Here is a 144,179-nt window from a genome sequence, read left to right as displayed (position 1 = left end):
TCCCCGCAATGAGAGACAATGACGGACTCTCCCAAGTTGGGAATAAAGCCAAGACAGAGTGCGGGTGAGCTTAAATGGGAGTTTATCAATCAGAATAGGGCATGCAAAGAACTCTGCAAACTCCGAGAGCGCTCTGTCTGACAATAGCAAAGACAGGCGTATATATTTACAAAAAAAACGTCATAAGAACCTACATACTATAGGGGGCACAAGTTCGATGGGATTGGGTGACGATGACTAACTATAGGTGCTGCTGCGATGCGGTTGGCTTTGGCTGGAAGACGTCACTGGTCAGCCTTGTGGGTTGGGCTGGGCCTGGCAGGTTGGCTGAGTTCATCCGGGCGGTGTTGTTGTGCCATCGCAGCCAGTGTCAGAGATGAATGTCTTTTCCTGACTTATTTGCCCTAGGCCACGCACACCGCAGTCATTCAGTCATTGCAATATTATCTTCTTTAGTAAATCTTCCAATAGGTTATTCTACAGGTGAATGCAACACAGGAGGAATGCACCTTGTGAGGGGTCTGATGGTAATACATCAGGACATGGTTACCAGTGTCCTGTTGACCGGGGCCATAGGTCGAAGTGCTAAGCTTCAGGGCCTGGGACGGGCGGTACAGGTCTTTTCTGTCTTGTTAGAAGTTGTTATGGATGTGCCGCTGTGTGTTGTCAAAGTGTTGGGTGTCCTGATTGCACAGGGCCATGAGTTTAAGATGATCCGGTGGGTTGTGGGGTTTACGAGAGGGCGCCTTTGGAAGTGTGTGTTCAGGCAGAGGTTTACTGCTGTGCTGTAAATAATGCAGGTGGCGGGCCGCGGCCTTGGGTGCTGCAGAGGGGGCTACAAATCTTTGAAGCGGCTCCAGTCTGGTTGGGGGAGGTGGAGCAGTGCGGCGCGGGCCTCTGCTCTCATGTTTGGCAGTCTTCGCAGGGAGGGAGGGGGAATGGCCTTGCACATATTCACAAAGGTATCTCCCTCGTGTGTTGCCGACTTTAGGTAAAAACATCACAAACATTTGAACACTCTATAATACTTATTCAAATCACTTTAAAACATGCATTTCAACTTTGCTGGATGTGTCTCGATTATATCCAGTCTGGGCACCTTATTCGTACACTATGTTTTAACACTACAGTATTTAGTTGTATGCATATACATTTGCAGTAAGTGAGGTAGTAGCGAGGTTGGCGGAGTACATAGAAAGTAACCCGCCACTGTACGTGACGGTGGTGGTACATAAGGGGCTTTAGACATACACACATGACAAGTGCATTCTCGCGCATCCTGCACATGAGCCCTCTGTATGGTTACATTCGTCTTCTCGTGTACTCTAGCAGCATTAGTTCGGTTATGGCGCAAAACCATGGAGTGTAGGTTTCCCAGTGATACACGTAACAAATAGATCCCTGGAACGCTCCTTCATTACTAGTACCCAAATGCAATGATGTGGGCTCGCCATTGCTTATATCATGGAGGCGTGCTTTCTTATGTTTATACATTTTACAGGTTTTTGTAATATAAGAGATTTTGTGGAGAAAAGCATACTTTGCAAGTGGTCTTGGCATTCATATGTAGAGACTTTCTGCCATCTGATGACCATTTTACTGTTCTTTCCATTGCCCAGGCCTGCTGGCCGGGTCATGCTGGGAGCGATGATACACTGCGGAAGGTGAACTGTTACAATGTTAGTGTATTACGCTAGCTCATGTCCGTCTTGTTCGTGGGAACGGGCTCGCAGCGGATCTGCCATGGTGCTGCGGCGACAGGGATAACTGAAACTTTCCGAAGGTGGGGGCCGCGCTACAGTGCGCTGAGCTCACTCCATCTTTAGTAGACAAAATGGTTTCTGAGGCCTAGCTAAATTCAATACGTGCGGGCAATGTCTTCAGCAGGTGAGCCATCCACCACCTGGGCCCTGGTGGTAGGGAGGGGACGCCCGATGAGCCATGGCCCTCACCTGGGTGGAGGTGTAGGCGGTGGTAAGGTTTTGGATCCAAGCGGATGTCGCTGCTGGATGTGAGTGGTCTTGTTGGGTAGTGTACGTGTTTAATTTTTCTCTTAGGAACTCCATGCATTGGGCGTGGATTGCTCTATGCACTATACACATTGATAGGAACTTGATTCACTGTTTAATTGATAGCCAGTGTGTGTTTTCAGTGCTGGTGTGATGCGTTCATTTCAAGGTAATGTGAGGTACAGGCTAGCTGCCACATTTTGTATGCGTTGGAGTTTTTTAAGGAGTTGGTCTGGTAAGCCCAGATATAGGCTATTGGCGTAGTCTACTCTGGAAATGACGAGAGCGATGACAGTGAGCGTTTTGTTAGCAAATTATAGGAATGGTAGGATCCTTTTTAGTGCTCGCAGGAGAAAGAAGTATTTCTTGATTAGAGCGTTTACTTGTGGCTCTAGGTTAAGTTTGTTGTCCATCAGGACTCTCAGATTTTTTACAATTGATGATGGGACTGGGGTTGGCCCAAGTTCTGTTGGCCAGGGGATGAAGTGGTGGTCTTCTCCGTTTTTTGTCTAGATCATGATTTCTGTTTTGCCTCGATTGAGTTTGAGACAGTTCGAGTTCATCCAGTTGCAGATTTCACAAAGGCAGTTCTCCAATGTTGTCTTTTCTTCTTGTGTGTTTTGTATTTTGTGAACTATTTGTGTGGAGTCAGCATAGTTGTAACAAGTCAGGCTGTGACTTTTAATGATCCTGATTAAATGAGACAGGTAGATGTTGAATAATAGTGGGGAGAATGATGATCCTTGAGGTACACCTCATGTGGATTCTCTCGGGCTGGATTTCAAAGGTTTGATCCATATGGTTTCTGTTCTGTTTGTTAGGAAGGATTTGGTCCATAGTAGGGCATACTCATTGATTCTAATTTCTTCAAGTCACATGATGAGGATATCGTGGTTAACTGTGTCAAATGCGGCAAAGAGGTCCAGAAGTATCTAGCTGTTATCTGAGTCTGTGTTTTTCTTTAGATCATCCAAAAGTGAGAGAAGTGATGTTTCTGTTCCTCTCATCGGTCTAAATCCTGTTCCAATAGGCGCTGCTCTTTTATGAATTCTTGGATAGTTTATATATGTATGTTTCCAGAAATTGTGCTGGGTGCGGGATGTTGGAGATAGGTCTGTAATTGGAGAGGTACTCCACGTTGCCTGCTGTGTCCTTGAAGGTTCTACGTTATTTCGCTGCTGTATTTTTCATCGCAGGTTTTTTCATCGCTGTTTTTTTTTCGAAAAACTTGTTTTTTTGTGGGTTTTTTTGAGGGGGATTACCCCCCTAAGTCCCCCTTTATTTTTTTATTCCCTTACACCCACAACCATATATTTAATTTTTTTAACCTCCCCCCCAAAAAAAAAAAAACCATGAGTTTTTTTTCGAAAAAGAAACGGCGATGAAAAAACCTGCGATGAAAAATACTGCAGTGAAATGCGTGTATACCGTCCTTGAGAAGCGGCTTGATGTATGCTGATTTGAAGGATTGTGGCACTTTCCCTGTTGAAATTGATGGGTTGAAGAGGTTTCTGTAGTATTTCATTGGTGTTCCTTGTGAAAGGATTGATTTGTAAATGTCTAGTGTGATTATATGTATCAACAGGCCCATCTCTCTATTATTGGACATGACCAGAACATGTGCACCAATCCAGCATTTTCTTCATTACATTTGGGGCATGATTGTCGTTCTGCATTTTTGAATTTGGCTATCCTTTGTGGTGTCATATACGCCCTGTGAGTTACATATAATTGTATCTGCTGCAATCTGCCGATTCTTGACACTTTTTTATGATATCTTTGGGCCCGCTCCCACATCCCGTCACTCATCGGGGCACCCACTTCCTCTTCCCAGTCCAACCTGAGTTGCACCACTTCCTTCCCCACTTTGGTCATTACCATCTCATATAATCTTGATGTTTCATGTCCCCCCTCAGCTATGTCATATATCGTGTCTATGGTGACGTCTGGTTCATCCGCTAGCACTACTTCGGACCAGGTCTCTTTAATTTGCTGCACCCATCCCATGATATGCGATATACTGCCCCTTATGTAACCCTGTTTCCTCCACCAGTCCCTCAAAATCCTGTATGTTCCCCTCCTGCCACACATCACCCATTGTTGCTATCCCCACCGGCTCCCAGTGTTTCCTAATCATTAGCCTCAGTTGTTTTTCTTTTCCCACAAAAGCAACCAATGGTACCTGCGGGGACCACGGGGATGGATTCTCCATTAACTGACAGGCTCTCTTCCATATCTCCCACCCGAGCATCATCATCCTCGGGCGTCCTTCCATCTCCCACCTGGGCAACCAAATCACCTCTTTTAAGAAGTCTGGGGCGCAGTCCAGGCGGAGCAGCCTGGATTCCAAGGTCGGCTCCTCGGAAAGCCATTTAGCTACATATTGTAGTTGACTTGCTATATAATACATTTCGTAATTTGGTAGTTTAATGCCCCCTTTCTCATATGAATTCTGTAGCTTCCATAATGCCACTCTGTTCCTTGTCCCGTGCCAGAGGAATTCTCTACATATGCTGTCTAACCTGGCAAAGAATCATCTGGGTATCAGGTATGGGATGTTCGCAAAGTAGTGCAGCAGTCTCGGCAATACCACCATTATAAGCATTGCCCCCCGTCCCATCATTGCCAAGGGGGGCTTCGCCTACAACTTCATATTCTTCTCAATTTTTTTAACTGCTTCCTCCGTGTTATGTTTATGTTCTGCTTCTACAGCATTGTATATATCTACCCCAAGATATCGGAGCGTATTAACCTCCCATGGTATCTGCAGGATCGGCAGCTGCTCCAGCGGGATCCCTCTATACCTGCCCAGTGGAAATATACAGGACTTTCTAGGGTTCACAGCTATGCCCGAGAGCTTTGCGAATCGCTCCATCACTTCTAATATGTATTGGAGGTTCTCTTCCGGATAGCGAAAGTACAACAGCATATCATCAGCGTACAAGGAAATTAAATGCGGTTCCCCTTCTATGGTGGTGCCTATTATGTCATACTGCTGCCTCAGGTATATTGCCAGGGGATCTAGGGCCAGAATATACAACATGGGGGACCATGGGCATCCTTGCCTAGTACCTCTTCTGAGTTGCCATCTCTCAGATATTATCGCTCCCGTCTTCACCCTGGCTAGCGGTGCACTGTATAGTAACTTAGCCCATTTGAGGTATCCCAGCCCTATGCCATACTTGGTCAGGGCCGCAATTTGCCAAGGCCATCTGACCGACTCGAAAGCCTTTATTGCATCTAGCGATACTATCACCATCTCTCCCGCGTCTCTGTTTGCATGTTCAATGACTCGGTGGAGTCACCTGAGGTTATTGGATATGTTCCTATTGGGGACATAACCAGTCTGATCGGGTTGTATTAACTTATTGATGACCCTCCTCATTCTGTTTGCCAAAACCGCCGTTAATATTTTACTGTCTTGGTTCAACATTGACAGGGGCCTGTAAGAGCCACAGTCGCGAACCAGGCTTATTGGGTTTGGGGAGTGGTATAATGATTGCCTCCCATAGGGACTCTGGTAGTTTCCCTATTTCATATGCCTCATTGAGCATCTCTAGGAGCGGAGGGAGTACCTCATTTTTATACGTTTTATAGAATTCGCTTGGGAGTCCATCAGTTCCCAGGGTCTTACTAGTGGGCAGCTGCCTTACTACTTCCTCCAATTCCTCCAGGGTAATCGGTGTGTCCAACTCCTCTCTCTCTTCCGCACTAATCCGCGGTAGTCCAATATCTTCTAGCGTTTCTCCTATTTCTTCGTTGTCACTTCCCCCTTCATCTCCATACAGGAGCCGGTAATAATCTGCAAATTCCTGATTAACTCCCTATTGGGTGTCTACTATGCTTCCATCTTCCTTCGTTATCGATCTGATTGTGGGTCTAGGAGTCTCGCTTTTATATAGCCATGCCAGAACTCTCCCTGGTTTATCCCCTCCTGCATGCTGCATCTCTATGTACTTTTTGTAGTTGAGGTTGCATAACCTTTCCCAGTATCCCACACATTTCTGTTGCAGCTCAAGTACTGCTTCATTATCTGCTTTAGTATTACCTCCCCTTTTTAACACTATTTCTAGCTCTGTTTCTGCTTCTTGCAGTTCAGCTAAGATCCCACCTTGTAACCCTTTGGATTTAGCTATGGCTATCCCCCTCACCACCAGCTTAAAAGCTTCCCAAAGCGTGCCCGCTGCCTCTACACTAACAGTGTTTATCTCAAAATAACTTACTATTTCCTCTCTCATGTCCTCTCTAAATACATTGTCTTTCAACGTCTCTGCTCGCAGGCGCCATGTCGGTATCTTTGCTCTTGGGGGCCGGTGTTGCCATACTAGCATCAGCGCGAGTGGTCAGAAAGGACCCTTGCCTTATACTCTGCCTGCACTATTTCTATCATTAGTGCATGTGTGACAAACACATAGTCTAATCTAGTATGTAGGTTCTGTGAGGCTGCATAGTGCGAATAATGTCTATTCTGCGGGTGATGTGACCTCCATGCGTCATCTAACCCAAGATCCGATAACAGTGACTGCAATGTCCTCGCAGCTGGCGTGGATCTATTTATTTTGGCGTCTGATCTATCTACTTTCGGGTTTAATACACAATTAAAGTCTCCTCCCCAAATCACTGCCCCCCCCCCAAGGCTCCCACTGAGTTTGCCATATAGGGATCTGAAGTATGCTGCCGTGTCCTGGTTGAGGGCGTATGTGTTTACATTACACCCATCCTCCCATCTGGCTCCACTGTTGATTGCAGTAGCTGGAATGGGACATGCGGTGCCACCCAAATTATTACTCCCCTGGCATAGGCCGCGTATGCTGCTCCTACTACAGTCCCCCTCCACTTCTTTCTAATCGCTTCAAGCTTTTCTTGCGTTAAGTGAGTCTCTTGTATCAAAGCTATGTCGATGTTCTGCCTGTGCAGATACATCATAACCTTATTTCTTTTTAAATAGCTATTGAGCCCTCTAACGTTCCAAGTAACTATTTTATGGTCTCCCATCACATATTGAATCCCGCTCCTCCCTCCACCAGTGCAATCCCTTCCCTATTACTTGTAGGCTTGTTCCCCAACATAACATTTCACTGTGGAGTGATTTAGACGAATACGAGGAAGGAGCGGCTGCTGTAGGATCCCCATTGCCACATCATTTCGATGACTCAGACCCACAGTCACCCCCACGATGGCAGGGTAGGTTAAGACAGCGAGTAGGGAATATGTTGGTAAGTAAGGTAAAAAAGGGGACGGTAAGTAAAACAGGAAGGAGACATAAATTACAGATGCCGTTGATACATAAGGGAGCAGGTAGGCCGCACTACATTCCGTGCGCCCAAATGGACAAAAACAACCTGCTGAAAGTGCTCTCCCCAATAGCGGGAGGTGCTGGGAAATGGATACATGTATTGGAAAAGAACACGGCAGGAGTGCCACTAGCAATGGGGGATGTGAAAAGCTTGCTAGTGTCAGCAATTGGTGACCAGGCAAACGCGGTGTGGGAAAAGGCAGGATGTCCCAGAGTTACAATGAGTTGTGACCGCCACGATGGGTCACCATTTAACAATGTTCGAGCGCAAGTATGGGACGCATTGCGGTGCATGTTTCCAGACATTCCAGATTTACATTTAGTGATGCAGTGTACAATGGAGGAGAACGAGGATCCTGCGCAATTCATACTACGGGTGCAGGATTTGTGGAGAAGCGAAACTGGCACAGCGTGGAATCAGTCAACTGCCTTGTTCTATTTTATCATCAAAAAAGGGCTCCCGAAATAGGTACAGAAGGCCTTGGATAAAAAAGCTGGGATAGAAGCCAAGGGTTGGCCTGAGATTCAGCGTATAATTGTGCACCACTGCAGGAGGATCAAAGAGAGAGAACAGGAGATAACACAAAAAAGGCTGGCTGACGAAGCAAAACTGGTGCAGAACAAATTGGTGAAGGTCGCCGCCATAAACACCAGCGTAGCCGCAGATAGAGAAAACGAGGGGGATGAGGGAGCAGGAAACGACCAGTTGCAATAGCAGCGTTGCAGGCAGCAGGAGAACACGGACCGTGGAACGAAGAGGAGTCATACAGAGGATCACAGTGGCAAGAAAGACCGGCAAGAGGAAGAGGTGGGTACCGTGGCCAGAGAGGAGGATTTAGATGTATGGGGAATAGAGGATTTGGTGGGCAAGGGATGAGAGGAGGACTGCAAGGGTCTTGTTGGACCTGTGGGAGATGGGGACATTATTCAAGAAATTGCAGAATGCGGCCTTCAGCTATTTCCAAGGGCAGCAGCCCATGGAAAACGAACAAGGATAGGGATGCCCACAGCCAGGTAGCCCCAATGGAGTACCAATGGGAGGGGGAAAACAACAAGACCAGTGCTATAACGAACCCCAAATGCAGCAAAGACAGCCACCCCCACAACCGCATCAAAGCGCACAGCAACCCATGGCGAGACATAATGCTGTAGGCAATGCAAATAGTAACTGTTTCGCAACGGCTGCAAATGGTGCACCTGCGCCATTCCGCGGCCTGACAGTGGTCGGAGACAATGACTTTTCAGTACCAGGGCAAGAAAGGTACGTAGACTAGGACAGCCCACAGGGAACACTTGCGTGTCCAGTCCTATCCACCACCCTATGTGTAGAATAGGAACCACTAGTGGGGACAGAGATAGGAAACAAGCAGTTTATCTTCATGGTAGACTCAGGAGCAGAGAAATCATGTCTTATGGATGGGCAGTTTCCACTCTCAGGCAGGAATTTGGAAACGCAGGAGTTCTCTGGGGCTATTTTAAAAGTTCTGTACACTAAAGATCTTGATATAAGGGTAGGGGAAAAACCGTGCGCACCCTTACTGTACCACGAACACGCGCCAATCAATCTACTGGGCAGAGATTTGCTAAGTAAATTGAACATGACCATTTCGTTTACTGAGCGGGGAATAGTGTGCTCCACCCCAGGAGTATGCCCAGTACTAGCAATGTTGATGATTAGCACAGTGATGAATGAAGTTGTAGTCCGAGGAATACCCATTGACATAGACATGTTTATTTATGGCATCAAAGTATTAGCTCGAGTGGTACCAGAGATAACGAGAAAGGAATGGAGAACACCATCAGATTTTATATTCCGCCCAATTGCACACACAGACGTTGTGCCAGGCATGATCATGTCCATAGACATTGAGGCAGTTCCGGTATCAAGCAAACGCATTGTGGTCATAGGATTGGACGCGCATGGGTGTGAGTGTATGCTAAGAGACATAACTGATGAGGAATTATTCACTGATAACGAAGATGACGGCGAGATAATAATGGAAATAAGCATACCATGTGACATCATGATTCAGTACAGAGAGGTACACAACCCACTCATGGCTAGCATTAATGCCCCACCGACAATATTTGAGGAAGACATGGCAAAGGTGGCGCCTGAAATTTGGACTACAGGCCGACACGATGTAGGATTACTCCATGAGGTGACACCAATAAAGATAAAACTAAAACCAGGTGCCATACCTCTACGAGTGAAACAATATCCCATATCAAGAGAAGCAGAGGAAGGGATTAGGGAAACAATAAATGCACTCCTAAAACAAGGTATTATAGTGCCATCAAACTCCCCCTGTAACACGGCTATCTTCTCGATCAAAAAAGCAAAAGGAGGGGCGTGGAGGATGATCAAAGATCTCCGCCCACTCAATGACATCATTCAAAAAGAGTTCTCATTAGTGCCTAACCCGGCATCAATACTGTGCAGCATACCCAAATAATCTACATGTTTTACTGTGTTGGATTTGAAGAATGCTTTCTTCTCCATACCACTCAACCCAGGCTCGCAGTACCTGACAGCATTCACACTAGGAAATAACAGGTATGAACATTGCAGACTCCCACAGGGGTATTGCGAAAGCCCCAGCATCTTTAACAGAGTATTGCGTGAAGATATTGGAAACATAGATGTAGAGAGCACCATTATACAATACGTAGACAATTTACTCGTCTGCAGCCCTACAGAAGAAAAGTGCAGAGAAGACTCCATAACACTATTAAACGTGTTGGCTGCCAAGGGGTATAATGTGAACAAAGGAAAATTGCAATACTGCCTGGCCGACGTTGTATACCTCGGACAGCTAATATCAAAAGATGGAAAACGGATACTCCCAGACTGGGCAGCTGCTATACGCAACATGATCATACCTAAAACAGTAAAAGAAATGCAAACATTTCTTGGCATATGTAACTATTGCCGAGAATGGATCCTTGATTATGAAGCATACAAACGCACACTGCTACAAGCATTGAAAGAAGCACAGAAGAGTAGGGTCCCAATAAAATGGACACATGACATGATGGTACAGTACTTTAGATTAAAAGACCTCATTGCAGATGCTCCAGTACTCACAAACCCAGATTATGAGAGGGAATTATTCTTATTTTCACACTGCAATGGAACACTGATAACAGCAGTGCTCACACAGAAAACATCATTAGGACACAAACCAATGGCCTATTACAGTGGAACATTAGATGCATTGATGCAAGGACACTTCACGTGCGAACAGTCCCTCACTGCAGTAGCTTTCGCTATTGAAAAAAGTGCCACAATTGTGATGGGATGTTCGGTAACACTATATGCAGAACACTCCTTATTTGCAATTCTTGAGAGGTCAAAATCAACATTAACAACACAGAGAGCAACAGCATATGAGATAATAATTTCAAGCCCCAACGTACACGTTGTCAGGTGCAAAACAGTAAACCCAGCAACATTTATTACAGAACCATGCACCACGGAGGACATGCAAGAACACGACTGCACCACCTATGAAGCGGAGGGCGATGACATTCCCAAAGCGAGCAAAAACGCCCTGAAGGAAGGAGAGATATATTTCATAGATGGGTCAGCATCGATAAACCCTGAAACAGGGGAGAAGCATGTAGGAATGGCAGTAGTATGCATGGAGGAAGATGGCTATGAAAGAATTGTCCCATTACTCCGCACAAGCAGCAGAACTAACTGAATTGATTGAGGCACTACATACAGCCAAAGGATGCACAGTAACAATATATTCAGACTCAGCATAAGCAACACCCACAGTCCATTCAGGGCTATCCCGCTGGCGCAGGAGGGGGTTCAGAAGAGCGGATGGCTCCCCAGTACATCATGCCGCACTATTGACTGAACTGATAGATGCATTGGCAGAACCGTCGGTAGTGGCAGTGGTGAAATGCCAAGCCCATACCAGCAACACAGATGCAGTCTCATTGGGAAAAGCGGCAGCCGACGCAGCAGCGACGGAGGCCTCGTATTTCAATACGACACCAACAATCGAATGCGTTGTAAAATCAGCTATTACAGAGCCATTGGAAGAAGCGTACAGTAACACACCTATAGCGCAGATAATAGAACTACAAAGGAGAGCACCACAGGAGGAGCAAGAGTTGTGGAGCAAACGGGGGTGCAAACAATCAGCCACAGACCTAATTTGGAGACAGGAGACAACAGGGAAGGTAGTGATGCCAGTAGAATTGCTAGAGGTAGCATTCCAACAGCTGCACTTCCCAGCCCACGTAGCAAAACAACATATTGCCGCAGACATCCAGGAACATTGGTTTGTCCCAAATCTACAGGAACATTTGTCAAAATGTGTAGTAGGATGCACAACATGCCAAACATACAATTCAGGAATGACATTGAGAACACTGCGTGGCACCCTGCCACGACCAATAGGACCATTTAGAGAACTACACATCAATTACGCTGACATGGGAGAGCGATGTAACGGAGCAAGGTATTTAATTGTAGTGGTATGTCCCTTTTCAAGGTGGGTGGAAGCGGGTCCATGTCCCCACCCAGACACAAAGTGTGCGGCGATGTGCGGAGAGGTCTTTTCTCGTTGGGGAATTTGTGATGTGATAAGATCAGGCAACGGCACACACTTTGTGAATGACCTTTTCAAGGACGTGACGTCACTCTTGATGGTGAAACACAAACTGTGTTCCATTTATCATCCGATGGCGAATGGAGTGGTGGAAAATATCAACGGATTACTCAAGAGTAAACTATCAAAATTGTGTAATACACTGAAAAAGAACTGGGTGTATTGCTTACCCCTAGCACTGTTCCAACTCAGAACGCAACCTTGCAAGGACCACCATCTGAGCCCCCATGAGATTGTGACTGTGAGGCGAATGCACACACCGCTCTCCCCGATTAGGAGAGCATCAGACGCACACAGAGCTGCCACAGTGCTGGGGAGGAATTTAAGGAATACCTGACCCAGCTGACGCACGTAGTACGCAGCATAGTGCGAAAAATTGCACCACCATTTACTGAGAATGCAGCAACTGACACTACCACTCCAGCTGCAGACAGCCCAAGCGGGCCACTGATGCCAGGAGCACAGGTCTACGTTAGGAGTTTTGTGAGGAGATGGAATTCAACAAGGTTTCATGGCCCTTACGAGGTCATTTATAGTACGCCCACAGCAGTTAAAGTTAAGGGACTGAAATATTGGGTGCACCTCTCAGATGCGAGGAGGGCACGCGATAGTACACTCCCTCAGACTGAACAGGAATGCACAAGCGGCACCGCGGATGAGGTTCAGACACAATGATAATGTGATTTAAGTAAAGAGAACATGTAAAGGGCGAAAGTGACGACACGCCCTCTGGTTAAAATGAACTATGTTCATGTCATTTTTCCCCTTCCACTTTCTTTTCATCACTATCTCTCTCCCTCTCAATATTGATATGCAATGCTTAAAGCAAAGGACGTAATTAAAATAAGAGTGAACAAAGTGAATAGCAGAAATGAGTAAATAATGAAAAGTAAATATGTAGATATACAACTGTATTTATTCTGGTGACTTAACAACTTTGTATCGCCCCACCAGGTGGTAAATGGACCAACGCAGCACAATCACCGAAAACACCATTATGTTAGATAGCGATAGGGACGCCATTAGGGCTAATAGGTTCAGCAATGTTGAATGTGTTTTGAAATGTGCTGCAGTTTTGTTTTCAGTGATGTTGTTTTTCATGGCCTGGTACTATACACTTTTACCTTTGGTTAATGACATGCACAAGGAGGGGGAGCGGGGCTAACCTGATACGAGAAGGTTCACACTTAATATGGACTGGAGTAAAGACAATGTGGAAAGAAACGTATGACATTGATGCTAATGGTACAAATGCAAATGGTACAAATGCAAAGCAACCTTCAGAACACTTCGCCACAGATCCAACAAGTGTATCCTTGTTACATCCGAGTATAAATATAAGTAATGATTATGAGCTGAATGTATACAATGGCGACTACTATTGGCCAAGCAACGTAGCTAACACAAGCTTGCATGCACAAATAACAGTAGAGACTCCCTCATATTACGCTGCTGCACTAATGAATACACACACGGTAACATATTTAACGGTAATGACACAGCTTGGGCGGGTATGTTCCCAATACACTACCAAAGAATGAAGAGCTACAAGGAGGGAGGGAGAAGGAGAAGGAAGAGGGGGGCAGAAGGGAAAAGATATGACATTTATCATGACCTGGGGTTGGATGAAATAGAAGACCCCCGTCACCCAGATAAATCAAACAAGTGGTATTCGGACATGAGTGCCACGGCAAAGCAGGCGACAAATGAGAGCTGTTACGTTTTTTCGCTCATACTACATGCATCAGGGACACCGAAAATGTTAGTATCACAGGAAGTGCCCTTGTCGGAGGCCCAATGTTTGATTAATTTGGTTTTGTGCAGGATAAAAAGCACCTTCCAAGCACACACAGTCACAATGGAAAAACTAGAAAATGAGAGAACATGCACAAGCAGACGCCAAGGAGTAATTTGCCTTAAGGAACCATTTCTTGTCATCAAAGGGACGAGGTATGCAGAAAATAAATGGCACGAGCAAACTATCGAATGCAAAGCAGAAGCACTCCGAGGGCTATCGAACGACACCTTCCAATGGATAAAGGAAGTATTTGCCCCTATCTGGTCGCAACATGTCACGAAGCTAACGTGGGTCACAGCATTGGAAAAACCTATCAAAATACAGAAAGAAGCACCACATGAACTGTGTTTCCATGGGGAAGGAAGAGTGAACATGGGGGAAACAAAGAAATGCAACAAGACAGTAATCATACCTGACAAGAAGAAAGGCACCGCTGCACTAATGGACATGTACTGGATTTGCGGCAAACAAGCCTACCTACACCTCCCAACAGCATTGAAAGGTACATGTGCCTTGGCCACCCTCCACACAACCCTGATGGTAATACCAGAGAGTCATATACACAGAAAAGAAGGAGAATCGGCTGGCAAATCGGCAGCAGGGGAATCAGCTGGCATATCGGCATCAGGGCAATCGGCTGAACTATCGACAGCGCCCCAACAAATGATAACAGAAGCTCCAACTTACGAACTATTGTCAGAATATGAACTGAAGAAAAAACTAACATGAAGTAAAAGGTCCTCCAATTACATCTCATCAGAATCAACGAAATTCCTTGCTGAGATCCTGCAGAAGTACAAGCTCCTTTCATCAGCAGAGACATTTTTCGCATCACTCCTTGTTCTTGGATTCCAAGCACGAACAAACGCCAAATGGTTGCAGATAGTGTGCTGGGAACTCATCCAACTGGCTAACGACACTGAACAAGGGTTCAACGTTATAAAAATAGAGCTCCGTGCACTGCGCCTAATGACAATGCAACACAAATATGTCCTAGATCTCCTCACAGCAATGGACGGTGGTGTTTGCCGAAAAATTGGGGGGGCGTGTTGCACGTTCGTGCCAACTGAAGATGCTGATAACGGGACACTCTCACATGTGATAACAGCAGTACATAATTTAGGAGAGAGGATGAGAACAGAAGGAGGCGCAGAGGAAAGCACATGGTTCGACAATCTGTTCAGCTGGATACCATCATGGGTAAACGTGGCAATGAAAATACTCGTCCCCATCATCGTCTTTGTGCTCCTATTCTTCTGTGTGTGCCAACTGGGACTCCGGTGTTGTGAAAAGAGCATGCCTACCTCAACTATGATGATGGTAACAATGGGCCGACCGACAACGGTAGCTACTATGATAGACGCACAAATACAAACAGGGGTATATACCACACCACAATACAGGATGATGGGCATTTACAGACAATATGGGGACAGGGTTGATAATTTGCACCACACAACAATAAAGGAACCAACGGAGCTACAATAGTACAGAGAGGTATGGGTGGACTTAGATGGAGATGGTGGGATCTACTTGATGTGTACACCAGACGAATATGCCAGAAGAGGGAATAGCCTAAGAAGTGTATGCAGGGCGTGGATGCCAATAAAGGGCACCCTCACGTGGGACGAAGCAGTCGCAGAGGCTGAGTACTACTGAAGGGAGAATGAAAAGGATAAAAAATAAACATTTGTTACTTTAGATGTAACAAAAGGGGGGAATGTGTGGGAGCGAGGGGCCAGCAGGCCCCTCTCTGCCTTCACTTCTCAGTACAAGCTTGGACCAAGTGCCTCCAGTAGTGGGTTCGCCCCTTGCCCTTATGCAAAGTTAACTTTCGTTGACTTTCGTGTAGCTGGGACCACTGAGCAGGACCCATGGCATCCATCTTTTGTACCCCCTTTCGACTCCATCTTGGTGAACAGGCCTCACTGCGATAGTACAAAAACGCTTCTCTCCCTCTCATCACTGCGGTAAGGCACACAGAGCACATGGCCCCCACCTTCGTTCCCACTCAGACTGGAAAACTCTGCGGCTCCATTCTCACGCTGAAGCCGGAGGTATTTGCAACAACTAAAAAATGTATCACATCAGCCTTCCTCTGAGATCACTGTCCTGCATGTGAACCAGCATGAACTAACCACATAGCTCGTTTATCTCAGCAAACGTGTCCTTGCCCCCGCACCCTCACCGATGGAAACTTACTGCCATTCTGACCCTGTGTCCCTGCAAGATATTCCTTTCATGTGTCAGAGCACGGACCATGCCATGATGCCCACCCAGCAGACCCCCAAATAACATTAGACCCCTGCTGCAGTATATCATGCCTAATACTAACAAATGCCACAATCCTGAGATTCTTGTGAGACTAACCCTACAGTTCAATGAGAGTATTATAGTGGTCAAGACCCTTAAACCTGTGACCTGTATAACCCAAATGTTATATATGATATAGACAACTGTGTGATTTGTATAGTGACATGATAAACAAATCAGAGTCTTTTGATCAACCATTATTTAGTGCATGCATTATCTAGAATGTATTAATTAGCTTAGATAGTGACCACCCTGCTTCACGGTGACCTGACCTCGACCCATTAGGAGCACAGATATCTGACGTCCATCCTCCCACCAAGCAAGCAACCAACCAAGAGGAAGAGATGATGCCCACACCTAAGACAACACCCTGGCTGACCAATCCGGGTCCAACGTAGCATCATATGTTAGATATGTCATTGTGCCTATATAATGTACTGTAACATTCATTTTGCAAGAGCGCTGTCAGAGACCTAGATAAACTTTTCCTTGGACTCTCGCAGCCTGCTCTCTTTGCCTTATTCCCCGACCAGGGTGTGTCTGTTTTATTTTCTTGCACGTATAAGACGGGGAGGGCACAAACACATTGTTGTCCCCCATGAGGTTTTCAGTTCCATAATGGCTGCTAGGATTGCTCTGTCCTCTCGTAGAGATGCTGCATCTGCAGTCGTAGCTGCCGCGACTTGCACCAGAGTGGTGGGGGTTTGCTGTGCCTTCGCGAAAATGTCCATTGTGGGCTGCTTGCCCTTGGCTTTTCCTCCCCTTACCGACATTGCTCCACTTTGCCTATGCTCCAGAGTCTGTGGTAGTTAATCTTCTTCCGTACTGCTTCCGCACTCAGTGTCGCACACCGTGCCACTACTTGCCAGCTCAGCTTATCTGCTCCCCCGACTCTTTCTGGCAATATTATTTATGGTCCTTTGTGCACTGGTCCCCCCGCACTGCCGTCTTCGGATTACACTTGGTGATTTCCTTATTGGTGTACCAGCAGGGGGGTGGCTACGCTTTCCCGGCAGCCCCTTTCCAGCACCCCTCTTGTCCGCAGGTCTTAGGAGGTATCTTAGGCAATACAGGTCTATCTCAGCACTTTGCCATCAGTCCTCACATGGCCTCTGCGCCTCTGTCAGCGCCCCTCTGCTGCCTGCATTGTCTGCAGGGCTCTGCCTACTTTCTACAGCTGTGGCGCAGTGCTGCATTCACCTTGGCATTCGGGCCCCCCCTATCTTCCTGGGTTACCTCTGTGCGCTTCATCTGTGGCCCGTGCCTTCCTGCACTCCGTCATCTGAGCCCATCTTAGGATGCAGGTAGCGCTCCCCTGCGCTCTCTTCTGCTCTTCACTGTCCTGGCAATCTGCCTGGCGGACACTGGGTAGGCCCCCGTGGTGTCCATTAGCGTGGCTCCCAGTGCCTGTGTCGTCTGTAGTGCCAGCGGCGTGTCCCTGGCTCCTCTCTCTGCCACCCACTTGCAAGCTGCTGTGCCCCTATTAATCCTCATGCAGCTTCATATTGCCTGCTTCAATGCATGCCCACGCCGCCCGGATCTTGATATCCAGGCTATGTTTATGTCCTGGGGGCCTGTCCTTTCCAGGCCGCACGTGTGCTGCTCCCTTGCCTGCCCGTTCCGGCTCAATTCTACTTCAATTGCAGCCCTTAGAGCCTGCTTTCACATTGTGGCATGATGCGCGCCGCTCTGGAGCCTCCGAACCCCTTCACACAGCACTGGGGTCGGGCGGCCCTCGCCTTCAGCAGTTTGTAACGCGCACATGTATGCGTTACTGTTTCAGGGGAGCACCGGTCTTCTGTGTCTCCCCATGCTCTCTGGGACTCCCACGAGTTGAGCGCTTTGCCTCCCGCAGCCAGCCAGCCCAGTTCCCAGCTCAGTCTTCGTTTTCGTGCCGCGCAGAACTTCGAGCGCTCTGCCTCCTTCGCCAGGCAGACAGGGATGCTCGTATGCTGCTCTAGTGTGCAGGCTTTGTTCTCTCTTCTGTTGGTGGCCCCATATATATGCACCGGCACCACAGCCGTCCCGCTTCTAGCAGGTCATCAGCTGTTTGCTTCTTCGGTGCCCGCTCCTACGATACCATTCAGGCTTCCCTTTGTCTAGGAGCCGCCACCATCTTGTTGTTTCCACTCCGGAGCGCGAGTCCGGATACAAAGTAGCAGATCTCTCTTTTGGTCGCTCCGCTAGACCTGCCAATACGTGCTTTCTGCTCCTTAGCTATTCAGACACGACTGCTGCTAGTTTGGGTCTTCAGTCTATTGCAGGCAGCTCACGCTTGCACGGATCTTTTCGCCGGATCACGGAGCCCTCTTGGCGATGCAGCCTACTCCATGGCTGCCAAACCATGCCCCCCTAAATATGAATATAATTAATGTCAGAAAGAGCAGAAAAAGCATTATTCCGATGCAAATACTATGAAGGTGGAGTAAAATGCAATCATCTATTGGCACATCGATTGAAAAACGATTTACGCCATTAAAGGCAATTATGGTGAATTGACTTTTTAACTTGCAAGGGTTAATGCAAGTTGTTGATACCGCAATGGGTTAATTAGAATCAGAGTAGTTTTATCAAGGGGAGAGAAACGGCAACAAATATGACTAACATTATTTGCTAGTAGAAGTTTAGAGATGTAAGGTGGCTGCTCTATCTCCGGACGCTGAAAAACCTTTTGATTGAATTGAATGGCAGTTCCTATACAAAACATTAGAAAAGAGTCTATTTGAACTTTTTGAAATGGGTCAAACTAATATACACTAAACCTTTAGTGATGGTAGTGACAAATGGTCTTACTTCTGGGGTGATAGAACTGGGGAGAGAGATGAGACAAAACTGTCCTTTCTCTCATTTACTCTTCATAATCACCATGTAGCCCTTGGCATGTGCACTGAGGCTGAATGAGAGAATATCAGGAGCCATGTATGGGGGATATGAACACAAACTTTGGCTTTATGAAGATGATCTATTTCTTGTTCTCCAAGAACTCCAAGATCTGAATATGTCTTTACCGGCTTTGATTTACAGAATTGATTAATTCAATAAGGTCCCAGGATACTAAATCAATTGGCAGAAATCTGAGGCAATGCCTGAATCATATAATACAAAAAAAAATGATTTGTAAAATGTGGGATTCCACTGGACTGAAGAGAATGAAGCACCTTGGGATTTGGCTGTCGAGCTATGTGACATAAATGATGCAGGAAAAAAGGAAGGAATTGATGTCGAGTCTGAAGATGGAGTTAGATCAGTTGTCACTGATAAAGATGTCTTTGTGGGGAAACATTAACTCTTTGAAGATGAATATACCACCAGAAGTGGATTATGTTTTAAGTATGATCCCAATTCCCACTGGAAAAGACATAATGGGGAAAATGGATCTACTGCTACAGGTAAACCTATGGGACCACAAACCGATGAGGTTGAAACTGTGCAAGTTGCAACTACCATGCGATAGTAGAGGATTGGGGGTGCCCGAATGCAAAGCGTGCCATCTGGCATTTACAGTAAAGCACTTCATTCCTTTCCTCTGTGACTACCCAGACGACTGGACTAAAGTAGAAACATCTTTGAATGCGCCATTAGAACCAATGGCGATGTTGACGACAAAGAACCCCAAAAGTGGTAAAACATGCTCCCCCACAGGATCTTTAAGACAATGCTGGATCTGATTGTCTGAATTGCTGGGACTTGATCCTTCACATATTTAACGCTCATCTATTTGGATTAACCTGGCTGTTAAAAACGAGAAAAAGATGATCCTTTGGACAAATAGTCTCATAAGTGGCGTAAAATAGCTTGGTGACCTAATAACATACAATGCATGGTCTACCTTTAAGAACCTAAATAGAAATTCTTGCTTTAATGACTGTACATTTGTAGAATATCGTTTGCGGAAAAACTTGATTTGTCTTCAAACACCTGCTGCGAGCCATGATTTGGGAACACAAGTAGTTAAACTCAAAACAAATGGTCACCTAGCTTGGAAAATATATAACACTTTGACAAAAGGTGACTGTCTGAACAATGAGTTACTAATTACATGGGCCAACAAGCTAAATACAGGAAACTCTGAAATGTTTGGAGTCAGATGCGATGACATTTGCAGGAACATTGAATTATAGTCCTTGAACTTAGGTGAACAGTTTAGACAGATCAAAATCCTTGATAGAGTTTACTGGACACTCAGAAGACTGTATAGGCAAGCTATGATAGTCTTGTAGGCTTGCTGGGGTGTAGACATAACGTGGGTGCTTTGGAACACATGCTGTAGAAATGTAATAACATTAGATATTTTTGGGTTGCAGTAATTGGAAAAATGAATTGAGTTCTTACAACGCGTTTGGATTTTGCAACGTGCATTTTGGGAGATGATGCCGTTGTGGACGATCTTCCTTGTCCTCAGAAATGCTGGTTCTTCAGATCTGCACAAGTAGCCAAAAAATATATTCTATTGGAATGGAAATCAGACAAAACCTTCAACGATAAACTCCTGTATAAAGGCTCTGTACGATGTCTATAAATGAGAGAGTATTGTTTAGATAGTAAAATAAGTTTAAAATGTATGAGGATATTTGGGGAAGATTTGTAGAACTTCTATGAACCGTATCAATTCTGTGTTCTAATCTATGTGAGGTTGGGTGGTAGAATGGGTTGGTGAGAAACTGGATATATTTCTTTATCTGGTTTAATATAGGGGCTCAATAAAAGAACGAATCAGAAAAATGTGTCTGTAATATAGATGTGGATGTCACTATGAAAACAGGACAGTGACTGGAACTTCTCAGATCCGGTTAGGATTTAACAGAAGCAGACAGACATTTTAACAAACATTTATAATTGCATTTTCATGTTCATGAAATTCATTGTGGGGGAACAATATCTAGGTGTGAGAGGCACCTGCATTTTTGGAAGCGTGGCAGTAGGCATCTCCCTTGGGCAGAGCCATAGGTTCGCCCCAAAAACGAATAGTATTTCCACCATCACAGTAATCTCGCACAGCAAGTCGGTTAAAGATGTTCGTCTGGGCAATATGAGTACATGGCTTCAGGGGTTGCACATTACGAAGTATCATAGACTCTGGGTATCAGAGCCTGAAGGGTCTATGATGCGATAAGTGGGTTTTCAGCAGGGGAAAAATAGAAAACGAGTATAGGGACTCGTTAATCTGTATTACAGCTTTTTGATTCGCAGTGAGTGCATTGCTTCCTGTGAAATAGGCATAGTGCAATAGGGTACCTATCTTAAAGCAAACATACCTCTTTCATTGTAATACATGCTTAAGGCCTGTAACTATGTTCCCCGGGGGCATTACCTGATGCGGTAATGGCCCGCCGGCTCTGGGCTTATTGCCTTAATAATAAACACTTGGGCAAGGTGCTTGGGAGGACATCATAAAGGAGTTATTTTTTTATTTATATATTCTGCAACAATAGACCTCCAGTCCCACCCCTTCGATTTCTGGTGCATGCTGTGGCACTCACCACTGCGAGCACTGTCCAACTGCCGCTCTCCGTCCCAGGGCTGCTTAGTCTGGGGTTTAAATCCCTGTTGGAAGGCATGGCATGGGGAGAAGCACTCAGATCTAAGAATAAAGGATTTACCTGAATCTAATCGAGCTGGTCTCATCATTTTCTACACTGCCTCCTCTGTCGCAGCAGCACATCTCAACAAAATGCTTGCTCTAAATAACTGAAAGGTATTCAAAGACAAAGCATTAGCTTGCACAAAAAAGCAAAACATCAAAATAAAGGAAAATGTCATAAAAGAAGCAACACAAAAAACGAAACGGAAAAAGAAAATGTATTTAAAGAAAACAGTTAAAAGCTCAGTGTTCAAAGGGGAAGATTAAAGAAAATGCTATTTACATTTAAATTAGATGAAAATTAAATGAACTCAAAGCAGAAAAATACCTACTGTGAACAATGTTCTGAAATTAAGCGTACGGGGTCAGGAAAATGATTACAGTCTGAACACTGGTTCACTTAACAAAGCTCTTATTTTTTATCTTGTATATTTATATAAAGTAAAACAAAGGTAACCTAAAATAAAAAAGGGTTTTCTTAAAATAAAATTATTCTAGTATAAAAATGAATTATATGTTTGCAACTAGATTGGGGTTTTGTGTAGGTGTGGTGTAGTGTCTTGTTCACATAGACCACAATGGAATCTTCAGGAATGCCCTTAAGGTAAGTTCCAATTATTTACCTCATACACATAAATACATATTTAGTACATAGGAAAATGGGCACAACATCTGCCAATACCCAGGTAGTCAGCCCAAGTCACTATCTTTTTGAGTGAGCCTCTGCTCCCTAAAATGAAGAACAGGTAACATGGTGGACAATTAATAGTTTGCAATTTCCAGGTTTAGTGAAGGCAGTTCTTGTGTACGTGGCCCTTCTTCCTGCCAGCGTGGATAGTGAGAGAATTTTCAGTACAGCTGGATGTATTTATTCAGAACACTGAAGTAGCCTTTTACCATACAATGTAGAATTCCTTGTCTTCCTTAAATACAACCTCCCCTGTAACGGTTTCACTTATTGATGACATGTGAACGGAATTAATTTGGACTTCTTTTTTTGGATAATCAGTTTTTTGGTTCTTTTTTATAAGCTTAGTGACATATATGTCCAATTAATAAACATGAATACTAATGCAATAGAATGTCTCATGATGGTATGTGTTGTTTATTATGTTCTAGAAAATGTTTGGTCAAAAAGCGACTATTGTGCACACTATCTGCTCCGTCCGAATGGCTGGACCAGCTAATTGGGATTCAGCCGAACACTACATTTACTATTTAGTACACCCCTAGTTGCTTGTGAAGTACGACTCTGCTGTTCTTAGTCATAAGGCTATTAATAGTGTGTGTGCAGAAGTGTGTGTATGCGGACCTTTGGGTAAGAAATACTCTATATACCAATAAGGGGTCTGTGAATCCATGAGGTGCCTAAATTGGCAGAGCCTCCACTAGTTTTTTTTGCTGTGACAGTGCAGGGGTACTGGAACCCTGGTAGGAAAACAATGTCTGGGTGACCTCACAAGCTCAGGAAATCACAGCACTGAAAGACATCCTAGCAGACACAAAAAGGGAGGAAAGAGAATCTGAGAAAGACGGCTTTGGAATCATGCACATAAGGGCTGGAGGACGATCCCTCCTCTCTCCCTGTAACAGAGTGGATCCAGCAGGAAATGAAGGCTCTATTACATCATTTGCTTAACCAGCAGAATTCAACATTTCTATAGTATTGTATTCAAGCTCAGTCAAAACATCAAAAACGTGTATCTATGCATGCAGCTCAAATTCTGATTTGAAAGTGTCAAGCCATTTCGAGCTTCAGATCCAAATGGCTCAAATCGTTTGTGCCCCTTCGAACTCCCATTGTTTAAAAAGGATTGAATCTGAAATGAAATAAGAGAAGCAGACGTGGATGGTGGAGGGGGTTAGTTGATTGGAAATGGGTTAGTGCTAAAATGCTATCTGTTTGTCTTGCAATACTAACTGTAATATATTTTATGTTCATCTCAGTAGACAGTAGAAGGAAGGAAGATGCAATGGGGCATTAGAGTAGGAGTGTAGGGGAAGAAGGGACATGCTAGTAGTGGATAAGGGGGCTTAGACGAGGTAGGTGTGCGAGGGCTATGGTGGACAGGTGAGTGATTGATTAGATAAGTATGTTTAGTGGGGAAGGGTGTTTGTTAATAGAGTGTGAGGGGGTGAAGTATTGAAGTTGGTAATGTGAAGGGAGAACAGAGGAATTATATAAGGTTATGAGGGCAATGGGGGTGGAGAGTAGAACATGAAATATAGCGGAGCAGATTGTAGTATAACAGTGTGGTGGTGAAGGCGGGGGTATGGGATAGGCAGGTGTTTGGATTTATGGATCAGAGTGGAGGTTGAAGGTGTATTGTGATTTTAACATGGAAGAAAGAAGATTAGAACACAGGTGTGGATCATGGGGTGCGCATAAGGAGAGATGGGAAATGGAGTAAGGGGTTTTCAAAGATTGCCATATGTGCATTGGGAGCAAGGATTGAAACAGCGCTGACAGTTAATGAAGTAGTGAAGAGGAGAATAGGCATTGGGACAGGTAAGTGTGGGGGTAGCAAATACAGGGGAAACGTAGAATGGGATTTGGAGTGGTGAACAGGTGGCTACTTGAGGAAAACGTCAAGAGGGGCTATTGGAGGAGGAAGGGGAGTGGGTGTTGAGTCTAGGACCAGAATCAGGGCTTATGCTGGGAATTGTGCAGCTCGAGGCGAAGTGTCAGATTGCCTCCCCACCACCACCTCAGGCTTTGACCAAGTCCCTCACCCACAACATACGAGCCTCTTCTATTTTCTTTGCAGATTGCTTCTTCTGAATTCAAACCCATCACTATTGTATTCTGCATGGATCATTCTCCCTCAATCACAATCTCCTGCTCCCCTCTCTCTTTCTCTCACTCTCTCTCACACCCTTTCTCTATTTCTCAAACACACACATTTCTTCCTGCACCCACGCACTTTTCTCAGTGATTTTGTGTCACAAATTGTCAGGACTGACTAGTTTCATAACAGGAAGAGTAACTAGATTAACATTGTGCCTTTAGAGCTGGCTGGGTTAGTTGTGCTTTCAGAACTGGCTGGTTTAGTAACAGGAAGAGTTTGTTCATAGAATTAACATTGTGCTTGCCCAAGTCAAGATGGAGTGAAAGAAACTTAATCTGATTGGTTAAAGAAACAATGATATGTTTGGTTGCCTGATTGGTGGAGAGGACAATGGGTTTGATTCTTGGGAGATGAGCAAGATTCTAAACTGCCTTTCATCCAGAGAAATTCAGTGGCTGGTTGTGTATTAGTTAAGCTCCTTAAGTAAGGCCTTTCCAGAGCTCAGAAATCTACCAAAGAAGTAAGAATATCGTTTGCTGATCCAATTTGAACAAGAAGTCATCAGGTGGGATCGTTCTTTTAAAGATTTTGAAATTGTCACAGTGAACTTTCATTTTCTTTTATAAGAAAACTTAAAGAGTAAAAAGGTTTCAAGTTCATTTGAGAAAAGAGACATTACAGTTAAAGTTATTATAAGGAAAACAAGCTTGAAGATTGTGCGTAGGATTTTAAAGTTGATTAACTGCGTGTAATGTTCTTCAAGACTGTTTAATGTGTGCGCGAGCTCGCAAGTTGTCGTTTGCGTGTTCTTTTTAAAGTGCGTGTACATTTTTTACGTGAAAGACGTTTCCTGAGAAAGCGCGTGTGGTTTGCGATAGAGCGCGTGCCAAAAAGAATTGCGCATGTGAATTTTAGCGCGTGTACATTTTTCACGTGAAAGTCGTTTCCTGAGAAAGCGCGTGTGGTTTGCGATAGAGCGCGTGCCAAAAAGAATTGCGCGTGTGAATTTTATCGCGTGTACATTTTTTTTCACGTGAAAGTCGTTTCCTGAGAAAGCGCGTGTGGTTTTGCGATAGAGCGCGTGCCTAAAAGAATTGCGCAAGTTAACTTTAACGCGTGTATATTTTTTACGCAAAATACGTCTCAAGAGAAAGCGCGTGTTGGGTTGCGATAGAGCGCGAGTCCATTTTTATCAGCGCGTGTTATTTTTTATCGCGTTTACGTATTTTTTTACGCGCGCGGGTTTGTAAAATAATCGCGTGTGTATTTTACACGCGAGGACAATTCTTCACGTCTTCTGATTTCACGTGTTTATCGCACACGCTAGTAAAGGAAGAAACTATACGTTCTTTGTGTAAATGTGTAAATAAGGAAAAAACAATTCACACGCAGGAAGAAAGCAGTATTCCTGGAAGTTATAATTTAAAGTAATCTATGCAAATAGAACTCAATGTTTTCAGAGAAAGACTGCAATTTATATAAGCATTGAAAACTACATAAGATCAGAAGAACTTTGAATTAAGAAGAATATCTAATTCTGAAAAGATGTTGCAAAGGCCATCACTTTAGAATTCTAAAGAGACTAGGTTGGCTTGAACTATTTGCACAATACAAGATATATTTACAAGATATTCCACAAAGATTACTAACCTCTAAGTCTTTTACTGAGGTTTAAGAGGTAAAGAGTTTAGAATTTATTTAGCATAAGTTAGAAAAGAAGTTTTCTTATTATATTAGTAACCTGGTGTATTTGTTTATCACAGATACCAGAGCCTACCAGACGGTTGAAGGGCAGCTGTGTCTCCGTTGTTATTTTCTCCAAATTCCCCTTTCCCTTTCTTGGGGTTTTCAGCTCAGCTTATATTTAAGGGTTGAGAGGTGAACTCCTGGTGAGGGTCTGTGGGGCCAGCATCAGCTCCTGTGGAATTCAGTCAAGCCGGACCCTGACACAAATATCCTGTCTGATGTCTTCAGTGAGCCTACTGGTCACTTTTTCTGCTGATCTCTATTAGGTGCGCGCATGGCCAATAATGCACATCGCAATGTCCTCATTTTATACAGTTCGCCTCACATACATAAACATCAATCGAAGAGAGAAGGAGTTGAACAGTGAGTGAAAGCCTAACCCTGGCCAAATTGTCCTTGGCAGTTTCTCTTCTAAGAGATGCTGTAGTATGAAGTACTTCTCCTGCATTGATGCCCAATTCAATCCAGTTCAAACGACAGTGGTGTGTCCAGATGTTTGTTTAAAACTGTGTATAGGCCCTGTGCAAGAGCACACAGCCTTCTGAGGTGGCTGCCTCCTGTTAGGTTGATGGTGCCAGGTCACCTTCTTTCCTCAAAATCACACATCACGCCAGAGCTGTGTACTTAAAATTGGATTGGATGCTTCAGGCTCTGGGTTGTGCATGAGGCAGGTAGAAGTATCAGCACCAGTGTTGTAATCACAGCCTGTTACTGGAACTATTTAATGGAAACTGGTCGCACTTTCAAAATGACCTTCGGACCACCCCCTGCCCCCTATTGTAAATGATTCCTCCCAGGGGCATTATTTTACAATGAGGTGTAATGTATGTCTGTCTACAACCCTGTGAGCCTTTCGCTGGGGTTCAGGGAAGTTCAACCGGCACCCTCCAATTGCAGTTAAGGTTAGGTCCTGCCTTTATCCAAGACGTCTGGTACCCCTAGTATGGTTTATCCTACGGAATCATTCTCTGAATAGGCTCTAACGTAACATGGAACAAGAAACATAGGGCCTCATTACACGGATGGTGGAGAACCATGGCGCTATTGGCGCCATGGTTCATGCCGGTAAAATACCGGCACCGCCTTGGCGGAAAGGGGAATTACCGCCCCATTCCAAGGTTGGCGGGGCGGTAATTCCCCCTTCCACCATTGCCCTTCCCCATTCCCATTTTTGCCCCATAGGGCTCAATGGGAATGGGGAAGGCGCTAATTACGGTACCCCAAATTGCGGTACCGTAATTAGCTCCTTGGGTCCCTTTGCGGGTTGGTTTTTAATGCCTGCAAAAAGCAGGCGTTAAATTCCCCAACCCGCAAAGGGACCTTGTAGTAAGGCGGTAAGGATTTACCGGTACCGGTATTTTACCGGTACCGGTAAATCCTTACCGCCATCCGTGTAATGAGGCCCATAGTCTTGGGTACTTGTTAGAAGGAGGTATTTCAACTTTTTCTGGAGACACCTGGGTTGAGCTCTGACTAGCCTCTGCCCTCTTAAAGCCATGGTGGGGAATGGAAATGGGAGGCAAGGTGTTTGGATGAGGATGAAGAAGGGGAAGGGGATTAAATGTTTGGGGTGAGAACAGAAGGGAGACTATAATAGCATGGTAATGGAAACTTCAGTAAGATAACATGTCTCTGCATTGCAGGGTTTTTACCACATGGTGGTGGTTTATCAGAATGTTGGTTGCAGCATACAGACACAGCATCGGTCGGAAACAAAAAGGTGGAGAGGGCGGACCGGGGGGTAGAAGCAAGATGCTGGACACACATGGAAGCGGATGCAAAGTCGGGGAGTATAAATCAGGGAGAAGGGGGGTTGGGGAGGGAAAAGCAGGGTTGTGGAGACTGAGCGGCAGGAGGGATTGGGACTGAAGCGGAGACACCATTTCCTGGTGGGGAAGACCAATGATCAAACTCGCAGCATGGGTAAGGGAGGGGGAAGTACAGGGAAGAGAGCTACATCTAGACCGGTGGTAAGTGGGGAGCCCCTGCCCAATAAGGGATCAGTGTAGGACAAGGTACCCACAGATGCAAAGACTGCGGTGGAAATGCAATGAGGTAGAAACTGAATTGCCAATGAGTGACACAATAAGCACATGGAACTGTCTGTATGGATGGGAATAGTCGTAACTACTGTTTAGAATAGAGTATTATCAATGTTGGGCGATTGGGGTAGGGTCATTATAGTGGTGAATATGTGTATTACTGTGCAATTGGTGGTAAAGTAGAAGGAGGGTAGAGGTCAGTGGAATTGGAGTATGGAGGTTAGGCAGTGGGGGATGCAGTTTGGAATAGATGGCCCAAAGAGGTCAAATCCATTGGCAGTGGGAACGTGGAAAAAAAGGAAACTGAGTAGGGTGACGTGGAATGGAATACATGGGATGATATGTAATCAGTGCAAGGCAATAGAGTGGCGTGATTTGAGTGTGTCTGAGGAGGAGGTAAGAACTGACGCAGCAGTAGGAGAAATATATGGGGAATGGTGGAGTAGCCTTCAATAGGCAGTAAGGGAGGCTGGATAAGGAAAAAGGGGAAAGGCATATTGCAATGGGTTATTAGTGTGTGGACTAGATGTGATTAGAGGGATGACCAGAAAAAAGGAAGTAAGGGGACAGGAATTGGAAGTAGTGATTAGATTAGTGGTGTGAGAGTGGGAAATGTTAACAGGGAAGCATGTTTAAGGGGAATTCGAGTTGGGGTGAGCAGGAATAGTAGTAGATGGTGATGTAGGAAACAGCAACTGGTACATCGAGTCAGGAAAAACTAGAGTAAAAGTGTGGTAGTATTAGAGTAAAGTCGGGAGAGAAGGAAGGCAAACTGGGGATTCTGTGGTTCTAAGGATTGTTGAAGTATAAGAATTTGAAGACTGAAGTTGTATTGGAAGCAGGATTCTGAGGAGGTTTGATGTTAAATGATTATGAAGGGTATGCAACCAGTGGGATTTCAGTGTAAGGGTGAAGGGCGCTTTTCAAATTTCTGCCCAGCTGCGTATTCAATTCCTTTTATCAGGATTATTTACTTACCTGTTTCCCTCCTGCATACCCCCACCTTGCACATTTCATTTCAGAGGTCCTTGTCAGCTTTCAAGAGTGACTATTTGGTGCCCCTTGCTGCAGCAGTGATAGTGATCCTCCATTTCCACAGTCTTGGTTTCCAATGCTGCAGCTCCTTGGTTACCATCCTTGTGTCACAATGCATACTTTATCACACGTCCTCATGACATCACAATAGAGTGCATCACTTTACATGTCACTGGCTGAAGGGAGGTCAAGGACAAGGAGCTACTTCTTATAAATCTCCTGCACATGATCTGTCCATCTTTAAAATGGAATCGACAGTGCCACAACGGAGGTATCGCCTGTGCTGGCTCAACTCTCCATGTCTTAGAAGCCTTATGATATCATAGGGCTGCATCACTGTGATGGTCAGTGTTCTATCCCCAGAGATCCAGATATTTCTGGGAAGTCAAAAAGTCTTTCAATTGAATTTGTTAGAATTAATGCTTTTCATTTATACTTTAAGTAAACATAGCAGCTGATTTTTTAAAGAACTTTGTAAATGTTTCTTTTGGGGAGTTGGGACATTTTATAATATTTAAAAATATGCTGTTGCCCACCTGCTGCCCAATCTTTGATAATAATTAATCCCACAAAGTACATCCAATGGAATCATATATGTGTGCATACATGCAAATTAGCAAAGTGATGAAATAAGAGCTCCCATGAAGTCTGTCAATGTCCCTATCTGGTTGCCGTAGGTAAACCATTGCTTCCGCCCAGAAAGCTGCAATTGCCCTAGTGCACCTACCCTAGTCTGTAGGGGGAAATGGGTACCCCCAACCTTGTTAAGCTTTAACTATGGCCATCCAAAACCATCACTCAGTGTGGAAACCTCTAGCTTACAGCCTTTTCTGGACCCACCGAAGGTTGTGATATGATTATCATACTGGCATTCTGTTCGAAATAAATCAGAAGTACTTGTTTTGCCATATAACCTGGCCCATTGATTGTCCTGGTGTGCCCTGGTGAGTCCTTCTAAGGACTCAAAAACAAGAAGGACCCCTTCCTGGTCCAAATTAATAGAGAAACACACTTTTGGCCACCAACCGAGTCCTGGCTTCAAAATGAGGGTCCTGGCATTCCAGTAATGCTCCCAGATGCCCCAATCTACTTAAGATACAATTTCAACCTGTAACATGGTGATATAGAACACCCATTCAAGGTCCATCCCCTCCTGCAGTTCAAATGGGAAGGCAGGGCAAAGCCCCTAGGATGAGAGGAAGATCCCACTGGGGAATATTCTTCCAGCTGGGTGCATTCAGCAGTATGAAACCCTTGAACAATCTGGGAATAAGATTCTCCAACAACTACATTCCACACCAAGGACTACAAAATGCCTTTATTGCAGCCCACTGTACATTCAAAGTGGAAATTGTCATTTTAACGCGACTGAAATGTTCGCATGAGTAATGCACGAAACCAAAATGTTCGTACATTTCCCATGCAAACATGCAGGGGTTTCCCCCGCAACCCACGCTCACTATACTCTGTAGTATAGTGAGCAGGATGTTGCGGGGGACACCCCCGCAGCCCTCGTTTGTTTTTCTTTTTTCTTTCTCTTCTTTTTTTTCCCTGTTCTGTTGGGAGAGCTTGAGGGTGGCGCCCGCAACCCCTGCTCACTTTAGTGAGCGGGATGTTGCGGGGGATACCCGCCCAGCCCCCTGCAGCCTTTCTTTTTATTTTATTTTTCATACCACCTCCAAAGCACCTAAACACATACCACGAAAAGTTCAAACTTTTGGTGGTTAGAAATTTTAGTGGTGTATGTTTTAGGTCTTTTGGTGGGGTCGGTAATTTTTTTTCGGACATTTCGTCCTTTTCCCTTTTGGAAGGCCTGCAGAATAAAGTCCAGAATCACAGGAGTGGCACAAGAGAAGGGTTGCAGAGCTCAAGCGCTGTGCAAGGCTTGAAACGAGAACCAATTATACAAAACGACTCTAATGGTAGAAGGTCATCTAGCCTCTGCACCACAGAAGCTGAATTTAATGCCAACTCTAGTTTTTTTTTAAATAATTGTACCTCAATCTCCAAGGCATTAGACGTCAACACATTAGCTCTCCTCGAGTTACAGGCTCCACACCTTTGAGAGGAGATGGATCTAATGGCCAAGCACCTCAACAGGTGAAACTGCTCCTCTCCCAACAAGGGATTATCATAATCTAGTCCCTCTGCTGCCAGCAGCTTCTGGATGACACAAAGAAAGACGACAAAGGGAGCAAAGGCATAGGCCAGGGTATTGCCAGAGCATCCACGCCCCAGTCTGAACGATTCACTGTTCAGCTGCAGTACCTGTTCACCAGCACATTGGACTTTAAGGCAAAGATGTCTATAGCATGAATTGTATTATGAAGTGCAAAGTTTTTAAGTTTATGTATGAAATGTAACCTGTGGTGAGAAGTCTTTTTAGCTGTATTTTATTGGTTTTTAGATTTACTTCTGTGCTATTTTAAATGTCTGGTGTACTGATATGTTATGTTTTGTGTGCAAAAAGACCAATTGGGTCTTAAATGCACATAATTAAAAAAAAAAGATGTCTATATCTGGCAGCCTGAAGTTGTCATTAATCATTTGAAATGCTTCTGAAGACACTGTCATCGAGAGAGAGAGAGAGAGAGAGGAAGCAAATACTCAATTGAGTCTGTCAGTAGCTTGATTGTGAATTCCCTCGATATGCACGGCTCCCCAGGAAAATACTGGCTATGTAATCCTGGTCAGTTATGAAGCTCCTATTCCCCCCTGATGATTGACATAACGTTGCTACCTTATTGTCCATCCGGATCAACACACTTCTTCCTTTGATCTCGGGTGCAAACTTTTGGCGAGCAATGTGTTTCACTGATTGCACCGTTTCAGCTTCTTCTTTAAGGGACGGCAACCTGGAATCAATAGACCGTAGGCCTTGCAACTCGGCATCCAATTATCCATTGTACAAATAACTATCTGCTTGAGTTGAACCCTTACCCAGGGAACCCAAAATATTGTTGCTGCCATTAACCCCTGGTCTGTAAACCAGTTATTCGAGGAGTTCTTGAGCGACTCAACAAGTGAATCAGGGTGGTTTGAAGATCCTTTATCCTTCTGAGCAGACAAAAGTCCATTCCAATATTCATACTAGGCATGCCCTCATGAACTCCAGCTCCTGCACCAGTGACAACTGAGGTTTCTTGAGGTTCACCAAGAACCATAATTGGGTTGTCAAACTGCAGACCCGACTGACATGGGACACATATTCCATCTTGGAAGAACCTGACACCATCTGTGTAAATATCTGTGATGAAGCCTGCAGTGTGAACGCGAGGACAATAATGTGAGAATGGTGCCCCAAAATGGTGAACCAGAGATACTTCTGGTGATGATGTGTCATTGAAACATGACAATGGGCATTTTGGAGGTCGAGACATGCAAGAAACAAACCCTGACTCAACGATGGCAAGATTTTCTGAAATGCTTCCATGACAACATAAATATCTTTGACCCATGTGTTGGGCCTCTTGAGATTCAAGACAAGGCTGTATCCTACTGAAATATTTGGGACAAAAACACTAGTGAGGGACCTAAGCAATTGCTCTTCTGACCACAAGAGCCTGAATCATTCCAGCCATTGCTTTATTCCTTCTCAGATCCCTGGGAATCAAAGTCCTTGGGCCGGATTACAGAAGCTTTGCACCTGTGCAAGTGCAAAGTTTGCACAGTATCAGCATTAGGGCACAGTTTACCCTATTTCTAAAAACACTTGGAAATATTATAAAACCATTGCACCAAGACAAGTGCATTTTGGCACGTTATAAGCATTAGGGCAAACATTGCTGTAGTGCAAAAAACATATTTTTTCACTGTACTTTTGAACCAGGGGAAGGCTTGCAAAAATACAGTGAAAACGTATCTTTTTTGCAGTATGCACATTCTTGCTTTGGTGCTTACACCAGACAAAACAGCACTCATCATGGTGCAATGGTTTTCTAATATTTCCAAGTGTTTTGCGAAATATTTGCCCTACTGTTAATTCCATACAATTTTGCAATTTCACCAGTGCAACAATTTGTAATCTGGCCCCAGATCGTTCATGTTCTTGGAAAAAGAGCACAGAGTTCGATTTACTTTGTAAGCACTGCCAGTATGTACAGTCCTCAAGATTCATTTTTACAATGTCATCCAACTTCGGAGCAAAGAGAGTATTAACTAGAAATGGAGTAGGATATTCTTTTGACACTTGTCTCCCTTCCAGTCCCATATATACATTTCCTGTGAGCCAAAGTTGTAGAACACCCTGAGAATGCAGAAGCCAAAATGGAATCCAATCAGTGAATGAATCTTAGAGTTCCAACGCGGCAGACATTGTTTGTCCTGGCACCTGGTGGCATTGAATCTAGTGGCAGTAGTTGTGCTCCTGCACTTCCCGCGCTGGTGGATTATTTAAAGGTTTTGACGCGCGCATTGTGCACACACATCAGTGAGTGCATATTAAAGTGCAGACAGAGCAGACTTTTATTTTCCTGGCCCCTGACAGAATTTAACCTATTAGCAGCAGCTGTGCTCCTGTACTTCTCGCACTGGTGGATCATTTAAAGCTCTTGACACGCACATCTTGCACGTGCATCAGTGAGTGCATCTTAGAGTGCAGATATGGCAGACGTTGATTTTCCTATCTCCTTACAGCATTCAATCTTTTGGCAGCAGCTGTGCTCATGGTCTTCCCGTGCTTGTGGCATCGCGCGTACATCAGTGAGTGCATCTTAAAGAGCAGACATGGCAGAGGAGCAGCTGGCAGTGGCAGAGGTAGTGACATGGTGTAACATGGCAAGAATTGATACAGCTCTATTATGCTGTCAAAAGCAAAAGGATACATTTTGTGCAGTAATGATTTTTCTAAACAACCAGTGAAAGAATGAATGAAGTGTGCCCTCCAAAAAAAAAACACTTGTTATGACGGAAGGGAGTTTCAGTCCTACCTATCTAAGGTTTCAATATTACAGCCACAGGTCTCCTTTATAAAAGCAAAATCACTCATTATTTTCATGCATGCAAGAACGACATGGCGTATGACAATGATGAGGAGGCGATCATTATTAATACAGTGGAGGGTTTCGACTTTTCGGAAGGAAATGTTTCAAATCATTCTGTACCCATTGACATTTCTTTATTGCCAACTATTGATAATAATGCCTCATTGCAGCAAATTGACAATCATTCTTTATTGAATTGTCTTAATTTACAGCGTGAGTCTTTGGGGTTTTCAGCCTCGTGTTCGTCACCACATAATTCTTTACCTGTGAGCAACAACAATGGGAAGATGAGTTTGCCGACACATTTCACAACAATTATAGAGAAGAGTTCCAGGCCTTTCTGTCCTCAGGCTCATCAGTCTACTCCCTTGAGCAATATAATTGGGTATAACTTATACTCCTGATTTACTAGCCATTGCCAGCGGGTCAGTAGAACAGGACAAGGGGTGTGACTCAACCTTAAGCTCTGTGTCAGACTGAGATGGTGAACAGAGTAAAACTTTGATAATTATGAAAGCTCTTTTCACCTTATATGTGAGCATTTCTATAGTATCAGAAGGAGCTGTGCTATGTCGTGGGACATATTGTGGATGTCGTACTCAGGAATTGTGAATTGGATTGTCAGTGTGGGAGTGACAATAATTCTGGGGAGTTAATTATTAAGTTAGATGAAGAGAATGCCCAAAACTTTGGGTGCTATTGAGGCATTGCTCGTACAATTAATCGAATTACAATTTAAAGAGGCTGGTGAAGATTGTGAAGCGGGAAATAATTTGATCCAACAAAGGGCTTCAGAAAATGTGGATACCGGGGTTAATTCTAGTACAGTGATTATCCCCCAATCATTGTCCCCTCTGGGAAGTGATGGGGAGAAATCAAATAATTCTGTATACTGTAAGAGCAGAAAAAAACGAAAAAAGAACAAGAGGAGCAGAAAGGCTTGCCCCACACTGGCAGGACCAAAAACAAATAATAAGTTGGTCAACCAACATGGCTCAGACCTGAAAGGGGTCCCTCCAGACGATGTGGAGTGGAATTTGAACCACACTGTGGTTGTAAAATGAAACAAAACTGGAAAAAAACTAAGAGGGTCAATTCGAAGGGGCCACTGGATAGGTGGATAAAACAGTCTGTGCTGGTAGACTCATTAGAGGGTTCCATTTATTTAGCGGATGACAGCTCATGTGAGGATTTTGACTTAGACCGATTAGAGGGTAGAACGGATGAGTTCGTTTTTGTGAAAGCCGTACCCCAGCTGTCTCCTGTTTTGGAGCCTGTTTTGGATTAAATCCCTGATTTTTACAGTATTCAGGAAGTGAGATGGGTGCTGGGGAGTCTCTTCTGTACTTGGAATAGAAGGTCCTGTTTTTCAAAAATTTATTATTTTGTCCTCACTTACCAGCTTAAAGTATGTGTAGAGAATGTTAATAGTTGTTTTAATGCTTTGAGTGATCATGCTGTTCAACAATGTGTATTGAAAAATGAAGGTACGTGTGATAGAATATTTCTTCAAATGAATGCTATATGTAATACACGGAGGAATAGGATTTATAGGAACACAACTAATATTGATAAATTTAACTTCAAATGACTTCTAAATTTATATGATGGGTACAGTTTGAGGGGTTTTGTAATGTTAGCCATCTTTTGAGAATAGGCACAATAATGTTTATAATTCAAAATATTTACTAAAAATTAAATAATATTGTGGAACCACGAGTGTCCTGTGGTAGGAAAATATTTATGATTTTTGATACTGTAATAGCTTTGAAAAGAAAGACTCTTATAGCTGGAGTAAGGATAATAAGGAAGACAGATATTGCCTATGTTATGAAACAATGTCAAATAGTGAAATTGAGGATGATGCATGAATTGATTGAGACACCATAGATTGTCTTACATAAATGCACAGTGGCAAATAGTTTTTAATGCCATACGCTTGAATGATAATCAGAAATTCAGGCAGTTAGCCGGCAAGAATATGCTAGCTGAGGATACCAGAGAGATTAGCACAATTTCTGAGGAAACATGGAAACATCATATTACCTCTCTCTTCTGCATAAAAGAAGATGCGGTCTATAATTATGTGTTGACTGATTCAATGGCTGATTTAATAGTGATATAAAGGCCCCCCATTGGTCTTGGTTTGAAATTCAAGTTATCCTTAATATCATTACGAAGCTCAAATCATCTATAGATGCTGATCCTGAATGTTTAGCAAATGTAGTGATTTAGGAGTGCCAACATGTGTGGGCTAATCTTCTTTGGGTGTTATTTATGGACTTTCTTAAAACGGACCGTATACCAAGTGGCTGGAAAGACACTGCAGTAATTCCCATTTATGAGAAAGGCCCTAAGGATGGCCCTATTAATTATGGTCTTCTGGCATTGTCTGATACAATCTCTTAGATTTTTGCTTCCTCTATATTGAATTTTATGCAAGACTGGGAAAGAGTCAATAATTTACTCAAGCCCCAAAAGACAGGCTTCAGGAAAGGTTTTAGTAGACTATATAATATATGGATTTTAACCTTTCTTATTAGAGCAACGTTGATGTCTAAAGAATCTAGGCTGTATATTTGCTACATAGATTATGCTGAGGAATTTGACTCTGTGTGCTTTAGTAAACATTTGGATAAATTGGCAATATGGGGTAGAATCTTAATATTTTAGGCTTAATTTAATTAAAATTTTTAAATTTAATTTATTGTGATATAGTTTCCACAGAGACACAGAGAAAACACTTTTCACAACCTTAACAATAAAAAAACGTTTTAAAACATAGATATTGCACATTAGATAACAAGTATTACTCGTCAATTATTTTAAAATATAGGACAATAAAATTAATTATTTTCGGTTAGTACGTATTTAAAATTCAGAATTCCCTAATCGATGCAATTACAAAATTTATATCCATATTCCATATTTTCACTAGCTATACCATTTACATAAAATTCATTCACTACTTACATCGCAATTACATCTTATTGCAAGCACCATTGTGCATAATCCCTAGTTTAAAGTTCCCTAGGCAATGAACTACATTCAGACTCACATTTTCTTAAATCTACAACATACATTTATTTAACAGAGTAAAACACTAAATTCTATATTTCCCATAGATTTAAAACGACACCATTGTTATATTAGTACTAACAACTATTCCAATTGTAATAATCGTTATATAAAGCGCACAGTTTAAATCAATTATAAAATCTATCAGTGATTCAGAAATTTAATCTATATGATATAAATGGCATTTAGTCTAAGAAAATCAAATTAAAATAAACTCTTGGTGCTATCAAGAGTTTATCCACTGGGTTGGTCAACAAGCAATACCATAATCTACCCTGATCAACTTGAATTTCTGACCTCCCACCATTAAAAATTCTAGAGCTACATTCTGCCAAAGCAGGGCATGCTATTATTAAGTGTATTAGCGTCTCAGTGTCTCTAGTAAAGTACCGGCATAATAGCTTGTGCCTAGGGATTTTAGTTCTAGCCTCGAGTACATCTAGCGTAGGGAAGCAATGAACCTTTATTTTCAGCATAACCCTCCAACAAGTCCTTGAGGGATGTTTTTTTTTAGATATGGCTGTAATGTATTGTGTGCCTTAATATCAAATTGAAAGTTATCAAAAATGTTATAGCCAACCAACTTTTCTCTGTTTGCTATCTAATTTTGCTCCTTGAACTTTTTTTTAACCCTTTGTGGGGCCACATTAATTCATCCTTACAAGAGTCTAGTTAGTAGTGGCCACCCATGCATCCCAAATTGTACACACATGGCTTGTCGATAGCTCGTGAAGAACCTCAAAAAATGTGTTTTCTGGAGGTATCATGATGGATTTTAACAGTAACCGTTGTCTCCATTTAATTCATGAATTAAGTGACACCAAGCCAAGTTTATGGGGGATAGCAGCATAGGGTGTCCCAACAGGGACACCCAACACCTTCTTCCATATGCGTGCCTGCAGGCTTGTCCAATTCCACCCATTCTCCAGGATCCCAACCCTGTGTATTATTCTCTGCACCATTTTTTGATTGTACATTGTTAGTACTGGTTTTAACGAAAATCTACCAAATTCTCTGTCTACTATTTTCATTTGAGCCACTGTGCTTCCTATTAAGAACATTTCAGCAGCGCCCTTCTAGAGGGCTTAGAGACCTTATCACACAGGTGAACCCCCATTGAATTAATCTCCATTAGGCTTAATTTAACAATTGTATCAGGACACATCTGTTAGAGATTGGCTCAAACAGGGTGGTTTGTTGTCTTCACTGATTAAGACTACTGTAGGATTAAAGCAGGGGTGAGTTTTGGCTGCCCTGCTATATAATCAGTACGTGGCCGACTTTGCAGATTGGTTGAAACATGTTTGTAGTTTCTCACCTTCCCTGTGTCCTGGCTTGCCTTTCGCTGATGACTCTACTCTCAATGATAGAACAACGGTTGGGTTACAATGCAGCCTAGGGGCATGGCAAACATTCTCTAAAGATAATGATATGAAGATAAATGTGAAAAAACTAAAATGATGATTATTGATTCAAATAGAAAATAAGTAATAATTTTGTGTGGAAGCTGTATGACCAAATTATAGAAGTCGTCAGTGAATATCGCTATCTGAACATACCTATCAGTAGTAGATTGGATGTACTTGTTCTTATTAAAACTGCTGTCCCTAAAGTCCTTAGTACATTTAGACTAATTGAATTGTTTATAAGCACTAACAGGGTATATTTGATGGAAGGATGATTCAAAATCTCTAAATCCAGTATTGTTCCTGCTATACTCTATGGACTGGAGCCATTTCTAGAAAAATAAATACATTGGATTAAATGATTTGAAGGTAAATTATGGCTCCCATGTCTGGGTGTACTGTGCTCAACTCCAGTTGAAGCAATGTGCAGTGAGCTAAGCCTTGTATCGATTCTGATGTTGTGGAAGATTGCACAAAGTTCCTTTTTTTGAAGATATTGTTTGATATCGTCATTATCACTATTTTCAAATATGGTAATCTAGGGGTACACCTTAAGGAGCTCAAACGAAAAGTTGGTGATTGGGACCGCAGTGTATCGATTAGTACATTGGATGGTATGCATACATTTCAATCACACGTTAAACAGTCATTTCCTTTCCCAGAACTCTTTAATCATGTCATTAAAACTAATAGTAGGGAACTGTGTAATTTTATAATGAAGTTACCTTTTAATGCATTACACGCTGTGGATAATACAAGGGCCTGGAGAAAAATACCTTATGACTTAAGGAAATGCTGTTTATGCCAATTGGATATAGAAACTGTTAGACATGTGCTCATATTGTGCACTCTGTTTCTGGATAGATATATATTTAAGGTTACAGTAAATTTGTTCACAATGCTGACGATGTCAAGGGGGGTAAACAATGGTCACAAATTAGATCTGTTTACCTTCAGATGCTGGAAATGATGACTTGGCCTTTGAATGAAGGATACATAATTTATTGTGTTGCTCATTTATTTATGAAACATTATGAATTGTTTTTATTTATGTGTTATTAGAATGTTTGATATATTAGGCACCATTTGTTTATTGGTGATAAATTGTATTTATGTAGATACATTTTGTATGTGTGTATAGTGTTAAGGTTTTTTATTGTTAACCAATTGCACCAAAGATTAAAAAAAAAAAAACATTAGTTGAGCCTCCTGGTAGATATGGAGCAGAATAATACTACAATACTGCTCCCCTTCAATTGTGAAAACAAAGAGAAAATATCGAGGCTGAGTACCCCAAAAGAAAATACACCAAACATGGGTTACAAAGGAACATACAAAGATCTTTATTTTATACTGAACAGTTTCAAAGGACAGAGCAACAGATAGCTATCGGCCCTCAGTACAACACAGCAAACTCCAGCGTGGTTCGGTGTGCTCAGTGAGTGGGACTGTATGTTAGAATAGTTGTACCTTATATACCTTTGAAAACATGATGTCCAACCTATTTCCCAGTTAATATTTGTTAATTCATTATGGATCTAGGGTTCGTGCTGAGTTCACACATCTGTACGTTTAGGGTTTGCCTTTAATACATTTGCCAAAAAGCCTTAATGGCGTCAGTGTAGTTTAGGATTCCATGTTAACCCTTCTAAACAGTTCTATGCAATATAGTCAAACAAGTGTTCATATTTCAGTATTTGAATACATTGTGTTTAACATGTGCTTGCGGTTTAGTTTTGTTAGCGCAAGTACTCCTCTACACATAGGTCAGCAAAGGACAAGGTCTCAGTTCATGATCCTAACAAACGGCCTACAGGCAAGTTACACATTAGTTCATACACAGAGGTCGAGGCGGCCATGTTACATTTTCGCAATGACACTGTTCACCTTTTTAGCTCACAGGGTGACTTTGCAGAGAGAACCTCAAATGGCGGATTAACCTAAAATGGCGGCTTACATTGATTCTAAGGTCGGGACCCTGCAACACGGATTTCTTCGCAAGTAGCTTTCGAGCAGCTTGGCATAGGCCAATATACATATATTCATCACAGTAGGAGGCGCAATATAATTTCCCATTTGACAAACCCTCCTTTTGGCCTATGCCAAGTGATAAACTACTTCTGATCTTCTTGCAAACAATTCCATGTATCATCGTCCATGCACCCTGAATCACTGTCAGAAATATCTATTGCCATTAGATCAGTTGCTAAAATTTCCCTTAACACATATTCTTTGGAGTTTTTATCTTGGGCATGTACCTTATGTCCTTTTGTACCTATCGCCTGTGCTCAACATCCCCCTAGCATCGAACTTACACTAGGTAAACACTGGATACAACAGAAAAGAAACAACAGAATTCCCAAAATGATCAGTAAGACCGAAAGCACCTTCCAACCCCAAGATCGCAAGAAGTCCCAGAACCAAGCGCTAAGATCCCAGTTTCCCTCGGGAATATGCACTTCTGAACTAAGGACGTGCAGGTTCTGTATTGCCTTGAAGATAGTTGGGGAGGAATCTGGCGCAAAAACACAGCAAGTGGACCCCACTAATGTACATACTCCACCACGTTCAGCCAGAATTATATCTAATGCCATCCGGTTCTGAAGTGCTACTACCTTATTGCTTTCTGTTCTAATGTCATATTATAGAGTATGTCCGTGGTCCGGTTGATGGTTCTCTCCAGTACTCTTGCTAGTCTTCTGATGTCTTCTGAATTCGCTATCTGCCCCCAAAATGGCACAAGTGATTTTGCTACATCTCCTAAGACCTGTGCTGGTGTGTCACCATTCTTGTCCCACCGTGGACGAGCCTTTGAAACCTCTATAGTACTAGCTATGAATACCCCGGGTAACAGGAGCCCTAAATAACAAGCCCCCTGCCAATCCCTGGGTAACCATGGAAATGCTACATTACCGCAAACAAAGTAGACAGGTTCGCCTACATACAAAGGTCTGTCTTCCCTAGTCAAATTCTCAATGTTGGCACAACCTTTAAAATCTCCCATTGACTGAGTACCATTCCTCTGTATACAGAAAGAAACTGAATCAGGGCTATGGTTAACAGTGTAGAAAGGAGGCATGGCATCCTTATTACCTATAGGAGCCATCTTGAAGGAAATCAAAGATTGAAAGGGACGAGACAGTCTATCAGAAGGTCTAATAGAAGCAACGTTAAGCTTGCTCCTATTTGCGAAAAGCGAGCATCCCAGGGGAGTCATAACGCGTTTCTCAAAATTATTCAAATTAGTTCCATCAAAGTTCCCTGAGATGCTATTGTTCCAATGGCCAAAGAACAGTGCTCTAAGAGAAGCATAACAAGCAGTTGTTAAAGGTAAAGGATGAACATACCAACCTAGCCCCTTATCCCCATGTTGCGATACATGCGAGCAGACCCAACAGTTGGACCTATTAAAAATAGCATGTGTAGCATTCATGATAAGTAACAATGTATTGTTATGATATCTTTGTCTATGCTGAGAGTCTCTAGGAGACAAAGTATGCAAATGCACAAAAGGAGTAGGAACAGTGGGTACATTTCAGTCGGTAACAAGGTTTCAAATGGATGCACTTCTTCCAGGTACCAGAGACTTAGCACAGTTACTATTATAAAACCAATCGACATTATAAAAAGACAGCAATATGTTTTCGGGGCCCAATAGATTTGTCCATATGTTTTTGGGGCCCAATAGATTTGTCTATTTTCCCGGCCGGTCACATGATCATTTATCAGTCCAGTACGGCGGTAGCGGTTGCAGGCATTGCAGTCTTAAAACGACAAACCCCAGTGTTATTAGCTGGCAACCTCCCGGCCACGCGACTTCTTAGTCCTTCCACAACCCTAGCCAACAGAATCCCCTTTTTCTCAAACAATTATTTTTTTGGGCAAAAGCAAGCCCTTGCTGAATTTCCTTTCCTCTTCGAATGCACAGCCGAACCGTGCCGTAAGTCTATTTCCTTGGACGTAAATTGTACGTTGCTGTTCGCGGTACTGATTGATCCGAGAACAATGTGTCGTCACTTCCCGTTGGAAGCGGCGTGTCCAGAAGCGAAACTTTTGGAGAGTGTGGAGACAAAATGACGGGGTTCCCAAGCCTCATGGGCTCAGAGAGATTCTCTGATGCACTCTGAATGCTATTTACTGCTTCGGGATCGTTGGTTGCAGCGTTAGTGAGGGGTTCTGTTTCTTCTGTATCGTGTGGCACTGGGTGAGGAAGTCTCTTGAGATGCGTCGCATGGATCCAGTTTTTCCGCCCGGCGACACGGACCGCTGTCTGTGTGACCAGCAGGACCTGGAATGGGCCCCGCCAACGAGATGCAAGGCAAGAAGAATACTCAAATGCCTTGGTGAGCACCCAATCCCCGGGCTGAATATTGTGGCCAGGACCCTCGTATCACACAGGTAAAGCCTCTCATACCTGGTGATAAATCAAATGCAGGTTTTTAGTCAACTGGTTACAGTAATCTGAAAGAAATACATTTTCGACATTCTTTAAAGATCGACATTTCGTTAGGTTCCAGATATTGGCAGGTCTCCCCATTACCACCTCAAATGGAGAGAGCCCAGTCTTAATTTGAGGGGTTGTACGCATGGATAATAACACGATCGGTAAGGTGTCCGGCCATTTTAATTTGGTGCCGGCACACGTCTTAGCGAGCTTGTTCTTGATGATGCCATTGTGTCTTTCTACTAGTCCGGCACTTTGAGCGTGTCTGGCCGAATGGAACAGTTTGTTGATTTGTAATGCCGCACATATCTGCAGAATTACAGCAAAATGTGGACCATTGTCCGACCAGATGACTCTTGGTAGCCCAAACCTCGGAAAAATTTCCTTTAACATAGTTTTTGCAGTAGTCATGGCTGCAGAATCCTTAACAGGGAAAGCCTCGACCCATTTGCTGAAAGCACAGATGAAAACTAACACATATTTTAAATTGTTACAATGTTCCATTTCAATAAAATCAAAGTGGATGACCTCAAAGGGGACAGAAGGTGGCCCGAAACTTCCCCTTGGAGTTGATTTCCCTTTCCCACATTGTGCTGTAAACAGATCATACAGTCTTGGATATAGCGCTGAGCTATTTTCGAAATATGGTCATTCGCCCAAACTTTTTCTAGCATTTTCGTAACCTTCTGGGCACATATGTGTGTAGGGCCATGGGCCATGATGACCATCATCATTACATAGGCGTCAGGAAGTAGCCATTTTCCTTCAACTACATCCACCCAACACCCATCATCATCAGGTTTCCCCAAGCCTTCTGCCCATCTCTTGGATTCTTCTAGCGTGGCATCGGCTTGGATATCCCTTACAGACCCAACACCCTCATCCATTGCATAGGCATTTACAGTCTCCCTTGAAACATACATCTCCGTAAAGAGATCGGTGGCAGTCTGTTTAGCTATCTGATCAGCGAAAGCATTCCCTTTTCCTATATCATCCATAATCTTTCGATGTGCTGCACATTTCACGACAGCTAACTGAGTAGGGAGCGCAAGCGCTGAGAGCAGTTGTACTATTAGGGAGCCATGCTGGATCTTGGTACCATGTGAAGTTAAGAACCCTCTCGCTGACCAAAGTCTCTCAAAGTTGTGGACCAACCCAAAGGCATACTGACTATCAGTATATATGTTTACTGTAAGCCCTTCGGAAAGTTCACAAGAATATCGTCACTGCTATAATCTCTGTGGCCTGCGTGGAGTTATGCGTGATTCTCTTGGTTTCCACGACCGTGCTCAATGTAGTGATTGCATAAGCAGCTGTGGATGTACCATCCGGAAGTTTGAAGCAGGAGCCATCACAAAACAGCTCCCCTTGTGGATTCTTCAAAGGAGTGTCTTCCAGATCAATTCTACCCTTTGTCTCTTGTTTGGTAGTATACAGACAGTCATGTGACTCTTCGTCACTGCAAGCAGTACCTTGCGGGAAAGGTAAGAGTTCAGCCGTATTAAGAACACAACACCTCTTAATTTGTATGTGAGGAGCAAACAAGATCCATTCATATCTTGTCACCAGTGCGGAAGTGAGGAGTTGCGTTTGGGTTCTGTTCAGTAGAACATCTACAGAGTGAGGCACCATCAGGGTTAAATCATGGCCTAGGACCATTCCCTCACTCTCTTTTACAGGCGCAGCAAAAGCGGCGACAGCTCACAAACATCTTGGCAAAGCGCATGCTATAGGATCAAGGGCGGAAGAAAAGTAACCGCATGGCCTATTCTTCCCTCTATGTTCCTGCGTTAATACAGCCAAAGCACATCCATCACATTCATGCAAAAACAACAGAAAGGCCTTTGCATAGTTTGGTGTGCCCAAAACCGGTGCCGAGCACAGTGCAGTCTTGAGCAGATCAAATGATTGCTGGTGTTCCGCGTTCCATGGCAATGGCGAAGAAATGCCCTCCTTCGTCAAAGCCAACATCGGTTTAATCACTAGTGAGAAGTTTGGGATCCACAACCTACAGTAGGAAGCCATACCTATCAAGGTTCTAACTTCCTTCTGCGTATTTGGGACAGACATGCCAGAAATGTGTTTTATACGTTCAGGTGTCAATCTTCTTCCCTCCTTTGACAGGAGATAGCCTAAATAGGCGACCTCCTCACAACAATATTGAAACTTTTTAAGCAAAACTTTGTGACCATGTTTAGCCACGTTAATAAGCAATAACACAGTGCCCTCCTTACAAGCGCTCTCAGAGTCAGCAACTAAAAGCAAGTCATCAACATACTGAAGCACTGTACGAGAAGAGGGCAATTCAAGGGTATCGAGCTGTTCTTTCAAAGCCCTACTATAAATGCTAGGACTTTCCGTGCAAACTTGCGGTGCACAGGTAAAGGTGAACGAGCATCCCCCTAAAGTGAACTCGAACAAGTATCTACTGTCCTTGTGTATAGAAATACTAAAGAAAGCATTCTTCAGATCCACAACACTAAAGTAAGTAGCTGAAGGTGGATCATGGTTAATATTGTCATCACATCAGGCACAATTGGAAATTGCGGAGCGACAACCTTGTTGATGGCACGTAGATCAATTATAAAACGAAAAGGAATTGCATTATCACCATTTTTGTACACGGGCACAATTGGACTACTGCACAAACTACCTGCAATTTCCTCAATCACCCCTCGATGCACAAAATCGTAAACAATGCATTTCAAAGCATGCTCACCCTCAACTGAAATCTTATATTGTGGAATACGTGGCAGCTTTATTCCATGTTTCAAGACTATTTTAACATGCTCGATCTGTAAACCACCAACATCATTGTCGTCAATTGACCATAAACACTCTGGTACATCACTGAATTCTGGTGGCAAAGGTCTGGTTAAGAATTGAGAGACAGAAAGTTGCTCTGGTGAAATCGTCAAACGCACTCCATCAGAAGAACAATGAATTACCGCATTTAATTCCTTCAACAGATTCAACCCCAGCAAATTCTCTCCACAATTCGAAGTCAAAAGGAATGGACAACGGTCCGTAAAGGGATCCAAAGAAATAGGTACTGGCAAAGAAACTGGGCAAAGAACTGGTGTGCCAGAAAACCCTACAGAAACATTGGTTTGCCCTGACAGTGGAATGTTTGGAACCCGAGAATGATCAATGGAACACTTCTGTGCCACTGTATCTACCAAGAATAGATGTTTTCTATTTCCCACTACCATTTCAAAGTAGGGACCCTTCTGATTAACGGGAATAGGCGTAGGTTCCAAACCCTGCTTCAGCAATCCTAACAAAACAGAATATTGTCAAAAGGAAGCTCTTCAGAGAGATAAGCAGCAGAAGGATGATCAAATATGTTTCTAGTATCCATCCTTGGTATCTGATTATCCTGCGAAAAAGGTTGCTGTGGATCTTGTGTAAACTAACCTCTACCAGGGCCCTCTACACCCGAGCGACCTCTGGATCATCTACCCATATTTCTGAATGTGTTATTCGACCTTTGTCGAAGGACGGGGCATTGTGCACGCCAATGACCCTCTTGCCGACAATAGGCACACTGGTTAATGTTCACAGGACCCAAGGGCACATTCCCTTGTGGGACATACTGACCTCTAACCTGCGAACTACCCCCTCTAGGGCCTCTAACAATTTGCTGTAATAATACTTTAGTCTTCAAATCACCTTTTCTCTTCTCTAGTCTCTCCTTTTGCTTATTGTCACGATTCTCGTAGTACTGAGCCATGGCAGTACATCTGATTGGGACTTCGCCTGCCAAGCGCTCTCAGAAGACATAATCTGTGACTGGATGTCAGGCAGTAATCCACGCACAAATTTGTCCACAAATAATCTTTTCCCAGACTCTGTGCCTAAGTCTTGTCCACTGAAATCCGGGAATACCTGTTCGAACTGATTAAAGTACTCGGTAGCACCCTCAGACTTCCCTTGGACACAGGACGTAAGCTTGTCCCAGATAATCCTCTTTTCGGGAATTATAGTTTTCAATTTTGCAATGATTCTATCAGGCAAAGTTAGTATCACCTGGGGCGGTCTCACACCAGCTGGCCTTTCTCCCTCAAGTCTAATTATGTTAGTCCATGTATCTCCCAACCCTGGTACGTCATCTATAGTCCTAACCTGTTTTCACAAATCTACGGCCAGGAGTAGAGGAAATAACAGATCAATATCACTCAAGGTGAATACTGAGAACTGTAAGACAGACTCTATTTCTTTATAGAATCCTGTCAGATTTTTCCTAATATCAGGAATAGATTGTCTAATAGTATTCACTTCCTGTCTCGAGAACGGGAGGTGAACAAACTGCGATACATAATGTGCAGGGATGGTCACAGCAACCGCATTCGTTGCAGGATCGGCCCCAATCTCAACCATTGGGACAAATGTGGGGGGAACCTCTCTCATAGGCATCTGAGAAGTAGGCAACTCCAAACACTTACTAAGCAACAGAGCCAGGTCGAGCGCTAAAGCAGTTGAAGAAGTGTCAAGTGAAAAAGCTCTCTTATAAATACTCAATAATTCTGTGGGACAACTAATCCTTCTTTTCACACAATCATCCTGCAGGTACTCTATCATTACCTGTATCACTTTCCTCTGTATTTCCGGCGTATATTGACTATATGTGTCATATACCTCAACTGGAGTTATCGACATATCTGAGATCCATCTGATCGCATCTTTCGTACAAATTCGTGCTTCCTCAGATATCGATTTACGACAAGGAAGGAACTGTTTCTGTACATACATACTACCCTCATCGTCGTCCTCATTCTGTAACCTTTCCAACTCCTTCCTATACTCAAATCACCTCTCGACATGCTCATGTACTTTCTCCACAGTATCTCTTGAAAACACTAAAGTGTTCAGATCTCGCAACTCTTGTGGGAGATCTGCATTATTTAATTTGCACCACATTACACATAAATGAATCCCTAAACACTCAATAAAAACATTTTTCTCTGGAAAATTATCCACATTAGAAAGTGTGGCAAAAACATTAGCTTGATCATCTCTCTCCATAGAATGCTTAGCCCATGCATTCAAATCACGTTTCTTCTCTGGAGGTACAGTATTACGAGTGACAACCCTTGACCCCGCACCCTGATCGACTACAAGCGGTACAAGACCACTTGGAAGAGGGTGGGCAAGTACATTCAATCAAGGTACTGTTACTGGCACAATAGGAAGAGGTGGAGGAACAGGTGGAAGAACAACAACTGGAGGAAGAGGAACATTAGGAGGAGCAGGAACAACAGGAACAACAGCAGGAAGAGGCAAAGCAGCAGGAAGAGGGACACACGGAGGTGGCGCAGAGGCACCAGGCCTTCGTTCATTTAACAATTTATCAATAAGTTCATCAGAAAAATGAAAATCTTAAGAAGGATAGATTTTCTGAATGCCAAGTGAGAAAGCCATATCCATATTCCTAGCCGACTCAGACTGTTTGTCTTGGTCATACAACAAGCTTTTTCGGCGTTTGTTTTATGACGGCGCACATGTTTTTCTCTACTCTTAAGTTGCTGCAACGCTTCTTTTTTCCAATTCTGCAAAACATCAAATGCTGCAGGTCTAGTCTTTTACTTTAATAGAATTGACTCTAAATACTCAATACGAGGGATTTCAAAACTACCATTGTTTGGCCACTGAAGTTCGGAGGCATGTCTGGTTTGTCTGTGACAAATATCATTAAACACTATACTTCCAATGCCATGCTTACAGTACATAGTACAAGCTGGCGACCCCTCCTGTTGTGCCGGATGGCTAAATTCCAAAGATTGCCTATCACTGCGGAATAATGCCCTGAAGCAGGTAGACAATTTCCCAGGCATATCAGAATATTGGTGTTACCTGGTCAATAATTGTATTTTCAGATACAAAACACCAAATCAAATTATCAGGATACTTAAGAATCAGGTCACAACTCACATGATCAATCCTAAGGAGGTTCGATCGGATTTCAAAATTCTTACCTAACTAATCTTACCTCGTGTTTGGTGATTTCGGCAAATCTGCCTGCCTCGATAAGTGGAACCTCGTCAAGATGCCGTCTCGGACCACATGCTAATCGTCCAGGGATCGGGTCATGCAGCGCTGCTGAGGTGTCGCGTCTCTTTCAGAAGGGGACCCTTTATTTTGTCACACCGTCCGATCCCGGTCCAATAGCATGTGTCAACCTTCGACAATCCGGCATCAATCTTGAGGGTCCCTATTCAGGCGCCAACTGTGAAAACAAAGAGAAAACATCAAGGCTGAGTACCGTAAAAGGAAATGCACTGAACACGGGTTACAAAGGAACATACAAAGATCTTTATTTTATACTGAACAGTTTCAAAGGACAAAGCAACAGAAAGCTATCGGCCCTCAGTACAACACAGCGAACTCCAGTGTGGTTCGGTGTGCTCAGTGAGTGGGACTGTATGTTAGAATAGTCGTATCTTATATACCTTTGAAAACATGATGTCCAACCTATTTCCCAGTTAATATTCGTTAATTCATTACAGATCTAGGGTTCGTGCCGAGTTCACACATCTGTACGTTTAGGGTTTGCCTTTAATACATTTGCCAACAAGCCTTAATGGCGTCAGTGTACTTTAGGATTCCATGTTAACCCTTCTAAACAGTTCTATACAATAATCAAACAAGTGTTCATATTTCAGTATTTGAATACATTGTGTTTAACATGTGCTTGCGGTTTAGTTTTGTTAGCGCAAGTAATCCTCTACACACAGGTCAGCGAAGGACATGTTCTCAGTTCATGACCCTAACAAGTGGCCTGCAGGCAAGTTACACATTAGTTCATACACAGAGGTCGAGGCGGCCATGTTACATTTTCGCAATGACACTGTCCACCATTAACCTAAATTAACCTAAAATGGCGGCTTACATTGAGTCTAAGGTCGGGAACCTACAACACGGATTTCTTCGCAAGTAGCTTTCGAGCAGCTTGGCGAAGGCCAATATACATATATATATCACAGAAGGAGGCACAATATAATTTCCTGTTTGACAACATCATCACATTCATGTTCTGTAGGTCTTTTAGCAACATTGGAGCGGTAAAGATCCGGAAGATACCTGCCTGCATACAACTTCCTTAAAGTCACATCCACCTTCCAGTCTGTGGAATCTCGGCATGCCACATCCTCAACCACCATGGAAGGGTTACACACCAGTTCTGGCACTGATGCATTCATCACCACATGTTCCGACATCACTGGTTCACTGGCCAGAAATGGATATTGCTTCAACATTAATTTTGGGAGGGTAATCTTCTCAGGGTCTTGCCACTTGCTATTAGTTGATTTTATCATAGCCGTTTTGATCAGCACCTGTGAAGCAACCACAATTTCTTATCTGGGTACATTTCCTTCTGAGAAAGCTCCAGCATTTAACATATCTGGTGCAGGAGAGCTGACCAGGCCTCTTTTGAAATATCTCACCCCTTTGATTCTGGATCCATGTCCTCATCCACTCCAAGGGCAGTAAGGACAACCACATTATATTATAAGGCTTCTGCAGTGGCTGCATCCATCAGAACCCTTAGCTCTGCATTGGCTGTAGGGAGGTCTGGAGATGGAGGTATCTTACCTTTTTCCACTGTTCTCTCATGGGACCTGCCCCTTATTTGGCTATTCCTCCAATAGTCAGGACTAATAGAGGCAAGACTGTGCCTTTTCAGTGAAGGGGACCTTGAGCTGAGGCTCAGGGATGGGTTTTGCAGGAACACTTCCCTATTCTAATCTACTGAAACACCCAATGTGTAACAATAAGGATTCGCATTTCTCCCCTGTCACACTTACCTTAATACTGGAATGCGTACAGTCTCTTCGTTCAACTCCATTTATGCCTGTGCGTGCAGACAGAGGCCCTGCCTCCTCAAGCCACAACTTAGGGACCACATCATTTCCTGCTTCCTGTTTGCCTTCTGCTGGTACCCAGAGTCCCGACGCAGGCACTGAAGGGCATTGCTTATTGGGCTCTCTCTTTGGCACACCTCCATGTCTGGCTGCAGGCATGCCCTTTTGATGAGAAATGCAAAAGACAGGAAGTTCAGGGAGAAGAAACCCTAGTAGACCACGGAAGTATAATTATTATTGCACATTTATAACATGCTTAATACCAATGAGTGGTTTCTAAGCATGAGATCGGGATTCGAACCTGTGTGGTGCTGAGTTGTCTTGCTTCCAAGACAAACGCGTTGCCCCTGGGCTATCCTTCCTCCCCAGCATGGGATCGGGATGTAGAAGTGCTTTGGGCTTCCTTGGGGTAGGCAAAATCTTGTAAACATTCTGACCAGGAGTTAAAGCCTCACCCGTGGGGAAGGTGACAAGGGAGACACGCAGGATTGCCCTCTTTTCTCTGTGTTGTGATTAAAAAGCATAATCACTGGGGACTCAGAAGAAGTCAGAGAGGTAGCAAATGCATCAAACCCTATATTCCACTCATGGGTTGGAAAGCTATTTTTATTTATATTTCAACGGATCTCCAAATGAGACACATTTATTATAGGATTAAGATGTAATCAATTAGGTCTTGTTGTAAAGACCCGTGTGAGTCAAAGTAGAATAATCAGTGAACACACTGAAATACATTCCCCTAACCTCTCCTGTGCATGTATCTGATAGCTATGAAGGTAGGTGCTAAGACCAAGGCAGGTGTTACATTTCAGAGCACTGGCCAGATCACCAATCTTGCAACTAATAACACATCTTTCTAAATGGTTATCTTCCTTTGCCCTTAGGCTGTAAGGCTAACGAGAGAAGGGTTCTTGGTTCCTTTCTCTTTGCTAATGCATTTGAACAATCAGAGCTATGAACATGTCCAAAATCTCACTGTGCCAGCGACCTAAGGCCAGAATTCAATTTTCGAGGTGCCTGCCATGGACGTCGCCGCGGGCAGATTGAAAATGGTAATAGTTTGTTCTCACATCAAAGACCAACTGAAAGTGCACTGGGAGTTTTAATCCAAGTTTGAGGGGCTGGAGAACCTTGACAAAATCTCTGTTTTTGCCTCATAGTCTGGCAGGAGCTTTTTGGCTACTCTTTCCCCATTAGCTCCAAGCATACCAATAGGTTGCTGTTGGTGATTTCTGAAGCATGCCAGGTAAAATGAGAAGCAGCCTGTTCTACTGGTGCTGATGCTTCAGCTCAAGTTCTGTTACAATACAGACAATGGGTGTCGTGGAGATCTGCAAAGGTAATATTGTATGAAAAAGGTGAACATAATCCAGAATAGACAGACAACTCACAGCACGCAAAAGTGCTCAAGCATGGATACAGGAGAGCAATTGGAAACAAGGAGGAAGCTACACATGCCATAGGATACGTAGCGGAGGCAGATTAGAAATTACCAGGAAGGTGTCCGTATCCAGAGAGTGATTAGAAGAGGGATATGGTTTTTAAGCCGTATTGCCATTAGAGAGCAAAGAAACAAGTGGCTGTGGTGTGCAACATATCAATGTTCACTATTATTATAGAGGAAGCAACAATATAGTCAGTGAAACCATGAGTCAAGCTTTTCTATTGATCATGCCCTGAGAATGAAAACACTCTGAAGGCTGATAATTTTAATAGGTTCAGGGACTAGTCATTTTGACAGGTTATTGTGACATTAAATGATATATTGATCACACCTTGTTAAAGAGGCGATGCTGGGATTTGCTCCCACTGTGCAATTTCTGAACTTTACATACAATTTTATTTTCCAGTTGAACAATTTACTAAAATAATCCAATTGTATAGAACTGACTCACTAATCACATAACCAAACATGACCATTTTTATTAACAAAATGTTATAGAAGCATATTATGCAAAATGGGAATGAGTCTAGCTTCATTGGGCCTCATCACGACTTTGGCGGTAACCCTTAAATCCGGCGGTAGCGCTATTACCGGCTCTGAGCTGGGGGGAAATCCACCGAAGATTCGCGCTATTACCGCCAGCGGGAAATCCGCCGGCGGTATTAGCGCGAAGATTCCCCATTGAGCTCAATGGGGAATGGGGCATTCCCGAATGGGCTCAGTGGGGAATGGGGACTTACATATCCGCCAAACTCAGCGGAAGTTCAGCGGTAGGGCTAATACCGCCCCCGCTAATAGCGTTACCGTTACCGCCGAAGTCGTGATGAGGCGTCTTGTCTCCATCATCAAAGGAAGTGCCAGCATTCTACCCAATATGATCTTAAAAGATTTATTATCTCAGTTTATCTTTTGTGTTTTAAAGCTTTAAATCTGATCAAACACAGGCGTGTGAAATAGTTATTTATAAACATGCAGATAGACATTTGAATTGTACACAAAGCAAACCGTTTTCTGTGTCAAGTGAGCACACCTTAAAATATGCTTTCCAGGGGCCTGCAATATCTGGTCTGCTTTCTTCTGTCTAGAACCCCTTCCAATCAAATTGCCTATATATAACACAAATCAGGTAATGGGCTAAACCATGCCATCAGCATGTGAGAAGGCAACTCTTATTCACAGAAGACAGCACAGTACTCTCAGTGATTGATATAAAATGATTTGGCCAGGTTCACTCAGGATACGAGAAGTAATGCTTTGGTTCCAGTCTTGAATTAGGTAATAGTATCACCTCTCAAGACTAACACTTTATGCTCATCTTTAGGGGTGGTTGCCTAGGTATTACAAGCACCTCTCCACAGAATCCGATTTGTAAACCTTCACCATAATGATGCTATGCTTTGTTTTTAGAGCAAACACTACCTGGTGCAGGTATATTGCTGATAATAGTGGTTTATAGTGATTGCATCGAATGTCAAAGCATCAAATGCCTTAGCATCTACTAAAAGCAACGAAAAAAAAAAAACATTGAATGCATGTTTTTTCTTTTTTTAATGGGGGTCCCCTCCACCTCTGTTTTTACCCCTTAAAATCCATTATAATTAAAATAAAACCTTAACCTTTGAGAAGAAAGCATTCAATGCTTTTTTAATGCTTTCTTTTTCAATGCTTTTGGCATTCAATGCTTTGTATTCGGTGCAATGACTGGATACCATAATAGCACGTGATGTGCTACAAAACAAAGTGCATATGCATGTGGGTTTATCAACTTGAGACATAGGAAAGGCTGAGTAAGCCTTACTGGAATTTGGTTTTGTAATCTTGCATATGAACACACTCTGCAAGACTCTTAAAACACTGAGCTATCTTCTGAACAATCGCAACACTCACATGTATCAATATGCATTTCAACCCTGGCTATTGCGCAAGATAAATATGAGCCACGCATGTGAGAATGCTACAGGAGTTGTGCCATAGTAAATGCACAAACTATGCATACCACAGTGAACACAGAAAGCTTAAAGGATGAATTAATCAGATCAGAACGTATTTGTAAACAACCGACAGGTAATAGGTTTATCCTCAGCAGCATGCCGTAAAATATCCTGACGTGTTCGATTTATGTTTGGTGAACAATGGAAACTGACTTCTTTAAATCAGCCAGCCTTGTGAGGCCGCCTCCAAGGTGGGGGTCCAGGGCAAGTGCCCCTTTTGCCCTCCCATATAGACGTCACTGAGTATCAGAGCTTTACTGTCTCACTTTAGGCCAGTGGGCCTGTACAATAGAGAGAAGAAAAGGGAAGGACGGTTTATTATGCAATCAATTTATGCTCACGTCTCCTACCTTCTAGGAAGCTAGCCAAACGTCTGTGAATATCTGCACATCATCTTGAAGTCTGTATATTATTTGCTCATAAGATGCTACTTTTTTCATTGTATCTGGCCATTGTTGATAAGTTGGGCATGTTGGTAGTCTCAGTAGTTGAAAGATACACGTTTTTGCAACTGAGAGTGCTATCATCACACTTCTATTCCAGTGTTTATATAGTGATGTATGTTTTTCTACGTCATGTAGTAGGATTATTCACGCTTCCATGTCTACTTTCCTTCCAGTTATTGCATTAATACCATCAAGTATATGGGACCAATAAAGCTGTAGTTTTGGGCATGACCATATAATGTGTAGACTATTTTCATGTGGGTTATTACATCAGCACATATCTACAGGACGTAGGAATGTCCTACACAGCTTATGTTGGGCACAGCACCATTCATGAAATATTAGTATCTTAAAAGTAAATATGTGCTCTGGCCTCTCTGAGACTAGTGGCATAATATTTTAGTATGTTGGTCCATACTAATGCCTGTAAAGGTAATTTGTAGGATGTTTCCCCACTTGTGTTTGAGATTGGATTTCACAGAATCATGATATGCTGAGGTTATTCATGATATTCAGAGCACATTGTATTTCATAGACATTGTGTACCTGCCCCCTCTCCACGTTGTAAGCGATTTTGCTATTGGCGAGGCGATCCCAGGGTTCATGCTTGATCTCATGATTCGGTTTAGGCATACTTTAATTTGTATATATTTCCACTTTCGGTTATGAGGCAGTCAGGGCTGGTGCTATCACTAGGCAAGGTTAGTCTCTTGCCTATATGGGGAACTGTTAGAGCAGCAAAATGCTGCTTTAAAACCTCCACACTAATTGTATTATACAAACTGCCTTGCCTGTGATAGCACCGGCCCTGACTGTCTGCAGGCTGAGGCTGGCTGCAGTCACAGCAGGCCAGGCAGCGCGGCACCAGGGACACGTGAAATGATTGGGGTCGGTTAAGGGTCATGAGTGTGGGTATGGGCATGGCAGCTCTAGCTCAAGCGCTGGCACATGCGCATTAGCAATATCACGAATGGAGCACCGCATGTGCCACTGCCCCTAGACTGTCCTGACTATGACTGAGTCAAATGCGAATGTTGCAGTCGGCATCCCTGCAAAGTTAACTTCTTCTTCTTTGGCCCAGGACAGGCCCGGCGACCATGACACATAGTCGGCAGGTGAGGTGCTGGTGCTCTAATAAAATTCAATGGATCTCTCTGTGATGGTGGGAGGTTGCGTGTACAGCTGTGATGTGCTGCAGACTATACACAGTAATTCAGTGTGTGTGTTTACCTTCAAATACTGGCCTGCCTTGCTTGCACACTATCTGTGCTGCAATTCAAGGTTCAGCGAGCGCTTCTCCAGAGGGTTTACAATGTCAGGCACGTGACTCTGGCCGTACGTACATAACACAGTTCGTGTTTCTGCTCTTCATAACTAAACTTGCCCTGGTGTGGGAGAGTCAAGTCAGTATCATTGGTGCAGACGTGGCGGGATTCGGAAGGGGTATGAAATTGTGTGGCAACTCTTTCAGTGCGTTATTGTTGTAGTAGGTGACAGAAGGCTTTTCCCCCTTGCCCCCCATTACCATTGTACCTCCATCCCTCCTTTCCTTCCTTCCTTCCGGCCACCAGAACACCAGGTAGTTCCCCCTCTGTGCTCATCTGACATCCCTCCACAAGCAGTTCATTTATTGGAATCAACGCAGAAGCACGTAACTACTGCTCAGCGTAGCTAGACAAATTACATGAGGACAAATGACAATGCACGAGTTGAAAGCCCACCCAGGGTGAAGTGGACAGGGCAGAGTCATAGAGTGCCTTGTATGACCATGTACTGGCTGTCATCATATACCTAGGTGCATGCGCATCCTCATGACCAGCTGCAGCCATTAGAGGATTACTGTATGGGGAATGTCCTCACGGGAATGCACTGCAGTGCTATCATAGGCTCAAAGTCCTGACCGCCATCAAATGGGCATTTATCACCACAAAATTCCAGGCCTTTACATCCTATGTAAGCAATTCATTCAGTGGGCCTCATTACACGGTAGGCGGTAACCATGGCGCTAATAGCGCCATAATTGCCGCCGGTATTTTACCGTGTCCGCCTTGGTGGATGGCGGAATTACCGCCCTACTCCAAGGTGAACAGGGGCGGTAATTCCCCATTCACCAAGGCTCTTCCCCATTCCCATTTTTGCCCCCATAGGCCATAATGGGAATGGGGAAGGTGCTAATTACGGTACCGCAAATTGCGGTAAAACCAGCCGTTGAAGTCTGGTCACACAAAGGGAACTCGTAGTCAGGCAGTAGGGGTTTACCGGTAAACCCCTACTGCCTACCGTGTAATGAGGCCCAGTGTGTGCGGCGGTAGCATGAGCTGCACAGTCAGGCTCGAGGCTCATGGGTGCATCTTCCTGAAGGGAAGCATTTTTAAAAGCCAGTAACTTTCAAAACAAGCTAATTTTAGCACCTGTTGTTAATGTACTTATAAGCTGGTGTAGTCTGGCATGAAGCACTATATGAGAACACAATATTTTGCAAAAATAGAATATTAAATGCTTTGTTACAAAGGATACATTTGATGACACAAAGGTTAAAATGAAAATCAAAAGGAACCCTCTAAAACATGTTGGGGACACTTTTGACACCTTTTCCCATCCTATAGCAACCATTTATATGAAATCCTTAATTTGTAGCCTCTCTGATGTTGCTTTTAATCTGGATGAATCTATCCTAATTCTTCTACAAGTTGAAACTAGCAAAAAGCAAAAGCCATGTATACTGATTGGTAGCTCAGTGAGTTAAGCCTCGGACATCTGAGTTCAGCGTGTGGGACAGAGGTTTGAAGAATCATGGCAGGGACGACTTAGCCCTTCATCTGCCTGAGAATGATCGTTTGAGGGTTAGTAACACCTATTATATCAGCAATTAGAAAAACTGATGCTATTGCCCCCACTGACATTGAAGCTTCATTACAGCAAAAAACACCTCTGCTCACCTTCTAATGCTACACGGTTCGACTTTCCTCTTACCGGCCTGTGTTTAATAGCAGCTTGATAGCATTGGGAGTGTGGGAATACAATACACAAGCATATTGCAGGCCAGCAAAGAGGTGACTTAGGAGAGGTCCTGGAATTCCTAAGCACTGGGATACATGTGAATACTGTTAATGATAATATAAAAGGATATTTGTACTGCGTACTATCACCACCGGAGTGGGCCTCTGGCACTCTGGCAGATCAGGAAAGGAAATGGGGTGGGGGTGAGATTTGTGGGAACGAACGAACAAACGGGATACTCTATGGATGTATTACCTATTAGTGGGATACCAGCTGCTGTATGGAGATTCCATTAGAGGAACACAAATGCATACTTCTCAGGAATACAGTACTTTGAGGGAGCCTGTTTAGATGTGTCAGTATGAGTACACCAGTACATTTATGCACGTCTACATAGAAGTGCCTTATGAGACTTCTGCTGCTCCACAGATACTTTGTACTATGACTCTCATGATCCTCACCATTGACTATGATGGCTAGGGCTGATGGGAGTTATAGTCCAAAACATAAGGAAAGCCAAAGGTATCCCGCTACACTAATGGGGAGGAGACGATGGTGCAAGCAGGTGAATGGTAAGTGGTAAGAGATTTCTCAGTCTGCGGAGAGCAGTGAATGGTGCAGATCAGGATAGGAAAAACAAAAGATGTAATAGCTGGAAGGTTTAGAATGAATCTTAGCCAGTGCTTAATTTGTAAGAAAATTAGTGCCAGGGCCCAAATATTTTCTTGTATGGGGAGGCGCAGTTCCCCGTCTACTGTTGACACCACCTGCTGTTGCTCCATACAGTGTCACATGGCTGCTCCATATGGTGTGAACATATTTGGGGTTAAAGCCCCAACTCCCACTGGTTAATTGAGGGTGGAATCAACATAACATATGGGCTTCATTACGAGGCGGGCGGTAAGGGATTACTGGCACCGGTAAGGGCACCAGTGCCGGTAATCCCTTACCACCCTACTACGAGGTCCCTTAGCGGGTCCCTTCCTTAACGCCTGGTTTTACCAGGCGTTAAGCAAGGGACCCGTTGAGGTACTTCAGAGCTAATAACGGGCCCGCTAATAGTGGGGGCTCAAATGGGAATGGGGAATGGTTCCGGGAATGGGGACTTACCGGTCCCGCCAGGGTCGGAATGACCTGGTAAGTCCCCATTCTGGGAACACGGACCCGGAATGCGGTAAGGGGGTAGCCATGGCGCTAATAGCGCCATGGCTACCGCCTACCATGTAATGAGGCCCATTGTGTCTTGAAATAAAACAAATGTTTAGGTGTTTCTTTAAAACACATCAATGTTGACATTTTGCTCTAACCCTATCGGTTCCAAGTGGAGCATTTTAACCATCTAACCACAGGAATACAGAGCAAAAATGCTTTCCTCTTGTGGTAAATGGATCGACAAATTTAGGCAAAATAATTACTGGACTGATGAGTTGCTTGTCAAACACTGCAGCAATATCGTCTTACTTAGGTTGCCACTCATGACTGGCTCTCCAGTTCCATATGGGTCTTTTCACTGACTGCTCCTGTATTGGGGCCTTTTGGTTTGGGACTGTCCTGTTGTTGTCAACCCACCCTGCTGGTTATTACACTAGGGAATGTGCAGCAATGTCATGCAGGCAGAGTGGTGCAATGTGTGGACATGGCCAGCATCAGTGTCCAGGATTGTCCCATTGTATCTCATTGTTTTTCATGAACATGGATAAATGTCCTGCCCTGCCATTCTGGGCCATCAGGTTTGTGAATAACAATGAGCCAGCCCAGGACACAGAGACCATGGCCAGGTAACACTGTTGTTTATTGTTATGTTACTATGACTGACTGACAGTTAACATAATAAAGTTGCCAAAACACCACAACATAATCAAGCTGGGCTTACAAATAAGTACCGGAACTCAGAAATAAGTGCTGGGGCTGAGACCTGGCAAACAAAAAAATCTGACTCCCCTGAAATTAAGCACTGATCGTAACCTCTGGCATAACTCTGGGCAACCCTCCAGACCATTGTTCTTCCACTGCCGAGCCATTACAGAAAGGGGAAAAACATATACACATCAGGCTTGGTCACACCCCAAAAAGTTGCAGGTCATCCCAAACTGCTTGGTCGCATTCCATCTGCATGAGACCACAAGCAAATCCAGAAATGTTTTGGCCTAATTGGGCATAATCAGTGAGGTGTGACTTGGTTCTCTAGATCCAGTAGGCTCAGGATCCACTCTGGACCTGCTCTAATGTATTTTAGTTTCCCCCCAAACCCGCTGTTTGCTGCTTGGTGGGACCCTCACCATACTGAGTGACTTCTAATGCAGACATGTTTATTGCTAGATGCCGGGCACGTCAACACTTCAATGTGCAGCACATCTGTATTACAGCTGAGCGCTGAGGCATCTTCGAGGTTACGACCCAGAGTGGGGGACGCCATTCTGACAGTTTGCCTAGGGTGGCAAAATTCCTTGCACCGGCCCTGGAGGCAGTGCACACTTTTGTTGCAAGATGTCAAATGATATCAATTAAGTATTGTTCCAAAAATCACCTATCTTGTGGATGGAAAAAATTGGACAGTTATTCCATTTAGAAGTTTCCCCATCTATTTTCTGCTTCCAGTTATTCCATTGGGATGCCTCAAAATGCAAATGCGGGCCAAATTGTAAAGATGTATGTACTGCTATCAAGTCTGAGGAGTTAAAATCTGTACATGCACATAATCATGTTTTATCACATAAAGGAGATTCGTCGCATATGCAGTGTGTCTTACATTTTCGTCAAGTGACAGCACGTCTGGTACTCTTGGTAAGGTCTGAGAATGCATGCACAATGGGCCTCATTACGACCCAGGCGGTAAGTTACCGCCTGGGTCGTACCTTTACCACCATGGCGTAAACTACGTTTACGCCATGGTGGTTGGCGGACTTATGGCCCCATTCCGAGGTGAGTGGGGCGGTAAGTCCCCATTAACCCATTTACCCTTCCCCATTCCCATTTTTGCCCCATAGGGCATAATGGGAGTGGGGAAGGCGTTAATTACGCCACCGTAAATTACGGTGGCGTAATTAACAACAAGGTCCCTTAGCGCCATGGATTTTAACACCTGGTAAAAGCAGGTGTTAAAACCTCCATGGCGCTAAGGGACCTCGGAATTAGGCGGTAAGGGTCGGCGCTGTTTACGCCGCCGTAAACCCCTTACCGCCTGGGTCCTAATGAGGCCCAATGTCAGCAAGATGGTGAGATAAGTAACACAAATTTGTGCGAGGCAGTTTCATACCTCCTGCATAGAGTTTCCGCAAATAGTTTATTCGTGCTTCTTCTCAGTCTAGAGTTACCCCATAAAATAGTTTTCGACTAATACATTGATATCTTTGAAAAAGATATTTAGGGGCCAGTGCAATACCATGTTAAAGATGTAGTTGAACTTGGGGTAATAGTCATCTTGATGATTTGCTTTTGGCCCCACATTGCCAGATTCAATTTCTGCCATCTAATTATATCAGGTGATTCAGATTTCCATACGGGGCAGAATATGTCAGCTATGTTATGTGCTAATTGGAACCCTAAGGCTGCAGGCATCCATTTCACATCGTACCCATGTATGCTTGCAGTTGTTTTGCAAGAAAAAGGTAAGAGAAATGTTCTGCTAGATTCATAATTTCACTGAGAGATTGTTTGATGTTGGATAAATTCATTAGGATATGATCCAAGTACGATATTATTGTGTCGACCCCAATAGGCGTGTGTATACATTCCATCCTGGTTTTGTGACTTTTGCTATGGATAGTGGTTTAAATGCTAGTTAGAACAGTAAAGGGGATAGTGGCTTAGCGTGTTCCATTGAAGAGGAGCTAGAAGAGCAAAGGAGTGAAAGCGAGTTTGAGCACACAGGGGTCGAGGTTGCACCAAGAGATATTGAGAGGAGGAGCAAAGAGAACAACAAGGGATATAGAAAGATGCCAAGACAGAGAGGTAGGGCCTGATTATACGTTTTCCGGTCTGGAAACAACGGTCTGACCCTGCCGGGTGCAGCGGCCACGGTAGGCAGACTTGTCACGGGAGCACTGGCACCATTGTTAACAGTGCCGGTACTAACTTGTTCCCATTCCCCTAGAGTCCAATCGGATTCTAGGGGAACGGGGATTAAATAAATTGCTGGTGCCTGATTTCCCAGCCACCGGGGTTGTAATCCCCCAGTGTTACCGGAAGTCAGGCAGTAGTAATTCATTCGGACTCCAGCGGCAACCCGCCGGTAGCACCGCCAGACTCAAAATGAGGCCCATAGTCAGGGTCATATGTAGGAGTTGTCTTATATTAGCATTCAGGAAGCGATTGGGGACAGACCCCACTTGTGATGAATGGACTAGGATTCTTTGTGTAGAGCTTTATGGCTAGATTAATCATCGATATTGAATGGAAAATGTAAATTGGCTCACTGGTTTAGGAATTACAGTGATTAAGGCTTTATTGAACACATCTGGGAATGAAACCTGCTCTTCTGCTTCCCTAAATACCTTGTCCACTACAGGGGAAATGTAATCAATGTTAATCTTGTACAATTCCAAAGGGAAGCCATCTTCACCAAGGGATTTTCCCAAGGTCATATTTTGTATTGCGCTATGGATTCCATTCTCCCATGTGGGTTCTTCTAAGCATATTCTGTCAGTGTGGGTTAAAGTAGGTATAGGGCGGGAGGTCAAAAATGTGTGCCTTGCTTGATGATCAGTTTTGAATTTCAGATATGTATAAAGATGTGCAGAACTCTACAAATGCATTCATTGTTGTGTTCAGTCCTGGTATTACATAGTTCCTTGCAGTTTTTAAAAAGGGGATCTCTATTTCTGATTGTTTCTCCTTAAATTCGAGTGATAATTGGCCTCCCTGCTTGTTTGCCTGTTTGTGATTTAAGTCTAAATCGGGCAAATTCCGCTTTCTTTGACACATTTTTGTTCAGGTCAAATTTAGCTTTAGTCAGTTCCTGTAATATTTGTTGGGTAGGTGTTTTTGGTAGCTTCACGTTACGTCTCTGATCTTTTCAACTATTTTTTTCTGTCCCTCCAGTGTCTTCATTTGGTTTGTGAGGCATCTTGTAATATATATCCTCTCATGAATGCTTTGGTTAGAGGCCCATAGAACTTCAGCAGAAGACAGTGAGTGTTCATTCAGTGTTAGATATTTTGTAATTTTGTTTCACTGTTCAGGTTTCTGAATGGGGTTTCTACGTAGGCTCGTTTCAATGTGCCATCTGATTACTTTCAGCTGTGATCGGTGGATAGAGACTTGTAATAATTAATTCATTCATTTAAAATCATGTTCGATGTTAAGTTCCGTATGAGCAGGATGTATGGGTATGCTCTCTTTCTTTCGGATGGATTATTCACCATTGTTCTAATAGCCCATGATCTGACATTACATCTCTCAAAAAACTTGGATCCCTAGCCCTCACCATGCAAAACATTTGCTCTGTCTAGCAACCCATGTAAGAGTAGGTTCCATTCTCCTCCTACCATACGCGGTGTGTCCCCAATTTCTATCAAAACCCTGTTAAGAGATGAAAATACACTTCTTGTATCACCCTTGGTTGCATAGGCAGATGCAACTACAAAATGCCTCTTTTGTATTTTTCACGAGGCATAGTATCCCCTCGCTGTTGAACCAGGTTCCTGCTATGCTACAGGACATTTGTCTTGTTTATTATTTTCCCTGTCATTGAAAACCTGCCATATACTTCACCAACCCAATCTCACAGTAATTAACCTGCCTCCAACGGTTCTAGTTGTGTTTCCTGTAGTAGAACAATATCATTTTTTTTGGTTTTAAAGTACTGTAGCATTTCCATCTTTTTAATATAGTTATTCAAGCCATTCACATTTAGAGTCATGATTAAGTGATGCATGAGTCATGTGTGGCCATGTGTAATTGAAGATATTTATATTACAATACGGACAATGTATCTATTATAGATTTGGAAACATGTATAGTGTTTTCATTTAATGCAACAATACATTTGAATGTAGCATGTATGCCAAATATATAACAACTAGTGAATACACAAAATGTACAGTAGTGAAAATATTCTGATGATTCAAGCATCTGTAACATTACACTGTAGATCAGAATGGCTAACTATTTGAAAGATCTGAAGTTATTCCGTCAAACTCCTTCCATAGTCTTACATAAGTAAAGAGAAGGAGGGGGGCTCAAAGGATGGCAGTAGATGCAGGAAGTCAAGAGGTTGAAGTTGTAGGGTTCTATGAATGGGCTAAGGTGGTACATAGCCTCAATTCGATCAGGTTTCACTTCTTGATTGGTCTGTAGAATTTTTCAATTCCCAATCACTTTTCTGCTGAGGTTTTGGTGGTGATCTTGACCTATCTCTAAAGTAGTCTTCCATTTGGGTTGATGTGGAGTTCTGGTTCACCTGAGGGAATGTGGGTTTACACTCCTTACTCAGTTAGTACCTATAATCTTCCTACCTATCCTCTCTATATTGTGTCTCTATGTTTGTGTTCTCTCACAATGCTATGGAGGCTAGTATTGTTGAATAAATTGCTTCCACATTAAGTCCTTTTTGGTATTCCTGTAAGTCTTCCGGGGTTAGAAATTATTTTGTCTTCCTGTCTTTGGTTACTAGCATTCTGTCTGGGTCTATTAGACCATATCTTAGATCCTATTTCTTCAGGTTTATCCGAAGTGCTAGGATTTGTTTGTGTTTTTCCCTGGTCGCCTTGGAGTAGTCTTGTGCAATGTAATATTTGGGCCTTTGCACATCCCTGCAAAGTTTTCTGTAGAATTGCATTAATTTAATTGTACCTAAAAGCACAAACAATAAAAGTCCTGGGAGCGTTTATTACCGGGGATACGACTCTATGGCCTGTTGTAGCTCTCATTGCGGGTTGAAATTAATGTTAGTCACTTGGGGAATGAACAACTCCATGAACTTCACGCAACCTTGCTTCCTTTCTGAGATTTCATAAAGGTGTATGTTGTTCCATCTATTTCTGTCTTCCAAGTCTGTGGTTAAATGTTCTAGTACAATGGCTCTTTTTTGTAAATTTTCCATCCCCTCAACTCTGTCTTCTATTGCTCCTAATCTTTCTTCGGCATCACTGAGCGGTACAGAGATTTGTTGAGTATCTGCCTTCAATTCTCATAAATATGCATGTGTTTTCTTTGTTTAAGCATCAATGAAGATTACTGTTCATTTTAAAAATGACATCTCCTGGAGAAGATGATCTATGGTTGTCGAAGGTAATTGTGAGGGAGTGCTGTCCCCAGTTTGTGCCAGTGCGCTCTGGGTATCAATTACTTGTTCATGCTCTTGAAAAAGCTCCTTTGTGGCTTGTTGGTCATGTTTAATGCAGATGATTTTGCAAGATATGTTGTGGGTATGTGCCCATATAAGAGTTATAGCATCCTGGAGCAAGTCTCGCCTTGTTATTGTGGATGTGATTTTGTGAGTAACCAATATTGGAATGAAGTTAAAGCACTCAATGCCAGTTGTATAGATGATACTAATGTTACCAGTCACACGAGAGCTACATAAAGTATAGCGGTAGTGCGATTCTAAGATGGCTGTCATTTTTTTCTTTACACCCTTTGTTATACTAGTTATTTTTCTATTTGTCTATGTCTCAACTACCTCATTACGTTGAAACCGATTAAATCTGTAGTTTTTATTTATAATGCTTGAGCAGCAACCATTCATCCTTGCCTACCCCGCAGTATTCCATACCTTCTGAAAGCAATTTTCTTGATTGTTGGTGTCCTCTGACTCCATCTCCTTTTGTTTTTGCTGCAACCCTCTTGCTCCTGGGCTGGACTACTAAGGGAGCTATGCTCCAGCTCTTCGATTCTCTAGTAAGTGTTATCAGGCGCTTGATGCCACGTGGTAGGTTCATTAATGCTTTTCTTTACCTGATGTCATACTGAGAGTGGAGGAGTGGAGGATCTCATCGTCTGTGCATGCCGTTACATTGGTTCCAGGTGTGAATCTATGATGCAGCAGCTATGGTACCCTGCGGGTCATCCTGCCATCATAAGGGCATGAATTTACCAGAAAAAGATGTTTGGATAGGCTTTAATCCATGATGAGGAGTGGGATAAGGGATGAGTTAGCAGCAGCTAGCCTCAAGTGCGACCATCTTGTATGACTGCGCCACGCCGCTGTTGAGGAAGATAATAACTGTTTCTCAACCAGCTTCGAACTGCCAGACCCAGGGAATCATCTCTAAGCTACAAGAGGGGGCAACATCTAATGAGTGTGAAAGGGCTGCTTTATAAGCATTTGTCAATACTAGATCACCGCTATCTAGCACATGTACCACAATTCTCTCACCCTCTCACAATCCCAGAACAAATGACTCAGGCCACTCTTCTCCCCCCAAAACATAAACAGAGATAGGTGCAGTGGTGTCCCAGGGGCCTATTATCCACATCCTAGTCAGAGTCCAACAGAGGTGGAAAATAATTGGTTGCTCTTTGAACCCCAGACTCAGGTCTAGATTGTTACTGACCAGGTTCAAGCCCCAGCATTCTCACCACTCTTGACACTCTGGGGGATATGGCAATGCAGTTTAGACATCCATTTCTTCTGTAATTCGTCAGGGGTACATTTTCCCTCTGGCATTAAGCAGACAATTTACACAGCTCATTTTCTTTTTCTAAAACTGCATCAGGAGGTCTCTTACACGATTGTATTTTGTGAACTCCAGTATGCTCAGCCCAATGCTATACCACAACATGCCAGAGGGGACTTTTTAGCCATTCACCACATCTTCTTCAATCCTCAATATTATTTTAGATGTCCAACTTCTCCAGGACAACATTTTATTGTTAACCTAAGGTGGTGGATGATACTATAGCAATGCCTTGTTATGTAACCAGATCACCTCATCATTATATTTTATAGATGAGACACGTCTATGCCACATGGGTTTAACAGTGGGACTAACATGACCGGTCCAGGACAACTTACCCATTGAATAAAGATACCCCAGGTTAAATGGCTGGACAGAGTAGTTTTCCATAGCTACCCAATCTTGCTTGTCGACCTGTAAGGATTTAACCATTTAGCTCATGGTTTGTGCTCGCTGGTGCAATCCTCTCACCACACACTACTGACAGAAACACCTTATCTGTCTTCCTCAAAAGATACTGCCCAAAAGGTATTGAAAGAGAGTTGATAATAAAAAGTGCTTACAATGACATTTTCTTTGCATTTAACTTATCCGAGATACTCAGGGCCAGCTTTTTCCATTTCCTGGCGGGCCATTTCACCATTTCAATAATGCCCTTAACATTTAGCTCAACCAACTTTTCAAGATCCCAGGGATTATTCACACCTATGTATTTTACCTTTGGTTTGGGCCACTTTCAGTCACACATCTCAAAGTAAAATATCTAATAAGCAGCCATTAAGGGGAGCAACACAGTTTTGAAAACAAATTGCTTTTTTGTAGAAAGCCATCCAAATTGTTTAAGGATTCTCTGTAGAGGATTCTAATTCCCCTGACTGTCACATATCAGTCAGGGGTAGAAATGTCAAATTACAAATGACTAGCCAGTAATAAAAAGTAAATCGCCCCTGAATTATGCACAAAGTAGCATATGGCTAGTGATGAGTGCAACATATAAGGCCTGCATGAGTATAACCATATCATCCACATATGTTGGAATTAAACACTCTAGTGCCCTGCACGGTTTATAGTGATCACGTCGAAAAAATAGCATCGACAAACAAAAGCATCGAATATAAACTGTCAAATGCAAAAGCATCCACAAACTATATTTTACATGTAAAAGTGCAATTCCATCAAAACCATTCCATCAACAATATACATGGACTGGTTTCAATGGAAATGCACTTTTACATGTAGAAAGTAGTTTTTCCATGCTTTTTTTGCAAATTTACAACATTATATGGCACTGTCCAGTGCTGAAATATCAGCACTGGCCAGCTCCTTGTACCGTTTTAAAGTTTTTCTGTATATTGGGGGGGCAGGCTCCCCAACCCCCACACCCACCCCACAACCCTAACCCTAGCCCTAGCCCTAACCCTAACCCTAATGTAACCCTTAATCTAACCCTAGCCCCAACCCTAACCCTAATGTAACCCCAAGCTAACCCTAGCCCCAACCCTACCCCTAATGTATCCGTAAGCTAACCCTAGCCCCAACCCTAACCCCCAACCCTAACCCTTATGTAACCCTTAAACTGATCCCAGCCCCAACCCTTACCCTAAGCCTAATGTAACCCTTAATCTAACCCTAGCCCCAACCCTAACCCTAACCCCAATGTAAAGCTAAGCTGACCCTAGCCCCAGCCCTAACCCTAACACAACCCTAACCCTAATCTAACCCCTAATCATAACTTTACATTTCGATGGGTCCAACAAATTTGTTTCAACGAAATGGCCATTCTATAGAATGGTATTTCAACTAAAAAACATTTGATGGTTTGCTGTTAGATAAATTGTCATTCGATGGAATTACTGGATACCACCCTGCACACAATACCCCTGAATTTGTAAAGGGTAAAATAGACACCCTTCTGTAGTTCCTTCCCTCCATCTGGGAAGTGTAAGAGATTACTGCATTCGGTGACAACCTAGGCAAAGCATACATGCACAGACATCTTATTGTACCCACATCATTTTACCCAAACACAATCTATGAATCGAAATTCCAGAGAATTCCAGTTGTGACCATCAAAGGCATTTTCAGTGTCGAAGATAACAAGCTGTCTTCTACGTATGTTTCTGTCCACCATCCCTATCACATCAATCAAGCCCTGTATGTACTTTCACCAGCCATCTCTTTATTGGGAAATGATCCTCTGTATACAGCCTTTCAGCCTATTGGCAAACACTTTTGGAACCACCTTCACATCACTGTTCGGAACAGATTATGGGATCATAAGTTTCACAACTAGCATGGTCCCTATTTGGTTTTGGAACTGATGTCATGAAAGCGTCTTGCATGGAGGGACAGAGCACCAACAGATCTAGGAGTTACTTAAATAGGCGGCACATGAAGGGTGCATGGTGGCCCAAAAAAAGCCTGGAGGAATTCAACCGTTATTCCATCTCACCCCCGGATTTACCACTGTTAACTGAAGAATCTGTAGCAGCTGTGACCGCCTTAATCCCAATATGCTTTTCTATCCTGGCATAAACATGTGGGTCTTATTGTTGAAGTTCAAATTTAACAAAGAAGTCTAGTTACAATGCATTTGCCAACATTGCTGTATCTCACAGTGCTTTGAAATATGATAGCAACTACGAACAGACATCAACAGGGGTAACACATTGTCATCCAATATGTCTGCTTCTGTCCTTCATTCTGTATCCCTTCAAATGTCCTGCCCAACAGTCTAGATCTTGTGTCTCCTTGCTCTCTGTAGGATTGTTTGTTATAAAAGAACCTGACATGGTCCATACTTCCAATACATTTATTAATAATGTTCTTCAGCTTATCCAAACCTCTGCTGGACCCAAGAAGTGCACTTTATATGGGTTGTATGCAAGAACAGCTCCAAGGAACCTATTTGTTGCCAAGCCATTTTTCCTAACATAGCCAGTATAATTGATTAGTTACCTTCTGATTATGGGATTAAAGGCATCCCACACCACATGTTCCTCTGTCAACCCTATATTCTGTCTAACGTAATTTCCAATAATGTTGCCCAGCGAGTCTCATTCCTTTGCACCACAAGGCCATCTTCTGGGACCCTCCCTACTGTTCCTAATTTTCAGCAACAGTAAGTAATGAGCATGGTTCAGTACGTCCACATTACTACCTGGGCATTGTACTAATCAAGTGATCTGAGAACATAAAATAGTCTAACCTGAAGTGTGAGACAAGGGTTGGGAAGTAGAATGAATTCTCCACCCCTCAGTGTAATGATTATGTAGACATCAATCAAGCTATATGTGTCCATCACTCTCTTGAGTTGGTTGCTGTCTGCACCTATCCATGAAAAGATCCAGTATACAATTGAAATCACAACCAACATGGCTCCCTGTCCTTGAAGTTGACCCCGTTTGTCATAGTGATCCGTGAATACATTTTCCAGAACACAGCATGGAAGAGCATCAAAAAGATGAGGGCTACGATTGCCCCATACCAGCAACATTCAGACAAGAAGGCGGGAGATGGAAGAAGGGGGTAGAAGTGGTTTGTGTGGATCATGCAAATCACTTAAGGACGATAACTGAGTTATAAGGAGAATGAGACTGGGGATAATCCCTATGCAAAGGGAACTACAAGTCAAGCTACTAGCACCCTCTTCCCCTTTTAGGTCTCAGCCAAAAAAACAACTGGTTCCAAATACACAGACAGAAGCAGCAATCTTTATTAATGACTAGTCTAGAACCTCACCAACCTTGGAGTACAGCACATCTCCAGAAGTCATAACATCACTAGACTGGAAACAAAGACTGCTAGAGGGAAAAGAACAGAAAGAAGGCCATGTTCTGCTACAAACCATGTCCCTGCAACATGTCACTAATGCGTATAAGGTTGGCCTCCTCTATTCTACACTGCAGGAAGGACTTGAAAACTCTACGCTTCCAAAGAACATTTTGCCAATCGCTGATTGCTCCATTCACCCCAATTCTCCCCATCTGCAGTTGCCTCCTCCCAAGTCCCCGGCTTTCCATTCCAGCTCTTCTGCTACACCTGTACCCTACCTTATCACTTTCTTGGTGTGTCTCCTACTTGCAGTGCTCTGTTGGTACCCAGCTAAGTTTGCATTTTATAAATCCCAAACCTACATAAATACTATGTGTTTGTGGCTAAATAAAGATACATTATTTTAATTATGTTAAGGGGACCCAAACCCTGCCCAGGCGTCTAGGTAATTTTGATTAGTCTATCAATAAAAACCTGGGAGGCAGTGGTGATCCAAATGAAGAAATGCCAGACAGCCAACAGTGCAGTAAGTTCATGAGTGTGTCCCATATGTACAGTGCCTATTGCTATCCTGCTAGGTTTGTACTTTATAAAGCCCAAATCTACATACATACTATGCTTTTGTAGCTAAATAAATGTAAATTATATTAATATTAAGAGACCACAAAACCTTCCAAGACGTAAGGGTCATTTTGACTAGTTCATTAAGACAATGCGGGGAAGTGGCGGTAACCCAAATGGAGAACCCTGAGGAAGGCAACAGTAATGTGACTGTTACCACATTCTCACTGTAAATACTCTGACACCATTGACTTTCATTACACTTCTGGCTAGGAACATGCCTCAGAACTCTACATCATGCAGACATACTGGAGAGTCCAAAATGAATAAACATGGCAGATGACAACACACGAACTGTGTGTTGCTGTGACACAAGAATACGGAATGCCATATTCTAGCTGCAGGAATTCTAGGAGGCATATGTTGTGCCCTCTGATGTCTGATGAATAGATTCCCTGAACATTGAACACTGATGGTCAAGCATTTCTCAGGCCCAGTGACATGTGTGACAGGATGCGTTGCAGAAATGATGTCTACTGTCTCATGAATTAAGATTGATGATAATGAAGTACAAGATGCTCAAAATGCGACAGAAATGTTGGTGTTGCTATGTGGAAAAATATGTTCTGGTGTGTGGTTTCTGTATCTACAAAACATCTACTCGGATAATTAACCTAATCCAAACCCATTAATTTCATGTGTACGTTGTTTATGCCTCAGTGCAACGATGCTGCTTGATACTATATAACAGACAAAGCATGTATGCTCATTACAAAAATAAAACATGTTTTAAAACGAAATGAGGTGTGGACAACTTTGAAACATGTGGTGTTGCAATTTCAGTACCTCTTCGAATTTGAGCCAGATCGATTCCTGAAAAGACGTAATTCAATAGGTCGGAATAGTGCATTTTACAATACAATTTTCTGTAAAAACTGGAGAAAAAACCACAACCTTTACAGGCCTCAAAAGAGGGGAACACCTGAGATATTCCAGAGTTCGCAGCAGTATTTCAGCACGGTAAATCATTGATGTGCCCATCAGAAATGTGTGCACGTGATGGAAAGACTGGACGCACGGTGCAAACGAACCTGTGCTAAATCAATGAAGCAGTGCCACGCACACACTAAGAACACACATTGAGAAAGGGAATTGTGTTGTGAAAACGTTTCCTGAGTTCATGCACACAGATAAATTAAAGGTTGATGGGAGATGTGGCCAGGGAAAGTCAGGGAGACTGGATAGAGAGTTCTGGATGGATGAATTGGAAAGTAAGGATGGATACATGAACGAATCTGTGGACTTGAACCTACAACCTTGCCACTTATAAAGCCATGCTCTAGCCATTCAGCTCCTGGCCCTTACTTAAGAATGCATAACTTTTTGCATTATGGCATACCTGCCAATGGTGTAATGGATGAAGATGCATCTGGGAACTAGCAATTGCTTTTGGGATGAGTTATTGTAAAGGAAATAGACATAAAACTAGACATTTTTTTTATTTTTTTATTTGTGATACAGTTTATTCAACGTTACACAAAGATATTCAGGATTCCAAACCCTGCTAAAAAAATAAAAAAGGTGTACCTCAAATTGATCAAACCAATCATGTTACAATATTAAAAATGTTCACTATTTCTCTCCAAAACAGTACAATAAATAATACAGGCACGGTTATTACCACTCATGAATTCAGTCCAAAGTGAATTTTCGGGTAAAGTTCCCCTTTTTCCAGCTGATCTCATTGCACCCGCCCTTAGCACATCCAGGGATCTACACACACACAGCAAGTGTTTCACTGATTCTAATTCCCCTTCCCTACATAGTCGACATTCTCTACTGTCTTTCGATTCCTCGTACCATGCACCTGCTATCTCTCTACTTCTGGCCATATTGAATTTTAGTTTTGAGTAATCCCAAACTAGATAGTTGCCCACAAATTGTTGGATATAAGTTGGGGATCACTGCTTGGTCGGTATGTAGGCCACACATTCTGTTGCAGAGTTTTTTGTGCTCAAATTTACCACAGACTGGTCATGGCCATGAACGATCAAGATGTCTTTGATTATCTTTTTTTATGCCAGAAACGGTTTCTCGAGCAGATTTCCAGGAGCCAATGACAGCCATCTGTTAGCCGTACAACATAATTTCCCCACATTACTGGACATCCTCAGGGAGGACAAAGCCTTATAAGCCTCAATTATCATCGAACTGAGGGTTCCCACCGAGGCATTAGACAATTTCCACAGTGGGCAGGCAGCTCAAAATGACCCGACCTTGAATTGGCATCACATTAAATTCCAACAATATCATCTCGATCACAGTTTGTTGAGGCAGGAGCAGTAAGCTTCTTAGCAAACATCTCTTCAATCTAGCTAGCTCATCTAGACTAGATAGAGACCAAACCTTGGCACCGTAGGTTAACATGGTCGTTAATTTAGCCTGGTAAAGCTGGATCAAAGACCCCATTGATAACCCACCTCCCCTCCTAGCGGAGGAGCGGTTGCTCCACCACGATCACATTAACTCTCAATCTAACTTGTGCTAAATGTGTAGAGCTGGTCAATCTGGAATTCAGATGCATGCCCAGATATTTATAAGAAGGGACCACCTCCCACGTCTCCCCATCAAGCACCCACGTTCAAGCTTTTCTTTTCCTTCTTCCTGAATCAAAGATCATTATTTATTTTGTTGAAATGTTTATCACCAGGCCTTCAATTTGGACAGGAAGGATTGCAGACCACCCAGCGTTAGATCTAGAATTACAAAGTGTCCACATACCCCAGCCATTGGCCAGATACCGATCCTAGTTTGGGGGGTATAACCATTTTGGATCCCAGGGCCTCCCCCAGGAACGCCAGGTATAAGTTGAATATTATAGGGGCCAATGAGCAGCCTTGTTTGAGGCCTTTATTCATGTCTATCCAGGTAGTGGTCCTTCCCCGCTGGTCCAATCTAATCTTTACTCTGGTCTTAGAATATAATAAGGTAATCATTTTCCGTGGCTCTAGCGGCATGTTATTTATAAAAAAATGTCACCACAAACTTATGTTGTCCACCGTATCAAACATGGCACTAACATCAATTAATGCCACATATACGGGAAGCTTCCTAATACCCACTTGTTGTATTATGGTTGTTAGTGCCAGGACGTTGGTACTGGTGTTTGAGTTTTTCCGGAAACCAGTTTAGTTGAATGGGATAATGTTGGATCGTTATCCCAGTGCTCCAGCTTTTTCAAAAGGACCCAGGCAAAGACTTTAGCTGGCACATCCATCATGGCGAGCAGGCGATAATTGTTAGGAGCATCCTTCCTGCCCTTTTTTTGTATCAGTACAATTATACTGTTGCGCCAAGATTTTGGAATTGACTAGATACTACTAAAAAGACGATGGAGAAAATGTCCTTTTCCCAAGGCCCAGGATCTGCCTTTAATGGTGAGCTGCAAATCCTGTCGGGGCCAGGTGCCCTGGAGGACTTGCTAGGTCCAATAATTCCCACGATGTCATCTGGTACCAGGCCATAAATCCAGTTCACCTCAATATTTGTATAATATGAAAACATGAATCCATAGCTATTTCTTCCCAACACATAGCTCACTGTACTAGTTTAAGAATTGTCAAGCTGAGTGTCCCTGAAGTTGCAACGTTGCCCCTGGGAAACTCATGCTGTAACCATTCATTTGTGGAGTATCCACTCTAAAAGCATTGCTTTTTGCAGTTATGAGATAGCTGTCAAAGGTGTATGATAAGTTGGATTCCTGGCCAAGCATGACACTGACACAGTGTAGGAACAGGACACATCTTTACTAAGTTCCAGCTTGGTGTACAGGGTACAGGAATACATTTAGGCCACATAAGGTAAGTTAATAGGACAGACATCCACCGGCATCCTCTCTCAGTCAACCCATATTTTCATCTGACATTCACAGAACCAATCAGAACATAACATTACCACACACGCCATTCCATGTCAGTCACTCACAGCATTCCATGCATACAGGCCAAGGTGCAGAAAAAGACAAGACATAACTAATCTTCCCCCATAAAGAACACAAGACACAACCGTGAAGCAAGAGAAATATATACACACGTGTACCCAACACATGTACATCCCTCAACTTCCCAAACAAATCATTCTAACAAACCCACCCACACAAAACCTTGAAACTGTCCTCCCTGAGTGGGACAATCAGCATCATCATATGCCACTACCTTTCCACTACCCCTAATGAATAGGGACCAACCACTGCATACCACAACAGAACTTTCAAGCAACTTCAGGATTCCAGCCCCAAATACACCACTGAGGTGAACTATGCTGTAACTAGCACGCAAAGTGTGCTGCCGAAGTCACGGAGAACTGATCTCCCACATACCTCGCCACTACAACATACCAGGATACACCAGAGGGCATAGAAAGTTGATCTCCCAAAACACACACAGAGAGTGGATCTCCCAACACACAATACACCACACATTCATATCATAGGCCGAACGTAGCCCGCATATACAAGGTTAACCATTCCAACTGCAACTCACTGGCTGCTCACCATTACATGTGCACCATTTCCAACACAACTCCAAGTACCCCGGTTAACCGACACCCCACAGAAAGAGCATTCCAAGCACTCCGGGTGTTTACAACCCACAAGATGCTTGTGCTGAAAGACGACATTCCACAACGTCAGAAACTCCAATTCAGAAAGCCAAGCATGACCACACCTCAACATGACACACACACACCAGACAATGCAGAACACATTTCTGGACAGTGTTCACAGTTCACTGACCACATTAACATAAACCTCCTTTACTGTTCTACTGAAAGCATTGAAACTTTGCACTTGAAATTCTAATTCTAATTCATTGTTCTTCAGTATAATTCCACCTTGTAAACTAAAAGGGTTAACAGAACATGCATTATAACTTGCACATAGCCCTACCAATATAGCAAGTCCATGTCCTAACTAACTTTAAAACACAATGGGCCGCAAAAGGGGATTTACTAGCCATTCTGACCTTGGAGGGCCCGGTAATTCCCTTTCGTGGGACCTGGACCCGGAACGTTCCCATTCCCTTTGAGCCCCCATAGGACTCAATGGGAATGGGGAGGATGCCAACAACGGGCCCGTTAATGACGGGCCCGTTGTTAGCATCCTGTACTGCTAGCGGGCCACGCTCTGCACGGTTGGTCTGGCTAGGCGTACAGAGCGGGACACGCTGCAGAACTCGTAATATGGCGGCCCGGAATGAACAGTGCCGGTTCCTTATCAGCACCGTTCATTCCGCGGCTGCCAGCCTCGTAATGAGGCCCAATGTCCAACTTGAAAAAAGGGGTTAAAACACAGCTAAAATTAGTGCACACTAAACCTCAGCGAAACAAAATGAAATACACAATAAATCTCTCTAAACAGAGGCCATGACTTCCTAAAACACAAGCACACCAACAGATTTAGAATATTCAACAGGCCTCACATCACACTATTCCAAAACTCTAATGTGAATGACACTCTTAAACCTCTCTCTGTTCAACTGAGATCTCCCTGAAGAAATTCAAGAAATCAGGATTTAATTCCTGGAGTACCAACAAATTGCTTTTTTCCAAACCTTTCAGTACCAAACCACGCATAGCACAAAAACTTGAAGCAAGAGCCCCTTTCTTCTTCATCGGTTTATCCTAGTGCTGTATAGAAAAGTGCACACAAGTTGCTCAACGGTACCTTAGGGAATCAGGTCTGCCTCCGTCTCCAGCTCCTTTGCTCATAAAGGGACCAACTTCCTTCTTCTTTCTAGCATTCTTGGCCCATTTTTCTGGAATCCCACTAGAGTTATTGGAATCACATGTGTGCCTCACTTATGCAAGTAGGTCTGCCCCTCACAGCAATATGTTGATCAGTTTCCCGCAGCAAAGTCCCTGTTAGCTCTTCTCTGGCCCGCACTGCTATAATTCTTCAGCTGCTACCTGGAAACTGGATCCTTTACTTCCCCTCGCGGACACAACTGGTTCCTGCAGTCACTACTGACCTTCCTTGGCCTAGGTTGGCTGCCCCTTGCAGACTCCAAACTTTAGCCTGAATGCCTAGCGCAGCAAAGTTAATGTCTGCCCCTTGCAGACTCAGTGGGCCTTCGCCCTTCAAAGTCTCTGTCTGTCCGCTGCAGACACAATGGGCCCTTAGCCCAACCCAGTCTCTGTCTGCCCCTTGCATACCTGATAGGCCTTCAGCGCCTAGCGCTGCGGCCTCAATCAAAGGCTGTCCCTCTATGACCCCTCTGCAACCTGCAGTGCCCCAACCTTGAGAGAGGATATTCTCATTGTTTTGGGGGCGGTAGATGTCCATCTCCTGTCCAGGGGATGTCCCTTTAGCAGAGCTAGCATCCTCATTGTTATTGATAAGTTGGGTTCCTGGCCAAGCATGACACTGACACAGTGTAGGAACAGGAAACATCTTTACTAGGTTTCAGCTCCGCGTACAGGGCACAGGAATACATTTAGCCCACATCAGGTGAGTTACTAGGACAGACATCCACCACCATCCTCTCTCAATCAACCCATCTTCTCAAGTTACATTCACAGAACCATTCAAAACATACCATTGTCACACCCAGTATTCCCTGTCAGTTCATTTACAGCATTCTATGCATTCATGGCAAGGTGCAGGGAGAGAGAAGACATAACAGTGTAATGTATAAAGAAGCATCTGGGAACTAGAAATGATGGTTTGGATTAACAAAGTGCTGCTCTGTCTCTCTCAGAGTCATTTGCAATGGAAGAAAAGATAAAACAATGTTTTTTAACAGTAAAGCAATGTTACAAATTAAAATTGTTACATGTGTCTTCCCAGCATCCAGCTTTTAAAACCAATGAGTGGACTTGAATCTTGCCACTTGTAAACCCATGCTCTAACTGTTTCCCTGCTATTTCTCTTGAAGAGCACATAGCGTTTAGCATTATGACATAGCTGTCAAAGGTGTAATGTATGAAGATGCATATGGGAACTAGCAATGGTGGTTCGAATTCAGAAAGGCACTGCTCTTTTTCTGAGATACATCTATGATAGAAACAAAGAATACAAAATACCTTTATAGTAGTACACAATCATTAAAACTCAAAATGTTGCCTATTTTGCCCCAATGTGCCGTCACGCTACCAGTTTGCGCTTTTTCGAGCAAATGATCACACTTGATATTGCAACCTTGCCCTCGTGGCAAACTCATGCTCATGCTCTAACCATTCAGCTACTGCTTCTGTCTTCAAAAAGCACAACCTTTTGCATTATTACATCATTGTCAAAGGTGTAATGGATAAAGATGTGTCTGGGAAATAGCGATGGTGGTTTGGTTTAGCATAGGTGCTGCTTACTATCTCTTAGAGTTATGTGTGATGGAAATAAAGATAAACAATACTTCCATAACAGTTAAAAAAAACATGACCCATGTCCTCCCAACACTCAGCTCACCACAGCAGTTCATGTGTTTTTAAGCCAATAGGTGCACTTGAACTTGCAACTTTGCCATTAGTAAACCCATGCTCTAACCACTCAGCAACTTGTTCCTCACTCACAACGCATAGCTTTTTTGCTTGATGACATCATGGTGTAATGGATAAAGATGCATCTTGGAGCTAGCAGTGGAAGGGCAGCTTAAAATTTGAGGTGCACAGTCAACCATTTCACCTTCCTTAGCAGGTTGGAAATGCCCCAACCAATTACACAGAGACTCTAAGATTAACAATGGATTGGCTATCACTAAACACGTCTTTATACATATATGGAGCCCATACATGAATGCTCAATACAGGTAGGCCTATAGCATCAGTGTAATTGTATTTCATGTCATTAATTTAAACATATTTTATCAAAAATACAACCTCAATATAGACATCTCAAAAATACAAATATACAAAACTACCTACACAGTGGCAAACATGTAAATTATTGCACATAAACACTTCACGCCATATTTACAATAACTCATTCTCATCTTGGCCCATTTAGTAATCTTATAGTTAATCACACAAGTCATTAATTGATCTTGACCTGCATGTCAAAGTGTTGTATCATAATTGTCATTAGTTGACCTCTGTCATATGTTTTTTAAAGCACTGATCATATATGGAGAAACATAACCCATCATGTTTCATTCCTTCGGACATATTTACTTAACAGAACTTCATCAGGGGACAACTAAAGGGATTCTTAATGATAAACACAACCATAACGTTGGTAGTTCTGCTGACTTTCAAGTAAGTGTTTGAAGACATTAGTTAACCAAGTTACACATAATATCTTTATATCCTCACAATTTTACTTCAATTGTCTACAATCAGCCATTTCCATTGTTAAATCCTTATTTACTAAGCTTAATTCTCATCTTGCACCAGCCAGCCACATGTAGAGCATAAAATACCTCATATTACAACTTCTACATTATGCAAATCATGGGCAAGCTTTGAATGCTATTATCCCTATAGCTTTACTCACATGAGGTTCCCTACCAAATTACTTTATTGGTCTCAATTCCATTAATTGGATACAGATGTTCTGTTTACCAGGAACGACATAAAGAATTGTCATACAGCCAGTTAGACATACAAATCCCTTCATACTAACCAACACACGTCACAACTCACTCACGTATCTCCCTTCATGATGTCCCTGGTAATTTCTAGCCACTTATTTCTTGGATGACACTTCCCTTAACCAGACCTCTCATGTCTAATGTTCTTCAGTGACAAAAAATTGTCATCCTGTTTTATCATGTGGGAAACCCTTATGTAAGAGTTTGACAGGTGGCAGACAACCACTTCACTTACTTATATTAAGAATACTGTCATTGTGGTACACCGGCTCAACATTGCATCTCACACTGCTGTCGGTCGAAAGGAGTCTGTTCATGCCCGTTCTGTGCACGGCACTAATCGTGCTGAACTTTTCTCGCATATGCCAGACTAGTGCTGTCTCTGCCCATGTATGTCATTGCTTTTAATCACGTCTACAGGTATCTTCCTCTAGGGAATATATGTTTGCTAGATGCCTCCTTAGCGTTACTATGTATCACACAGACCCAAAGACAATTGGCTAGTTTGTCATCACCGTTGCAACATTTGGTGCTGTAATGTGTGCCTCCTGATACACTCATTCAAACCTATTTCCTCACTCTTTGTCATGAAAATAAGTTCCAGTTCTTTTTTGAAAAAAGGTGATCTTTATTACATGTGTTGTCTTTTTTTTCTTTTTTTATCTGCTAGAGTACAGTCCATTTTATGTAATCTGATGAGTATTGTTTTAATACATAGTGTTCCACCAATGCTGCTGTAAGTATTTTGTTTCTAACACAGCCTTTATGTCTTATTCCAACTTTTCTTTCTATGTTTCCAATTGAAATCAGATCACATGGGCACCAAATAGCATATACTGCCATGGTTGAATTACAATTGATAAACGCTATCTGATGCCAAGCTCTAGGCAATCCTAAATCCACCTCTGTACTTCTCTGTGTTTGGTTACAACATTTACATTGACCACAAGGGACGTGACCAGCCATCTTCACTAGGCCCATAGTTCATTTATATTAAGTTGTCTGTCTTTCTTATTCCTAATGTCATTCCTCATGAGCTTTTAAATCCTTACTCCTTTTATAGCCAAAAAGAGGCACCTTAAGAGGGAATTTACCCCATTTCAGTATTTTCAGGTTCATCTTTATGATTTTCCTAATTTTGTTTGACAAGTTTGAGAAGGTGCTCACAAAAACCACATTTTCAGAATTTTCTTTTTTATTACTACTTTCATATCGAATAAAGCAGCTCTGTCATTTTGTGTGGCTCTCTTGAGAGATCTCTTAACTAGTTGTGCCCAGTACCCATGTTTCATACGTTTACAACCCAATTGTTTTGCTTCATCAACAAAAGACTGTTTATCCAAGCTATTCCTCTTCAGCCTCAAAAACGGACCAAACAGGAGGTTGTCTCGTATGTGTTTGGAATGGAAACTGGTCTATCCGTAGGTTTATGAAATTAGTTTACTGCTTATGTATTCTTCAACTGGTCGACCCGTTTAATGATGTCCAGACAATTAATTTCCACATTGCTGTAGTGCACTGTAAACTGTAAATGTTGATCTTGATTACTCATCCAATGTATGAATTCAAATGCTTCATTACTATCAACACTCCAGATAACAAACACGCAATCAATATAACGATTCCATGTCTTGATATGATTTAAGTCAGAATAGATCTTCATTTCATCTAACCTTTCAACGAAATGATTTGCCCCACTTTGTTCCTCAAACCTTACTCTAACATATGCAAGTGCTATGCTGAGTTGCCTGCTGGGTCTTTTGCCCATCGAGGAAAGGGCTCATTGACACAAGTAAAGGTGTTTGTCAGGCATTCTTCAGGGCAGCTGCCAGAATACATGCTAATTTCACCAAGAAGTCAACCATACTGTCTCCCACAAGCCCCAAACCTTTCTCACACAGTCCAGAATCAAACCCTCTCCCCTGCTACTAATAGCCACAACTCACCAGTAACGACACGGCACCATTAACATAGGCACTTCTCTCTCGCAGAGTGTTTTTTAATTCAAATAAAGATAAAACAATATTTATATAACAGTAAAAAAAAATAAGAACAAATTAATGTTACCATATCTTCCCAACGCACAGCTCGCGATACCAGTTTCAGTATTTTCAAGCAACGTACTGAAGCCTCATCCCTTGCCACTAGTAGAGCCATGCTCTAACCACGCAACTACGTGGCCCCCTTTCAGAAAGGCTAGCTTTTTGCATTATGACGTCAGTGTGAAAGTTATAATGGATAAGGATGCATCTGGAATCTAACAGTGGAGGTTCGTGTATGTTTCAGGGGCATCTGTAATGGAAATACAGATAATACAATATTTTTATAACAGTAAAAATTATTCATCTGAAAATGCTACCTATGTTTTCCCAAACGCACAACACACTGTACTAGTTTGAATACTTGCAAGCCAATGATTGGTCTTGATATTGAACACTTGACTTGAAAACCATGCTGTAATCATTCAGGATGTACAGTATTTTGCATTATAACATAGCTGGGAAGGGTACCATGGATGAATACACATCTGGGCATTTCAAGAGCTATTGGCAGGAGGATAGGTGCTGCTATCTCTCATGGTAATGTGTAATGGAAATAAAGATAAAACAATATTTGTATAAGAGTAAGTACTTCCAAGCCAATGAGTGGACTTGCACCTGCATACTTGCCACTGGTAAACACATGCTTGGACATTCAGCTACTGGATCTACTGTATTCTTAGCTGTTTTGCATTAAAACATGCCTGGCAAAGGTGTATTCATTAATATTTTATAATGTGCTATATGAGCTAGCAATTGTGGTGGGTATGACAATATGTGCTTTTCTCTCCCTCAGATTAATTTGTAATGGAAATAAAGATAAACCGTCATTTTGAAACCTGGAAAACGCACCATTTTGCCTATTTCTCCCCATGTACAGCGCAGTATACCAGTTGTATTACTTTCAAACCAATGAGATAACTTAAGCCTGCAATCCTGTTATTGGTAAACATTTGCTCTAACCGTTAGGCTACTAGGTCTCACAGTCTTTTGCATTGTGACATAGCTGTCAATTGTGTAATGGACAAAGATGCATCTAAGAACTAGCAGTGGCAGTGCAGATTGATACACGCTTCTGTCACAGTCATCTGTAATAGAAATAAAGGTAAAACAATAGTTTTATAACTGTTAAAAAGCATTAAGCACTAAAAGTGTCACATATTGCTCCCCAATGTACAGCTCACCACAACAGTTGGTGAATTTCCAAGGCAACGAGTGGACTTGATCATGCAACTTTGCTGTTGTAAGACTCATGTTCCAAGCCATGCAGCTACAGGCTCTCATGGCTGAAAGCATAGCTTTAAACATTTGTTTTAATATGTTTGTATTAATGTGTTCTTGGTTTGAAACCAAACCTTACACAAAGAAGAACATGGATCATAATAGAAACATACATCACAATAGAGCATATACAGACAACTTAAAACTATAAAATTCCATTCTTCTCGCCTCATTTATCTGTATGAAGGAACCTTACATGTATAAACAGCTAGAGTTAATTGTGTATACACATTTCAATAGGGAATTTAAAAGTGCAATGGAATGAGCACTGTTGATCCTTTCCCACGGTGCAGCATGTCTTAATACAGGAGCACAGAAATGTGTCTGAATTACCCCCACTCCAAGCAAGGATACTGTACGAAACTGCATGTATCAACTGCAAGCTAGCCACGAGCAGCACACCAGTGTACTTGGCGGCTATGCTCCACATATTTGGTGGCACACGCTCCTCACACAGCAAACCAACCAACCTGCTTCAATCACAACTCATCCGCAAAGACTCGACCTGAGAACAATCGTTCTCTAGTAATGCACCCACCCTCGGGAAATCGAGCCTGGTGTCTGCTCGGATTACCCCCACAATTATCAAATTTCCCAAATCTCTCAAAATATGGCTCTTTCAACAACACCTGACCAAGAGCTAATTCCAAAGGATGTACATACCGACTCACAGACCTGACAGTACTGCGCTACAATTAAAAGATGGCAGCCCAAATGCTGGCTACCCACACTCTGTACAGCGATCAGCTGCACCCGAGCTAGGTCCACATAATCAAAGAGGTAATTCCTATTCCATAATGAATCACAGACATAGGAGTGCACTTGGGTAACAATAGCACATTTTTCCAAAATAAACCTTCCAATGCTGTTAGATTGAGTATGAACAATACATGATAGATTTCAAGGACATAGATTAAGGATGACACCATTTTCCTCTTCATAGAATTATATCACCGGCGAGATAGAAAATGTGCCAAGTTTATTATGAAAATGTTTTGTTTGAGATAGCAAATTGTATGCTTTATTTTTTAGATTGTTCATAGGGGACTTTCTATTGTGCTGTGCAGAGATCTTAAATCCCAGATATTTTAGGTTGGTCACCATCTCCAATTTATGGCCTGACAACCACCAATTGTGCCTGCTCACTGTCCTCCATGAGATAAAATGTAAGACCTTTGTTTTCTTGGCATTTATGACAAGGTCATTTTCCACAGTATCTTTTTCAAACATAGTAAGTAGTTGCTGCAAACCTATTTGACCCCAGTTTAGAAGGATAATGTCATCAGCCTGCAATATCCACCCAAATTTAGTGCCATAGATTTTAGGGGAAATAAAGGTGACCTTAGACTGTAGAGTTCCCAAGTCAGATAGATTTTGATTAAAAAGGGATGGGGGTCAGGATGCGCCCATGAAGCAATCCTCTATGTGTGGCTATTTAATTTGTAACATGTTGCAAAAGATTTTATCAGATTTGTACATTTGTGTCCATGTTCAAGTGAATTAATAAGCTTAAACAGCGACTAAGAATACCCTACTAATTCAATTTAGCCTGTAGATTAACTTTGTTGAAAGCTAGAAATTTGATACTCGCCACATAGACACTCAACATCTCTTTTTGCCATTTCATTCATTGTATATTATTGAGAATAGGTCCAGAGAGGTTTGTGCCTATCTCAGCACAACATCCGGTTTGTTCCTCTTTGAGGACACCTCTAGAGATCACCCATTGATTTAATTATTTTAACAGATGGAAGAAGATGCATCTCTGAACTAGCAATGTCGGTTAAGATGAACATAGGTTTTGCTATCTGTCCATAGACATTTGCAATGGAAATACATATGAAACAATATTTCTATAAGAGCAGTAAACATTACAACTAATCATTTGACCTATTTCTTCCCATTGCAAAGCTTACTGTACCACTTTGAGCATTCTCAAGCCAATGATTGAACTTGAAACTGTAATCTTGGCATCTGTAGCCACTGAGCTACTGGTCTCTCTCTTTCTCTGAAAAGCCATGTTGCATGCATGCATTATGACAAAGCTGTTAATAGTTAAATGGAAAAAGATGCACCTGAGAACTAGCAATGGCGGTTTAGATTGACATAGGGACAAAACTCTCTCAAAGTCACTTGTAATGGAAATAAAGATAAAACAATAATTTATAACAGTAAAAACAAATGACAAACTAAAAACATCCCCTATACTTCCCCAATGTACAGCTCACCACAACATGTTGAGCATTTACAAGTCAATGAGCAGTCTTAAACCTGCAACCTTGCCACTAATTCACCCATTCTCTGATTATTCAGCGGTATCAGGCAATATTATCCCCACCAATAATATAGCCATGTATATGGCCGTGGGGTAAGGCCATAGGTGATATTATTAGTGGGGATAAATTATGGGGTTATTGGGACCAGTGGTTTTCGGGGGTGTCCCCTGCTCCATTAAAAAATTATGGGGGTTGAGGGGGTGTCCCCAGCAGGTTCCATGGCTTAATATCGCCGCAAAAATATGCTGATATTTTTGTATGGCGATATTTTTGCCGGGATATTAACACATGGAACCTATTCAGCTACAGGGTCTCCAATCAGTGCATAAAGATTTTTAAATGATGTCATAGCTGTTAAATGTGTAATGCATGAAGAGGTATCCGGGAACTAGCAATTGCAGTTCAGATCAACATAGGTGTTGTTGGCTCTCAGAATCAAAATATACCTACTTGTTCACAGTGTACACCTCAACCTACCCGTCTATGTAATTTCAAGCTAATGAGGAGAAATGAACCTGCAACACTGCTATTAAGAAACCCCTGTTCTGACCACAGAAGTTCTGGGTCTGCAGCTGCATTAATAGCTTGTTGCATTGCTATGGCATGGGCTTCAATGGCATAATGGATGAAGGTGCGTCTCAGAACTAGCAAATTGGGTTGTTATAAACATATCCGTTGCTATATCTCGGCGTCATCTGTAATAAAAAAGAACCCCTAAGCATTGTTTTATAACAGAAAAAAGTAGTACAAACTAAACAGTTAAACTATTTCTTCCAACTGGCCACTGCAGTCTCCCAGTTTACATTTTTTCAAGCAAATAAAAAGCCATGTATTTGTTTTAATGTTTGTAATGCGCCACATGTGAGTAAACTCAGGGCCTGACCACTGAACTACTATGTCAAGCTTGAATAGGTTTGGCTTTCTGGCATGGCCTTCGACGTTATAATGGATATAGATTTATCTGGGAACTTCTGATGCAGGTTGGAATAAACATATCTGTTTCTAAGTCATTTCTATTGAAAATAAAACATAAACAATGTTTCTGTAACAGGAAAAAGCACTACAAAGTACAAAGGAACATTTCATGTCTTCCAAAAGACACCGACTATTTTGCGTGTTTCCAAACCAATGATTTGAACATGCAGTCTTGAAATTGCTAAACCCTTGCTCTTGCTCTGATCACTGAGCTACAGGGACTATGTTTATATAACGTGGTTTTTGGATTATGACATGACTGTCCAAGGTGTGTTGGATGAACATGCATATGTGAAATATCAATACCAGTTGGGATAAACATATCTACTGCTCTCTATCTTGGGAATGTGATATGCAAATAAACATAAAACAATGTTTTTACAACAGAATCACCTACAAAATTACTATTAGCTCCAAACAGACACATCTACCTGTTGGAGACTTTACAAGCCAACCAGGGTACTGGCTGCAACCTTTTAATTGTTGAACTGATGCTCTTTTCTTTAAGGTACTGGGTCACTCTTTAGCAGATGTAGCTTTTGTGGTATGACATGGCTGTCAAAGGTGTATGGGAGTAGATGCACCTCAGAACCTACAAAACACTGTTACAGATAAACATATCTGTTATAACAGAAAACAGCATTCAAAACTAAAATGACTACCTATTTGCTCTCACTGAACTTCTCAGCCTATCATTGTGAGCATGTTCACCCTGAAAAGGAGGCTGGAACCAGCAGTTATGCAATTGGTAAACCCATGATCTTACCACCGAGCTATTGGCTCTTGCTTTTAAAGGCATAGCTTTTTGCATTCTCGCATGGCCTTCAAAGGTGTAATGGATGAGGATGCATCTCAGCACTACTGATAGCAGTTTGGAGAAAAAAACATATCTAATGCTCTATCGCTGATTTATTTAGCATGAGAATAAACACACACAAACAAAATGATGTTTCATTAACAGCAAAAAGGCTAACAAACTAAAATATGTACATATTTGGTCCCTACCCCCACGCAACCTCTACCCACCAGCTTGAGTACTTTCAAACCAACAAGTGTGCATAAACTTCCAATCGGTAAACCCATGCTATGACAACTGAGCTGCTCAGTCTCTCTTACAAATGGACATATTTTTGATTATGACATGGCTTCAAAGCAGTAATGGATGAAGTTGCATTTGGAAATGTGTAATGCTGCTTGTGATGAACATATCCGTTGCTTCTCCCTGAGTCATCTGTAATGGAAATATACATAAACAATGGTTTTCTAACTGAAGAAACATTAAAAACTAAAACCAAATTAGCTATTTGCTCTCACTGCAAATTAATTAACCCGAAGCCATATCTGGGTATATTGAATACATCCCAAATCCTCTGGTGATGGACGCAGAGAGCTTTGTACCAGACAATACACAATTATTTAGAACGATTCAGGACTTGGACCATGCACCACAGGATGAATTCTGGGCCAAATGTGATGTCACTACACTTTATTCCAATATTCAACATGAAGATGAAATTGTGGCATGCCAAACATGTCTGCAAAAAGTGAACACTAAGATAGACACCCCAACCACTGTTATCATGGATATCATTAGATTCATAACCAAACGCAACAATTTCTGCTTCAATGGAAGACATGTCCTACAGAAGACTGCAATCTCCCCATGAAAATTAGTCCACCAGTTGTCCAAAAATGTGCATTATCTGTGCCCCCTTGAGGAGAAGGAGGGAAGATATTATGCCCCGGTACAAGTACAGGGGCAGGGTACAATTTCAGCGCTGGTGGACACTGGATCTCAAGCTACCCTTCTGTCCAGAAGGGCCTTTGATGAACTGAATTTAGGAAGGGGAGAGAATTATCATATTCCTCTCACCTCTCTTCCAGGACAACTCCAGAACTTTGACGGGAAGGAAATTCCCGTCGAGGCGACGGCAGATTTGGACATTAAAATTGGGCGACACAAGGTGAAACACCCGGTCATAGTAGTGACTCCAGAGGGCACCCCTTGTTTACTAGGGAATGACCTCCTGAGAAGGTTGTCACCACTAATAGATTGTGTAAACAAGGTCCTCTGGACCCAGACTAGCCGACCAATAAAATTAAAACAGAGTGTCAACCATGTTAGTTTAAACGGCACCTGCCATGTTTGAACAAAAATCTGACCAAGTAGAATTTCACTTCCAGAACAACCAAATTCCAGACGTGACAGTAATAGCAGTAGGGCAACAGACTGGTGATGGGGGGTCCTCTCTATTTCTGAAAATCAACCTTCCTTCCAGTTTAAGGTGGTATTCCATACTGGAAGGAAACACTCTGAAATTCTTTACCAATCCACAATCAGAAACTCCCACTCCTATAGTCCAGAAAGATGTGAAATCAGCTCAGAGCCTGGCTGATATTCAGCAAATTGGAGATCAGTTGTTCATCCCTGTTCAGTTAAATGATGGGAAGGTCTCTGTTCTCGCTCGAGTGTGTGTGAACAACAGTAAGAGCTTCATCAGCGAAGCCATGTTCCGCCAACTCCCAAAAGATCCAGCCATTCCCACATTCAAACTGATAGACAACTGGGAAATGGACCTGGAAGCACCCAATTCCAAACATCTCCTGCCAAGCAGGTGTATGCTCAAAATCTTCATCGGCAACAAGAGCATAGTCCATAATTGTTGGGTCGTGCGAGATATCACTGCCGCCTTTTACTTAGGCAGTGACATTCTCAATCGCTTTGCCATTAGTTTGGACCTAATAAACTTCAAAGCTTGGTCCCGATTAGTGGATAATCCCATGGGCTTTGATGATCCAGAAAAAGCATTTAGGTCAGCTCAATTGCTACCTTATGCAGTTGAAATTCAGATTAAAGAGGAGGTCACCATCCCAGAAAGGATCCGACAATTCTCCCTGGAAGTGAAAGTTAAAAGAGGACAAAAATTGAAAAACCCTGAGGCTTATATTCATCTAAATGCTTCTCTCCAACAGCAAGGGTTAGGGGTAAACCCAACACCATTAGTCAACATAGAACATGACACCATTCCAATAGAGGTGGATAACAGCGACTTACGGAGTATTACTCTAGCCGCAGGCACCATTATTGGAATGGCGGTTGATGACCGACATTTCTCCATTGATTTAGGAAATGAACTGTTAGGACCAATCCCCAAGGACTGTTTTGACAGTGACAGTGAGGACAATACAACACCAGACAGGATTTTCACCCGGCATGGGGGGAACTTCCTGGTGTACACTTCTTGCCCTTATGGTAAGGAAGATGTGACTTGTGACTTCAGGAGGGATAAGGTGATTTTCCAGGTCCATGAGGGCTGCCTTTCCCACCTGAAGCCTCCAGTCCAAATCAGCACTCTGACCAGGGACTTCTCCACCCAGCTGGAGGAGGCCGCTGAGATACCAAAACCAGAAGTCTTTCCAGGCTTCAGGCAGATGGTGGAAGAGAGAGTCAACCTAGCTGATGCCTGCGTGACTCTGGAACAGAAGCAAAAGTTGAAACAAGTTTTCTTGGATTTCCAAGATCTCTTTGCGGTAGACTCATATGACTGTGGTCGCACCGACATCCACACCACAACAATTCCCACGGACCCTGGAATGACTCCAGTGTTTGTGAAGCAATATCGTTTGCCTCTCGCATCCATGGAGTCCCTTACTGAAATAGTTAAGAACCTTGAGTCCCGGGGAATAATCCGTCCAGTACACAGCACCTTCAATAATCCGGTGCTGGGAATATTGAAGCCAAACGGCCAGTGGAGACTCTGCGCCGACCTTAGGGAGCTCAACAAACGGGCCCAAACTTCCCGATGGCCTCTGCCCTACATTGACCAAGGGCTGGCCCAGATTCAGGGGTCACAAGTATTCACTGCAATAGACCTGACCAATGGATACTGGACCGTGCCTGTCAGTAGGGAGGACCAATACAAACTGGCTTTTACCTTTGGGGGCCAGCAGTACACCTGGACTCGTACTCCCTTCGGATACCTCAACTCCGGCAATGAATTCAACATTTTCTTACATAAGGCCATACCCGACCTGGGTGCGAGGGGTAACCTGGCTTATGTAGATGATGTCCTCATCAAAAGTTCATCTGTGGAGGAACACATAGCAGAGATCCGTTATGTTCTGACGCAGTTGAGGGCCGCCGGAGCAAAACTTTCCTTTCAGAAAGCACAGTGGTGTAGAACCTGTGTTAATTTCTTGGGGCATGAGATTACTCCTCAGGGTCTCTGTTCCCAGGAAAAGAAAGTGGAAGCACTTCAGAAACTGAAAGACCCCACGACTCTGCGGGAACTAAGGAGCCTCCTTCGACTGACTAATTACAGCAGAAAGTTCATTAAAGGCTACGCAGAGATCACTAGACCCCTGATTCATCTCTTGAAGGGGGGGTCAAGTGGGAATGGGGTCCAGAACAATCCGAGGCAGTAAGACAACTCAAAAGAAGCCTCTCACAAGCGCCTTGCCTAGCTTACCCTCTCAGAAACAAGGAGTTCTTCCTGGAGACAGGGTTCTCTAACACGTGCTTGATGGCAGTATTGTACCAAAAGCATGACAAGGTCAATAAAGTAATCTCCTATGCGAGCAAAACTTTATCTTCTGTGGAGGAAAAATTCAACAATTGTGAAAAGGCACTCCTGGCAATGGTGTGGGCATTGAAGAATTACTGCCCGTTCATCCAGGGGGAACACATCATAGTGGAGACTCCACACCAGCCTATGCAATACCTCCAAAGTGACAGAACCCGGGCCGGAAATGTGAGTAATTCCCGAATTACTTCCTGGATTCTCTCAATGCAAGGCTTTCCTGTGGAGGTCAGATATGGCCAAAACAAGAAGAGTCCCCTCCCGCAAGGTCTGGCTGACTTGCATGATTGTGCCAGAGAAAACTGTCTTGAGGACGAAAGTCTAAAAATCAAGGACAACATGGAGGCATACCTTAATTCCCCACACAAAGTCTTTGAAGAAGACAAGTGTGAGGGAACGCCCACTGTCTATGTGGATGGATGCTCTTACCATGTTGACAACAACGGGGAGAAGGAACTAGTGGCCGGCGTAGGGAATGCATGGGTGAATGAGTCCCCAGAACCCTCTGCTGGATACAAAATTGGTCCCAAAGTAGTCAGGTGGCAGAGTTGATGGCTGTGCATCAGGCCATCCTCACTGCCGTCCAACATCAACTCCACGAACTAGTCATAATCACAGATTCGGATTATGTACGGAACGGGTTCGTGGAGCACCTGGTAAATTGGAAAACCAGAGGCATGTTATGTGCTAATAACAAACCCCTGAAACATGGGAAGCTAATCCAAAATATTGATGATCTGGTCACATTGAATGGGATGACCATCTACTGGAAAAAGATCAAGGGTCATTCCAAAGTAGAGGGACCAGACAAAACTGGAAATTACTTAGCTGATCAGCTGGCCAAAACCGGGGCCATCCCAGGGGAGCTAATAGAAATAGAGTCCCTATTGGGAGAAATCCAGGTCACTGCTATCACTAGGTCCCAGACAAATGCTCACAATGATCTTTCAACTGCACAATGGAGTAAGGAGAACCCTGATGCTGATTTAATTACAGCTCAGAAGGGGGATCCAATTATTGGTAGGTTTTACCAACACCTTGAGGACCCTGAGAACTTTCCCCTGACGGATACCGATTACATTGGGAAAGAGGACCTAAGAGTGTTGATGAAATGTCCAAAAATGTTCCGAATCCAAGACGGTTAGCTGGTAAGGAAATCCAAAGCTGGCCACGATCAGTGGGTGGTTCCTACCTCATTCTGAAGCCTGATGTTAAGTCACGCCCATGATGCGGCCACCGCCGGTCATAGGGGGTTTCACACAACACTGGAAATCTTAAGAGAGGTTGCATACTGGCCACACATGGGGCAGGACCTCGACCAATGCTTGAAGGGGTGTCTTGTGTGTGCACAATTTCGGCCATCATCCCTCACACACCGTGCGCCTCTCCAAAAGAGGGGGATGACACTGCCATTGGTCAGATTTGCAAATAAACTTTGTAGGCCCTGTAATTCTCTCCTCTAGAGGAAACAAGTACATGTTGACCGTTACATGCTTGTTTACCAAGTGGGTGGAATGTCTCCCAGCCCCAAACCGCAAGGCAGAAACAGCAGCTGCCCTGATGATTAACCACATCTTTTCCCGTTTTGGTCTACCTCAAAGGATTGAGTCAGACAGAGGTAGCCACTTCACCAGTGAAGTAATGACAAAGATGTGGGAGATACTGGGGGTTAAAAGGAAGCTACACATTACTTACAGGCCAGCTTCTTCTGGAGCAGTGGAGAGATACAACGAACCATTGTGAGCATATTAAAAAAGTTTGTGGCAGATTCTGGGCCAAGTTGGGATATCCGATTACCTCTGGTCCTAATGGCCATCAGATCTACCCCTTCATCTGCAACTAAAATGTCACCATTTGAGCTGATGACTGGACACAAGATGGTGCTTCCCCAGCATTTGCTCTACAGGACCCAAGAGCAGACGTTGATAAATGCCTCCACAACTCATGAGTAGGTGGAGAATTTAAGGAAACACCTCCAACATGCTTTTGCCTATGCTCAGCGGAATCTAGAACGATCAGCTGATAGCATGAAGACCCATTATGACCTGAAGACCACCAGGAAGGAATATAATGTGGGAGACTGGGTCTATCTATACAATTTCCAAAGAAACCAGGCCAAACAGCGAAAATGTTTGCCTACATGGAAGGGACCGTTTGAAATTATAGACAAGATCTCCCCTGTAGCGTACAATATCCGCATCCCCAAAGGTAGTCTGGCGGAAGGGGAAGACAAGTGGGTACATATAAATCAGCTAAAGTGTTGCCATCCCAGGCACACACTGCAGCAACTGGAGGAGTCCTCTGCAATACCAGAGAGGACCACTCCAGATTAATTCAGTTCCAACCCTAAAATATCCCACATATAGTCTCTAAAATATTGTGACGCTTGTAAGCCACTGTCTCTGAATTATATCTTGTTTTTAAAAATTGGAATGCTATGTCTATTAAAGTATAAAATGTATATGTCGCCCCACTATATCAATAGTGGGGGAGAAATGTCTATGAATAGGTATTGCCGCTTTCCTTTGACGTCCTAGGAGAAAGAAAACCTGGATACTGGCCATGGAGGACGCCCAGGGACCGAGAGCAATGATCTGAGTGGCCCAGGGTACCGGCCAATATTCCCATCAGGACCGGCGAGGAGGACCGATCGATCCAACTGCGTGGAGGAAAAGATGCTGAACTGTGCCATCTACATGATTGGAAGACGATAATGCGGACATACCAGCACAGGGCTCAAAACCTCCTTTGCACCCAACTTCCCCTCGACTTGAATCAAAGCGCAGTCGGGCGGGGGGGTTTGTCAAGGGTTTTGACCCATGTTGAATCAATAGACTGGGTAGATGTGGGGATGAGCTATCGCCGCCCATTATTCTATACCAGAACAAACTAAATTAATAGACTGGGTGGATGTGGGGATGAGCTATCGCCGCCCACATTCACGCCAGAATCCAGGAGAACTGCGCAGTTGGCACAAGACCACTCCAAAGATACAACCTTCTTGTGGGGGGTTCCACATCACCACTCTACTGTAAGGATGCCATCAAAACAATGTTAAGCAAGGGTCCTATACTATCAAGCAAAAGACCACTCTATTGAAATGCAGTAATTCAAGACAGATCCCAAAAATGCATGCAATACCAGTACTCACCACTATCAGAAAGCCGGCGTTTTAAAACCACCAGACTTTTGTGTAAAACTGAACAGAGGAACCCAAACCAGGCCAAGGAAAGACTTGCTAAGAGGTGGACACAATGTAAAACTATATTCTGAAATGACTTGAAGGAAGTAATTATTTAATGTATATGTAAAAATTGTAAGTTTGATTTAAACTGGGAACTAAAGTGACATTTAGCTGAATTCTGCCTGACAACTACCCCCGACAGGAGAAACCTGCTCAGCCACTCTTCCCAGGCCTAGCTGCATCCCGCTTCCCCACCAAAAGGAGTTGACACCTCTCTGATTAGATTAGGGGAGGGGCACCTGCAGGAGGTTCAACAAAGCCTTGTCCTGGACTCAGGCAAATGTTATATTGGGGGGGGCCGTAAAGTGGCTTCCTCTTGGGAGAAGTGGGAGGAGAAGTGCCTCTGGGAGCCACCCGAGCTGGAGGCGGGGGCAGACAGAAGCTTCCCCCATGTGCTTTGGAACCTAAATAACACCCATCTGGGCCAGAGCATAATTTTAAAAAAGATGGATAATTCATAGTACGGACTTGTCAGAATTATATAAGTAATATCATTATTCTTGTGATTTGTCTGTGCACGTTTTAAGAGTGTTAGGACCCTGTGGTGTATGCTGGGGGGTTGCTAGTGGAAAATAGGGTCTTACTCCAAATGTCTGCATGTTAAAAATCGGACACTTCATCAATTAATATCCATACTCCTTGCGCACATGTGTGTAATTTTTGGTAAATGTCCGATATTGGTAAACCAGTCAAAAAGCGCAAAATGTTGTCATTTTTGAATGCAAGCCCCCAGGAAGATCAGAGGCGGACAAGCATGGACCATAAGGAATATATAATGTGTACATGTAATTTCAACAAATTGTGTATCTGGGAAATATGTATTTGAATCAAATATAGATTTGTGGGCAAATTGACCAGGGGAGGATCCTCTGACCCATAAACAGACCTCATCATGATGACAATCCATTTCCTTCCCCCAATCATGGGAGAGGGGAGAATTGGGCCAATGACAAGTAGAGAGGGGCAGGCTCAGTTATGCCACGCACCCACCCACTTCCAAAACACATAAAAAGAGACTGCTGGGACAGGTAGAGACATTCAATTCCATTTGCTGCGGAGCATGCTGACCGACGACTTCACATCCAGAGATCCAACACTTAGACTTCCAAGCTAAACAGAGACTACAGAACTTTGAACCAAGAAGGCCCACTGCAAGCAAAAGTATTTGTCAGAAGGCCTCAAAATCTTTTGCAAACTATTCAACAGCCGGGCGAGCTGTTTGAATTCTTTGCCAAGAACTTTTGCCGGAACCGCAGACCAGACCCAGACCGCTGTGAGCAGAACAGGAGATCCGGATCGCTGTGAGCAGAACCGGTGCCTGATTGACCCGCCGAGCAGATAGAACCGACGCTGGACGTGTTGACCAGATCCGTGACGAGGCCCATTCATTTCAAAATTAGGAGTGAGTATCCGCCAGAACTGTGCAGAACCCAATCTCTTAGTTAAAATAATCTAATCCAAACTATTTTAACCTAATTAGAACAGCCTCCTAGAAATTGTGTCATCTGTCATTTTTAAAGCTGCCCAACTGTCACCTGTCGATTCTGCAGCTGCAAGCTGTCACCTGTCATTTTGAGTTTTACTTTAAATCCGAAAATCTACCTTTATTAAATCGTCCGTATCTCTGGAACCGTTTGTCCTAGGAACGAGATTTAACTTTCCTCTGAAAGCTTAGAATCTAAGCTTTCCAACAAGACTTCCTACTTATACTTTTACCGCAATCACGATTTACGCACTCGCGAAATTTACCGCAATTTGCGATTTTGGCTCAATTTCTCCACTTGTCAAAATAGCAGCTCCATTCTTTCCTTTGTTAAAATCCGTTTGCAACCTGGTAATAACTCATAGAGCATTGTTAAAGTGAGCCTGAACTAATATAAAGTAGCCATCACCTACCCTGAACCTCTAGAGGGAATTAAAAGCAATTTTAGCACCTTTTCACTTCCTTGCAAACCACATTAATGTAATTCGCCTGTGTTTAAAACTCATACCTGTTTTCTCTAAGCTTGCTGGGGGAACTGGAACTGTGTATTGCATTATAAAGTGTGATTTGTTGGGATTCTTGAAGACTGTGTGCTCTCCTTCCATTTCTTGTATTGCATAGGGAGGGAGTAAATTGTCAAAAGAAAAAGTGATCATATTACCTTTTGCTAAAATCATAACAAGTTATTTCTGTACTGCATTTTATTCCACCTTGCATTTCCTTGAAACCATCAAGCATTTTCAGCTACCTCATCCTCTATACTACTCCTAAGTAACCAAATCAGTGTACCCCTGTAACATTATCCATTGTTGATCACGGTCATATTCTGAAGTGTGATATCAGTTATCAATTTATTTATAAAGTGTGATAGATATATATTGTTGAATTGTCCAATAAACCTTTTAAATTTGCAAAACAAACCTACTTCTTGGCTCAATGGGGTCTGGGGTATTCTAAGAGGGGGGTGTTATACAAGGGTTGCCATCCAGAGTACTGAACTGGACATAAATAATAATAAGGGTTTTCCTCAGCATCCCAGACTAGGCATTGACTTAGCTGTAGTGTTGATTGAATATCGCTTACAACATCACGTAACTACCAATACTGGTTTGGATAAACCTATCTGATGCTCTATCTCCGCATCATTTATAATCAAAATAAACAATAAACAATGTTTTCATAACTGAAAAAAGCATAAAAAAACTAAAAATGTTAATGCTCTGATCACTGACCTATGGGATCTTTCTGCGTTATTTGTAATCAAAAAACATAAAACAATGTTTTCATAACTGAAAAAAGCATAAACACCTAAAAATGTTAAATGCTCTGATCAGTGACCTATGGGATCTTTCTTCAAAATGCATAACTTTGTACATTGTGACATGGCTTTCAAAGGTGCATAGGACATATTGGATGAAGCTGCATCTTGGAACTACAAACACTGCTATGAACAAAAAGGTTTGCTGGTCTATCGCTGAGTCACTTGCACTGCAAATAAACATACACATTTTTATAACTGAAAATGGCATTAACAACCAGAATAAAAATATCTATTTGCTCCCATCGGACTTGTCGAACTATCAGCATCCTTGCTATTAGTAAGTCTCTGCTCTCACCACTGATCTAATTGGTCCACGTGTGTATAAAAAATAGTTTTTTGCACATGGCTGTCAAAGGTGTATTGGATGAAGCTGCATCTCAGAAAAAAACAATGCTGGTTGGGATGCACATCCCTTGTCCCCCCATCAATCAATATTTTCATAATAGAAAAAAACTTAAATCTAAACATTCTACCGCTTTGCTATCACTGTGACATCAACCTACCAGCTTGGGCATTTTCAAGAAAGGGAAGGAACTTGAACCTGTAACCTTACTATTGATAAACCATCCTCTTCCCACTAAGCTACACGCTCTCTCTTAAGAAAGAGAAGCTTTTTCCGTTATGACATGGCTGTCAAAGGTGTAATGGAGGAAGGAGCATCTGGGAACTAGTAATGCTTTTTGGGATAAAGGTATTTGTTTCACTCTCTCTGAGTCATTTGTAATGGAAATAACCATAACAAAATGTTTACATACCCAAAACATTAGCCTTTCCTCTCACTGGACACCTCAGCCTACCAGTTTGAGCACTTTTAAGCCAGTGAGGGGACTTGAACCTGCACCCTGTAAGCCCACAATCTGACCACTGCATCTCCCATTGCAATGAATGGATGTTTGCATCATGACAGGTCTGTCAAGGGTGTGATGGATGAAGATGAATGTGAGAACCAGCAATGCTGGTCAGGATAAACATACATGTTTCTCTCTGAGTCATTTGTAATGTAAATGCACATAAAACAATATGTTTACAATTAGACATGCATTAAAAACAAACAATTGTACCTGTCTTCTAACACTGAACACCTCACCCTAGCAGTGTAAGTATTTCTAAGCCAACGAGGGGGCTCTTGAACCTCCAAACCTACAATGGGTAACCTCATACTCTGACCACTGAGCTCATAGGTCTCTCGTTAGACTGGACCGCTGTTTGCATTATGACACAGCCTTCACATGTGCAATGAACGAAGATGAATCTAGGAAATGGCAACGCTGCTTTGGATTAACATATCTGTTGCTCTCTTAGTCATTTGTAATCAAAATAAGCACAAAAAAAGATGTTACATCTGAAAAAAGCAATAAAACCTAAACAATTTACGGATTCACACCCACTGGACATCAGCACCTAACCGTGTGGGCATTTGCAAGCTAATAAGGAATCTTCAACCTGTAACCTTTGTTTTTAAACCCATGCACTGACAACTGCCCTACTGGGTATCTTTTAAAAAAAAAATAGCATTTTACATTGTGACATGACCATCAAAGGTGGCATGGATGAAGATGCATCTTTCTTTTTATTTTTATTTTTTATATTCAGGTGCATTTAGTTAACGACAACTTTTACACTATTTGTCTAAAAAGAAAAATCATTTACAAGTCAGTTTACACTTCATACATTTCAAATTGTATCATCACCTATAAAACAATTTAGAGTGCCATTTCTCAGTGCAAAACAACCCATTCAACAAACTCCTGAGCAGATAAAATAACCTTTGTCATTAGTTCAGTTAAAGTTTAGTACAGTCCAAAACACACAATAAAAAGGATCCTTTATCATTAGTTCTGTTAAACAGTAGTACTGTCCATGACACACAATCTCTTTACACCATCAATTGACACCAGTAAGAGAGCTATATGAACTCAGGGCCAGGGCGATTCAGCCCTTTGCTTCCAACATAATCTCTGCCTTAAGCCAAACATGATGTACAGCAGAAACCACTGCATATGACTCAGCGGCAAAGAGCATGCTCAGAATTGGTCGCTCTCACACAACCTAAACTTATAATATGCCTTATCGTAATTGCCACTCAAGTTTGGGCAAGACGTCAAGATATGTCTTATAGTTTCAGTTTGCCACTCACCAAGCCGACCGAGGCGCTGCTCAATCGGGATACACTGCCAAGCTCCCCTAATGCCAAAAACTGGCAAGATGTCTAGGCGCAGCAGTAGGACAAAATAAATCAAGACAGGAAAGCATTGCTGTGGGCCCTGAGAGCACCCCCCTGTTTGACTAATTATGCATATTCGCGTCTTCCCTCTAAAGACACGAGGGTCAGGATCCTGTCCTGGTTCCTACTCACTACGTCAAGTTTTCCCAAGAAAACAGGGAGCTCATACTCAGAGGAACATGTCAGAGATATCTCAGAGTTACGAGCTTGTACCATGCTCTCCAATTCCGTAACGTATATGCTGCGAGAATATCAATTTGCATGGGCCATGCTAGAGTGCAGTAGCAATAGGTACCTGTCTGCGCCAAATCTAATGCTGACCCATAACCTATAAACTGCCACCATCCAGGTTGACATGAGCCATTTGAGACCAAGTTCCAGTCTTATCACCTCCACTGGTATGGTGCCCGTAAACCCAACAAGGCCCTCAATATTTGTCTCCTAGGAAAGGTCTCCAGGGCATATAGGATCCCAGGCACAATTGCTGTTTTATAGGCAATGAATTTAGCCACCAGTGATCATCCTCCTCACATGTCAATTCACCTTCTTAATAGCCAGCCACTTAGCCCCCACCTTCGGTTTTATGGTATTGTATAGATATGTGTGAGCTGGGGACCTTTACCTGTATCCCCATGTACCTATATTTATCTGTTGTTTCCAGTTTGTTTGGGTCCAGATGTCAGTTGAACTTGGCTCTTACCTGTATTTTCCTGCCAATTATCATTATCTTAGTTTTGATCAGGTTTATCCTAAGCCCATTGTCCTCTGCATATGTCTCTAAAGCATTCAGAGAATCTTGTAAGCTAATAGGTGTTCTATAGAGGATATCGATGGCATCAGCATATGTAAGTGTGTTTACATGTTCTTGCCCATATCGCAGGGGATGGTTGTGGGCTGTCTTCACGGCCTTAATCAGATCAGGCATATAAAGGTTATATAATAATGGGGCCATAATACATCCTTGCTTCAGGCCCACATTAGTCTCAATAAACTGTGATAAGCTACCATCCTGCGATAATTGTGGTGCAGTCGTTTGAAGTAATATAGGAGGCAAGGGTCTATCCCTAGCTTCTCCAGTTTCTCCCACAATTTACTACAGTTGACCGTATCAAAAGCTGAGCTAAAGTCAATGAAGCAGACATATAGTCGAGCATCAGCGTACATATATGCATCAGAAATAAGGTTGTTGAGTACCCATAGGGCATGCTTCATGCCAAAACCCTTTCCGAAGCAAAAATTGGGCTTACTTAGTAGTTGGTTTGCTTCTAACCAACGTGTAAGCAAAATACCGGCAAAGATTTAAGAACTGAAATCCATCATTGCAACAGGTCTATTGCAGCCTCAGTGTGAGGGCCCTTTTTGTGCACAGGGATCAAGATTGATTCATGCCATGAGCTTGGGAGAACACTGGTTTTGCATATGTGGAGAAACAGAGGTTTCAGTAACTTTGCCCACATGGCAGGATCCTTCTTCAATACAATGTTTAAAAGCCCATCCGGCCCCATTGCCCCTGAGGGCTTTGCTTTCTTAATGAAGGCCACCATATCCACTGCATCTACCTGAGACCGTACACTTGAGGTTTCCAGTGGGCAGTCCTTATCATTAAACTCACAAGCTCCCTGGGCCCAGAAGCACTTACCTATACAGAAGACCCATTCCTCATCAGTAATGGGGCTGACCTCTAAGGCCAATTGTCCACCTCAGATGGAACAAATCATAAACCAAAACTTCTTTGAGTCATGGGTGTGAATGATCCTTTTTATGTGCTGCCATTTAACTGTAGTATCTCTGTATTGGTGATCACTGAGCCACCGTTGATATGTTTTTCTTAAGACAGACAACTTATTTTTAATGTCTACCACAGACATAGTTCAACTCCTTTTTACTTTACGGAACTCAGTGTTCATTACACGTTTTTTATTTGCAATGGCAGCATCGAATGGTACCCAGGGTTTGTTTCCCTTTAGTTTGACTGTCCATTTCCTCTTTTCATGATTCCTTATTGAAATGACCATGGTTTTAAGGTCACAAGTGTACTTTGTGAGAAACTCCTGATGATGGTGGTCATCATTTTTAATTTCTGAGATTAGATCATCTATGTTTCTATGGGACCAGCAAAGGTGATTTCCTTGCAGGTTTACAGAGGGGTTTGCTTCAATTCTTCTCTGGAGTGAGGTTTTCGATGTTTTACAAGTCATTCTCAATGTGACATGGTCACTCATGGTCATCGCTTTAGTCTGTAAAAGGGGATTCAGATCAGGTATTGCCTGATTGGCGAATATAAAATCAATGAGAGAGGATGAGATACCATTGGACCAAGTATAGGTTGGCCCTATCTTGTTCATGGGAAGTGGTACAAGATCTAACTCCACCAAAACAGCCATCCAATCTGGGCCAATCCCTATGCCAGGGGAATTCTCCTCGTCCTTTCCCCCACTTAGCAGACAGTTCATATTAAAATCCCCTGCCAACACAATACCGCCCTTCTTGTGATAAGGAACCCATGAACACAAGGTAGCGCGAACAGCGTCCATCAGTTTGCCTGGGTTTTTGTGGCGATGAGGATCATAGATAACCAGAACCAGAGTGTCACCAGAAATGTGTGCAAAGCCCCTCAATACCACTACCAATTCATTAATAGGTTCTTTGGTACCCTTGTATGGTCTAGGCGTATGTTCAGCTTTTGAACATATGCATAGCCCACCCTTCAGGCGACCCCTAAGGACAGGAGAAGCAAGACAGAAGATTGAAATGCAGCCATCCATATAAAAATGCGCTGCTAGCCAGGTTTCCTGCAAAATAAAAAGATTAGATATCCTTAGTTTCTGCCCGCCTAGCTGGTTTACCAAAAAAAAAGCTGTGACTGCTGGAGTTCCAAGATAGAACAGAAAAGGAACTCTCCAAAGCAGTTGGCGGTCCTTCTCCAGCATCATAGGCTTTCAGCCTGTTTTCCTGTATTCTAGGAAGGTTGTCGTATTCTTCCACCCCATACATAGGCCTCATGCTGGTAACCCAATTATTGGTTTGAGAAATGATCCCATTGTGCTTATTTTGACTCCTGTGTGACATCCTTTCTTCACACAGTACTTTGTTAGACTCAAACAGGAAGACTTCCAAACCAAGCTTGTGGAAAAGCTTAGCATACAGGCACACTCTTTCGGTTATCAATGGCGCGATAAAAGTAATCAGTCCCCTGTTTGTCTGGCTGAAATATTTTGGAAGTTCTACTCTCTCAATGTCCTTAGAGGATATAATTTCTAGGTCCGGTATTAAATTAAATAGGTCCAACAACCGGGACCTACTGAGGAAGGGGCTAGAGTCTGTTGGCACCCTTTCCACGATTTATAGGTACTTAGTTGGGGGCCCAAAACCTTTCCTGGGCAGTGTGACGGGCTTCACTAATTGGTGCCATGGAATATCACTGGCATCAACCAGCCTTGGCTCTCCTGCTTAAAAATCTTAATTTTGTTGCCCACCTTCAGCTAAGGAGTTTTTTTTACATTTTCCGCCATGTTTAAGGCTGTACAATTCTGGCCAACAGAACAAGTGTCGGCAGGTTTGATCCGCGGGCATGAGGTTTTCTTTTGTTGTCCCTGTTTTATCTGTTTAATTTGCCTTGGGGTGTTGGTTGAGTATTTTCCAGTGGATACAAAGTTATCCTCATTTCTGGGCAGGGACGAGCCCTACCACCAACTCTCGATTGCGTGATATTTGCCTGAATATCCATTGGGCCGCGCAATGTAACTTCCCTTAGTGTTCCATCTGCCAATGTGTTTATGATGGTTTTCTTTGTTTTTTGTCTGCAGGTTTCATTTGGTGCATTGAAAAAAACCTGCTCTATGGCAATAGTTTCCAGGGCTTGTTCCCTGGTTCTAGCTGTAACTGTGACGGTTTCAGCCACAGTATCTTGTGTGACCAGGTTGACCTCCTCACTGGTTTCCGGGAGCACAGGAAGATGTTTATCGCTTTTACTTTTATGAGGAGCATGTTGCCCTTTGGGTTTCTTTCCACAGAACCCCCAAAGTTTATTGTTGTTCATGCACCCCTGTTGGTTATTAATGTTAAGACAATTCCTATTTGATGTCAAGGCTATGTCAGAAACACGACTGATCATGTGATTAGTTTCACACTTAGCGTCTGAAATTTTTGTGCAAAGTAAAAAGAGAGAGTCAAATTTACTTATTAGTGAGTTCCAAGCCAGGAGATCTTGACCAGTACTTTCTTGGCAGGTTTGTTCATGTTCATCATCATACACAGAACAGTTTAAGTCGCTACCTTCTTCTCCCAAAGAACTCTCCAAGGTAGAGGTCAGCATTTCAAGGCCTGGACTAGCGACAGGTACCCGTTGGAGGCCGAGTTCTGGAGATCGCTCCCTGATGGTAGTGAGTTACGTTTGAGGCCCTTACACAGGTTCAAGAGAGAACCATTGTTGTCACTGGAAAAGGAGCTGTCAGATTCATCCGCCATTGCAGCAGAATTTGAGGTAATGTCTCGATTTAAGATTAGCAAAGGAAACCAGACCCCGGTGCCTGTACTCTGCGGGGCTGTATTATTGGCAGCCTCGTATGAGGTTGTAAGCTTTCTCTCTAGCCCCCCACCCCCGGGTAGCTGCCTTACTGTAGAAGAATGCAGAGATAGCTCTGTCAGTCACCACCTTGTTGTGCTTAAAGTATTTTTTTCCCTTTTTTGTGCACGGGGCAGAGACGTGCCGATTTGTTAATTTTCTGGGCTGCGCCCGATTGCCAGCACTGGGCCCGGCGCTGCGTAGCCCTGTCCTACAGGGTTGCTTCCCTTCTTTTTTACTTTTATAGTGCATTTAGATCTTGTATGGAGCACTAGTGACAAACAGATCAATCCCAAGCAAGGAGGCGCCTCGCCTGATCAGATGGATTTAGTATGTGCAACCAGTGATGTGTACTGCACAGTCCAAGATTATTAGCGAGCCTTTGTGGTTGTACAATAAGAGCAGACTAGCGGGCGAGTTGATATTTCAAAAAAGGTAGCAGGCGCTCCTCTCTAGAAAGAACATGGCATGATAACCTGTTCTGAGATGAGAGTTGGCAGCACACGCTTTTTGCTCACTGTACCTTTCACAGATGGGAAATATCCATTTCAATATCAGTCTTTGTCCCGCCCACATGGGCAGTCCAGCACCAAAATGCTATGGCAATTCCTCTCTGGACAAGAGTACCAAAATCAACCCCATACACGTGTTTCAGTCTTGTTGGGCCTCATCAGTGAGGTGAAGCTTTGCCTCTCTGAGCACAGTGAGCAGGGAGTCCACGTCTGGTTGCCCCCAGGTAACTCAGGGTGACCAACCCCAAGTTCCTTGCAAATATTTAAAAAAAGGTAGCAGGCGCTCCTCTTTAGAAAGAACATGGCATGATAACCTGTTCTGAGATGAGAGTTTGCAGCACACACTTTTTGCTCACTGTTCCTTTCACAGATGGGAAATATCCATTTGCATATCAGTGTTTGTCCCGCCCACATGGGCAGTCCAGCACCGAAATGCTATGGTAATTCCTCTCTGAACAAGAGTACCAAAAGCAACCCCGGGCGAGTTGAGTACAGACAAAAGGCTGTGCCGTGCAAAGCCAGGTGTGTCTCCTGATCCAAACAAATGCAGCTTTAGCATTTAAACACAGAGGGCGCGTTGCTCAGTAAGCAAGTCAGTATAACAGTCACTGTATGTAAGAAAAACCCCAAAGGGTTTAGCCTTGCCATCGAAGCTGGCCCACCGCAGACCACTTCCTCTCCAATTACCGCTCTGTGATTCATTGGACTAGAGGATTTTAGGTCCTGCTGGGTCAGCTCTGTCAATAGCCACGCCTTCAAGAACGGCACTGTAGAGAGAGCCCTTATCTATATATATATATATATATGGGTACATGCACTTCACTATAATGTTATATACTAGTATAACTTTGCACTTCCGTTTCAAATAGCTGTGTTACCTCTGCTCACGACTCATTATGGGGGAGGTACCAAGTCACAAAGTGCACGTGCTCAATGAAACCAAACCAAACGGTCAAAAGGCCGTAGAAGGCCGTTGAGAACGTTAAGAAACATTGGGTTCAATTCATTTCACTATGCCTGTAGCCCACAGCTGCTCGTCACCTTTACAGCCCCTTCAAACTTCTCCCCTGCTTCCTCCACTGACACTGTGCCCAATGTGGGGTGCGGACTGCACTCGCCACGTAGGGAACCATATATTACAATGGGGGGGTAAGGGTAATTGTAATGGATATAGGGAGTGGGGTGGTTGACTGGCGGTAGTTCAGTTTCCCCAGCTGGTTAGACTATCCCTCCACTTACTGCCAGCAGGGAGGCTTACTGTGCTCCACTCTACACAGCTCACCACAACTCAGTGAAACAACACAGAAGGTAAAACACAGCCTGTCAGTGACTGGGCAGCAGTGCGCTACTGTGATGAGCCCAAACTAGCCCCCTGCAGGCTTTCACCTGCTACACAAAGTCACAAGCTCCACAGACAGTGCCACTTTGCTTGGAATGATAGCACCCTCTTAGATGACCCAATACCTGGTACTGGGGCTGCGTAGCTGCTGGGCTGCTGCTGGATCTAGCACTGCAGCACCAGTTCTCCCCTTCATATGGGTAGCAAGTTTGCCTTTGCCTCGCGCGTGCTCACTCTGAAGATTAGAGGAAAGGACCTATGTGTGTCAAGCCGCACCTCCTCTCCTCTGCTCTGCTCGATTACTCGGTAAGGCCACCTCGACACACTTCTGTTAAAACACAGACTGACGATGCATCTGGGAACTTTCATTGCTGATTGGGATAAACATATATGTTTCTATCACTCTGAATCATGCGTGCTGAAAAATAAACATAAAACTATGCTTTATAATAGAAACTTATTTTATTTCTACTGGACACCGGACCATAACAGTATGAGCATTTTCAAGCTGATGAGGTAACTTGAACCTGCAACTTTGTTAATGGTAACCCCATGCTCTGCCCACTGACATACTGACTCTTTCAGAAAACGAATAGCTTTTAGCATTATGACATGGCAGTTAAATGTGTAATGAATGAAGATCCAGCTAGGTACTAGCAATGCTGATTGGGATAAACATATTTGTTTTTCTCAATCTGAGTCATTTGTAAAGAAAATAAACACCAGCAATGCTTGTATAACAATAAAGGGGATTGAAAAATCCCACTGGACCCCTCAGTCAACCAGTTTGACCATTTGCAAGCCAATTAGGGGACTTGAACCTGCAACCATGTGTAATATAATGTAACGTAATGCGATATGGCATTTGGTATAGGGCCTATTCCCATTGGTATGCCCTAAAGCTAAAAGGTGAACACCCTCGGGTGACCAAAGTCCGTGGTATGGGAGATTTGTCAGATGCGTTTACAACACGTGTGTGCATTTTAGCCAATACGAAGGTAGGTAGGGGTGGCCAAGTGCCTGCTAAAAACCCATGTCAAGCTGGTTTGTGGATGGGTTGTGTGAGATTGTCAGGAGCTATTGCAAGTCTAGGAGACTGAGTATGTGTCCAGCTACACTGATTTTTTGCCATGGGACTTAGCTGCATTCTAATGGCAAAGATGTTGTGTGATGTGTCTTCAAGTAATGTATGATTTCAGATGAGTGCGGGTGGGTGGTCGTGCCTGCAGCTATCTTCCATCGAAATAGAGTGTTATATGTACCCTTGAGTTTTGACTGGGTTCATGTTTTGTTGACGTGGCATATATCTTGTCCAGCAGTCTTCTGTAGTCCTTTCTCTACATCTCTCAGTACATTGTTTGAGGGACTCATTGATTCCCCAGCCTATCTGACAGGGGGTTAAATTAACCCGAGGGATGGAATGGGTTCATCAGGATGCATGGGGGAAACGCCATGTCTTGAGAGCCTTCCGGAAGGCAAGGTGACCTTCTAACTGGCTGATGCTAAGGGGAATTGCGTTTAATATTGTGGGTGCCTGGATGGAAAAGGAGGATCCCCCTATTCTGGTCGATTTGATGGAAGGGATAACAAGGATGAGTGCAATGCCTGATCTCAGGTTTCTTGTTGTGCTGTGTTGTAGGTATTCTGGGACTGATTTGTGCAGTGCATGGTGGGTGATGCACAAAGGTTTGAAAGCGGACCGTTGCCCGACATGGAACCAGTGGAGGAAAAGTAGACCGGATGTGATGTGCTTTCTAGGGCCAGGGTCTAGAAGGAGCCTGGCTGTGGTGTTTTGGACCGTTGGAGTTTTCTGAGTTGAGATGCAGGGGTGCCCAGGTATATAAGTCGTAGCGTCGTCTAGGTGAGAGAGGACAATGGTCGTGATTGCTGTGACTCTGAGGGTTGGAGAATGCAAAGGTGTAGATCGCATGCTTTAGACACAGAATGTGGTGTGAAAGTGTCAGTTCTGTGTCCAAGGTACATCCCAGGTTTTTTATAAATATAGTATAAATATCACCTAGCTCAAGACAATAATTCTCTATAAAGCAGGAATTTGGCGAAGCATTTCTTTGGGTATTGATGCAGCGCTGGAACGTAAAATGCATAGCAATAAGAACAAAGAACATTTATATTTGTTTGCGATATCACTTAAGAATATTAATTGATCGTATGATGTCCAACTCATATTACCCTGTAGAGGGATTGAGACTGGAAACTATCAGCCTCATTACAATTCAGGCGGTAAGTGGTAAAATTGGCAGTAACTGATTTACCACCAATTTTACCACTACACCAAATGATGAGTTTGTGTTTTGAGTGGAGGATTTACCTCCAGCAAAGCCCTGGAGGTAAATCTTCACACTCAATGTCGAAGAATTGGTGGAATTACTGCAGCGGTAATTCTGCTGTGGCACTGTCGCAAAAAAAGGTCCCATCGGGTCCTATGGACCCAAAATAAATGGGGAATTAAACTGCCACCACCACTTGTAATCAGGTAGAAATTCCGCCTGACCAAGTGGCAGTGACGGTAATTCCTCAGGGCTATTTTTTGGAGGATTTACCTCTGATTTTCCGCCTAACTCGTAATGAGGCCCATATGTCATTGTTGGTTTTCCTCAGTCCACTTTCACTCCTGTAGTGGGTAATTCTTTCATTTCCATATTTGAACACCTCGCTACTCAGTCAACAGAGTTCTGGTTGTCTGAGAGCTGCAAGGAATCCCAAGAATTTTATTTTGGGGGTCTTTGGGTTTCTTCTAGCATTTCACCCTTAAACATTATTTTTCTGACACTGATGTATGGTGCAGAACCAGATCGTCTGTATGCCTGCAAAAATAAGCTAGTCTACTACCCTTTTGCAAAACCTTTAAGACAATGCTTTGGTGGCAGGCCATCTGACCCGCGGTGTCCTGAGTGGGATTCTTTTCTTGCATTTCTTTCCTTGCTATGATCATACCTTGAATGTTACATTCATTTATGCATGACTTTTCTATGTATACTTTTACATTTTTTCTATGTATACTTTTACATTTTTTCTATGCTTTACTGTTCAGAGATCCAAAACACTTCTGGGTGATGTTGGCACTTGGTGTTCAAGGACAGGTGGCTTTCGGGTACTACTGTACGGCATGTAGTCTTAACAATTGTGGCCAGAAGCTTAAATCAAGGAACCATATATTAGGCTTCCTACTTTCACCATAGTACCATACGTAAGGATGTGGTTCAGAGAACTCAGAAGAAGGAATTTACATTTCCTTTGACAGTGAAGTTTATGGAAGCCACTTCGAATGAGCAACCTCCCAAAGAAACTGGTGTGGTGAGGCTAGTAACAACATTAGTATTTTGGTGTGCGAAATGTAATGTTGTAGGAGGGACACATCCCTTTCTGTGCATTGGTGATCAGCTGAATAGGCGCATTGCTTTGCTCAGTGAGTGAGATTGTGTGGGTATTGCTTCAGCAGCTGAGGCCACAGCGACTTTGTGCCAATGGAATGATGGTCATATCTGTCTGAAATCTTGTTGAACCGGTTGAACAGTGTATTGAACACGAGGGAAATAACAGCAACCAAAGGGATTAAAGACATGTGCTCAGTAAGAGAGTTCATTAGTTATTTGAGGTTATGCGTTGAATGTTGATTGTTTGTGTGCATGGAACACAATGGGATAGCAAGCAGGTGAATACTGGCAGACCTCCTGCAGATGGTGTTGAGGTTAGCAGTGGTTGAGCTAAAGAATGACAGCACCCACTCCTTTCGAATAGGACTGAACTCAGAAGGATCAGAAGTGAGAATGAACAATTAAGAAATGAAAAGGATGGAACAGGGTACACCGATGTTCAACAGGGGGACACTCACCCAAGACTGGATTGCTTACCACATTGTGTGATCAACATTATTAAATTGTTCATACCATATGAGCATTTCAGTGTAGACGAGTTTGGCTAGAAAACGTGCATCGTAATAATCACGTCTTTGAGAAACAGGCAGGGTTCAATGTAAACGAGGTTGAAAAGAGCGGTCGGCTAGATGTGGAATGAAAGGGGGACATTTGCATCCGTTACTTTTGGAGTTAGACAAGGCATAGGATGAGTCAGTGTTACTATTAATTCATCACTGTCAGGCCATTTTCAAACTTATACTTGCACCCAGAGAGTGGTTGCCAGCCAAGAATGGTTCCGAAGAATACAGCCTGAATCTCATGGTAGAAGTTTCATTCTGGCGGCGGCATCTTCTTCTCCAGGACGTTATGTCCTTGAGCCACGAAGCCCAAACACATTTCCCAGCCACCTAACCCCAGCTTCTCCCCAAAGTCCCCACTCCTGCACACTCTAATATATCGGCTCCATAACTTTCTGTCCCCTGTTCTTCCTGCGCATTGAAACCTAAGAGCTGCTTCACCTGGAGCCCATCTTCCATTTCAGTGCCCAGCTCTGCTGTGGCCTGCTTGCACGCTATTTGTCAGTATCTTCTGTTAAAAAAAAAATAATAACAATATTACCACTTCCGAAATCAGGACCCGTGGTGCTAATGGAGATAATGCCTGCAGATGTGGGCTATAACTTGCACACGGCTGTTATTGGCTGATTCAGACCACAAGCAGAGCAGGTGTTATGGTTAAATTCCAATGGTTCCAGCCTTGAGAGCGCAGGCAGCCCTCACCTTTAGATCATATGTAAGACATCCTAGATGACAAAAACGTTTTTGTAAGAATGACCTGGCATAGGAACCTTGTCTTGCACACATTCCGGAAATGAAAAGCAATAGGTGGGGTTCAGAAGACGTTGGTGAGGGACCGATGAGACTTGGACATAGTTGTTGCTGAGAAAGCTGTAGAGTGGGTCTAGGAAAGATATAGCTATAAGCATGGTGTGGGACCATCAGTGATCAGTGAGATAATGAAATTGTCTGTGTAGGTGGAATGAGGTCACATTATGCATGGGGGCAGCCCAGACAGAATTGGGCATATCTAACGGAGATGGGGCTTGCATGTCATTTACGTGGACAGGAAGGTAGCTAGCAAAACTGATAGAACACAGAATAGCCTGCTAGAGAAAAAGTGTAATGCTGAGGGTTAAGTGCGCAGTAAATTGCACTAAGCACCTGTGTATCCCCAGATCAGGATAAAAGCCTATTTTACAATATTAAAATGGTTCTTCAATTAGGCGAAGCGTCTGTCTGCTCTGACGCAGGGCATCCAGGTCAGAATAAACAATGGGCCTCATTACAAGGTTGGAGGTAGCCTTGCTGTTAATACCGGCAAGGCTACCTCCAAACTTGCAAGAAAGTCCGGCACCTGCGAATGGGCAATTACTGGGGTATTCTGGCCCGCTGGACCCGGTAATTGCCCTGTGCCGGAATCGGGTGATCCCCATTGCCATTTGAGCCCACTAGGGCTCAATGGGAATGGGGATGCCTGTAGTACCAGCACTGTTCATAACAGTGCCTTTGCTACAGGCATGCTGTGCTCGAGGGTGCCTTTCATTCCGCCAGGTCAGACCTGGTGGAATGAAAGGCACCCACGAGCACAACTCGGAGTTTGCCAGTCCGGATACAACGGTACGGGCAAGCTTACCGGTATCCTTGTATACGAACCTGCAAACTCGCAATGAGGCCCAATGACCTGTTCGAAAGAAGAGTTTGTTCAGGTGGTTTGACAATGAGGAGTTGTGGGGCTGTGAAATGAGTGAACATTGAGTGTAATTTTGGGCAGGTGAAGGGTAGGATTTATCACATTTTAGTTTACCCCTAAAACACATTTTGTATGTTGATGGTGAAGGTTTTGGCCATGTTATTTTGGACCTGCCTATAGATTGCACCAATAATATACTTTTAATTCCAAGCATAGAGGATTTTTCGTCTGCCCATGATACCAGGATGGCTTTCTTTTTTGTATTTTATTTTATTAAGTGTATTTAGTTTACCACAAACTTTTCACTATTTGAAATTCAATCCAATACAAATAAAACTCACAGTCCCCTCCCTCCTGATTAGTCACTCATTCTTCATTCCAATTCTTGAGTCATTTCAGTTTCCTGGTTCCACTTCCATCTCCGTCCTTCTCCCTGAGTTTTTTAAAGACGGCCTCAAGGAATTTAACCATTGCAAGATTGACTCTGATTTTCAAACCCGTACATGAGATCCCACCATTTCTCTGCATCTAGTCCCACCAAGCCAGAGATTTTTCCATGTAGAGATTAGTCCTTAAGTCTTTCAATTTAGGGCAGAATAGAGTCAAATATTTCAGGGTTTCCCTCTTCAGATCACTTAGGTGACATTTGGTTGAACCCTGATGTCCAGCGTGCCTTTGAAAGGTGGTTTTATTATGTTGGACTTTGAGTCTGAATCTTAAGAACAGGTCCCTTTGTTTATTATATGGAATAGTTTGTAGGTATGCTGGAGTCACATTCATATTTCCATAATTGTTTCTTGAAAGTGTGTGTGTGACTGACATTGATCTTGCTTCTTCTGTTCTCTGCCAATCATCCGCCCAAAGGGTCCTCTTTACAAGCACTGGGTTGCTGTATAAGGTGTTGATGGATATACCCAGATTGGCCAATATTAGTTCACACTCCTCTTCCCATTCATTTAATTCCCAGTCCTTCATATCTGGTTTGCGCATTCCAATCACTTCGAATTGGGGTGGAGGACTACTTAGGTTTGCTTTCCAAATGAGCGTCAACTTGTTGCATGTGACTATGACACTTAATAATGTTAGCACCAATTCTGCCTAATCACTGCAATTGGTGTTGTCATTGGGAGTCGTAGGATGCGTTTCCAAAAGGAACCTTCCAAGAGATCCCAAAGCTCATGTCGGACACCTAAACAGGCTCCTCCCGCAAAGGTGAGCACAGGTGACACTTTTTGTGTATAGAATGTTATTATGGCTGGAGCGAAAATGTGCCATATCTTCTATCCACCACATGTCCTTGTGCAGTCAATCTTTTAACTTTCAACTTCAGATCTTAGCCTGGTCTAAAAGGACCAAGTCGTCTGTGTATAGTAATCTACCCACCTCTATTCCATTCATTTTCGGTGAAATGATGTTTCTTTATTCAAAGCCTTTTTCAGATCTTCTATGAAGGAATTGAACAGCTTTGAAGGCAATGGGCATCCCTGTTTCAGCCCCTTTGCAGTAGCAATTCATTTGAGAAATGACCTTTTTGGTCCAGTTTTATCTGCATATTTGTCTCAGAAGACAGATCTTTAGTGGCAGCCAATAGGTCATTTGGGCAGCCTCTATCTTCCAATTTCTTCCAGAATAGGTCCCTGAAAGCTTATTGTAAATTGCTAATAGCCATATAGATTTTTTATTTCTTGTGGAACGCACTTTTTGTTTAGTAGGCCGAGTATTTTTAGATTGAGGTTGCAACCCACTTCTTCTTCCAGCCTGTCTATAGTCAAAGGACTTGGGTCTTCTCAATCCATTCTTTCAGGTGTTTCAGCAGTAGCATTGCAAAGGTTTTTTCCCATGACATTGAGGAGCGTTATGGGTTTGTAATTCGTTGGCTGGAGGCGCGCACCCTTTTTAAAAATGGGGATAACAATCGCTGCTTTCCAGGATTCTGGTACTTTGCCAATTCTCATTATTCTTTTTAATAGAATTTCACTGTTAAAGACTCCAATCAAGCAGTTCTACTAAGTCATTGGGCCTCATTCCGAGTACGGCGTTAACCAATGGCGCTATTAACGCCTTGGTTGACGCCGTACCCGGACCGGCAGCGCCTTGGTGGATGGCGGAATTACCGCCCCATTCCAAGGTTGGCGGGGCGGTAATTCCCCATTCACCAAGGCTCTTCCCCATTCCCAAATGAGCCCCCATAGGGCTCAATGGGAATGGGGAAGATGCAAATAACGGTGACCGTTCATTACGGTCACCGTTATTGGCTTGGAGGCCCCTTTGCACCCTCCACTTTTACACCTGCTCAAAGCAGGCGTTAAGGGCGAGGGCGCAGAGGGAACTCGAAGTATGGCGGTAAGGGATTACCGCCACCGGTCTCATTACCGGTGGCCGCTATCCCTTAACGCCATACTCGGAATGAGGCCCATTGCCTTGTCTGGGATTGCTCAAGGGAAGCCCTTATTTATATATTTTTATGTCCAGTTTGTGTACTCTGGATGACAACCCTTATATAACACCCCTCTTTTACAATCCCCCTGACCCCACTGAGCCAAGAAGTAAGTTTGTTTTGCAAATTTAAAAGGTTTATTTGAGAATTAAACTATATATATATATATATATATATATATATATATATATATATATATATATATATATATATATATATCGCACTTTTATAATAAATTAATAATTGATATCACGCTTGTGAATATGAGCAGTAATCAGCAATAGGTAATCCTACAATAGCACAGTTCTGGTGACTTATGACTAGGAACAGGGGAATAAGTTATCAGAGAATGCTTTATGGTTTCAAGGAGATGCAAAGATGAATAAAAGGCAGTACAGAAATAAACTTGATATGATTTCAGCAAAAGATAATGTGATCACTTTTTCTTTGACAATTCAGTCCCCCCCTATGCAATGTAAGGAGATGGAAGTAACACACACAATTCTCAGGAATACACACAAATGCAATACAAAGTTCCAGTTCCCCTCAGCGAGCTTAGAGGAAAACAGGTATGATTTTAAACACAGTCAAAATCCTTTTTAAATGTGGTGGCAATGAAGTGAAAAATATACTAAAATTGCTTTTAATTCCCTATAGGAGGTTCAGGGTGGGTGATAGCTACTTTAAATTAGTTCAGGATCACTTTAGCAATGCTCTATGAATGATTGTCAGGTTGCAAGCGAATTTCAGCAAAGGAAAGCAAAAGACAAATGTTTTTACACGTGGCTGGAATGAAGCAAAATGTCAAATCGCGGCAATTTAGTCACGTGCGTCGAGCGCAATTACTAAGGAACTATAAGGAGTAGGCTCGTTGGAAAGCTTAGAATGTTAGCTGCAGAATGAAAGTTAAATTTTGTTCCTAGGACAAACGGTTCCCGAGATACGGCTGATTTTGTGAAGGTAGATTCTCAAAATAAAAGTAAAGCTCAGAATGACAGATGACAATTTTTCAGCTTTGAATCAAAAGGAGGGACACGATTTCTATGATGCAGTTCTCAATAGGTTAAAATAGTTTGAATTAGATTATTTTAAACTAAGAGATTGGTTTTGCACAGTTCTGGCTGAGTACTCACCCTATATTTTGGACAGGAATGCGACTTCGTCACGGATCGGGTCAGGATTGGCTGCGGTTCTCTCGCCACTGGGTACTGCTTCTGCGCACAGCGATTTGGTTGAGCTCTCAGCGATCTGGTCTGGGTCTGGTCTATCTGGATCTCTGGTCTCTCTGGATAATTCTGCCTTCTGGGTTTGCTACTGGTTCTGGCAAAAGTTCTTGGCCAAGAATTCAAACAGCTCTCCCGGCTGTGAATAGTTTGGTTAGGTTTGGAGGCCCGCTGAAGAGAACTCAGCTTGTGGGTTAGGCCTTTGCTTTGAGTTCTGGAGTCAGAGTTCTAAGTTCTGGTCTCTGTCTTGCTGGAGTCAGTCCGGATCTCTGGATGTGAAGTCGTCTGTCAGCGTGCTCCGCAATGAAATGTAAATTGAATGTCTCTACCTGTCCTGCACAGTCTCCTTTTATGTGTTTAGAAAGTGGGTGGCTCCGCTCATTCTGCATGCCCAACCCTCTCAACTTATCATTGGCGAGTTCCTCCTCTCTCCCTTGATTGGGGGAACTGAGTTGTGAGTCAGAGTGATGAGGTAGGTTTATGGTCAGAGGATCCTCCACATGTCAAATTGCACACAAATCTATTTCTGATCAAAATACATATTTCCCAGATACACAAGTCGTTGACATTACATGTACATATTACAGATTACTTATGGTACATTCTATTCCAACTCTGATGTTTCTAAGAGCTTGCATTAAAAAATGACAACTTATTTTCGTTTTTAGCTGGTTTACCAATATCGGACGTTTACCAAAAATGGCACACATGTACACCGCCTTTCTACACATATTCCAGTAAATTTTCATTTTTCTAGCGTGAACCCCGTGTCTGCAATCTCCATAATTCATGGGGTTTTGCCTCAGAACATGGTACAGAGTTCTAACACCTCCTAAAATGTGCACAGAAAAATCACAAGAATGATGTTGTTATTTATATAATTTTTACAAGTCCGCACTATGAATTATCCATCTTTTTAAAATTATGCTCTGGCCCCAAAGGGGTGTGATTTTCCAAAGCACATGGTGGAATTTCTGGTTTATCTACTTCCCCCAAACTCAGCTTGCTCACAGATGCAGTGCCCCTCCCCGTTTCCTTCCAAGAGGAAGCCATTTACGACCCCCCTAATTTAACATTTGCTTGGGCCAAGGACAGTTCTTTGTTTTGTTTCCCTCCAGTCCTAGGTGCTCCTCCCCTGATTCAATCAGGGAGGTGTCATCTTCTTTTGGTGGGGGCAGCAGAATGCAGCCAGGCCTGGGAAGAGTGGCTGAACAAGTTTCAACTCCTGTCAAGGGTAGCTGCCGGGCAGAATTCACTCTCTTCAAGCCAGGCTTCAGCTAAATGTCACTTTGGTTCCCAGTTTTCTACATTCAAACCAAACTTGCAATTTTTACACATGCGGCTAAAACGCTGATTCTAAGTTCAAAGCTATGACATTTATCAGTTGCAAACTATGTGACTCTCAACAGTAGGTCACTCATTTATTTTAAACATTTAGATTTTAGTGGCTTTCAGTCCAATTTAACTTAGGCTGATGACATCCACAGCTCAGCCAGTTTTGTTATAAACATTGTTTTGGGCTCTTTCTCTTTCCAGATTTTGTATGCACACAAGACTACATTCTGCCAAATGTCTGCTGGTGTTCATTGAGATTTTTGAATATCTTGCAATGTTTAAAATAGGCATTTTTAGATTGCATTTCAGAGAAACAAAGGTGATTTCAAAGCACTTTTTGTTTTAGCCACCGGCACTGCTGTTTTTCCTTTGGCACACATTTCACTTATGGCACTCCTGGCCCCTCACGCTCACACTGGTGGGTGGCAGGTCAGGGGAACATTTTGGTGTGTGCCAAAACTGCGCGGTTCTCCAGGATTCTGGCGCAAATGTGGCCTTTTCCACCCTCTTGGATTTCTTAAGCCCACAGCACCAAGTGTTGCAGCATAATAGTCCAAACGTGGGTCATGACACCCAACAACCCCCCCGCCCGACTGCGCTTTGATTTCGAGTCGAGGGGGAGTCGGGTGCAAAGGATGTTTTGATCCACGCGCTCGTATGTCCGCATCCTCTTCTTCCAATTCCACAGATGGCACAGTTCAGCATCTTTTCCTCCATCCAGTTGGATCGATCAGTTCTCCTCGCCTGTCCTGATGGGAATATTGGGTGGTACCCCGGCCCCTCGGACCTTTGCTCCCGGTCTCCAGGTCGTCTTCCGTGGTCAGTCTCCATGGTTTCATCTCTCCTAGGATGACAAAGCAAAGCGGCAATACACATTCCTAGACATTTTTCCACCACTATTAATGCGGTGGCGAGCACATACATTTTATACATCCGGTTACATTTTTCAGTCTTATTTTAAAAAACAAGATATAACAGGAAACATTTTCATACCAGAATCATGATATTTTAGAGACTATATGTGGGATATTTTAGGGTTGGAACTGAATTACTCTGGAGCGGCCCCCTCTGGGATTTCAGAGGATTCCTCCAGTTGCTGCAGAGTGTGCCTGGGATGGCAACACTTTAGCTGATTTATATGTACCCACTTGTCTTCCCCTTCTGCCAGACTACCTTTGGGGATGCAGATCTTATAAGCTACTGGGGAGATCTTGTCTATAATTTCCAACGGTCCCTTCCATGTAGGCAAAAATGTTTGCTGTTTGGCCTGGTTTCTTTGGAAATTCTATAGATAGACCCGGTCTCCCACATTATATTCCTTCCTGGTGGTCTTCAGGTCGTAATGGGTCTTCATGCTATCAGCTGATCTTTCTAGATTCCGCTGAGCATAGGCAAAAACATGTTGGAGGTGTTTCCTTAAATTCTCCACCTACTCATGAGTTGTGGAGGCATTTATCAACGTCTGCTCTTGGGTCCTGTAGAGCAAATGCTGGGGAAGCACCATCTTGTGTCCAGTCATCAGCTCAAATGGTGACATTTTAGTTGCAGATGAAGGGGTAGATCTGATGGCTATTAGGACCAGAGGTAATCGGATATCCCAACTTGGCCCAGAATCTGCCACAAACTTTTTTAACATGCTCACAATGGTTCGGTTGTATCTCTCTACTGCTCCAGAAGAAGCTGGCCGGTAAGCAATATGTAGCTTCCTTTTGACCTGCAGTATCTCCCACATCTTTGTCATCACTTCACTAGTGAAGTGGCTACCTCTGTCTGACTCAATCCTTTGAGGTAGACCAAAACGGGAAAAGATGTGGTTAATCATCAGGGCAGCTGCTGTTTCTGCCTTGCAGTTTGGGGCCGGGAGACATTCCACCCACTTGGTAAACAAGCATGTGACCGTCAACATGTACTTGTTTCCTCTAGACGAGCAAATCACAGGGCCTACGAAGTCGATTTGCAAATCTGACCATGGCAGTGTCATCCCCCTCTTTTGGAGAGGCGCCCGGTGTGTGAGGGATGTTGGCTGAAATTGTTCACACACAAGACACCCCTTCCAGTATTGGTCGAGGTCCTGCCCCATCTGTGGCCAGTATGCAACCTCTCTTAAGATTTCCAGTGTTGTGTGAAACCCCCTATAACCGGCGGTGGACGCATCATGGGCATGACTTAACATCAGGCTTCGGAATGAGGTAGGAACCACCCACTGATCATGGCCAGCTTGGGATTTCCTTACCAACAAACTGTCTTGGATTCGAAACATTTTTGAACATTTCATCAACACTCTTAGGTCCTCTTTCCCAACGTAGCCGGTATCTGTCAGGGGAAAGTTCTCAGGGTCCTCAATGTGTTGGTAAAACTTACCAATTATTGGATCCCCCTTCTGAGCCGTAATTAAATCAGCATCAGGGGTCTCCCTACTCCATTGTGCAGTTGAAATATCGTTGTGAGCATTTGTCTGGGACCTAGTGATAGCAGTGACCTGGATTTCCCCCAACAGGGACTCTATTTCTATTAGATCCCCTTGGATGGCCCCGGTTTTGGCCAGCTGATCGGCTAAGTCATTTCCAGTTTTGTCTGGTCCCTCTACTTTGGAATGACCCTTGATCTTTTTCCAGTAGATGGTCATCCCATTCAAGGTGACCAGATCATCAATGTTTTGGATTAACTTCCCATGTTTCAAGGGTTTGTTATTAGCACATAACATGCCTCTGGTTTTCCAATTAACCGGTGCTCCACGAACCCGTTCCATACATAATATGAATCTGTGATTATGACCAGTTTGTGGAGTTGATGTTGGACAGCAGTGAGGATGGCCTGATGCACAGCCATCAACTCTGCCACCTGACTACTTCGGGGACCAATTTTGTACCCAGCGGAGGGTTCTGGAAACTCCTTCACCCATGCATTCCCTACGCCGGCCACCAGTTCTTTCTTCCCGTTGTTGTCAACATGGTAAGAGCATCCATCCACATAGACAGTGGGCATTCCCTCACACTTGTCTTCTTCAAAGACTTTGTGGGGGGAATTAAGGTATGCCTCCATGTTGTCCTTGAGTTTTAGACTTTCGTCCTCAAGACAGTTTTCTCTGGCACAATCATGCAAGTCAGCCAGACCTTGCGCAAGGGGACTCTTCTTGTTTTGGCCATATCTGACCTCCACAGGATAGCCTTGCATTGACAGAATCCAGGAAGTAATTCAGGAATTACTCACATTTCCGGCCTGGATTCTCTCACTTTGGAGATATTGCAGAGGCTGGTGTGGAGTCACCACTATGATGTGTTCCCCCTGGATGAACGCGCAGTAATTGTTCAATACCCACACAATTGCCAGGTTTGCCTTCTCACAATCGTTGAATTTTTCCTCCACAGAGGATAAAGTTTTGCTCGCATAGGAGATTACTTTATTGACCTTGTCATGCTTTTGGTATAATACTGCTGTCAAGCACGTATTAGAGAACCCTGTCTCCAGGAAGAACTCCTTGTTTCTGACAGGGTAAGCTAGGCAAGGCACTTGTGAGAGGCTTCTTTTGAGTTGTCTTACTGCCTCGGATTGTTCTGGACCCCATTCCCACTTGACCCCCGACTTCAAGAGATGAATCAGGGGTCTGGTGATCTCTGCGTAGCCCTCAATGAACTTTCTGCGGTAATTAGTCAGTCCAAGGAGGCTCCTTAGTTCCCGCAGAGTTGTGGGGTCTTTTAGTTTCTGAAGTGCTTCCACTTTCTTTTCCTGGGGACAGAGACCCTGAGGAGTAATCTCATGCCCCAAGAAATTAACACGGGTTCTACACCACTGTGCTTTCTGAAAGGAAAGTTTTGCTCCGGTGGCCCTCAACTGTGTCAGAACATAACTGATCTCCGCTATATGTTCCTCCACAGATGAACTTTTGATGAGGACATCATCTACATAAGCCAGGTTACCCCTCGCACCCAGGTCGGGCATGGTCTTATGTAGGAAAATGTTGAATTCATTGCCGGAGTTGAGGTATCCGAAAGGAGTTCGGGTCCATGTGTACTGGTGGCCCCCAAAGGTAAAAGCCAGTTTGTATTGGTCCTCCCTACTGACAGGCACGGTCCAGTATCTATTGGTTAGGTCTATTGCTGTGAATACCTGTGATCCCTGAATCTGGGCCAGCCCTTGGTCAATGTAGGGCAGAGGCCATTGGGAATTATGGACCCGTTTGTTGAGCTCCCTAAGGTCAGCGCAGAGTCTCCACTGGCCGTTTGGCTTCAATATTCCCAGCACCGGATTATTGAAGGTGCTGTGTACTGGACGGTTTATTCCCCAGGACTCAAGGTTCTTAATTATTTCAGTAAGGGACTCCATGGATGCGAGAGGCAAACGATATTGCTTCACAAACACTGGAGTCATTCAAGGGTCCGTGGGAATTGTTGTTGTGTGGATGTCGGTGCGACCACAGTCATATGAGTCTACCGCAAAGAGATCTTGGAAATCCAAGAAAACTTGTTTCAACTTTTGCTTCTGTTCCAGAGTCACGCAGGCATCAGCAAGGTTGACTCTCTCTTCCACCATCTGCCTGAAGCCTGGAAAGACTTCTGGTTTTGCTATCTCAGCGGCCTCCTCCAGCTGGGTGGAGAAGTCCCTGGGCAGAGTGCTGATTTGGACTGGAGTCTTCAGGTGGGAAAGGCAGCCCTAATGGACCTGGAAAATCACCTCATCCCCTCTGAAGTCACAAGTCACATCTTCCTTACAATAAGGGCAAGAAGTGTACACCAGGAAGTTCCCCCCATGCCGGGTAAAGATCCTGTCTGGTGTTGTATTGTCATCACTGTCACTGTCAAAACAGTACTTGGGGATTGGTCCTAAAAGTTCATTTCCTAAATCAATGGAGAAATGTCGGTCATCAACCGCCATTCCAATAATGGTGCCTGCGGCTAGAGTAATACTCTTTAAGTCGCTGTTATCCACCTCTATTGGAATGGTGTCATGTTCTATGTTGACTAATGGTGTTGGGTTTACCCCTAACCCTTGCTGTTGGAGGAAAGCATTTAGATGAATATAAGCATTAGGGTTTTTCAATTTTTGTCCTCTTTTAACTTTCACTTCCAGGGAGAATTGTCGGGTCCTTTCTGGGATGGTGACTTCCTCTTTAACCTGAATTTCAACTGCATAAGGTAGCAATTGAGCTAACCTAAATGCTTTTTCTGGATCATCAAAGCCCATGGGAATATCCACTAATCTAGACCAAGCTTTGAAGTTTATTATGTCCAAACTAATGGCAAAGCGATTGAGAATGTCACTGCCTAAGTAAAAGGCGGCAGTGACATCTCGCACGACCCAACAATTATGGACTATGTTCTTGTTGCCAATGGAGATTTTGAGCATACACCTGCTTGGCAGGAGATGTTTGGAATTGGGTGCTTCCAGGTCCATTTCCCATTTGTCTATCAGTTTGAATGTGGGAATGGCTGGATCTTTTGGGAGTTGGCGGAACATGGCTTCGCTGATGAAGCTCTTACCGTTGTTCACAAACACTCGGGCGAGAACAGAGTCCTTCCCATCATTTAACTGAACAGGGATGAACAACTGCTCTCCAATTTGCTGAATATCAGCCAGGCTCTGAGCTGATTTCACATCTTTCTGGACTATCGGAGTGGGAATGTCTGATTGTGGATTGGTAAAGAATTTCAGAGTATTTCCTTCCAGTGTGGAATACCACCTTAAACTGGAAGGAAGGTTGATTTTCAGAAATAGAGAGGACCCCCATCACCAGTCTGTTGTCCTACTACTATTACTGTCACGTCTGGAATTTGGTTGTTCTGGAAGTGAAATTCTACTTGGTCAGATTGTTGTTCAACCATGTGGCACGTGGCGTTTAAACTAACATAGTTGACACTCTGTTTTAGTTTTATTGGTCGGTGTTAGGAAAGATTTCGTAATTATAGGTAATTTTCCTTCCATGTGGCAACCCCTAAACTTTTTGCTGTTGTTTTTCACCTTGTTCTTGACTTTGCCAGAGAAGTGCAGCCTTCTGCCGCACTCCTCTGGGCTTTCGCTCCTTTTCTTACGGGGAAACTGACATGCCCTTAAGACAGTCAGTACCGGGGAACGCTGTTTCCCGTAGTTTCTTTTATCATGTTGCGGCTTTAGTGCAACATGACACAAGAGGGCACTGTAAGCTAAGTTACAGCTCTCTTGGGTCTCTAGCCTTCTACAGGCCCTAGATACTCTTTTAGGATGGTATTTTGATCGGTGCAAGTCATTCAGGGACTGGAATGGTGGCAGCGATCGTTTTGTTTATTTTGAGCTCCTTTTGGCGTTCTGAGCACGTTTTTCGCACTGAACCCAAAATGGTGGCCTGGCTCCCAAAATGGCCAGACCACGAGGCTCCTTTGTCCTGTCCACTGACCGTCTTGCTCCCTTCACCTTCCCCAGGTCGGGCGACCCGGGGCCTTCCTTATTTGGGCATGTACTTTCCCGCGAAACGTGGTTGCTTTCGCGGGCTTCTACATGTCGTTTGTGTGCCTCCAGGATGTGGGCTGGGATGTCTGGTCCCAATACACATCCTGGGTGCCAGAGAGTCTAGGGTGGTGTGAATGCCTGGGACCACCGTGGTCCGTGATTGGTCCACGTATGGTATGTGTGTTGATGAGCGGATCTCCCTCTGGCTCCCCTCCGTTTTGGCGCGAAGGGAACCGTGGATAAGAGGGAGCTGGAAACAGCACTACCATGTCGATCTCCTGAGTTCTCACGAACGAAGGAATACAGGAGCCAAGTATCCTGCAACCAAGATGCTGGACCGAGGAATCGCTGGTGACCCGCTGAAGGAATCCTCCTTTGCACTGCTGTCGTCCTGTGAAGCCCTTTCCTCCTTGGATCGAACCAGAAGGCCTGTACTGGTGCTTCGACCTTTGGAATAGCAGGAACAGCTATTCCCGGCGACTTCATCATCTCCTGCCAAGTAAGCCTTCGGAAGTGTCTCTGGGCCATCCAGTTGACTGACCAGCTTACAAGGGAGTCCTGCTCTGTAACCGCCGCCAGGTTGTGTTGTATTTCGAGTCCTTGTCACTCTCCCACGCTTCGTACACTTGGCGTTCCCAAGTCTGAAGGGAGGAGTGTACATTTGGCTTGAATACACACGGCCGCTCCGTTGTCCTGCTGCGGCAACAAACTGTGCTGGTTTCGTCGATTGGGACGTCTTTTTGCTCTACATGACTACGAGGCGTTCCCTGCTCTTCTGAACCTGCCAGCTGCTGAAACTAACGTGGAGAAGCCTGGGTCTGCTTGCTTCGGGGACCGGTGAGTAGTTTAGCTAGGATCTGGTCGCCCTCCTGCAGTATCCCATTGCTTTTCCCTGCTGTGTAAAAACAGCACCCTTTTGCCGTACTCGCGCTCTGCTTCTGCTCGCTGTGGAGGCTGCGCTTGAGTTGCGGAACCTGTTCTCCTTCTGTTGTGCACTAACCCGAACTGCCTGACTTCCTCCGAAGAGCTTCCCCTTTTGCCCGTTGGCACCGGCGTGGCAGGTACTTTGAGCACAAGGCTCCACTCTTCGCAGGGCTCGGACTTCCATCTAGTTAGGTGCCTCTGAAGGCGAACTGAGTCTAAAGCGTTATCGCACTGCCTGTTTTCCTTTCCTTTCAGGTGGACTACATATTTCGTGCTTTAAACGCTTGCGACTGTGTATTTGTATATATATTGTGTTGATATGGTATGTGTTGGTTTAATATTGTGATATTGTGATTTTCTCGCTACGGTCATTGTTTTAAAGGCCTTAAAATAAATGTGTATCTATTTTTGATATAACAACTGTTTGGAGTAGTTTGTAAGCGCTCTTGCTTTGTGTGCTCATTGCGGGCTTTCAGTCACCCTCACCCCTCTTGAGACCTAGTCTTGACCGCCGCGATCGCTACCTTGATTCGTCTGGCTTGTCCAGAGGTTACCCTGTTCCAAGTAATTAGGTTGGCCTTCTGAACTTCTGCGCCACCAGGACAGAGTTCAGAAATCCGTCTTAACAAATTGGTGTACAGCGGTGGGATACGACTGAAGGTATCCAGTGTTGCGCTCGAACTAAGGCATTTCAGGTTATTCCAAACAGTACACGTAGTGAATTGTTGTAGTATAACTTTAAAAAGGCCATAGTCCTATCAAACAGTATGGAAACAAATACCTTGTTAACTTTGAATGCTTCCAAATCAGAAACGCTGAAAAAGATGTGTGCGGAGAGAGGTGTTTCCTCTCAAGGCTCTAAATTGGAAATGATCCAAAGAATCGTGGCGTGGCAAGAAGCGCAGCTTGACGCTATAACTTCCGAGGACAGTGCAGAAGGTGGTGGGGCTGCTCTCACTGGTAGAACCGACGGTTCTGCCGCTGCACTGATCCATCGCGACCACGAGGACAGGGAGGATGTGATGTCTAATGTTTCCTCTGCCAGTGTTGATGGGGATGCTATGCTTGAATTCAAGAAGCAAGAGCTGCGGTTTAGGCAGCAGGAGCTTGAATTCAGCATAGCAAAACTAAAAATCGAACAGGCAGAAAAACAGAAAGACAGGGATCACCAGTTGGAACTGGCCAAGCTTCAGGTTGCAAATGGATCCAACGGTCCTAGACATGGGTCTGGGGCTTCCTCTCATCCACGGTTTCCGAAAGATCTGCTCAGTGTGTATGAAGAAAGGAATGACATTATGGACTGGCTGAATGCGTTTGAGTATGCATGCGAGGTTCAAGAAGTTGACAATGCTGATAAGATTGCGTGGTTGCTCAGTAGACTGCCCCATTCTGGCTGCAGTGCCATTATGGAAATGTCGAAGGCTGAGCGGGCTGATTTCGCAATGTTAAAGCAAACTCTCATTTTAAAGTTTGGGAAGACTCCGGCCCAATATTTAAAGCGTTTTCGAGAGTATAAGAAAAAGGAAGGTGGTACTTGGGTATCTTATGTCGCTGAATCTTTGAAAAACTTAACTGGCTGGGTCGAAGGTTATAAGGTTTCTACCTTCGAAGGCATGATCAATCTGGTCATGCTGGAACACATTTTTGCTTCTTCTTCCCCGGAGCTTAAGCAGCATTTGGCCGATTCGAAGGAGATAGATCCTAAGAAGCTTGCCATTGCAGCAGACTTATGGGTGTCACATCGAGTGTCCCATAAGGACAAAACTCATCCTGGTAAGCAGGAGGAAGGGAAAAAGTCCAAAGATATGGAGGGTGGGGAATCTGCTAAATCTTCTTCCCATAAGGGCCACAAAAAGAAAAACAAGGGTAAGACACAAGAGAACTCACAGGGTAGTGGAGGTCAGCCTCCGAAACAGAACTCTGGTTACAATAAGCCTCCCTACGTAAACAGACCCACTGGGGCTTGTTTTTCTTGTGGAGCAACTGACCATGTGAAGGGGGATCCCCGGTGTAAGGTTAGACCTTTGGGGGTCCACTCCGCTAATCTGGCCTTCTCCTCCTACGAGGAAGAAGAGATTACAGGAGCATCCTTCTCCTCAGACTCATTTCCCAGCGGGATAGAGGCTGAGGTAGTTTTAGTGTCCCTGGGTTCCTGGGAGCCTAAAGTCGCAGAGGCTTATGCTAGGATTCCGGATAATACCAAGCACTACTTTAAAGACAGTGTGCTGATCAATGGAGTGGATACTCCAGCTCTTAGGGATAGTGGGTGCAGTCGAACTGTAGTGGATTCTACCTTGGTAGACTCAGAGGAAGTTGCCAGAGCTACTCTGATGCCCACTAAGTTGGCTGACGGCCCCCTCCGTATGTTTCCAGTAATACCTGTAGATCTTACTTTAAATGGTACAGCAGTCAGGATTCCAGTGAGCATTCAGAGAAACGTCCCGGGAAAGGTCTTGTTGGGTAATGATCTCAGAGCTTTAGGGCTCGTAGGAGACACTGCCGAAAGACCCTACACACGGTCTCAAGCACGGGCAGCATTGGCCAAGTCCAATACGCCGCCCCAGCCGAAGGGGAAACCCAAGGCGAAAGGAGTCTACAAGTCAAGACGAGGGAAAGAGAATATTCCCCCGAGCTCGCCTACCACTGCGGTGGAGGAAGTTGGTCAATCGCCCGGGCCTGACGAGGAGGTGGCGATGCCTGAAGTATTCGACCCCAACGATCATCCTGAACTAAAAGACTTGTTAGTTGAAGGAGGTCCTGATAGGGACGAATTCAGTAAAGGCCAACGTGAGTGCCCATCTCTGGAAGACCTAAGGAGACAGGCCTGCTCCCAGCTTGAGGGTGAACCTCCTGGGAAGCATAGGATTTATTGGGAAGGTGGACTCCTGTATAGTGAGCCCACAGAGTCTACAGAAGGAGACCATAGGAGGTTGGTGGTTCCCCTTGCTGTTAGGCCCTTCCTCCTGCAGTTGGCGCATGAAGTTCCCCTTGCTGGTCACCTTGGTATGAAGAGGACCAAGCAAAGGTTATCCATGCACTTCTACTGGCCCAAGATGGGGGTGCAAGTAGAAAGTCACTGCAGGAGTTGTGCCTCCTGCCAGTTGTCTGGTAAGGTTGGCGCGACAATCCAAGCTCCGTTGGTACCGCTCCCAGTTGTGGGGGTACCATTTGAAAGGGTAGGGATCGACATCGTTGGTCCCCTTGACCCGCAAACATCCTCGGGCAATAGGTTTATCCTGGTGCTGGTCGACCATGCAACCAGGTATCCTGAGGCCATCCCATTGAAAACTGTAACTGCCAAGTCAGTTGCAAAAGCTTTACTCGGCATATTTACTAGGGTTGGCTTCCCTAAAGAAGTTGTGTCAGATCGTGGCAGCAACTTTATGTCGAAGTATATGCAGGCTATGTGGAAAGAATGTGGGGTCACCTACAAGTTCTCTTCTGCATACCACCCCCAGACCAATGGTCTGGTGGAACGTTTCAACAGAAAGTTAAAGAGCATGATTGGGGCTCTGGAGGAGCCCCAGAGAAGAAAATGGGATCTTCTTTTACCATGCCTACTGTTTGCCTACCGAGAGGTACCACAGGAGGGTGTTGGCTTCAGCCCCTTCGAACTTCTGTTCGGTCATCCCGTACGGGGACCCTTAGCCATCGTCAAAGGGGGGATGGGAGATGCCCACTCCCCCTGTTACTACCAATGTAGTTGATTATGTGCTAGGGCTCAGAAAACGGATGGTACTTCTGATGGGCTTGGCTAGTGATAAATTGAAGGCAGGGCAAGCGCTGGTAAAACATTGGTACGACCAGAAAGCTTCCCTCATCAACTTTACACCTGGTCAGCAAGTCCTGATCATGAATCCAATAAGGCCTCGAGCTTTACAGGACAAATGGTCAGGCCCTTACACAGTGGTGGAGCCCCTGGGTGAGGTGAACTATTTAGTGGACCTTGGAAGGCCTGGACAGGCTCCAAAAGTGTTTCACGTGAATAGGCTGAAGGCTTTCGTCCCAAGAGTCGAAATCGCAGCACTGCTACTGGCTTCAGATGTTGAGGAAGAGGAGTCAGAACCTCTCCCCGACCTGTTCCAAAGCGGTCCTTCAGATAGCTCCGTTGAGGGTGTCCGAGTGGCCCCTCACCTGACTTCTGATCAGCAGGCTGAGGTGAAAAGTTTGCTTAGGCAGTTTTCCCCCCTGTTTTCACAGTCCCCTGGTTTGACACCTTGGTGCAAACATAACATTGACACAGGAGACAGTGTACCTACCAAAAGTAGGGGATACAGGATGTCAGATAAAGTACGGTCTTATATTAAGACCGAGGTCAACAAGATGTTAGACCTTGGGGTGATTGAACCCTCTAGTAGTCCTTGGTCCAGTCCTGTGGTTTTGGTTCCAAAAGCAGGCACTTCTGAATTGAGGTTCTGCGTGGATTACAGGGCTCTGAATGCTGTCACCAAGACAGATGCACACCCCTTGCCTCGAACCGATGAGCTGGTGGATACTTTGGGTGCCTCCAAGTACCTCAGCACGTTTGACCTCACTGCTGGCTATTGGCAAATAGCTTTAGCAGAACATGCCAAGGAGAAGACAGCATTTTCTACTCCAGACGGCCTTTACCAATTCCGGGTAATGCCGTTCGGGTTGAAGAATGCACCTGCCACTTTCCAGAGGCTTGTGAATCATGTGTTGAATGGGTTGGACGAATTCTGTCTTGCATATCTGGACGATATAGCAGTTTTCAGTGCCACCTGGGAAGACCATGTGAAACACCTCAGGATTGTGCTCCAGGCTCTTCAGAAAGCCCACTTGACCATAAAGGCTAGTAAATGCCAGATTGGACAAGGCTCAGTGGTTTACCTTGGACATGAAGTAGGTGGAAGGAGGATACAGCCTCTACCCAGTAAAGTACAAGCAGTACAAGACTGGCCTACCCCCACTACGCAAACCCAAGTGAGAGCCTTCTTAGGACTCACGGGGTATTATCGCAATTTTGTGGCAGACTATGGCACCATAGCTGCTCCTCTGACTGCCCTCACAACTCCGAAGAAACCCAAGAAGGTAACTTGGACCGACGAGTGTGAGAAGGCCTTCAATGGCTTAAAAGACTCCTTGTGCCAGGCCCCTGTCCTTAGGGCCCCTGATTATCAAAGACCTTTTATCGTGCAGACGGATGCCTCTGACACTGGGATAGGAGCTGTACTATCACAAGTAGATGAGAAGGGTAAGGAACACCCTATCGGTTTTATTAGTCGCCAGCTTAAGGACAGAGAGCTCAGATGGTCCACGGTAGAGAAAGAATGTTTCTCTGTTGTGTGGGCCCTAAGGAAGCTGAGGCCCTACCTCTATGGGACCCACTTCACTGTGCAGACTGACCATAAGCCGTTAAAGTGGCTAATGAACATGAAGGGGGAGAATCCAAAGTTGCTTAGGTGGTCCATAAGTCTACAAGGCTTCGACTTCACTATTGAGCATAGGCCAGGTGTCCAACATAGCAATGCTGATGGGTTGTCCAGAATGTTTAACCGACCTGAACAAGAGACTCATCCAGGGGTGGATTAGTTCCCCCTGTCCATAGTCTGGGAGGGGCGAGTGTTAGGAAAGATTTCGTAATTATAGGTAATTTTCCTTCCATGTGGCAACCCCTAAACTTTTTGCTGTTGTTTTTCACCTTGTTCTTGACTTTGCCAGAGAAGTGCAGCCTTCTGCCGCACTCCTCTGGGCTTTCGCTCCTTTTCTTACGGGGAAACTGACATGCCCTTAAAACAGTCAGTACCGGGGAACGCTGTTTCCCGTAGTTTCTTTTATCATGTTGCGGCTTTAGTGCAACATGACACAAGAGGGCACTGTAAGCTAAGTTACAGCTCTCTTGGGTCTCTAGCCTTCTACAGGCCCTAGATACTCTTTTAGGATGGTATTTTGATTGGTGCAAGTCATTCAGGGACTGGAATGGTGGCAGCGATCGTTTTGTTTATTTTGAGCTCCTTTTGGCGTTCTGAGCACGTTTTTCGCACTGAACCCAAAATGGTGGCCTGGCTCCCAAAATGGCCAGACCACGAGGCTCCTTTGTCCTGTCCACTGACCGTCTTGCTCCCTTCACCTTCCCCAGGTCAGGCGACCCGGGGCCTTCCTTATTTGGGCATGTACTTTCCCGCGAAACGTGGTTGCTTTCGCGGGCTTCTACATGTTGTTTGTGTGCCTCCAGGGTGTGGGCTGGGATGTCTTGTCCCAATACACATCCTGGGTGCCAGAGAGTCTAGGGTGGTGTGAATGCCTGGGACCACCGTGGTCCGTGATTGGTCCACGTATGGTATGTGTGTTGATGAGCGGATCTCCCATTGGCTCCCCTCCGTTTTGGCGCGAAGGGAACCGTGGATAAGAGGGAGCTGGAAACATCACTACCATGTCGATCTCCTGAGTTCTCACGAACGAAGGAATACAGGAGCCAAGTATCCTGCAACCAAGAGGCTGGACTGAGGAATCGCTGGTGACCCGCTGAAGGAATCCTCCTTTGCACTGCTGTTGTCCTGTGAAGCCCTTTCCTCCTTGGATCGAACCAGAAGGCCTGAACTGGTGCATCGACCTTTGGAATAGCAGGAACAGCTATTCCCGGCGACTTCATCATCTCCTGCCAAGTAAGCCTTCGGAAGTGTCTCTGGGCCATCCAGTTGACTGACCAGCTTACAAGGGAGTCCTGCTCTGTAACTGCCGCCAGGTTGTGTTGTATTTGGAGTCCTTGTCACTCTCCCACGCTTCGTACACTTGGCGTTCCCAAGTCTGAAGGGAGGAGTGTACATTTGGCTTGAATACACACGGCCGCTCCGTTGTCCTGCTGCGGCAACAAACTGTGCTGGTTTCGTCGATTGGGACGTCTTTTTGCTCTACATGACTACGAGGCGTTCCCTGCTCTTCTGAACCTGCCAGCTGCTGAAACTAACGTGGAGAAGCCTGGGTCTGCTTGCTTCGGGGACCGGTGAGTAGTTTAGCTAGGATCTGGTCGCCCTCCTGCAGTATCCCATTGCTTTTCCCTGCTGTGTAAAAACAGCACCCTTTTGCCGTACTCGCGCTCTGCTTCTGCTCGCTGTGGAGGCTGCGCTTGAGTTGCGGAACCTGTTCTCCTTCTGTTGTGCACTAACCCGAACTGCCTGACTTCCTCCGAAGAGCTTCCCCTTTTGCCCGTTGGCACCGGCGTGGCAGGTACTTTGAGCACAAGGCTCCACTCTTCGCAGGGCTCGGACTTCCATCTAGTTAGGTGCCTCTGAAGGCGAACTGAGTCTAAAGCGTTATCGCACTGCCTGTTTTCCTTTCCTTTCAGGTGGACTACATATTTCGTGCTTTAAACGCTTGCGACTGTGTATTTGTATATATATTGTGTTGATATGGTATGTGTTGGTTTAATATTGTGATATTGTGATTTTCTCGCTACGGTCATTGTTTTAAAGGCCTTAAAATAAATGTGTATCTATTTTTGATATAACAACTGTTTGGAGTAGTTTGTAAGCGCTCTTGCTTTGTGTGCTCATTGCGGGCTTTCAGTCACCCTCACCCCTCTTGAGACCTAGTCTTGACCGCCGCGATCGCTACCTTGATTGGTCTGGCTTGTCCAGAGGTTACCCTGTTCCCAGTAATTAGGTTGGCCTTCTGAACTTCTGCGCCACCAGGACAGAGTTCAGAAATCCGTCTTAACAGTCGGCTAGTCTGGGTCCAGAGGACCCTGTTTACGCAATCTATTATGGGTGACAACCTTCTCAGACGGTCATTCCCTAGTAAACAAGGGGTGCCCTCTGGAGTCACTACTATGACCGGGTGTTTCACCTTGTGTCGCCCAATTTTGATGTCCAAATCCGCAGTCCCCTTGATGGGAATTTCCTTCCCGTCAAAGTTCTGGAGTTGTCCAGGAAGAGAGGTGAGAGGAATACGGTAATTGTCCCCCCTTCCTGCATTTATTTCATCAAAGGCCCTTTTGGACAGAATGGTAGCTTGGGATACAGTGTCCACCAGTGCCAAAATTGTACCCTGCCCCTGTACTTGTACCGGGGCATAGTATCTTCCCTCCTTCTCCTCAAGGGGGCACAGATAATGCACATTTTTGGACAACTGGTGGGCTAATTTTATTGTTTTGGACATTGCTAGAGAAGCGACTTGGGCAGAATTCTGTGGAGAGTCATGGGAATCTGCAAAAAAAAATGGGCAACTTGAAATGGTTTTGGGTTCCCCTGGTTCCGGTTCTGGGCCGCCCCCCCCCTTTTTGGAGGCAGTCATCAGGATGGGTTTGAACCAGGGGTTTTTGGTATTGTTGGTTCTGGGATAGAATGTTGGGCGGCGACAGCTCAATCCCCACATCTACCCAGTCTGGGTTGGAATCCCTTGGGACCCATTTATCCTTAGGAGGAGTTCCCCCATCTCTGAAGGAGAAGATCCTTTTCCCAGGATCCTCTGAGGATCCCTCTCCCTCAAATTGGAAGACCTGTACCTCCTCCACAAAATGGGTCTGTTTGGGTACTTTGTTTCTCCCACCTCCTCTCTGCTCCTTGGGCGGCAGACTTCCAGGGGTAGGAGATTTTGATTCCGGTTCCTGGGTTTCCAGGGGCTGTTTACAAGTGGGGAAGGAAGCTTCCTCCAAGGCTTTACATCCCCCTTCCCCTTGTGCCTCCTCCCTGGGAACCGGTGGGTTATCGGGGTGCTGCCCCCGTCATTGTTCTGGAGCACTAGGTCCAGAGTTTGGGGCATTCTGTGCAGCATGCCCATCTGAGGGTTCTGTTGGGCCCTCAGCATGCGGCCCAAATCCTGTGCCATGTTCTGAACCTGGCGCTCCAACCGGGAAACCCGCTCAGGCTGATACGGGGTCCTGGTTTCTCCCCTGGTCTGATCCCGGGAAGGTTAGCTATCCCTTCTCTGGTAATACCCTGGGTTGGGAAGATTTGTGTACCCCTCCACCCTTGGCCTCCCCTCTCCCGGATTAGGTTGTCTGGGCTCAGGAAAGTGGGAAAAGAAGGATGGATGATTTTGGGGCTGGAAGTTGGGTGGATACCTGGGGAACAAGTTCTGCCCAGGATTTGGTGAATTCCTGCCCTCCTGGGGGAAGTGCGGAGGGATGTTCCCTGGGTTGGGCGCTTGGTTGGATCCCCCCCCTTGGCCCGGAGGGGTCCACACATAACCCAGGTTTGGTCTGTTTCCCTTATAGCGGGGACTTACATAGTCAGGGGAGCGGGGGACCCCATTTGTGGGACTACCTCCTTGACTCCCTGTCTGTGACTGGCCCGAGGGCCTTCTGGGCTGTGAATTATTTGGTGCAGGCAGGTTTTTAGGTCCACCCATCTCCAAATCTAAAACGGGGGCAACCTTTACCTCTGCCACCTTGGCAGCAGCAGGGGTGCTGTTGGTTTTGGGGTTTCTGGGCTGATTCTTATTTTCCATAAGAATGACCCAGTCTAAAGATCTTTTCTCGTGAAAATCTCTCACGAGCTGGGTCATTATGTATTTGGGGAGAGCATGGAAAAATGTGTTGATGAATTCTCTGCTGTCCGTGCGCACCCTTCTGGTGGTCTGCGCAAAGGCACGCTTCAATTCTTGCACAAATTCTTGTGGGGCCTGATCCTCCCCACATTGCAAATTGTAGGCTGCCTTGCGAGCCTCTTTGGGATTCCAGTGAACAGAAAAATGTTTCAAGATGACCGCCCTATAGGTGGACCATCTTGAATGATTTTGGTTTTCCAGCCCCGCAAAGAAACTGGAGTATTCTGGGGAGAATGTCCATTTGACGTACTGGATGCAGCTACTGCTGTCCTTCAAATGGAAAGTCTCCATCATTTGCTCAAAGAGCTCCAAGTGTTCCCAAACAGAATACTTGGAGTTCTTGTGATAAGGGGTGATGACACTCCTTATTGCCTTTATCTGCTTTAAGGGGTCCTTAAGTAAGGGCCTTTTTGACTTATTGGCCTTTTTGGTTCGGGTAACCCTGGTCCACTCATCCTCTGACTCAGAGGCACTGCTCCCAGAGGTGCCCGTCTGATCTTCCAGGTTTTCCCGGATTCTGCGAGCCTGGGAATGGCTGGCAGAATGTGGGGACCTGGTCTCCTGTGTCCTGGGCCGCTCAGAGGAGTCTTCAGATCCCTCCTTGCTGCCAGGATTTGATGGGTACCCCCCCACTGACCTAACTGGGCGGAGGTTTTCAGGAAGCCCTTAGTGGGCCTTCTCTCCTGGGGTTCCCCACTAAATTGCACTCTGCTTAGGTGCCCATACCCGGATGCCCGCCCATCCATTCCTGGGAGGTACTGACCTATGAACCTCATACTTTTGGCTGGATAGTAATCTGCCCTCCCTGTGGCCCTGTGCTCATGCGCGCCAGGGGACATGGGGGTGGCAGAGTCCAAGGACTGGGAGAGATGAAGGCCTCTGGTACTAGGGCTCCTGAGGTTATGCTCAGGTGTTTCCCTTTCCCAGCGAACTTCATCTCTATCAGCCCCTGCTCCCTGTTGCAATGCAAGAGCCTGCGCTTTCAGTTCCTCAGTTAAGGCCTTACTAGACTCTATCAGTCTCTCCTGCATGGCTACCTGTTGTTGGAGCCTATCATTGTGCTGACAGAGAGCCTCATTCTCTCTCTGTGCTTCCTGGTTGGTCCTGGAGTACTGGGCCAGTCTTTGCTGCAGGAGGGTTACCTCCTGAGTCCTATCCCTTCTGGCCTGCTCCTTTCTTGCCAGAGCATCTTCCACCCTCCTGGTGTGCTCTAACAAGTTCTGATGCTCTTTGTGGAGGTCACCCAGGCCCTGGAGGGCCAGATGTTTTCCTTCTTTTTTTTCTTTTAATTGGCAGACTTCCTGACCTAAGGTGTCCCTTTCCTGACTAAGAGCCTGCACCTGTGCCGCCAGGTCGTCCCTCTGCCTTTGAAAGGCACCAACTTTCTGGCGTTCTTGATCAAACTCTGCCTGGGTGTCCAGGTCTTTCAAAATCAATGTATTGCTTTCCTCTTTCTCGCTATCTAGGTGGCTTTGCGGGGTGACTACCTGCTCTGTGCATGCCCTATTGAAGTCCAGTTGTTGCTCCAGCTTTTTCTGGCTCTGCAGTAGGGTGTCGAAACATTCTTGGTACTCCTTCTGCAAGGCCAGAAATCTGTTATCCTGGTCAGACTTTTCCTGTTGCAGGATATCCATTTCCTCCTTTATTTTAACAATATACTGCCTACTATCATTTTCTGACTCCTGGTTCCTCTGCAGCCTCTGCTCAGAAGCGACCAGGTCACATTGGGCCTTCTCTAATGCCATCAGTTGCCTATTTGCCAGATCTTGGCCTTCAGCACATTTGTCCTTTATGGCTCCCATATGTAAATATAAATATGCCGCTACCATGGCAATCTTGTTGTGCTCATCCTTGTCCTTAGGGGCCATATATAGTTCACTCAGGGCCACATTTAAGGGACCCTGATCTCTCCATATATCTGACCCTGTTTCAGTGATCTGGGGTGTGACTGCCTGCAACCAGACCACCTGGTCCTGATGAGCCCACTCACCTCTCACAAATAGCTTATGTAAGAGGTGTTCTCTGGCTATTTTGATATCTACCAAGGTCGTCATTCTGGAACTTGATTTCCTTCCTGACTTACAGAAGTTTGTATTTTATTTTGCAAAACAGACCGTTTCCTCAGAGCGTTCCTTTGAGGAGTGCTTTGCAGCGTACCACAGCGTGGTGATCCGACCGGTTGTATGTATCCCGTCAGTTAGTCCACTGTATTTAAGCTGCACAAATGGTATTTCTAATCCAGAATCCCCGGCTACGAGCCCCCACTTTGTTAAAGACTCCAATCAAGCAGTTCCACTAAGTCAGTGCCTTGTCTGGGATTGCTCAAGGGAAGCCCTTATTTATATATTTTTATGTCCAGTTCGTGTACTCTGGATGACAACCCTTATATAACACCCCTCTCTTAGAATCCCCCTGACCCCACTGAGCCAAGAAGTAAGTTTGTTTTGCAAATTTAAAAGGTTTATTGAGAATTAAACAATATATATATATATCGCACTTTTATAATAAATTAATAATTGATATCACACTTGTGAATATGAGCAGTAATCAGCAATAGGTAATCCTACAATAGCACAGTTCTGGTGACTTATGACTAGGAACAGGGGAATAAGTTATCAGAGAATGCTTTATGGTTTCAAGGAGATGCAAGGATGAATAAAAGGCAGCACAGAAATAAACTTGATATGATTTCAGCGAAAGATAATGTGATCACTTTTACTTTGACAATTCACTCCCCCCCTATGCAATGTAAGGAGATGGAAGTAACACACACAATTCTCAGGAATACACACAAATGCAATACAAAGTTCCAGTTCCCCCAGTGAGCTTAGAGGAAAACAGGTATGACTTTAAACACAGGCAAAATCCTTTTAAATGTGGTGGCAATGAAGTGAAAAATATACTAAAATTGCTTTTAATTCCCTATAGGAGGTTCAGGGTGGGTGATTGCTACTTTACATTAGTTCAGGATCACTTTAGCAATGCTCTATGAATGATTGTCAGGTTGCAAGCGAATTTCAGAAAAGGAAATCAAAAGACAAATGTTTTTACACGTGACTGGAATGAAGCAAAATGTCAAATCGCATCAATTTAGTCGCGTGAGTCAAGCGCAATTACGAAGGAACTATAAGGAGTAGGCTTGTTGGAAAGTTTAGAATCTTAGCTGCAGAATGAAAGTTAAATTTCGTTCCTAGGACAAACGGTTCCCGAGATACGGCCGATTTTGTGAAGGTAGATTCTCAAAATAAAAGTAAAGCTCAGAATGACAGATGACAATTTTTCAGCTTTGAATCAAAAGGAGGGACAGGATTTCTATGATGCGGTTCTCAATAGGTTAAAATAGTTTGAATTAGATTATTTTAAACTAAGAGATTGGTTTTGCACAGTTCTGGCTGAGTACTCACCCTATATTTTGGACAGGAATGCGACTTCGTCACGGATCGGGTCAGGATTGGCTGCGGTTCTCTCGCCACTGGGTACTGGTTCTGCGCACAGCGATTTGGGTCAGCTCTCAGTGATCTGGTCTGGGTCTGGTCTCTCTGGATCTCTGGTCTCTCTGGATAATTCTGCCTTCTGGGTTTGCTACTGGTTCTGGCAAAAGTTCTTGGCCAAGAATTCAAACAGCTCGCCCGGCTGTGAATAGTTTGGTTAGGTTTTGAGGCCTGCTGAAGAGAACTCAGCTTGTGGGTTAGGCCTTTGCTTTGAGTTCTGGAGTCAGAGTTCTAAGTTCTGGTCTCTGTCTTGCTGGAGTCAGTCTGGATCTCTGGATGTGAAGTCGTCTGTCAGCGTGCTCCGCAAGGAAATGGAAATTTAATGTCTCTACCTGTCCTGCACAGTCTCCTTTTATGTGTTTAGAAAGTGGGTGGCTCGGCTCATTATGCATGCCCAACCCTCTCAACTTATCATTGGCCAGTTCCTCCTCTCTCCCTTGATTGGGGGAACTGATGTGTGAGTCAGAGTGATGAGGTAGGTTTATGGTCAGAGGATCCTCCCCTTGTCAAATTGCACACAAATCTATTTCTGATCCAAATACATATTTCCCAGATACACAAGTGGTTGACATTACATGTACATATTACAGATTACTTATGGTACATTCTGTTCCAACTCTGATGTTTCTAAGAGCTTGCATTCAAAAATGACAACTTATTTTCGTTTTTAGCTGGTTTACCAATATCGGACGTTTACCAAAAATGGCACACATGTACACCGCCTTTCTACACATATTCCAGTAAATGTTCATTTTTACTAGCGTGAACCCCGTGTCTGCAATCTCCATAATTCATGGGGTTTTGCCTCAGAACATGGTACAGAGTTCTAACACCTCTTAAAATGTGCACAGAAAAATCACAAGAATGATGATATTATTTATATAATTTGTACAAGTCCGCACTATGAATTATCCATCTTTTTAAAATTATGCTCTGGCCCCAAAGAGGTGTGGTTTTCCAAAGCACATGGTGGAATTTCCAAGAGGTGGTTTATCCACTTCCCCCAAGCTCAGCTTGTTCACAGATGCAGTGCCCCTCCCCGTTTCCTTCCAAGAGGAAGCCATTTACGACCCCCCTAATTTAACATTTGCCTGGGCCAAGGACAGTGCTTTGTTTTGTTTCCCTCCAGTCCTAGGTGCTCCTCCCCTGATTCAATCAGGGAGGTGTCATCTCCTTTTGGTGGGGGCAGCAGAATGCAGCCAGGCCTGGGAAGAGTGGCTGAACAAGTTTCAACTCCTGTCGGGGGTAGTTTCTGGGCAGAATTCACTCTCTTCAAGCCAGGCTTCAGCTAAATTTCACTTTGGTTCCCGGTTTTCTACATTCAAACCAAACTTGCAATTTTTACACATGCAGCTAGAACGCTGATTCTAAGTTCAAAACTATGACATTTAACAGTTGAAAACTATGAAACACTCAACAGTCGGTCACTCATTTATTTTAAAAATTTAGATTTTAGTGGCTTTCAGTCCAATTTAACTTAGGCTGCTGACATCCACAGCTCAGCCAGTTTTGTAATAAACATTGTTTTGGGCTCTTTCTCTTTCCAGATTTTGTATGCACACAAGACTACATTCTGCCAAATGTCTGCTGGTGTTCATTGAGATTTTTGAATATCTTGCAATGTTTAAAATAGGCATTTTTAGCTTGCATTTCAGAGAAACAAAGGTGATTTCAAAGCGCTTTTTTTTAGCCACCGGTACTGCTGTTTTTCCTTTGGCACACATTTCACTCATGGCACTCCTGGCCCCTTACGCTCACACTGGTGGGTGGGTGGCAGGTCAGAGGAACATTTTGGTGTGTGCCAAAACTGCGCGGTTCTCCAGTATTCTGGAGCAAATGTGGGCTTTTCCGCCCTCTTGGATTTCCTAAGCCCACAGCACCAAGTGTTGCAGCATAATAGTCCAAACGTGGGTCATGACACCCAACATCACAGAGCTCAGCCCATTGTTCGGGTGCTGCTTTTAGCATCACATTAGAGATTTCATCATTTCATCATGGGCATGGTGCACGTGAACAGCTCGCTTTTTTATGAGACCTTCAATCTCCTTGCTCTCAAATTCCATGTTCCAACTCTTGGGGATTTTCCTTTCCCTTATCATTTTTTTTTGTTTTTTTATTCTTTCATTAAACAATGTCTGGAAGTGTTGAATCCAAGTTTCTTCACATATTGGGTTTGGGAGACATGGATCCACAGAAAGCTCTCTATCGCTTGACAGTTGCCACAGATTTCTGCTGTTTGAGTTTCTAAGAGCCTGTCACATTATCTGGGCTTCTATTTGGAGGAGCCTGGCTTTTTGCAGCCTCTGCCAGTTCTTATATCATTGTTTTCTTTTCCGCATCAGCTCCTTTATCCGCTTTGAATTTTTCAAGATTGATAGGTCTTTTCCTAATATCTTCTTTTATGTAGCTACTCCCACATCATAGGCATTGATTTTTTCTTTGCTCCTCTTTACTTCCTTGTTTAAAAATGGAAAAAGGATTATTCTTTCCCTTTTCCTTGTCATTAAGCAGCTTCTGTGGGATTGTATTCTGATCAGCTGAAGGGGCTAGAGAATCAACCTCCTTGATTGTTAAGGTGCTGCTTGTAGGGACCTTCCATGGAATAAAAGTTTCTGAGGAGTAACTTGTTGAAGGTAGGTTTTCCTGCTTGTTTCCCATATCCAGTATATTTCTGAAGCTGCTCATGGTATTTGACATTCATTCTTGCAATGCAACAGCATCAGGGGCGCTGGTAATGAGATTACACCCCTGATGTCCTCCTTATTTGTAGATTTTGAGGAGTCATTTTTAAGACTTTGGGTGGTTGTAGACCATTGTGCAATTTCTCGAGCGCCCTCTAAGAAGATGCGTTTGTCTCATTTGGCGTCTTGTAGAAAGTCAATTAGAGATTTCCATTTCCTTTTCTTTTCTGTACTGCCTCCTGGTCCTCGTTCCCACAGTTTTCCAACTCTGATGTACTGTCAGCTATCTCTGAACTGAAGTCTGCATCTCCTAATGATGATGTACCCCTTGTTCTTTTAAAAGAGGTATCTGCTGATTTGATCGAGTATATTACCACTGCTGTTAATATCTCCTTCTCTACTGGGCTTATTCCTCCATCTCTCAAGCACGTCCTGGTAGTCCCTCTTCTTAAGAAGCCCTCTCTCGATCCCGATGTTCTATCTAATTACCGCCGTATCTCACTCCTCCCCTTCCTTATGAAGTTGATGGAGGCACTGGTGTCCCTGCTTTTGTCCAACTTTCTTGAATCCTCTCATTTCTTTGACCCATTTCAGTCTGGTTTCGGACCTGGGAGGGGCACTGAATCTGTCTTGAACTCGGTACTCGATGATCTGGTATGTCTGGTGGACAAGGGTGGTATCGGAGCAGTCCTGCTTTTAGATCTGTCGACTGCTTTCAACACTGTCGATCATTCCATCCTGCTCTCTCATCTATCCGACGCTGCCCTCTCTGGCCGGGTCCTTGACTGGTTCACTTTGTTTCTGTCTGATTGCTCCCAGTATATCTCTCTTCCTCCTTTCCGTTCTGGCTTGGTTACTCTTCTTTGTGGTGTTTCTCAGGGTTCTGCACTGTCCCCTATTCTTTTTAACATTTATATCAGATCTCTTCTGCTTCTCATCCAGTCGCACGATTTCCGCTACTACTCTTATGCGGACGACGCACAGATCCTCATTCGCCTTGATCTTACTCAAGCCGAGACTGCAGCACGGCTCAGGAGATGCCTGGAGGATCTGGGGCGCTGGATGATGAGCAATTGGCTAAAGCTTAATGGCAGTAAGACTGAGGTCCTGGTTGTGGGTACTTCATCTCCCCAACTATTTTGGACCTCTCAATTCTGGCCATCTAGTCTTGGCCCACTTCCTCTTCCGGTCCGATCGGTCCGGAATTTGGGTGTTAAAATATCTGCCTCTCTGTCCCTAGATAACCACGTGGCTATTGTATGCTGTCCTGGGCAGTTCAAAATTAGCATTCTGCGGAAAGTCCTGCCCTTCATTCCTGCTGAATGTCAAGCTCTGGTAGTGGCAGCTTTGGTTCTCAGCACCCTTGATTATTGTAACTCTCTTTATTTGGCCCAACCTCGCTATTTGTTTAAAAGGCTTCAACTGCTGCAAAATGCTGCCGCTCGCTCCATACTTCGCCCTCCTTTTGGATCTCGCCTCTCCTCTGGCTTCCCGTAGCCAGCCAGATTTTGTTTAAATCTCTGTGTATGGTGCACCGTGCCTTTTATGGCATGGGCGCCGAGTACCTTCAAGCCAAGTTTATTCACTACGTTCCTACTCATTTGTTGAGATATCAGTCCGCGTCTCTTGTCTTAGTTCCCCGCTATCGCCTGTCGCGTAAGGGAGGTCGTGCCTTCTCTGTGGTTGCTTACAGAGCCTGGAATTATCTTCCTACTACTCTTCATGCCACTTAAGATCATCTCACTTTCCGCAGGCTGTGGAAAACTACTCTTTTTTAGGCAGCCTTCTCTTTTCTCTGTTGTTGGTTTTGACATTTGTTTTCCTCCCAGTAGCCAGCGCCAAGATGCCTTTGGTTGTATGTGCACTTTACTAAGTTTCTATAACATAACATTTTCCTTTCTTCTCTCGCAATGCTTCAATGAAATATTCCACAAATATTCATTTTGAATCCTCAATGCGGTTGACAGAGCTTTATAATTTTCACTCAAACTCTCATATAGTTTGAGGTAAGAAGCCATAGTTATTGTAACTGCTGATAATATTGAGGCTTGCATATCAGTTGCCCAAGTCGGTTGGCATGAGGCTTTTGTTGGAGAGTGATTTTCTTTTTGGGGTCTATGGAGAAGCGTCTACCTGGCATCCCGGTTTTCAATTTGGTCCTGGGCACAGCTTCACTATCCTCTGAATCAGAAGAGTCAGAGGAATGTATAGAGTCCACCATGCCTGTAGAAACTATCTCCCTCCCCCTTTTGATGTTCAAGGCTTTTTCCTGGTGGAACAACCGGGGACCAGCAGGTGGCAGCTCTGCTTGGCATGTAGATCTTTATGCCACATCCTGTTTTTTGGTCAGCATTAAACCGGAGTCGTCCAGGGCTTCCTCATCTGAACCATCCCAGCAGCATTCCTGATTCCAGCCACAACATCGACCAGACCCCCTGTTACTTTCTGGGCCCAGACCCTCTTTTGTTGATTGTGGGGCAATATCTTCAGGACCTCTGGCCCCCAGAGCCACAGCCTTGCCTGAACCCCGGGGTTGAGGTCTCTTTGTGGCAAAGCATCCCCCATCAACAGAATGTACTCCCGACACGTGTGGCAGGTTTTATTTTTCCGGCTACGACAGGTTCATCCCCAGAACCCTCCCCAGGGCGCTTTGTCTCCCAAGCTTCAGGATTTCTAGGTTGAGCTGGCTCTGCTAGGACAGAATTGTTATGGTTTTGGGGGTTTCGCTCTACAATATCATGCTCAATGGAGTCGGGCACAAATTCCACCTCATCCACGCCCCCTGGCAGGAGCCCTGAACACGGGCTTACCACCTCTCTCACCAGGGTAGCATTCTCACTCTCTCGACAGACATTTCCAGGTACATTGGTGAAATCGCTCATGCTTGAAGCAGGGCCACCAACAATTTGTGGGCTCGTAACACAGTTTGTGCTTTCAATTTTTCCACTAAATTAAGATGCACTATTCAGGAGGTCCTCGTCTTTTACTTACAGGGGAGTGGACAGGTGACTCTGGGAGATAGCCTTCACTGTGGTAGCATCCAAAGGCACCTCCAGACGCTGTGGCTCAGAGCAGAGGGGAGCCTAAGACCTGAAGTGCCATTTTAAGGTACCCAAATCAGAGCTGTATAGACTTCTCTTTACTGAGAGCTTTTTAATCATTTTATGCCTGGTCGATCATCTTCACTTGCTTTACATAATAAGCCCTTCGGTGACTAAACGCAGGGCTATTTGGCCCCGCCTCCAAGTGAATTATTGTGCTCATTAACAGAGTTGCTAAGGGGGCATGTTGGAAAGCAGCTACTGCACCGAGCTCCATATGTTTGTCCGCGAGGCAAACTCCCTCCTCCTCTACATTCATGCAGGTAGGCCGTTCCAATTCTATTTCCAGAGGGGGTGGGGCTGAGAGGAGTTAGAGCACTCGGCCTCCATGTTGTCTGAGCCAGTGTCATTGGTGTTTGGGGAAGCGGGTCTCAACTTTGGTGAAGAACACCCCAGGGCATGTTTTGTCATTTTCCCCAGCGCCGGGGCCGAGGCCAGGGAGTTACTAACCGTGCTGCTCACTGCATCTAGAGCAGCTGATTTAGAATAAAGACGAACCCGCCTCCTGGTATGCGGAGTCCCTTTAGGTTCCTGTTCTGCTTCCATATGGCCGTATAGGAGGTTTCGTCCTCTTGCAGCTTGTCGCAGATGGCTCTCCCTCCTGCGAACACTCTGCAAACACTCTGCGACGCTCCACGTCCGGATCGACGTTTTTGTAGAATGAAAACAGTTGACAGAGAAAGCAGACTCTGGAGAGCAGAATGAGCCACAGCACAAGCTCAAGGTTAGACAGCCTGGAATCTTCTGCAGATCACCACACTTTGCAAACACTCCACTTTCTGCATACCAACAAGAGCTGGAGGGAGCTAGACTGCACCCATGGAGATTAATAATCCATTGTCACTTGCCTCCAGTCAAGTGTCTCCATGCCCCTGGTTTGAAGGTTCTTTTGATTAACCACTATTCTCCACTATTCTCCACCTCGGTCTAGTGATAGCATGGTTTGTCAGAAACTTAAAATGCCGGTGGAAACATCTGGATGTTCTTTATTCTAACATATTAAAGCAGAAGGGTCTTGCCATAGAGATTGGCTAATGCACAGCCCACCCTCAGAGCGAGCTGTGCAACCAGCAGTCACAGATTTGAATTCAAGCAGTGCCAACTCTTCCCTTAATCCTACAGAGGTCGATAAACTAGGTACTATTTAATTGGGTAGTAATAATAGATATTTTAAAGTGTTATTAAAACAGGAAGAATTCGTGATGAACTGCGATTATTGCTGTTAAGTGTAGACCCCCGAAAGGACCTAAGGCAGCCTAAACTAATTCAGGATTCATCTAACTTGGCAGTCTTTTCATACTCAATTTGTGGAAATGCAGTTTTTTTGAGACTTGGATGGCCAAGACACACATCAATCAGCTTTAGGACTATTGCCAGTCCACACCAGCACCTATCATCTTATAGATGTTACCATTAATATGAGCTTCTGCTATAACTGCATGCTGCCTATGGCCATCATTTTCCACATACTCAATACATTTGGCCGGTTCCGTGCATCATTATCGGCGAAAGACTGCACTGACCAGGCATGGTCAGTGAACAGAATCATATTAGTGACTGCAGTCTAATTTCCCTGTAATTAAATTCTGGTTTTCTTTTCGCTGCAATACTACATTATATCCAAACACATCCCGGATGTCACTCAGGCCAGTTTCAGGTTCAGAATCTGGCGTCTATCGCCCCCATGCAAAGTTCAATCCAGCACTTTCACAGAAAGCACAGCGGCATTCTACAATCCTTAATTTCTGAATGTACTGCTAGTACCTAGGAACCCCAAACACAACCCCATTTCTTGCTGCCCCATTTAAACACGTGCATGCTCCCAATCAAGCAGATGGTAAGAACCCTGGGGCTTTCTTTCCACTTGTCTACCATTGTTGCTGGCGCTGCTAGATATACTTTGATGGATGTACGTGAACAATTCAGGGGAAAAAATCGAAGTGGAAAAGATCGAGGGATTTTTGGTCGAATTACCATAATTATTTTTGGCTGTTTTCACTTTTCTTTTAAGCATAACGAGCGGGAAACTGCACACAACCTCCACCCCTACTACCCCTTACCTTAGGTTTTACCCTTACCTCACCTCCCATCTATTTATTTTTTTTTTGTGTGATTCCTACTTTTGATCACTCCAAATATTTTCATTAAGGAAAGGTCAATGTGGTTAGTACTA

This window comes from Ambystoma mexicanum, chromosome 2q (assembly GCF_040938575.1).
Source record: "Ambystoma mexicanum isolate Mex_15411 chromosome 2q, UKY_AmexF1_1, whole genome shotgun sequence".
Classification (NCBI taxonomy): Eukaryota; Metazoa; Chordata; class Amphibia; order Caudata; family Ambystomatidae; genus Ambystoma; species Ambystoma mexicanum.
Note: the sequence above shows the minus strand (reverse complement) of the source record.